This window comes from Lemur catta, chromosome 22 (assembly GCF_020740605.2).
Source record: "Lemur catta isolate mLemCat1 chromosome 22, mLemCat1.pri, whole genome shotgun sequence".
Taxonomy (NCBI): domain Eukaryota; kingdom Metazoa; phylum Chordata; class Mammalia; order Primates; family Lemuridae; genus Lemur; species Lemur catta.
Window position 1 is genome coordinate 2,332,653 of NC_059149.1, and position 138,448 is coordinate 2,471,100.

Genomic DNA, 138,448 nt, shown 5'->3' on the forward strand with positions numbered 1-138,448 from the left:
AGGGTTAGGGTTAGCCTCAGCCCTAAGATAGTGTTAGAGTTAGGGTTAGGGTTAGCATCAGCCCTAGGGTAGTGTTAGGGTTAGGGTTAGGGTTAGCATCCGCCCTAGGATAGTGTTAGGGTTAGGGTTAGGGTTAGCATCAGCCCTAGGATAGTGTTAGGGTTATGGTTAACATAAACCCTAGGATAGTGTTAGGGTTAGGGTTAGGGTTATCATCAGGCCTAGGATAGTGTTAGGGTTAGGGTTAGGGTTAGCATAAGTTTCAAGGATAGTGTTAGGGTTAGCGTTAGGGTTAGAATCACCCCTAGGATAGTGTTAGGTTTAGGGTTAGGGTTAGCATCAGCCCTAGGATAGTGTTAGGGTTAGGGTTAACATAAACCCTAGGATAGTGTTAGGGTTAGGGTTAGGGTTAGCATCAGCCCTAGGATAGTGTTAGGGTTATGGTTAGGGTTATCATCAGGCCTATGATAGTGTTAGGGTTAGGGTTATCATAGGCCTAGGATAGTGTTAGGGTTAGGGTTAGCATCAGCCCTAGGATAGTGTTAGGGGTAGGGTGAGGGTTAGCATCAGCCCTAGGATAGTGTTAGTGTTAGGGTTAGCATCAGCCCTAGGATAGTGTTAAGGTTAGGGTTAGGGTTAGCATTAGCCCTAGGATAGTGTTAGGGTTAGGGTTAGGGTTAGCATCAGCCCTAGGATAGTGTTAGGGTTAGGGTTAGCATCAGCACTGGGATAATGTTAGGGTTAGGGTTAGGGTTAGCATCAGCCCTAGGATAGTGTTAGGGTTAGGGTTAGCATCAGCCCTAGGATAGTGTTAGGGTTAGGGTTAGGGTTAGCATCAGCCCTAGGATAGTGTTAGGGATAGGGTTAGCATCAGCACTAGGATAGTGTTAGGGTTAGGGTTAGGGTTAGCATCAGCCCTAGGATAGTGTTAGGGTTAGGGTTAGCATCAACCCTAGGATAGTTTTAGGGTTAGGGTTAGGGTTAGCGTCAGCCCTAGGATAGTGTTAGTGTTAGGGTTAGCCTCAGCCCTAGGAGAGTGTTATGGTTAGGGATAGGGTTAGCATCAGGCCTAGGATAGTGTTAGGGTTAGGGTTAGGGTTAGCATCAGCCCTAGGATATTGTTAGGGTTAGGGTTAGGGTTAGCATCGGCCCTAGGATATTATTAGGGTTAGGGTGAGCATCAGCCCTAGGATTCTGTTAGGGTTAGGGTTAGGGTTAGCACCAGGCCTAGGATAGTGTTAGTGTTAGGGTTAGCATCAGCCTTAGGATAGTGTTAGGGTTAGGGTTAGGTTTAGCATCAGCCCTAGGATAGTGTTAGGGATAGGGTTAGCATCAGCACTAGGATAGTGTTAGGGTTAGGGTTAGCATCAGCCCTAGGATAGTGTTAGGGTTAGGGTTAGGGTTAGCATCAGCCCTAGGATAGTGTTAGGGCTAGGGTTAGCATCATCCCTAGGATAGTGTTAGGGTTAGGGTTAGGGTTAGCATGAGCCCTAGGATAGTGTTAGGGTTAGGGTTAGGGTTAGCATCCGCCCTAGGATAGTGTTAGGTTTAGGGTTAGAGTTAGCATCAGCCCTAGGATAGTGTTAGGGTTAGGGTTAACATACACCCTAGGATAGTGTTAGGGTTAGGGTTAGGGTTATAATCAGGCCTAGGATAGTGTTAGGGTTAGGGTTAGGGTTAGCTTCAGTTCAAGGATAGTGTTAGGGTTAGCGTTAGGGTTAGCATCAGCCCTAGGATAGTGTTAGGGTTAGGGTTAACATTAACCCTAGGATAGTGTTAGGGTTAGTGTTAGGGTTATCATCAGGCCTATGATAGTGTTAAGGTTAGGGTTAGGGTTAGCATCAGTTCAAGGATAGTGTAAGGGTTAGCGTTAGGGTTAGCATCAGCCCTAGGGTAGTGTTAGGGTTAGGGTTAGGTTTAGCATCAGCCCTAGGATAGTGTTAGGGTTAGGGTTAGCATCTGCCCTAGGATAGTGTTAGGGTTAGGGTTAGGGTTATCATCAGGCCTAGGATAGTGTTAGGGTTAGGGTTAGCCTCAGCCCTAAGACAGTGTTAGAGTTAGGGTTAGGGTTAGCATCAGCCCTAGGATAGTGTTAGGGTTAGGGTTAGGGTTAGCATCAGCCCTAGGATAGTGTTAGTGTTAGGGTTAGCATCAGCCCTAGGATAGTGTTAGGGTTAGGGTTAGGGTTAGCATCAGCCCTAGGACAGTGTTAGGGTTAGGGTTAACATAAACCCTAGGATAGTGTTAGGGTTAGGGTTAGGGATATCATCAGGCCTAGGATAGTGTTAGGGTTAGGGTTAGGGTTAGCATCAGTTCAAGGATAGTGTTAGGGTTATGGTTAGGGTTAGCATCTGCCCTAGGATAGTGTTAGGGTTAGGGTTAGGGTTAGCATCAGCCCAAGGATAGTGTTAGGGTTAGGGTTAGCATCAGCCCTAGGATAGTGTTAGGGTTAGGGTTAGGGTTAGCATCAGGCCCAGGATCGTGTTACGGTTAGGGTTAGCATCAGCCCTAGGATAGTGTTAGGGTTAGGGTTAGGGTTAGCATCAGCCCTAGGATAGTGTTAGGGTTAGGGTTAGCATCAACCCTAGGATAGTGTTTGGGTTAGGGTTAGGGTTATCATCAGCCCTAGGATAGTGTTAGGGTTAGAGTTAGCCTCAGCCCTAGGAGAGTGTTAGGGTTATGGATAGGGTTAGCATCAGGCCTAGGATAGTGTGAGGGTTAGGGTTAGGGTTAGCATCAGCCCTAGGATAGTGTTAGGGTTAGGGTTAGCATCAGGCCTAGGATAGTGTTAGGGTTAGGGTTAGCATCACCCCTAGGATAGTGTTAGGGTTAGGGTTAGCATCAGCCGTAGGATAGTGTTAGGGTTAGGGTTAGGGTTAGCATCAGGCCTAGGATAGTGTCAGGGTTAGGGTTAGCATCAGCCCTAGGATAGTGTTAGGGTTAAGGTTAGGGTTAGCATCAGCCGTAGGATAGTGTTAGGGTTAGGGTTAGCCTCAGCCCTAAGATAGTGTTAGAGTTAGGGTTAGGGTTAGCATCAGCCCTAGGGTAGTGTTAGGGTTAGGGTTAGGGTTAGCATCCGCCCTAGGATAGTGTTAGGGTTAGGGTTAGGGTTAGCATCAGCCCTAGGATAGTGTTAGGGTTATGGTTAACATAAACCCTAGGATAGTGTTAGGGTTAGGGTTAGGGTTATCATCAGGCCTAGGATAGTGTTAGGGTTAGGGTTAGGGTTAGCATAAGTTTCAAGGATAGTGTTAGGGTTAGCGTTAGGGTTAGAATCACCCCTAGGATAGTGTTAGGTTTAGGGTTAGGGTTAGCATCAGCCCTAGGATAGTGTTAGGGTTAGGGTTAACATAAACCCTAGGATAGTGTTAGGGTTAGGGTTAGGGTTAGCATCAGCCCTAGGATAGTGTTAGGGTTATGGTTAGGGTTATCATCAGGCCTATGATAGTGTTAGGGTTAGGGTTATCATAGGCCTAGGATAGTGTTAGGGTTAGGGTTAGCATCAGCCCTAGGATAGTGTTAGGGGTAGGGTGAGGGTTAGCATCAGCCCTAGGATAGTGTTAGTGTTAGGGTTAGCATCAGCCCTAGGATAGTGTTAAGGTTAGGGTTAGGGTTAGCATTAGCCCTAGGATAGTGTTAGGGTTAGGGTTAGGGTTAGCATCAGCCCTAGGATAGTGTTAGGGTTAGGGTTAGCATCAGCACTGGGATAATGTTAGGGTTAGGGTTAGGGTTAGCATCAGCCCTAGGATAGTGTTAGGGTTAGGGTTAGCATCAGCCCTAGGATAGTGTTAGGGTTAGGGTTAGGGTTAGCATCAGCCCTAGGATAGTGTTAGGGATAGGGTTAGCATCAGCACTAGGATAGTGTTAGGGTTAGGGTTAGGGTTAGCATCAGCCCTAGGATAGTGTTAGGGTTAGGGTTAGCATCAACCCTAGGATAGTTTTAGGGTTAGGGTTAGGGTTAGCGTCAGCCCTAGGATAGTGTTAGTGTTTTTGTTAGCCTCAGCCCTAGGAGAGTGTTATGGTTAGGGATAGGGTTAGCATCAGGCCTAGGATAGTGTTAGGGTTAGGGTTAGGGTTAGCATCAGCCCTAGGATATTGTTAGGGTTAGGGTTAGGGTTAGCATCGGCCCTAGGATATTATTAGGGTTAGGGTGAGCATCAGCCCTAGGATTGTGTTAGGGTTAGGGTTAGGGTTAGCACCAGGCCTAGGATAGTGTTAGTGTTAGGGTTAGCATCAGCCTTAGGATAGTGTTAGGGTTAGGGTTAGGTTTAGCATCAGCCGTAGGATAGTGTTAGGGTTAGGGTTAGCATCAGCCCTAGGAAAGTGTTAGGGTTAGGATTAGGGTTATCATCAGCCCTAGGATAGTGTTAGGGCTAGGGTTAGCATCATCCCTAGGATAGTGTTAGGGTTAGGGTTAGGGTTAGCATCAGCCGTAGGATAGTGTTAGGGTTAGGGTTAGGGTTAGCATCCGCCCTAGCATAGTGTTAGGTTTCGGGTTAGGGTTAGCATCAGCCCTAGGATAGTGTTAGGGTTAGGGTTAGCATCATCCCTAGGCTAGTGTTAGGGTTAGGGTTAGGGTTAGCATCAGCCCTAGGATAGTGTTAGGGTTAGGGTTAGCATCAGCCTTAGGATAGTGTTAGGGTTAGGGTTAGGGTTAGCATCAGCCGTAGGATAGTGTTAGGGTTAGGGTTACCATCAGCCCTAGGATAGTGTTAGGGTTAGGGTTAGGGTTATCATCAGGCCTAGGATAGTGTTTGGGTTACGGTTAGCATCAGCCCTAGGATAGTGTTAGGGTTAGGGTTAGGGTTAGCATCAGCCCTAGGATAGTGTTAGGGTTAGGGTTAGTGTTAGCATCAGCCCTAGGATATTATTAGGGTTAGGGTTAGCATCAGCCCAAGGATACTGTTAGGGTTAGAATTAGGGTTAGCACCAGGCTTAGGATAGTGTTAGTGTTAGGGTTACCATCAGCCTTAGGATAGTGTTAGTGTTAGTGTTAGGGTTAGCATCAGCCGTAGGATAGTGTTAGGGTTAGGGTTAGCCTCAGCCCTAGGATAGTGTTAGGGTTAGGGTTAGGGTTAGCATCAGCCCTAGGATAGTGTTAGGGGTAGGGTGAGGGTTAGCATCAGCCCTAGGATAATGTTAGTGTTAGGGTTAGCATCAGCCCTAGGATATTGTTAGGGTTAGGGTTAGGGTTAGCATCAGCTCTAGGATAGTGTTTGGGTTAGTGTTAGGGTTAGCATCAGCCCTAGGATAGTGTTAGGGTTAGGGTTAGGGTTAGCATCAGCCCTACGATAGTGTTAGGGTTAGGGTTAGCATCAGCCCTGGGATAATGTTAGGGTTAGGGTTAGCATCAGCCCTAGGATAGTGTTAGGGTTAGGGTTAGCATCAGCCCTAGGATAGTGTTAGGGTTAGGGTTAGGGTTAGCATCAGCCCTAGGATAGTGTTAGGGTTAGGGTTAGCATCAGCCCTAGGATAGTGTTAGGGTTAGTGTTAGGGTTAGCATCAGCCCTAGGATAGTGTTAGCGTTAGGGTTAGCATCAACCCTAGGATAGTTTTAGGGTTAGGGTTAGGGTTAGCGTCAGCCCAGGATAGTGTTAGGGTTAGGGTTAACATAAACCCTAGGATAGTGTTAGGGTTAGGGTTAGGGTTATCATCAGGCCTAGGATAGTGTTAGGGTTATGGTTAGGGTTAGCATAAGTTTCAAGGATAGTGTTAGGGTTAGCGTTAGGGTTAGAATCAGCCCTAGGATAGTGTTAGGTTTAGGGTTAGGGTTAGCATCAGCCCTAGGATAGTGTTAGGGTTAGGGTTAACATAAACCCTAGGATAGTGTTAGGGTTAGGGTTAGGGTTAGCATCAGGCCTAGGATAGTGTTAGGGTTAGGGTTAGCATCAGCCCTAGGATAGTGTTAGGGTTATGGTTAGGGTTATCATCAGGCCTATGATAGTGTTAGGGTTAGGGTTATCATCAGCCCTAGGATAGTGTTAGGGTTAGGGTTAGCATCAGCCCCAGGATAGTGTTAGGGGTAGGATGAGGGTTAGCATCAGCCCTAGGATAGTGTTAGTGTTAGGGTTAGCATCAGCCCTAGGATAGTGTTAAGGTAGGGTTAGGGTTAGCATCAGCCCTAGGATAGTGTTAGGGTTAGGGTTAGGGTTAGCATCAGCCCTAGGATAGTGTTAGTGTTAGGGTTAGCATCAGCCCTAGGATAGTGTTAAGGTTAGGGTTAGGGTTAGCATCAGCCCTAGGATAGTGTTAGGGTTAGGGTTAGGGTTAGCATCAGCCCTAGGATAGTGTTAGGGTTAGGGTTAGCATCAGCACTGGGATAATGTTAGGGTTAGGGTTCGGGTTAGCATCAGCCCTAGGATAGTGTTAGGGTTAGGGTTAGCATCAGCCCTAGGATAGTGTTAGGGTTAGGGTTAGGGTTAGCATCAGCCCTAGGATAGTGTTAGGGATAGGGTTAGCATCAGCACTAGGATAGTGTTAGGGTTAGGGTTAGGGTTAGCATCAGCCCTAGGATAGTGTTAGGGTTAGGGTTAGCATCAACCCTAGGATAGTTTTAGGGTTAGGGTTAGGGTTAGCGTCAGCCATAGGATAGTGTTAGTGTTAGGGTTAGCCTCAGCCCTAGGAGAGTGTTATGGTTAGGGATAGGGTTAGCATCAGGCCTAGGATAGTGTTAGGGTTAGGGTTAGGGTTAGCATCAGCCCTAGGATATTGTTAGGGTTAGGGTTAGGGTTAGCATCAGCCCTAGGATATTATTAGGGTTAGGGTGAGCATCAGCCCTAGGATTGTGTTAGGGTTAGGGTTAGGGTTAGCACCAGGCCTAGGATAGTGTTAGTGTTAGGGTTAGCATCAGCCTTAGGATAGTGTTAGGGTTAGGGTTAGGGTTAGCATCAGCCGTAGGATAGTGTTAGGGTTAGGGTTACCATCAGCCCTAGGATAGTGTTAGGGTTAGGGTTAGGGTTATCATCAGGCCTAGGATAGTGTTAGGGTTAGGGTTAGCATCAGCCCTAGGATAGTGTTAGGGTTAGGGTTAGGGTTATCATCAGGCCTAGGATAGTGTTAGGGTTAGGGTTAGCATCAGCCCTAGGATAGTGTTAGGGTTAGGGTTAGGGTTAGCATCAGCCCTAGGATAGTGTTAGGGTTAGGGTTAATGTTAGCATCAGCCCTAGGATATTATTAGGGTGAGGGTTAGCATCAGCCCTAGGATAATGTTAGTGTTAGGGTTAGCATCAGCCCTAGGATATTGTTAGGGTTAGGGTTAGGGTTAGCATCAGCTCTAGGATAGTGTTTGGGTTAGTGTTAGGGTTAGCATCAGCCCTAGGATAGTGTTAGGGTTAGGGTTAGGGTTAGCATCAGCCCTAGGATAGTGTTAGGGTTAGGGTTAGCATCAGCCCTGGGATAATGTTAGGGTTAGGGTTAGCATCAGCCCTAGGATAGTGTTAGGGTTAGGGTTAGCATCAGCCCTAGGATAGTGTTAGCGTTAGGGTTAGGGTTAGCATCAGCCCTAGGATAGTGTTAGGGTTAGGGTTAGCATCAGCCCTAGGATAGTGTTAGGGTTAGGGTTAGGGTTAGCATCAGCCCTAGGATAGTGTTAGCGTTAGGGTTAGCATCAACCCTAGGACAGTTTTAGGGTTAGGGTTAGGGTTAGCCTCAGCCCTAGGAGAGTGTTATGGTTAGGGATAGGGTCAGCATCCGCCCTAGGATAGTGTTAGGGTTAGGGTTAGGGTTAGCATCAGCCCTAGGATAGTGTTAGGGTTAGGGTTAACATAAACCCTAGGATAGTGTTAAAGTTAGGGTTAGGGTTATCATCAGGCCTAGGATAGTGTTAGGGTTAGGGTTAGGGTTAGCATCAGTTCAAGGATAGTGTTAGGGTTAGCGTTAGGTTTAGCATCAGCCAAAGGATAGTGTTAGGGTTAGGGTTAGGGTTAGCATCAGCCCTAGGATAGTGTTAGGGTTAGGGTTAGCATCAGCCCTAGGATAGTGTTAGGGTTAGGGTTAGGGTTATCATCAGGCTTAGGATAGTGTTAGGGTTAGGGTTAGCATCAACCCTAGGATAGTGTTAGGGTTAGGGTTAGGGTTAGCATCAGCCCTAGGATAGTGTAAGGGTTAGGGTTAGCATCAGCCCTAGGATAGTGTTAGGGTTAAGGTTAGGGTTAGCATCAGGCCTAGGATAGTGTTAGGGTTAGGGTTAGCATCAGCCCTAGGATAGTGTTAGTGTTAGGGTTAGGGTTAGCATCAGCCATAGGATAGTGTTAGGGTTAGGGTTAGGGTTAGCATCAGCCCTAGGAGAGTGTTAGGGTTAGCGTTAGGGTTACCATCAGCCCTAGCATAGTGTTAGGGTTAGGGTTAACATAAACCCTAGGATAGTGTTAGGGTTAGGGTTAGGGTTATCATCAGGCCTATGATAGTGTTAGGGTTAGGGTTAGGGTTAGCATCAGTTCAAGGATAGTGTTAGGGTTAGCGTTAGGGTTAGCATCAGCCCTAGGATAGTGTTATGGTTAGGGTTAGGGTTAGCATCAGCCCTAGGATAGTGTTAGGGTTAGGGTTAGCATCAGCCCTAGGATAGTGTTAGGGTTAGGGTTAGGGTTTTCATCAGGCCTAGGATAGTGTTAGGGTTAGGGTTAGCCTCAGCCCTAAGATAGTGTTAGAGTTAGGGTTAGGGTTAGCATCAGCCCTAGGATAGTGTTAGGGTTAGGGTTAGGGTTAGCATCAGCCCTAGGATAGTGTTAGTGTTAGGGTTAGCATCAGCCCTAGGATAGTGTTAGGGTTAGGGTTAGGGTTAGCATCAGACCTAGGATAGTGTTACAGTTAGGGTTAACATAAACCCTAGGATAGTGTTACAGTTAGGGTTAACATAAACCCTAGGATAGTGTTAGTGTTAGGGTTAAGGTTATCATCAGGCCTAGGATAGTGTTAGGGTTAGGGTTAGGGTTAGAATCAGTTCAAGGATAGTGTTAGGGTAAGGGTTAGGGTTAGCATCAGTCCTAGGATAGTGTTAGGGTTACGGTTAGAATCACCCCAAGGATACTGTTAGGGTTAGGGTTAAGTTTAGCATCAGCCCTAGGATAGTGTTAGGGTTAAGGTTAGGGTTACCATCAGCCCTAGGATAGTGTTAGGGTTAGGGTTAGGGTTAGCATCAGCCCTAGGATAGTGTTAGGGTTAGGGTTAGCATCAGCCCTAGGATAGTGTTAGGGTTAGGGTTAGGGTTAGCATCAGCCCTAGGATAGTGTTAGGGTTAGGGTTAGTGTTAGCATCAGCCCTAGGATATTATTAGGGTTAGGGTTAGCATCAGCCCAAGGATACTGTTAGGGTTAGAATTAGGGTTAGCACCAGGCTTAGGATAGTGTTAGTGTTAGGGTTACCATCAGCCTTAGGATAGTGTTAGTGTTAGGGTTAGGGTTAGCATCAGCCGTAGGATAGTGTTAGGGTTAGGGTTAGCCTGAGCCCTAGGATAGTGTTACGGTTAGGGTTAGGGTTAGCATCAGCCCTAGGATAGTGTTAGGGGTAGGGTGAGGGTTAGCATCAGCCCTAGGATAATGTTAGTGTTAGGGTTAGCATCAGCCCTAGGATATTGTTAGGGTTAGGGTTAGGGTTAGCATCAGCTCTAGGATAGTGTTTGGGTTAGTGTTAGGGTTAGCATCAGCCCTAGGATAGTGTTAGGGTTAGGGTTAGGGTTAGCATCAGCCCTAGGATAGTGTTAGGGTTAGGGTTAGCATCAGCCCTGGGATAATGTTAGGGTTAGGGTTAGCATCAGCCCTAGGATAGTGTTAGGGTTAGGGTTAGCATCAGCCCTAGGATAGTGTTAGGGTTAGGGTTAGGGTTAGCATCAGCCCTAGGATAGTGTTAGGGGTAGGGTTAGCATCAGCCCTAGGATAGTGTTAGGGTAAGGGTTAGGGTTAGCATCAGCCCTAGGATAGTGTTAGCGTTAGGGTTAGCATCAACCCTAGGATAGTTTTAGGGTTAGGGTTAGGGTTAGCGTCAGCCCAGGATAGTGTTAGGGTTAGGGTTGGCCTCAGCCCTAGGAGAGTGTTATGGTTAGGGATAGGGTCAGCATCCGCCCTAAGATAGTGTTAGGGTTAGGGTTAGGGTTAGCATCAGCCCTAGGATAGTGTTAGGGTTAGGGTTAACATAAACCCTAGGATAGTGTTAAAGTTAGGGTTAGGGTTATCATCAGGCCTAGGATAGTGTTAGGGTTAGGGTTAGGGTTAGCATCAGTTCAAGGATAGTGTTAGGGTTAGCGTTAGGGTTAGCATCAGCCATAGGATAGTGTTAGGGTTCGGGTTTGGGTTAGCATCAGCCCTAGGATAGTGTTAGGGTTAGGGTTAGCATCAGCCCTAGGATAGTGTTAGGGTTAGGGTTAGGGTTATCATCAGGCCTAGGATAGTGTTAGGGTTAGGGTTAGCATCAACCCTAGGATAGTGTTAGGGTTAGGGTTAGGGTTAGCATCAGCCCTAGGATAGTGTAAGGGTTAGGGTTAGCATCAGCCTTAGGATAGTGTTAGGGTTAAGGTTAGGGTTAGCATCAGGCCTAGGATAGTGTTAGGGTTAGGGTTAGCATCAGCCCTAGGATAGTGTTAGTGTTAGGGTTAGGGTTAGCATCAGCCATAGGATAGTGTTAGGGTTAGGGTTAGTGTTAGCATCAGCCCTAGGATATTATTAGGGTTAGGGTTAGCATCAGCCCAAGGATACTGTTATGGTTAGAATTAGGGTTAGCACCAGGCTTAGGATAGTGTTAGTGTTAGGGTTACCATCAGCCTTAGGATAGTGTTAGTGTTAGGGTTAGGGTTAGCATCAGCCGTAGGATAGTGTTAGGGTTAGGGTTAGCCTCAGCACTAGGATAGTGTTAGGGTTAGGGTTAGGGTTAGCATCAGCCCTAGGATAGTGTTAGGGGTAGGGTGAGGGTTAGCATCAGCCCTAGGATAATGTTAGTGTTAGGGTTAGCATCAGCCCTAGGATATTGTTAGGGTTAGGGTTAGGGATAGCATCAGCTCTAGGATAGTTTTTGGGTTAGTGTTAGGGTTAGCATCAGCCCTAGGATAGTGTTAGGGTTAGGGTTAGGGTTAGCATCAGCCCTAGGATAGTGTTAGGGTTAGGGTTAGCATCAGCCGTGGGATAATGTTAGGGTTAGGGTTAGCATCAGCCCTAGGATAGTGTTAGGGTTAGGGTTAGCATCAGCCCTAGGATAGTGTTAGGGTTAGGGTTAGGGTTAGCATCAGCCCTAGGATAGTGTTAGGGTTAGGGTTAGCATCAGCCCTAGGATAGTGTTAGGGTTAGGGTTAGGGTTAGCATCAGCCCTAGGATAGTGTTAGCGTTAGGGTTAGCATCAACCCTAGGATAGTTTTAGGGTTAGGGTTAGGGTTAGCGTCAGCCCAGGATAGTGTTAGGGTTAGGGTTAGCCTCAGCCCTAGGATAGTGTTAGTGTTAGGGTTAGCCTCAGCCCTAGGAGAGTGTTATGGTTAGGGATAGGGTCAGCATCCGCCCTAGGATAGTGTTAGCGTTAGGGTTAGGGTTAGCATCAGCCCTTCGATAGTGTTAGGGTTAGGGTTAACATAAACCCTAGGATAGTGTTAAAGTTATGGTTAGGGTTATCATCAGGCCTAGGATAGTGTTAGGGTTAGGGTTAGGGTTAGCATCAGTTCAAGGATAGTGTTAGGGTTAGCGTTAGGGTTAGCATCAGCCAAAGGATAGTGTTAGGGTTAGGGTTAGGGTTAGCATCAGCCCTAGGATAGTGTTAGGGTTAGGGTTAGCATCAGCCCTAGGATAGTGTTAGGGTTAGGGTTAGGGTTATCATCAGGCCTAGGATAGTGTTAGGGTTAGGGTTAGCATCAACCCTAGGATAGTGTTAGGGTTAGGGTTAGGGTTAGCATCAGCCCTAGTATAGTGTAAGGGTTAGGGTTAGCATCAGCCCTAGGATAGTGTTAGGGTTAAGGTTAGGGTTAGCATCAGGCCTAGGATAGAGTTAGGGTTAGGGTTAGCATCAGCCCTAGGATAGTGTTAGTGTTAGGGTTAGGGTTAGCATCAGCCATAGGATAGTGTTAGGGTTAGGGTTAGGGTTAGCATTAGCCCTAGGAGAGTGTTAGGGTTAGCGTTAGGGTTACCATCAGCCCTAGGATAGTGTTAGGGTTAGGGTTAACATAAACCCTAGGATAGTGTTAGGGTTAGGGTTAGGGTTATCATCAGGCCTATGATAGTGTTATGGTTAGGGTTAGGGTTAGCATCAGTTCAAGGATAGTGTTAGGGTTAGCGTTAGGGTTAGCATCAGCCCTAGGATAGTGTTAGGGTTAGGGTTAGGGTTATCATCAGGCCTAGGATAGTGTTAGGGTTAGGGTTAGCATCAGCCCTAGGATAGTGTTAGGGTTAGTGTTAGGGTTAGCATCAGCCCTAGGATAGTGTTAGGGTTAGGGTTAGTGTTACCATCAGCCCTAGGATATTATTAGGGATAGGGTTAGCATCAGCCCAAGGATACTGTTAGGGTTAGAATTAGGGTTAGCACCAGGCTTAGGATAGTGTTAGTGTTAGGGTTACCATCAGCCTTAGGATAGTGTTAGTGTTAGGGTTTTGGTTAGCATCAGCCGTAGGATAGTGTTAGGGTTAGGGTTAGCCTCAGCCCTAGGATAGTGTTAGCGTTAGGGTTAGGGTTAGCATCAGCCCTAGGATAGTGTTAGGGGTAGGGTGAGGGTTAGCATCAGCCCTAGGATAATGTTAGTGTTAGGGTTAGCATGAGCCCTAGGATAGTGTTAGGGTTAGGGTTAGGGTTAGCATCAGCCCTAGGATAGTGTTAGGGTTAGGGTTAGCATCAGCCCTGGGATAATGTTAGGGTTAGGGTTAGCATCAGCCCTAGGATAGTGTTAGGGTTAGGGTTAGCATCAGCCCTAGGATAGTGTTAGGGTTAGGGTTAGGGTTAGCATCAGCCCTAGGATAGTGTTAGGGTTAGGGTTAGCATGAGCCCTAGGATAGTGTTAGGGTTAGGGTTAGGGTTAGCATCAGCCCTAGGATAGTGTTAGCGTTAGGGTTAGCATCAACCCTAGGATAGTTTTAGGGTTAGGGTTAGGGTTAGCGTCAGCCCAGGATAGTGTTAGGGTTAGGGTTTGCCTCAGCCCTAGGAGAGTGTTATGGTTAGGGATAGGGTCAGCATCCGCCCTAGGATAGTGTTAGGGTTAGGGTTAGGGTTAGCATCAGACCTAAGGATAGTGTTAGGGTTAGGGTTAGGGTTATCATCAGGCATAGGATAGTGTTAGGGTTAGGGTTAGCATCAGCCCTAGGATAGTGTTAGGGTTAGGGTTAGGGTTAGCATCAGCCCTAGGATAGTGTTAGGGCTAGGGTTAGCATCATCCCTAGGATAGTGTTAGGGTTAGGGTTAGGGTTAGCATGAGCCCTAGGATAGTGTTAGGGTTAGGGTTAGGGTTAGCATCCGCCCTAGGATAGTGTTAGGTTTAGGGTTAGAGTTAGCATCAGCCCTAGGATAGTGTTAGGGTTAGGGTTAACATACACCCTAGGATAGTGTTAGGGTTAGGGTTAGGGTTATAATCAGGCCTAGGATAGTGTTAGGGTTAGGGTTAGGGTTAGCTTCAGTTCAAGGATAGTGTTAGGGTTAGCGTTAGGGTTAGCATCAGCCCTAGGATAGTGTTAGGGTTAGGGTTAACATTAACCCTAGGATAGTGTTAGGGTTAGTGTTAGGGTTATCATCAGGCCTATGATAGTGTTAAGGTTAGGGTTAGGGTTAGCATCAGTTCAAGGATAGTGTAAGGGTTAGCGTTAGGGTTAGCATCAGCCCTAGGGTAGTGTTAGGGTTAGGGTTAGGTTTAGCATCAGCCCTAGGATAGTGTTAGGGTTAGGGTTAGCATCTGCCCTAGGATAGTGTTAGGGTTAGGGTTAGGGTTATCATCAGGCCTAGGATAGTGTTAGGGTTAGGGTTAGCCTCAGCCCTAAGACAGTGTTAGAGTTAGGGTTAGGGTTAGCATCAGCCCTAGGATAGTGTTAGGGTTAGGGTTAGGGTTAGCATCAGCCCTAGGATAGTGTTAGTGTTAGGGTTAGCATCAGCCCTAGGATAGTGTTAGGGTTAGGGTTAGGGTTAGCATAAGCCCTAGGATAGTGTTAGGGTTAGGGTTAGCATCAGCCCTAGGATAGTGTTAGGTTTAGGGTTAGGGTTAGCATCAGCCCTAGGATAGTGTTAGGGTTAGGGTTAGCATCAGCCCTACGATAGTGTTAGGGTTAGGGTTAGGGTTAGCATCATCCGTAGGATAGTGTTAGGGTTAGGGTTAGCATCAGCCCTAGGATAGTGTTAGGGTTAGGGTTAGGGTTCTCATCAGGCCTAGGATAGTGTTAGGGTTAGGGTTAGCATCAGCCCCAGGATAGTGTTAGGGTTAGGGTTCGGGTTAGCATCAGCCCTAGGATAATGTTAGGGTTAGGGATAGTGTTAGAATCAGCCCTAGGATATTATTAGGGTTAGGGTTAGCATCAGCCCTAGGATACTGTTAGGGTTAGAGTTAGGGTTAGCACCAGGCTTAGTATAGTGTTAGTGTTAGGGTTACCATCAGGCTTAGGATAGTGTTAGGGTTAGGGTTAGGGTTAGCATCAGCCCTGGGATAGTGTTAGGGGTAGGGTGAGGGTTAGCATCAGCCCTAGGATAGTGTTAGTGTTAGGGTTATCATCAGCCCTAGGATAGTGTTAGGGTTAGGGTTAGGGTTAGCATCAGCCCTAGGATAGTATTAGGGTTAGGGTTAGGGTTAGCATCAGCTCTAGGATAGTGTTAGGGTTAGTGTTAGGGTTAGCATCAGCCCTAGGATATTGTTAGGTTTAGGGTTAGGGTTAGCATCAGCCCTAGGATAGTGTTAGGGTTAGGGTTAGCATCAGCCCTGGGATAATGTTAGGGTTAGGGTTAGGGTTAGCATCAGCCCTAGGATAGTGTTAGGGTTAGGGTTAGCATCAGCCCTAGGATAGTGTTAGGGTTAGGGTTAGCATCAGCCCTAGGATAGTGTTAGGGTTAGGGTTAGGGTTAGCATCAGCCCTACGATAGTGTTAGGGTTAGGGTTAGCATCAGCCCTACGATAGTGTTAGGGTTAGGGTTAGGGTTAGCATCAGCCGTAGGATAGTGTTAGGGTTAGGGTTAGCCTCAGCCCTAAGATAGTGTTAGAGTTATGGTTAGGGTTAGCATGAGCCCTAGGATAGTCTTAGGGTTAGGGTTAGGGTTAGCATCCGCCCTAGGATAGTGTTAGGTTTAGGGTTAAGGTTAGCATCAGCCCTAGGATAGTGTTAGGGTTAGGGTTAACATAAACCCTAGGATAGTGTTAGGGTTAGGGTTAGGGTTATCATCAGGCCTAGGATAATGTTAGGGTTAGGGTTAGGGTTAGCATCAGTTCAAGGATAGTGTTAGGGTTAGCGTTAGGGTTAGCATCAGCCCTAGGATAGTGTTAGGGTTAGGGTTAACATAAACTCTAGGATATTGTTAGGGTTAGGGTTAGGGTTCTCATCAGGCCTAGGATAGTGTTACGGTGAGGGTTAGCATCAGCCCTAGGATAGTGTTAGGGTTAGGGTTAGGGTTAGTATCAGCCCTATTATAGTGTTAGGGTTAGGGTTAGGGTTAGCATCAGCCCTAGGATAGTGTTAGGGTTAGGGTTAGCATCAGCCCTAGGATAGGGTTAGGGTTAGGGTTAGGGTTAGCATCAGCCCTAAGATAGTGTTAGGGTTAGGGTTAGGGTTAGCATCAGCCCTAGGATAGTGTTAGGGTTAAGGTTAGCATCAGCCCTAGGATAGTGTTAGGGTTAGGGTTAGGGTTATCATCAGGCCTAGGATAGTGTTAGGGTTAGGGTTAGGGTTAGCATCAGTTCAAGGATAGTGTTAGGGTTAGCGTTAGGGTTAGCATCAGCCCTAGGATAGTGTTAGGGTGAGGGTTAGGGTTAGCATCAGCCCTAGGATAGTGTTAGGGTTAGGGTTAGCATCAGCCCTAGGATAGTGTTAGGGTTAGGGTTAGGGTTTTCATCAGGCCTAGGATAGTGTTAGGGTTAGGGTTAGCCTCAGCCCTAAGATAGTGTTAGAGTTAGGGTTAGGGTTAGCATCAGCCCTAGGATAGTGTTAGGGTTAGGGTTAGGGTTAGCATCAGCCCTAGGATAGTGTTAGTGTTAGGGTTAGCATCAGCCCTAGGATAGTGTTAGGGTTAGGGTTAGGGTTAGCATCAGACCTAGGATAGTGTTACGGTTAGGGTTAACATAAACCCTAGGATAGTGTTAGTGTTAGGGTTAAGGTTATCATCAGGCCTAGGATAGTGTTAGGGTTAGGGTTAGGGTTAGAATCAGTTCAAGGATAGTGTTAGGGTAAGGGTTAGGGTTAGCATCAGTCCTAGGATAGTTTTAGGGTTACGGTTAGAATCACCCCAAGGATACTGTTAGGGTTAGGGTTAAGTTTAGCATCAGCCCTAGGATAGTGTTAGGGTTAAGGTTAGGGTTACCATCAGCCCTAAGATAGTGTTAGGGTTAGGGTTAGGGTTAGCATCAGCCCTAGGATAGTGTTAGGGTTAGGGTTGGCATCAGCCCTAGGATAGTGTTAGGGTTAGGGTTAGGGTTATCATCAGGCCTAGGATAGTGTTAGGGTTAGGGTTAGCATCAGCCCTAGGATAGTGTTAGGGTTAGTGTTAGGGTTAGCATCAGCCCTAGGATAGTGTTAGGGTTAGGGTTAGCATCAGCCTTAGGATAGTGTTAGGGTTAGGGGTAGGGTTAGCATCAGCCGTAGGATAGTGTTAGGGTTAGGGTTACCATCAGCCCTAGGATAGTGTTAGGGTTAGGGTTAGGGTTATCATCAGGCCTAGGATAGTGTTAGGGTTAGGGTTAGCATCAGCCCTAGGATAGTGTTAGGGTTAGGGTTAGTGTTAGCATCAGCCCTAGGATATTATTAGGGTTAGGGTTAGCATCAGCCCAAGGATACTGTTAAGGTTAGAATTAGGGTTAGCACCAGGCTTAGGATAGTGTTAGTGTTAGGGTTACCATCAGCCTTAGGATAGTGTTAGTGTTAGGGTTAGGGTTAGCATCAGCCGTAGGATAGTGCTAGGGTTAGGGTTAGCCTCAGCCCTAGGATAGTGTTAGCGTTAGGGTTAGGGTTAGCATCAGCCCTAGGATAGTGTTAGGGGTAAGGTGAGGGTTAGCATCAGCCCTAGGATAATGTTAGTGTTAGGGTTAGCATCAGCCCTAGGATATTGTTAGGGTTAGGGTTAGGGTTAGCATCAGCTCTAGGATAGTGTTTCGTTTAGTGTTAGGGTTAGCATCAGCCCTAGGATAGTGTTAGGGTTAGGGTTAGGGTTAGCATCAGCCCTAGGATAGTGTTAGAGTTAGGGTTAGCATCAGCCCTGGGATAATGTTAGGGTTAGGGTTAGCATCAGCCCTAGGATAGTGTTAGGGTTAGGGTTAGCATCAGCCCTAGGATAGTGTTAGGGTTAGGGTTAGGGTTAGCATCAGCCCTAGGATAGTGTTAGTGTTAGGGTTAGCATCAGCCCTAGGATAGTGTTAGGGTTAGGGTTAGCATCAGGCCTAGGATAGTGTTAGGGTTAGTGTTAGCATCAGCCCTAGGATAGTGTTAGGGTTAGGGTTAGGGTTAGGGTTAGCATCAGCCCTAGGATAGTGTTAGCGTTAGGGTTAGCATCAACCCTAGGATAGTTTTAGGGTTAGGGTTAGGGTTAGCGTCAGCCCAGGATAGTGTTAGGTTTAGGGTTAGCCTCAGCCCTAGGAGAGTGTTATGGTTAGGGATAGGGTCAGCATCCGCCCTAGGATAGTGTTAGGGTTAGGGTTAGGGTTAGCATCAGCCCTAGGATACTGTTAGGGTTAGGGTTATCATCAGGCCTAGGATAGTGTTAGGGTTAGGGTTAGCATCAGCCCTAGGATAGTGTTAGGGTTAGGGTTAGGGTTAGCATCAGCCCTAGGATAGTGTTAGGGCTAGGGTTAGCATCATCCCTAGGATAGTGTTAGGGTTAGGGTTAGGGTTAGCATCAGCCGTAGGATAGTGTTAGGGTTAGGGTTAGGGTTAGCATCCGCCCTAGGATAGTGTTAGGTTTAGGGTTAGGGTTACCATCAGCCCTAGGTTAGTGTTAGGGTTAGGGTTAACATAAACCCTAGGATAGTGTTAGGGTTAGGGTTAGGGTTATCATCAGGCCTATGATAGTGTTAGGGTTAGGGTTAGGGATAGCATCAGTTCAAGGATAGTGTTAGGGTTAGCGTTAGGGTTAGCATCAGCCCTAGGATAGTGTTAGGGTTAGGGTTAGGGTTAGCATCAGCCCTAGGATAGTGTTAATGTTAGGGTTAGCATCAGCCCTAGGATAGTGTTAGGGTTAGGGTTAGGGTTTTCATCAGGCCTAGGATAGTGTTAGGGTTAGGGTTAGCCTCAGCCCTAAGATAGTGTTAGAGTTAGGGTTAGGGTTAGCATCAGCCCTAGGATAGTGTTAGGGTTAGGGTTAGGGTTAGCATCAGCCCTAGGATAGTGTTAGTGTTAGGGTTAGCATCAGCCCTAGGATAGTGTTAGGGTTAGGGTTAGGGTTAGCATCAGACCTAGGATAGTGTTACAGTTAGGGTTAACATAAACCCTAGGATAGTGTTAGTGTTAGGCTTAAGGTTATCATCAGGCCTAGGATAGTGTAGGGTTAGGGTTAGGGTTAGAATCAGTTCAAGGATAGTGTTAGGGTAAAGGTTAGGGTTAGCATCAGTCCTAGGATAGTGTTAGGGTTACGGTTAGAATCACCCCAAGGATACTGTTAGGGTTAGGGTTAAGTTTAGCATCAGCCCTAGGATAGTGTTAGGGTTAAGGTTAGGGTTACCATCAGCCCTAGGATAGTTTTAGGGTTAGGGTTAGGGTTAGCATCAGCCCTAGGATAGTGTTTTGGTTAGGGTTAGCATCAGCCCTAGGATAGTGTTAGGGTTAGGGTTAGGGTTATCATCAGGCCTAGGATAGTGTTAGGGTTAGTGTTAGCATCAGCCCTAGGATAGTGTTAGGGTTAGGGTTAGCATCAGCCCTAGGATAGTGTTAGGGTTAGGGTTAGGGTTATCATCAGGCCTAGGATAGTGTTAGGGTTAGGGTTAGCATCAGCCCTAGGATAGTGTTAGGGTTAGGGTTATCATCAGCCCTAGGATAGTGTTAGGGTTAGGGTTAGGGTTTTCATCAGGCCTAGGATAGTGTTAGGGTTAGGGTTAGCCTCAGCCCTAAGATAGTGTTAGAGTTAGGGTTAGGGTTAGCATCAGCCCTAGGATAGTGTTAGGGTTAGGGTTAGGGTTAGCATCAGCCCTAGGATAGTGTTAGTGTTAGGGTTAGCATCAGCCCTAGGATAGTGTTAGGGTTAGGGTTAGGGTTAGCATCAGACCTAGGATAGTGTTACGGTTAGGGTTAACATAAACCCTAGGATAGTGTTAGTGTTAGGGTTAAGGTTATCATCAGGCCTAGGATAGTGTTAGGGTTAGGATTAGGGTTAGAATCAGTTCAAGGATAGTGTTAGGCTAAGGGCTGGGGTTACCATCAGTCCTAGGATAGTGTTAGGGTTACGGTTAGAATCACCCCAAGGATACTGTTAGCGTTAGGGTTGAGTTTAGCATCAGCCCTAGGATAGTGTTAGGGTTAAGGTTAGGGTTACCATCAGCCCTAGGATAGTGTTAGGGTTAGGGTTAGGGTTAGCATCAGCCCTAGGATAGTGTTAGGGTTAGGGTTAGCATCAGCCCTAGGATAGTGTTAGGGTTAGGGTTAGGGTTATCATCAGGCCTAGGATAGTGTTAGGGTTAGGGTTAGCATCAGCCCTAGGATAGTGTTAGGGTTAGGGTTAGCATCAGCCCTAGGATAGTGTTAGGGTTAGGGTTAGGGTTATCATCAGGCCTAGGATAGTGTTAGGGTTAGGGTTAGCATCAGCCCTAGGATAGTGTTAGGGTTAGGGTTAGCATCAGCCCTAGGATAGTGTTAGGGTTAGGGTTAGGGTTTTCATCAGGCCTAGGATAGTGTGAGGGTTAGGGTTAGCCTCAGCCCTAAGATAGTGTTAGAGTTAGGGTTAGGGTTAGCATCAGCCCTAGGATAGTGTTAGGGTTAGGGTTAGGGTTAGCATCAGCCCTAGGATAGTGTTAGGGTTAGGGTTAGGGTTAGCATCAGAACTAGGATAGTGTTACGGTTAGGGTTAACATAAACCCTAGGATAGTGTTAGTGTTATGGTTAAGGTTATCATCAGGCCTAGGATAGTGTTAGGGTTAGGGTTAGGGTTAGAATCAGTTCAAGGATAGTGTAAGGGTAAGGGTTAGGGTTAGCATCAGTCCTAGGATAGTGTTAGGGTTACGGTTAGAATCACCCCAAGGATACTGTTAGGGTTAGGGTTAAGTTTAGCATCAGCCCTAGGATAGTGTTAGGGTTAAGGTTAGGGTTACCATCAGCCTTAGGATAGTGTTAGGGTTAGGGTTAGGGTGAGCATCAGCCCTAGGATAGTGTTAGGGTTAGGGTTAGCATCAGCCCTAGGATAGTGTTAGGGTTAGGGTTAGGGTTATCATCAGGCCTAGGATAGTGTTAGGGTTAGGGTTAGCATCAGCCCTAGGATAGTGTTAGGGTTAGTGTTAGGGTTAGCATCAGCCCTAGGATAGTGTTAGGGTTAGGGTTAGTGTTACCATCAGCCCTAGGATATTATTAGGGATAGGGTTAGCATCAGCCCAAGGATACTGTTAGGGTTAGAATTAGGGTTAGCACCAGGCTTAGGATAGTGTTAGTGTTAGGGTTACCATCAGCCTTAGGATAGTGTTAGTGTTAGGGTTTTGGTTAGCATCAGCAGAAGGATAGTGTTAGGGTTAGGGTTAGCCTCAGCCCTAGGATAGTGTTAGCGTTAGGGTTAGGGTTAGCATCAGCCCTAGGATAGTGTTAGGGGTAGGGTGAGGGTTAGCATCAGCCCTAGGATAATGTTAGTGTTAGGGTTAGCATCAGCCCTAGGATATTGTTAGGGTTAGGGTTAGGGTTAGCATCAGCTCTAGGATAGTGTTTGGGTTAGTGTTAGGGTTAGCATGAGCCCTAGGATAGTGTTAGGGTTAGGGTTAGGGTTAGCATCAGCCCTAGGATAGTGTTAGGGTTAGGGTTAGCATCAGCCCTGGGATAATGTTAGGGTTAGGGTTAGCATCAGCCCTAGGATAGTGTTAGGGTTAGGGTTAGCATCAGCCCTAGGATAGTGTTAGGGTTAGGGTTAGGGTTAGCATCAGCCCTAGGATAGTGTTAGGGTTAGGGTTAGCATCAGCCCTAGGATAGTGTTAGGGTTAGGGTTAGGGTTAGCATCAGCCCTAGGATAGTGTTAGCGTTAGGGTTAGCATCAACCCTAGGATAGTTTTAGAGTTAGGGTTAGGGTTAGCGTCAGCCCAGGATAGTGTTAGGGTTAGGGTTTGCCTCAGCCCTAGGAGAGTGTTATGGTTAGGGATAGGGTCAGCATCCGCCCTAGGATAGTGTTAGGGTTAGGGTTAGGGTTAGCATCAGACCTAAGGATAGTGTTAGGGTTAGGGTTAGGGTTATCATCAGGCATAGGATAGTGTTAGGGTTAGGGTTAGCATCAGCCCTAGGATAGTGTTAGGGTTAGGGTTAGGGTTAGCATCAGCCCTAGGATAGTGTTAGGGCTAGGGTTAGCATCATCCCTAGGATAGTGTTAGGGTTAGGGTTAGGGTTAGCATGAGCCCTAGGATAGTGTTAGGGTTAGGGTTAGGGTTAGGATCCGCCCTAGGATAGTGTTAGGTTTAGGGTTAGAGTTAGCATCAGCCCTAGGATAGTGTTAGGGTTAGGGTTAACATACACCCTAGGATAGTGTTAGGGTTAGGGTTAGGGTTATAATCAGGCCTAGGATAGTGTTAGGGTTAGGGTTAGGGTTAGCTTCAGTTCAAGGATAGTGTTAGGGTTAGCGTTAGGGTTAGCATCAGCCCTAGGATAGTGTTAGGGTTAGGGTAACATTAACCCTAGGATAGTGTTAGGGTTAGTGTTAGGGTTATCATCAGGCCTATGATAGTGTTAAGGTTAGGGTTAGGGTTAGCATCAGTTCAAGGATAGTGTAAGGGTTAGCGTTAGGGTTAGCATCAGCCCTAGGGTAGTGTTAGGGTTAGGGTTAGGTTTAGCATCAGCCCTAGGATAGTGTTAGGGTTCGGGTTAGCATCTGCCCTAGGATAGTGTTAGGGTTAGGGTTAGGGTTATCATCAGGCCTAGGATAGTGTTAGGGTTAGGGTTAGCCTCAGCCCTAAGACAGTGTTAGAGTTAGGGTTAGGGTTAGCATCAGCCCTAGGATAGTGTTAGGGTTAGGGTTAGGGTTAGCATCAGCCCTAGGATAGTGTTAGTGTTAGGGTTAGCATCAGCCCTAGGATAGTGTTAGGGTTAGGGTTAGGGTTAGCATCAGCCCTAGGACAGTGTTAGGGTTAGGGTTAACATAAACCCTAGGATAGTGTTAGGGTTAGGGTTAGGGATATCATCAGGCCTAGGATAGTGTTAGGGTTAGGGTTAGGGTTAGCATCAGTTCAAGGATAGTGTTAGGGTTATGGTTAGGGTTAGCATCTGCCCTAGGATAGTGTTAGGGTTAGGGTTAGGGTTAGCATCAGCCCAAGGATAGTGTTAGGGTTAGGGTTAGCATCAGCCCTAGGATAGTGTTAGGGTTAGGGTTAGGGTTAGCATCAGGCCCAGGATCGTGTTACGGTTAGGGTTAGCATCAGCCCTAGGATAGTGTTAGGGTTAGGGTTAGGGTTAGCATCAGCCCTAGGATAGTGTTAGGGTTAGGGTTAGCATCAACCCTAGGATAGTGTTTGGGTTAGGGTTAGGGTTATCATCAGCCCTAGGATAGTGTTAGGGTTAGAGTTAGCCTCAGCCCTAGGAGAGTGTTAGGGTTATGGATAGGGTTAGCATCAGGCCTAGGATAGTGTGAGGGTTAGGGTTAGGGTTAGCATCAGCCCTAGGATAGTGTTAGGGTTAGGGTTAGCATCAGGCCTAGGATAGTGTTAGGGTTAGGGTTAGCATCACCCCTAGGATAGTGTTAGTGTTAGGGTTAGGCTTAGCATCAGCCCTAGGATAGTGTTAGGGTTATGGTTAGGTTTAGCATCAGCCCTAGGATAGTGTTAGGGTAAGGGTTAGGGTTAGCATCAGGCCTAGCATAGTGTTAGGGTTACGGTTAGAATCAGCCCAAGGATAGTGTTAGGGTTACGGTTAAGTTTAGGATCAGCCCTAGGATAGTGTTAGGGTTAGGGTTAGGGTTACCATCAGCCCTAGGATAGTGTTAGGGTTAGGGTTAGGGTTAGCATCAGCCCTAGGATAGTGTTAGGGTTAGGGTTAGCATCAGCCCTAGGATAGTGTTAGGGTTAGGGTTAGGGTTATCATCAGGCCTAGGATAGTGTTAGGGTTAGGGTTAGCATCAGCCCTAGGATAGTGTTAGGGTTAGTGTTAGGGTTAGCATCAGCCCTAGGATAGTGTTAGGGTTAGGGTTAGCATCAGCCATAGGATAGTGTTAGGGTTAGGGTTAGGGTTAGCATCAGGCCTAGGATAGTGTCAGGGTTAGGGTTAGCATCAGCCCTAGGATAGTGTTAGGGTTAAGGTTAGGGTTAGCATCAGCCGTAGGATAGTGTTAGGGTTAGGGTTAGCCTCAGCCCTAAGATAGTGTTAGAGTTAGGGTTAGGGTTAGCATCAGCCCTAGGGTAGTGTTAGGGTTAGGGTTAGGGTTAGCATCCGCCCTAGGATAGTGTTAGGGTTAGGGTTAGGGTTAGCATCAGCCCTAGGATAGTGTTAGGGTTATGGTTAACATAAACCCTAGGATAGTGTTAGGGTTAGGGTTAGGGTTATCATCAGGCCTAGGATAGTGTTAGGGTTAGGGTTAGGGTTAGCATAAGTTTCAAGGATAGTGTTAGGGTTAGCATTAGGGTTAGAATCACCCCTAGGATAGTGTTAGGTTTAGGGTTAGGGTTAGCATCAGCCCTAGGATAGTGTTAGGGTTAGGGTTAACATAAACCCTAGGATAGTGTTAGGGTTAGGGTTAGGGTTAGCATCAGCCCTAGGATAGTGTTAGGGTTATGGTTAGGGTTATCATCAGGCCTATGATAGTGTTAGGGTTAGGGTTATCATAGGCCTAGGATAGTGTTAGGGTTAGGGTTAGCATCAGCCCTAGGATAGTGTTAGGGGTAGGGTGAGGGTTAGCATCAGCCCTAGGATAGTGTTAGTGTTAGGGTTAGCATCAGCCCTAGGATAGTGTTAAGGTTAGGGTTAGGGTTAGCATCAGCCCTAGGATAGTGTTAGGGTTAGGGTTAGGGTTAGCATCAGCCCTAGGATAGTGTTAGGGTTAGGGTTAGCATCAGCACTGGGATAATGTTAGGGTTAGGGTTAGGGTTAGCATCAGCCCTAGGATAGTGTTAGGGTTAGGGTTAGCATCAGCCCTAGGATAGTGTTAGGGTTAGGGTTAGGGTTAGCATCAGCCCTAGGATAGTGTTAGGGATAGGGTTAGCATCAGCACTAGGATAGTGTTAGGGTTAGGGTTAGGGTTAGCATCAGCCCTAGGATAGTGTTAGGGTTAGGGTTAGCATCAGCCCTAGGAGAGTGTTATGGTTAGGGATAGGGTTAGCATCAGGCCTAGGATAGTGTTAGGGTTAGGGTTAGGGTTAGCATCAGCCCTAGGATATTGTTAGGGTTAGGGTTAGGGTTAGCATCGGCCCTAGGATATTATTAGGGTTAGGGTGAGCATCAGCCCTAGGATTGTGTTAGGGTTAGGGTTAGGGTTAGCACCAGGCCTAGGATAGTGTTAGTGTTAGGGTTAGCATCAGCCGTAGGATAGTGTTAGGGTTAGGGTTAGCATCAGCCCTAGGAAAGTGTTAGGGTTAGGATTAGGGTTAGCATCAGCCCTAGGATAGTGTTAGGGCTAGGGTTAGCATCATCCCTAGGATAGTGTTAGGGTTAGGGTTAGGGTTAGCATCAGCCGTAGGATAGTGTTAGGGTTAGGGTTAGGGTTAGCATCCGCCCTAGCATAGTGTTAGGTTTCGGGTTAGGGTTAGCATCAGCCCTAGGATAGTGTTAGGGTTAGGGTTAGCATCATCCCTAGGCTAGTGTTAGGGTTAGGGTTAGGGTTAGCATCAGCCCTAGGATAGTGTTAGGGTTAGGGTTAGCATCAGCCTTAGGATAGTGTTAGGGTTAGGGTTAGGGTTAGCATCAGCCGTAGGATAGTGTTAGGGTTAGGGTTACCATCAGCCCTAGGATAGTGTTAGGGTTAGGGTTAGGGTTATCATCAGGCCTAGGATAGTGTTAGGGTTACGGTTAGCATCAGCCCTAGGATAGTGTTAGGGTTAGGGTTAGGGTTAGCATCAGCCCTAGGATAGTGTTAGGGTTAGGGTTAGTGTTAGCATCAGCCCTAGGATATTATTAGGGTTAGGGTTAGCATCAGCCCAAGGATACTGTTAGGGTTAGAATTAGGGTTAGCACCAGGCTTAGGATAGTGTTAGTGTTAGGGTTACCATCAGCCTTAGGATAGTGTTAGTGTTAGTGTTAGGGTTAGCATCAGCCGTAGGATAGTGTTAGGGTTAGGGTTAGCCTCAGCCCTAGGATAGTGTTAGGGTTAGGGTTAGGGTTAGCATCAGCCCTAGGATAGTGTTAGGGGTAGGGTGAGGGTTAGCATCAGCCCTAGGATAATGTTAGTGTTAGGGTTAGCATCAGCCCTAGGATATTGTTAGGGTTAGGGTTAGGGTTAGCATCAGCTCTAGGATAGTGTTTGGGTTAGTGTTAGGGTTAGCATCAGCCCTAGGATAGTGTTAGGGTTAGGGTTAGGGTTAGCATCAGCCCTAGGATAGTGTTAGGGTTAGGGTTAGCATCAGCCCTGGGATAATGTTAGGGTTAGGGTTAGCATCAGCCCTAGGATAGTGTTAGGGTTAGGGTTAGCATCAGCCCTAAGATAGTGTTAGGGTTAGGGTTAGGGTTAGCATCAGCCCTAGGATAGTGTTAGGGTTAGGGTTAGCATCAGCCCTAGGATAGTGTTAGGGTTAGTGTTAGGGTTAGCATCAGCCCTAGGATAGTGTTAGCGTTAGGGTTAGCATCAACCCTAGGATAGTTTTAGGGTTAGGGTTAGGGTTAGCGTCAGCCCAGGATAGTGTTAGGGTTAGGGTTAACATAAACCCTAGGATAGTGTTAGGGTTAGGGTTAGGGTTATCATCAGGCCTAGGATAGTGTTAGGGTTATGGTTAGGGTTAGCATAAGTTTCAAGGATAGTGTTAGGGTTAGCGTTAGGGTTAGAATCAGCCCTAGGATAGTGTTAGGTTTAGGGTTATGGTTAGCATCAGCCCTAGGATAGTGTTAGGGTTAGGGTTAACATAAACCCTAGGATAGTGTTAGGGTTAGGGTTAGGGTTAGCATCAGGCCTAGGATAGTGTTAGGGTTAGGGTTAGCATCAGCCCTAGGATAGTGTTAGGGTTATGGTTAGGGTTATCATCAGGCCTATGATAGTGTTAGGGTTAGGGTTATCATCAGCCCTAGGATAGTGTTAGGGTTAGGGTTAGCATCAGCCCTAGGATAGTGTTAGGGGTAGGATGAGGGTTAGCATCAGCCCTAGGATAGTGTTAGTGTTAGGGTTAGCATCAGCCCTAGGATAGTGTTAAGGTTAGGGTTAGGGTTAGCATCAGCCCTAGGATAGTGTTAGGGTTAGGGTTAGGGTTAGCATCAGCCCTAGGATAGTGTTAGTGTTAGGGTTAGCATCAGCCCTAGGATAGTGTTAAGGTTAGGGTTAGGGTTAGCATCAGCCCTAGGATAGTGTTAGGGTTAGGGTTAGGGTTAGCATCAGCCCTAGGATAGTGTTAGGGTTAGGGTTAGCATCAGCACTGGGATAATGTTAGGGTTAGGGTTAGGGTTAGCATCAGCCCTAGGATAGTGTTAGGGTTAGGGTTAGCATCAGCGCTAGGATAGTGTTAGGGTTAGGGTTAGGGTTAGCATCAGCCCTAGGATAGTGTTAGGGATAGGGTTAGCATCAGCACTAGGATAGTGTTAGGGTTAGGGTTAGGGTTAGCATCAGCCCTAGGATAGTGTTAGGGTTAGGGTTAGCATCAACCCTAGGATAGTTTTAGGGTTAGGGTTAGGGTTAGCGTCAGCCATAGGATAGTGTTAGTGTTAGGGTTAGCCTCAGCCCTAGGAGAGTGTTATGGTTAGGGATAGGGTTAGCATCAGGCCTAGGATAGTGTTAGGGTTAGGGTTAGGGTTAGCATCAGCCCTAGGATATTGTTAGGGTTAGGGTTAGGGTTAGCATCAGCCCTAGGATATTATTAGGGTTAGGGTGAGCATCAGCCCTAGGATTGTGTTAGGGTTAGGGTTAGGGTTAGCACCAGGCCTAGGATAGTGTTAGTGTTAGGGTTAGCATCAGCCTTAGGATAGTGTTAGGGTTAGGGTTAGGGTTAGCATCAGCCGTAGGATAGTGTTAGGGTTAGGGTTACCATCAGCCCTAGGATAGTGTTAGGGTTAGGGTTAGGGTTATCATCAGGCCTAGGATAGTGTTAGGGTTAGGGTTAGCATCAGCCCTAGGATAGTGTTAGGGTTAGGGTTAGGGTTATCATCAGGCCTAGGATAGTGTTAGGGTTAGGGTTAGCATCAGCCCTAGGATAGTGTTAGGGTTAGGGTTAGGGTTAGCATCAGCCCTAGGATAGTGTTAGGGTTAGGGTTAGTGTTAGCATCAGCCCTAGGATATTATTAGGGTGAGGGTTAGCATCAGCCCTAGGATAATGTTAGTGTTAGGGTTAGCATCAGCCCTAGGATATTGTTAGGGTTAGGGTTAGGGTTAGCATCAGCTCTAGGATAGTGTTTGGGTTAGTGTTAGGGTTAGCATCAGCCCTAGGATAGTGTTAGGGTTAGGGTTAGGGTTAGCATCAGCCCTAGGATAGTGTTAGGGTTAGGGTTAGCATCAGCCCTGGGATAATGTTAGGGTTAGGGTTAGCATCAGCCCTAGGATAGTGTTAGGGTTAGGGTTAGCATCAGCCCTAGGATAGTGTTAGGGTTAGGGTTAGGGTTAGCATCAGCCCTAGGATAGTGTTAGGGTTAGGGTTAGCATCAGCCCTAGGATAGTGTTAGGGTTAGGGTTAGGGTTAGCATCAGCCCTAGGATAGTGTTAGCGTTAGGGTTAGCATCAACCCTAGGACAGTTTTAGGGTTAGGGTTAGGGTTAGCGTCAGCCCAGGATAGTGTTAGGGTTAGGGTTAGCCTCAGCCCTAGGAGAGTGTTATGGTTAGGGATAGGGTCAGCATCCGCCCTAGGATAGTGTTAGGGTTAGGGTTAGGGTTAGCATCAGCCCTAGGATAGTGTTAGGGTTAGGGTTAACATAAACCCTAGGATAGTGTTAAAGTTAGGGTTAGGGTTATCATCAGGCCTAGGATAGTGTTAGGGTTAGGGTTAGGGTTAGCATCAGTTCAAGGATAGTGTTAGGGTTAGCGTTAGGGTTAGCATCAGCCATAGGATAATGTTAGGGTTAGGGTTAGCCTCAGCCCTAGGATAGTGTTAGGGTTATGGTTAGGGTTAGCATCAGCCCTAGGATAGTGTTAGGGGTAGGGTGAGGGTTAGCATCAGCCCTAGGATAATGTTAGTGTTAGGGTTAGCATCAGCCCTAGGATATTGTTAGGGTTAGGGTTAGGGTTAGCATCAGCTCTAGGATAGTGTTTGGGTTAGTGTTAGGGTTAGCATCAGCCCTAGGATAGTGTTAGGGTTAGGGTTAGGGTTAGCATCAGCCCTAGGATAGTGTTAGGGTTAGGGTTAGCATCAGCCCTGGGATAATGTTAGGGTTAGGGTTAGCATCAGCCCTAGGATAGTGTTAGGGTTAGGGTTAGCATCAGCCCTAGGATAGTGTTAGGGTTAGGGTTAGGGTTAGCATCAGCCCTAGGATAGTGTTAGGGTTAGGGTTAGCATCAGCCCTAGGATAGTGTTAGGGTTAGGGTTAGGGTTAGCATCAGCCCTAGGATAGTGTTAGCGTTAGGGTTAGCATCAACCCTAGGATAGTTTTAGGGTTAGGGTTAGGGTTAGCGTCAGCCCAGGATAGTGTTAGGGTTAGGGTTAGCCTCAGCCCTAGGATAGTGTTAGGGTTAGGGTTAGCCTCAGCCCTAGGAGAGTGTTATGGTTAGGGATAGGGTCAGCATCCGCCCTAGGATAGTGTTAGGGTTAGGGTTAGGGTTAGCATCAGCCCTAGGATAGTGTTAGGGTTAGGGTTAACATAAACCCTAGGATAGTGTTAAAGTTAGGGTTAGGGTTATCATCAGGCCTAGGATAGTGTTAGGGTTAGGGTTAGGGTTAGCATCAGTTCAAGGATAGTGTTAGGGTTAGCGTTAGGTTTAGCATCAGCCAAAGGATAGTGTTAGGGTTAGGGTTAGGGTTAGCATCAGCCCTAGGATAGTGTTAGGGTTAGGGTTAGCATCAGCCCTAGGATAGTGTTAGGGTTAGGGTTAGGGTTATCATCAGGCTTAGGATAGTGTTAGGGTTAGGGTTAGCATCAACCCTAGGATAGTGTTAGGGTTAGGGTTAGGGTTAGCATCAGCCCTAGGATAGTGTAAGGGTTAGGGTTAGCATCAGCCCTAGGATAGTGTTAGGGTTAAGGTTAGGGTTAGCATCAGGCCTAGGATAGTGTTAGGGTTAGGGTTAGCATCAGCCCTAGGATAGTGTTAGTGTTAGGGTTAGGGTTAGCTTCAGCCATAGGATAGTGTTAGGGTTAGGGTTAAGGTTAGCATCAGCCCTAGGAGAGTGTTAGGGTTAGCGTTAGGGTTACCATCAGCCCTAGCATAGTGTTAGGGTTAGGGTTAACATAAACCCTAGGATAGTGTTAGGGTTAGGGTTAGGGTTATCATCAGGCCTATGATAGTGTTAGGGTTAGGGTTAGGGTTAGCATCAGTTCAAGGATAGTGTTAGGGTTAGCGTTAGGTTTAGCATCAGCCCTAGGATAGTGTTATGGTTAGGGTTAGGGTTAGCATCAGCCCTAGGATAGTGTTAGGGTTAGGGTTAGCATCAGCCCTAGGATAGTGTTAGGGTTAGGGTTAGGGTTTTCATCAGGCCTAGGATAGTGTTAGGGTTAGGGTTAGCCTCAGCCCTAAGATAGTGTTAGAGTTAGGGTTAGGGTTAGCATCAGCCCTAGGATAGTGTTAGGGTTAGGGTTAGGGTTAGCATCAGCCCTAGGATAGTGTTAGTGTTAGGGTTAGCATCAGCCCTAGGATAGTGTTAGGGTTAGGGTTAGGGTTAGCATCAGACCTAGGATAGTGTTACAGTTAGGGTTAACATAAACCCTAGGATAGTGTTAGTGTTAGGGTTAAGGTTATCATCAGGCCTAGGATAGTGTTAGGGTTAGGGTTAGGGTTAGAATCAGTTCAAGGATAGTGTTAGGGTAAGGGTTAGGGTTAGCATCAGTCCTAGGATAGTGTTAGGGTTACGGTTAGAATCACCCCAAGGATACTGTTAGGGTTAGGGTTAAGTTTAGCGTCAGCCCTAGGATAGTGTTAGGGTTAAGGTTAGGGTTACCATCAGCCCTAGGATAGTGTTAGGGTTAGGGTTAGGGTTAGCATCAGCCCTAGGATAGTGTTAGGGTTAGGGTTAGCATCAGCCCTAGGATAGTGTTAGGGTTAGGGTTAGGGTTAGCATCAGCCCTAGGATAGTGTTAGGGTTAGGGTTAGTGTTAGCATCAGCCCTAGGATATTATTAGGGTTAGGGTTAGCATCAGCCCAAGGATACTGTTAGGGTTAGAATTAGGGTTAGCACCAGGCTTAGGATAGTGTTAGTGTTAGGGTTACCATCAGCCTTAGGATAGTGTTAGTGTTAGGGTTAGGGTTACCATCAGCCGTAGGATAGTGTTAGGGTTAGGGTTAGCCTGAGCCCTAGGATAGTGTTACGGTTAGGGTTAGGGTTAGCATCAGCCCTAGGATAGTGTTAGGGGTAGGGTGAGGGTTAGCATAAGCCCTAGGATAATGTTAGTGTTAGGGTTAGCATCAGCCCTAGGATATTGTTAGGGTTAGGGTTAGGGTTAGCATCAGCTCTAGGATAGTGTTTGGGTTAGTGTTAGGGTTAGCATCAGCCCTAGGATAGTGTTAGGGTTAGGGTTAGGGTTAGTATCAGCCCTAGGATAGTGTTAGGGTTAGGGTTAGCATCAGCCCTGGGATAATGATAGGGTTAGGGTTAGCATCAGCCCTAGGATAGTGTTAGGGTTAGGGTTAGCATCAGCCCTAGGATAGTGTTAGGGTTAGGGTTAGGGTTAGCATCAGCCCTAGGATAGTGTTAGGGGTAGGGTTAGCATCAGCCCTAGGATAGTGTTAGGGTAAGGGTTAGGGTTAGCATCAGCCCTAGGATAGTGTTAGCGTTAGGGTTAGCATCAACCCTAGGATAGTTTTAGGGTTAGGGTTAGGGTTAGCGTCAGCCCAGGATAGTGTTAGGGTTAGGGTTTGCCTCAGCCCTAGGAGAGTGTTATGGTTAGGGATAGGGTCAGCATCCGCCGTAAGATAGTGTTAGGGTTAGGGTTAGGGTTAGCATCAGCCCTAGGATAGTGTTAGGGTTAGGGTTAACATAAACCCTAGGATAGTGTTAAAGTTAGGGTTAGGGTTATCATCAGGCCTAGGATAGTGTTAGGGTTAGGGTTAGGGTTAGCATCAGTTCAAGGATAGTGTTAGGGTTAGCGTTAGGGTTAGCATCAGCCATAGGATAGTGTTAGGGTTCGGGTTAGGGTTAGCATCAGCCCTAGGATAGTGTTAGGGTTAGGGTTAGCATCAGCCCTAGGATAGTGTTAGGGTTAGGGTTAGGGTTATCATCAGGCCTAGGATAGTGTTAGGGTTAGGGTTAGCATCAACCCTAGGATAGTGTTAGGGTTAGGGTTAGGGTTAGCATCAGCCCTAGGATATTGTAAGGGTTAGGGTTAGCATCAGCCTTAGGATAGTGTTAGGGTTAAGGTTAGGGTTAGCATCAGGCCTAGGATAGTGTTAGGGTTAGGGTTAGCTTCAGCCCTAGGATAGTGTTAGTGTTAGGGTTAGGGTTAGCATCAGCCATAGGATAGTGTTAGGGTTAGGGTTAGTGTTAGCATCAGCCCTAGGATATTATTAGGGTTAGGGTTAGCATCAGCCCAAGGATACTGTTAGGGTTAGAATTAGGGTTAGCACCAGGCTTAGGATAGTGTTAGTGTTAGGGTTACCATCAGCCTTAGGATAGTGTTAGTGTTAGGGTTAGGGTTAGCATCAGCCGTAGGATAGTGTTAGGGTTAGGGTTAGCCTCAGCCATAGGATAGTGTTAGGGTTAGGGTTAGGGTTAGCATCAGCCCTAGGATAGTGTTAGGGGTAGGGTGAGGGTTAGCATCAGCCCTAGGATAATGTTAGTGTTAGGGTTAGCATCAGCCCTAGGATATTGTTAGGGTTAGGGTTAGGGTTAGCATCAGCTCTAGGATAGTTTTTGGGTTAGTGTTAGGGTTAGCATCAGCCCTAGGATAGTGTTAGGGTTAGGGTTAGGGTTAGCATCAGCCCTAGGATAGTGTTAGGGTTAGGGTTAGCATCAGCCGTGGGATAATGTTAGGGTTAGGGTTAGCATCAGCCCTAGGATAGTGTTAGGGTTAGGGTTAGCATCAGCCCTAGGATAGTGTTAGGGTTAGGGTTAGGGTTAGCATCAGCCCTAGGATAGTGTTAGGGTTAGGGTTAGCATCAGCCCTAGGATAGTGTTAGGGTTAGGGTTAGGGTTAGCATCAGCCCTAGGATAGTGTTAGCTTTAGGGTTAGCATCAACCCTAGGATAGTTTTAGGGTTAGGGTTAGGGTTAGCGTCAGCCCAGGATAGTGTTAGGGTTAGGGTTAGCCTCAGCCCTAGGATAGTGTTAGTGTTAGGGTTAGCCTCAGCCCTAGGAGAGTGTTATGGTTAGGGATAGGGTCAGCATCCGCCCTAGGATAGTGTTAGCGTTAGGGTTAGGGTTAGCATCAGCCCTTCGATAGTGTTAGGGTTAGGGTTAACATAAACCCTAGGATAGTGTTAAAGTTATGGTTAGGGTTATCATCAGGCCTAGGATAGTGTTAGGGTTAGGGTTAGGGTTAGCATCAGTTCAAGGATAGTGTTAGGGTTAGCGTTAGGGTTAGCATCAGCCAAAGGATAGTGTTAGGGTTAGGGTTAGGGTTAGCATCAGCCCTAGGATAGTGTTAGGGTTAGGGTTAGCATCAGCCCTAGGATAGTGTTAGGGTTAGGGTTAGGGTTATCATCAGGCCTAGGATAGTGTTAGGGTTAGGGTTAGCATCAACCCTAGGATAGTGTTAGGGTTAGGGTTAGGGTTAGCATCAGCCCTAGTATAGTGTAAGGGTTAGGGTTAGCATCAGCCCTAGGATAGTGTTAGGGTTAAGGTTAGGGTTAGCATCAGGCCTAGGATAGAGTTAGGGTTAGGGTTAGCATCAGCCCTAGGATAGTGTTAGTGTTAGGGTTAGGGTTAGCATCAGCCATAGGATAGTGTTAGGGTTAGGGTTAGGGTTAGCATTAGCCCTAGGAGAGTGTTAGGGTTAGAGTTAGGGTTACCATCAGCCCTAGGATAGTGTTAGGGTTAGGGTTAACATAAACCCTAGGATAGTGTTAGGGTTAGGGTTAGGGTTATCATCAGGCCTATGATAGTGTTATGGTTAGGGTTAGGGTTAGCATCAGTTCAAGGATAGTGTTAGGGTTAGCGTTAGGGTTAGCATCAGCCCTAGGATAGTGTTAGGGTTAGGGTTAGGGTTAGCATCAGCCCTAGGATAGTGTTAGGGTTAGGGTTAGCATCAGCCCTAGGATAGTGTTAGGGTTAGGGTTAGGGTTTTCATCAGGCCTAGGATAGTGTTAGGGTTAGGGTTAGCCTCAGCCCTAAGATAGTGTTAGAGTTAGGGTTAGGGTTAGCATCAGCCCTAGGATAGTGTTAGGGTTAGGGTTAGGGTTAGCATCAGCCCTAGGATAGTGTTAGTGTTAGGGTTAGCATCAGCCCTAGGATAGTGTTAGGGTTAGGGTTAGGGTTAGCATCAGACCTAGGATAGTGTTACGGTTAGGGTTAACATAAACCCTAGGATAGTGTTAGTGTTAGGGTTAAGGTTATCATCAGGCCTAGGATAGTGTTAGGGTTAGGGTTAGGGTTAGAATCAGTTCAAGGATAGTGTTAGGGTAAGGGTTAGGGTTAGCATCAGCCCTAGGATAGTGTTAGGGTTAGGGTTAGGGTTATCATCAGGCCTAGGATAGTGTTAGGGTTAGGGTTAGCATCAGCCCTAGGATAGTGTTAGGGTTAGGGTTAGGGTTAGCATCAGCCCTAGGATAGTGTTAGGGTTAGGGTTAGTGTTAGCATCAGCCCTAGGATATTATTAGGGTTAGGGTTAGCATCAGCCCAAGGATACTGTTAGGGTTAGAATTATGGTTAGCACCAGGCTTAGGATAGTGTTAGTGTTAGGGTTACCATCAGCCTTAGGATAGTGTTAGTGTTAGGGTTAGGGTTAGCATCAGCCGTAGGATAGTGTTAGGGTTAGGGTTAACCTCAGCCCTAGGATAGTGTTAGGGTTATGGTTAGGGTTATCATCAGCCCTAGGATAGTGTTAGGGGTAGGGTGAGGGTTAGCATCAGCCCTAGGATAATGTTAGTGTTAGGGTTAGCATCAGCCCTAGGATATTGTTAGGGTTAGGGTTAGGGTTAGCATCAGCTCTAGGATAGTGTTTGGGTTAGTGTTAGGGTTAGCATCAGCCCTAGGATAGTGTTAGGGTTAGGGTTAGGGTTAGCATCAGCCCTAGGATAGTGTTAGGGTTAGGGTTAGCATCAGCCCTGGGATAATGTTAGGGTTAGGGTTAGCATCAGCCCTAGGATAGTGTTAGGGTTAGGGTTAGCATTAGCCCTAGGATAGTGTTAGGGTTAGGGTTAGGGTTAGCATCAGCCCTAGGATAGTGTTAGGGTTAGGGTTAGCATCAGCCCTAGGATAGTGTTAGTGTTAGGGTTAGGGTTAGCATCAGCCCTAGGATAGTGTTAGCGTTAGGGTTAGCATCAACCCTAGGATAGTTTTAGGGTTAGGGTTAGGGTTAGCGTCAGCCCAGGATAGTGTTAGGGTTAGGGTTAGCCTCAGCCCTAGGAGGGTGTTATGGTTAGGGATAGGGTCAGCATCCGCCCTAGGATAGTGTTAGGGTTAGGGTTAGGGTTAGCATGAGCCGTAGGATAGTGTTAGGGTTAGGGTTAGCCTCAGCCCTAGGATAGTGTTAGGGTTAGGGTTAGGGTTAGCATCAGCCCTAGGATAGTGTTAGGGGTAGGGTGAGGGTTAGCATCAGCCCTAGGATAATGTTAGTGTTAGGGTTAGCATCAGCCCTAGGATATTGTTAGGGTTAGGGTTAGGGTTAGCATCAGCTCTAGGATAGTGTTTGGGTTAGTGTTAGGGTTAGCATCAGCCCTAGGATAGTGTTAGGGTTAGGGTTAGGGTTAGCATCAGCCCTAGGATAGTGTTAGGGTTAGGGTTAGCCTCAGCCTTGGGATAATGTTAGGGTTAGGGTTAGCATCAGCCCTAGGATAGTGTTAGGGTTAGGGTTAGCATCAGCCCTAGGATAGTGTTAGGGTTAGGGTTAGGGTTAGCATCAGCCCTAGGATAGTGTTAGGGTTAGGGTTAGCATCAGCCCTAGGATAGTGTTAGGGTTAGGGTTAGGGTTAGCATCAGCCCTAGGATAGTGTTAGCGTTAGGGTTAGCATGAACCCTAGGATAGTTTTAGGGTTAGGGTTAGGGTTAGCGTCAGCCCAGGATAGTGTTAGGGTTAGGTTTAGCCTCAGCCCTAGGATAGTGTTAGGGTTAGGGTTAGCCTCAGCCCTAGGAGAGTGTTATGGTTAGGGATAGGGTCAGCATCCGCCCTAGGATAGTGTTAGGGTTAGGGTTAGGGTTAGCATCAGCCCTAGGATAGTGTTAGGGTTAGGGTTAACATAAACCCTAGGATAGTGTTAAAGTTAGGGTTAGGGTTATCATCAGGCCTAGGATAGTGTTAGGGTTAGGGTTAGGGTTAGCATCAGTTCAAGGATAGAGTTAGGGTTAGCGTTAGGGTTAGCATCAGCCAAAGGATAGTGTTAGGGTTAGGGTTAGGGTTAGCATCAGCCCTAGGATAGTGTTAGGGTTAGGGTTAGCAAAAGCCCTAGGATAGTGTTAGGGTTAGGGTTAGGGTTATCATCAGGCCTAGGATAGTGTTAGGGTTAGGGTTAGCATCAACCCTAGGATAGTGTTAGGGTTAGGGTTAGGGTTAGCATCAGCCCTAGGATAGTGTAAGGGTTAGGGTTAGCATCAGCCCTAGGATAGTGTTAGGGTTAAGGTTAGGGTTAGCATCAGGCCTAGGATAGTGTTAGGGTTAGGGTTAGCATCAGCCCTAGGATAGTGTTAGGGTTAGGGTTAGGGTTAGCATCAGCCCTAGGATAGTGTTAGGGGTAGGGTTAGCATCAGCCCTAGGATAGTGTTATGGTTAGGGTTAGGGTTAGCATCAGCCCTAGGATAGTGTTAGCGTTAGGGTTAGCATCAACCCTAGGATAGTTTTAGGGTTAGGGTTAGGGTTAGCGTCAGCCCAGGATAGTGTTAGGGTTAGCGTTAGCCTCAGCCCTAGGAGAGTGTTATGGTTAGGGATAGGGTCAGCATCCGCCCTAGGATAGTGTTAGGGTTAGGGTTAGGGTTAGCATCAGCCCTAGGATAGTGTTAGGGTTAGGGTTAACATAAACCCTAGGATAGTGTTAAAGTTAGGGTTAGGGTTATCATCAGGCCTAGGATAGTGTTAGGGTTAGGTTTAGGGTTAGCATCAGTTCAAGGATAGTGTTAGGGTTAGCGTTAGGGTTAGCATCAGCCATAGGATAGTGTTAGGGTTAGGGTTAGGGTTAGCATCAGCCCTAGGATAGTGTTAGGGTTAGGGTTAGCATCAGCCCTAGGATAGTGTTAGGGTTAGGGTTAGGGTTATCATCAGGCCTAGGATAGTGTTAGGGTTAGGGTTAGCATCAACCCTAGGATAGTGTTAGGGTTAGGGTTAGGGTTAGCATCAGCCCTAGGATAGTGTAAGGGTTAGGGTTAGCATCAGCCCTAGGATAGTGTTAGGGTTAAGGTTAGGGGTAGCATCAGGCCTAGGATAGTGTTAGGGTTAGGGTTAGCATCAGCCCTAGGATAGTGTTAGTGTTAGGGTTAGGGTTAGCATCAGCCATAGGATAGTGTTAGGGTTAGGGTTAGTGTTAGCATCAGCCCTAGGATATTATTAGGGTTAGGGTTAGCATCAGCCCAAGGATACTGTTAGGGTTAGAATTAGGGTTAGCACCAGGCTTAGGATAGTGTTAGTGTTAGGGTTACCATCAGCCTTAGGATAGTGTTAGTGTTAGGGTTAGGGTTAGCATCAGCCGTAGGATAGTGTTAGGGTTAGGGTTAGCCTCAGCCCTAGGATAGTGTTAGGGTTAGGGTTAGGGTTAGCATCAGCCCTAGGATAGTGTTAGGGGTAGGGTGAAGGTTAGCATCAGCCCTAGGATAATGTTAGTGTTAGGGTTAGCATCAGCCCTAGGATATTGTTAGGGTTAGGGTTAGGGTTAGCATCAGCTCTAGGATAGTGTTTGGGTTAGTGTTAGGGTTAGCATCAGCCCTAGGATAGTGTTAGGGTTAGGGTTAGCATCAGCCCTAGGATAGTGTTAGGGTTAGGGTTAGCATCAGCCCTGGGATAATGTTAGTGTTAGTGTTAGCATCAGCCCTAGGATAGTGTTAGGGTTAGGGTTAGGGTTACCATCAGCCCTAGGATAGTGTTAGGGTTAGGGTTAGCATCAGCCCTAGGATAGTGTTAGGGTTAGGGTTAGGGTTAGCATCAGCCCTAGGATAGGGTTAGCGTTAGGGTTAGCATCAACCCCAGGATAGTTTTAGGGTTAGGGTTAGGGTTAGCGTCAGCCCAGGATAGGGTTAGGGTAAGGGTTAGCCTCAGCCCTAGGAGAGTGTTATGGTTAGGGATAGGGTCAGCATCCGCCCTAGGATAGTGTTAGGGTTAGGGTTAGGGTTAGCATCAGCCCTAGGATAGTGTTAGGGTTAGGGTTAACATAAACCCTAGGATAGTGTTAAAGTTATGGTTAGGGTTATCATCAGGCCTAGGATAGTGTTAGGGTTAGGGTTAGGGTTAGCATCAGTTCAAGGATAGTGTTAGGGTTAGCGTTAGGGTTAGCATCAGCCAAAGGATAGTGTTAGGGTTAGGGTTAGGGTTAACATCAGCCCTAGGATAGTGTTAGGGTTAGGGTTAGCATCAGCCCTAGGATAGTGTTAGGGTTAGGGTTAGGGTTATCATCAGGCCTAGGATAGTGTTAGGGTTAGGGTTAGCATCAAACCTAGGATAGTGTTAGGGTTAGTGTTAGGGTTAGCATCAGCCCTAGTATAGTGTAAGGGTTAGGGTTAGCATCAGCCCTAGGATAGTGTTAGGGTTAAGGTTAGGGTTAGCATCAGGCCTAGGATAGTGTTAGGGTTAGGGTTAGCATCAGCCCTAGGATAGTGTTAGTGTTAGGGTTAGGGTTAGCATCAGCCATAGGATAGTGTTAGGGTTAGGGTTAGGGTTAGCATCAGCCCTAGGAGAGTGTTAGGGTTAGCGTTAGGGTTACCATCAGCCCTAGGATAGTGTTAGGGTTAGGGTTAACATAAACCCTAGGATAGTGTTAGGGTTAGGGTTAGGGTTATCATCAGGCCTATGATAGTGTTAGGGTTAGGGTTAGGGTTAGCATCAGTTCAAGGATAGTGTTAGGGTTAGCCTTAGGGTTAGCATCAGCCCTAGGATAGTGTTAGGGTTAGGGTTAGGGTTAGCATCAGCCCTAGGATAGTGTTAGGGTTAGGGTTAGCATCAGCCCTAGGATAGTGTTAGGGTTAGGGTTAGGGTTTTCATCAGGCCTAGGATAGTGTTAGGGTTAGGGTTAGCCTCAGCCCTAAGATAGTGTTAGAGTTAGGGTTAGGGTTAGCATCAGCCCTAGGATAGTGTTAGGGTTAGGGTTAGGGTTAGCATCAGCCCTAGGATAGTGTTAGTGTTAGGGTTAGCATCAGCCCTAGGATAGTGTTAGGGTTAGGGTTAGGGTTAGTATCAGACCTAGGATAGTGTTACGGTTAGGGTTAACATAAACCCTAGGATAGTGTTAGCGTTAGGGTTAAGGTTATCATCAGGCCTAGGATAGTGTTAGGGTTAGGGTTAGGGTTAGAATCAGTTCAAGGATAGTGTTAGGGTAAGGGTTAGGGTTAGCATCAGCCCTAGGATAGTGTTAGGGTTAGGGTTAGGGTTATCATCAGACCTAGGATAGTGTTAGGGTTAGGGTTAGCATCAGCCCTAGGATAGTGTTAGGGTTAGGGTTAGGGTTAGCATCAGCCCTAGGATAGTGTTAGGGTTAGGGTTAGTGTTAGCATCAGCCCTAGGATATTATTAGGGTTAGGGTTAGCATCAGCCCAAGGATACTGTTAGGGTTAGAATTATGGTTAGCACCAGGCTTAGGATAGTGTTAGTGTTAGGGTTACCATCAGCCTTAGGATAGTGTTAGTGTTAGGGTTAGGGTTAGCATCAGCCGTAGGATAGTGTTAGGGTTAGGGTTAACCTCAGCCCTAGGATAGTGTTAGGGTTATGGTTAGGGTTATCATCAGCCCTAGGATAGTGTTAGGGGTAGGGTGAGGGTTAGCATCACCCCTAGGATAATGTTAGTGTTAGGGTTAGCATCAGCCCTAGGATAGTGTTAGGGTTAGGGTTAGGGTTAGCATCAGCCCTAGGATAGTGTTAGGGTTAGGGTTAGCATGAGCCCTGGGATAATGTTAGGGTTAGGGTTAGCATCAGCCCTAGGATAGTGTTAGGGTTAGGGTTAGCATCAGCCCTAGGATAGTGTTAGGGTTAGGGTTAGGGTTAGCATCAGCCCTAGGATAGTGTTAGGGTTAGGGTTACCATCAGCCCTAGGATAGTGTTAGGGTTAGGGTTAGGGTTAGCATCAGCCCTAGGATAGTGTTAGCGTTAGGGTTAGCATCAACCCTAGGATAGTTTTAGGGTTAGGGTTAGGGTTAGCGTCAGCCCAGGATAGTGTTAGGGTTAGGGTTAGCCTCAGCCCTAGGAGAGTGTTATGGTTAGGGATAGGGTCAGCATCCGCCCTAGGATAGTGTTAGGGTTAGGGTTAGGGTTAGCATGAGCCGTAGGATAGTGTTAGGGTTAGGGTTAGCCTCAGCCCTAGGATAGTGTTAGGGTTAGGGTTAGGGTTAGCATCAGCCCTAGGATAGTGTTAGGGGTAGGGTGAGGGTTAGCATCAGCCCTAGGATAATGTTAGTGTTAGGGTTAGCATCAGCCCTAGGATATTGTTAGGGTTAGGGTTAGGGTTAGCATCAGCTCTAGGATAGTGTTTGGGTTAGTGTTAGGGTTAGCATCAGCCCTAGGATAGTGTTAGGGTTAGGGTTAGGGTTAGCATCAGCCCTAGGATAGTGTTAGGGTTAGGGTTACCATCAGCCCTGGGATAATGTTAGGGTTAGGGTTAGCATCAGCCCTAGGATAGTGTTAGGGTTAGGGTTAGCATCAGCCCTAGGATAGTGTTAGGGTTAGGGTTAGGGTTAGCATCAGCCCTAGGATAGTGTTAGGGTTAGGGTTAGCATCAGCCCTAGGATAGTGTTAGGGTTAGGGTTAGGGTTAGCATCAGCCCTAGGATAGTGTTAGCGTTAGGGTTAGCATCAACCCTAGGATTGTTTTAGGGTTAGGGTTAGGGTTAGCGTCAGCCCAGGATAGTGATAGGGTTAGGGTTAGCCTCAGCCCTAGGAGAGTGTTATGGTTAGGGATAGGGTCAGCATCCGCCCTAGGATAGTGTTAGGGTTAGGGTTAGGGTTAGCATCAGCCCTAGGATAGTGTTAGGGTTAGGGTTAACATAAACCCTAGGATAGTGTTAAAGTTAGGGTTAGGGTTATCATCAGGCCTAGGATAGTGTTAGGGTTAGGGTTAGGGTTAGCATCAGTTCAAGGATAGTGTTAGGGTTAGCGTTAGGGTTAGCATCAGCCATTGGATAGTGTTAGGGTTAGGGTTAGGGTTAGGGTTAGCATCAGCCCTAGGATAGTGTTAGGGTTAGGGTTAGCATCAGCCCTAGGATAGTGTTAGGGTTAGGGTTAGGGTTATCATCAGGCCTAGGATAGTGTTAGGGTTAGGGTTAGCATCAACCCTAGGATAGTGTTAGGGTTAGGGTTAGGGTTAGCATCAGCCCTAGGATAGTGTAAGGGTTAGGGTTAGCATCAGCCCTAGGATAGTGTTAGGGTTAAGGTTAGGGTTAGCATCAGGCCTAGGATAGTGTTAGGGTTAGGGTTAGCATCAGCCCTAGGATAGTGTTAGTGTTAGGGTTAGGGTTAGCATCAGTCATAGGATAGTGGTAGGGTTAGGGTTAGTGTTAGCATCAGCACTAGGATATTATTAGGGTTAGGGTTAGCATCAGCCCAAGGATACTGTTAGGGTTAGAATTAGGGTTAGCACCAGGCTTAGGATAGTGTTAGTGTTAGGGTTACCATCAGCCTTATGATAGTGTCAGTGTTAGGGTTAGGGTTAGCATCAGCCGTAGGATAGTGTTAGCGTTAGGGTTAGCCTCAGCCCTAGGATAGTGTTAGGGTTAGGGTTAGGGTTAGCATCAGCCCTAGGATAGTGTTAGGGATAGGGTGAGGGTTAGCATCAGCTCCAGGATAGTGTTAGGGTTAGGGTTAGCATCAGCCCTGGGATAATGTTAGGGTTAGGGTGAGCATCAGCCCTAGGATAGTGTTAGGGTTAGGGTTAGCCTCAGCCCTAGGATAGTGTTAGGGTTAGTGTTAGGGTTAGCATCAGCCCTAGGATAGTGTTAGGGTTAGGGTTAGGGTTAGCATCAGCCCTAGGATAGTGTTAGGGTTAGGGTTAGCATCAGCCCTGGGATAATGTTAGGGTTAGGGTTAGCATCAGCCCTAGGATAGTGTTAGGGTTAGGGTTAGCATCAGCCCTAGGATAGTGTTAGGGTTAGGATTAGGGTTAGCATCAGCCCTAGGATAGTGTTAGGGTTAGGGTTAGCATCAGCCCTAGGATAGTGTTAGGGTTAGGGTTAGGGTTAGCATCAGCCCTAGGATAGTGTTAGCGTTAGGGTTAGCATCAACCCTAGGATAGTTTTAGGGTTAGGGTTAGGGTTAGCGTCAGCCCAGGATAGTGTTAGGTTTAGGGTTAGCCTCAGCCCTAGGATAGTGTTAGGGTTAGGGTTAGCCTCAGCCCTAGGAGAGTGTTATGGTTAGGGATAGGGTCAGCATCCGCCCTAGGATAGTGTTAGGGTTAGGGTTAGGGTTAGGATCAGCCCTAGGATAGTGTTAGGGTTAGGGTTAACATAAACCCTAGGATAGTGTTAAAGTTAGGGTTAGGGTTATCATCAGGCCTAGGATAGTGTTAGGGTTAGGGTTAGGGTTAGCATCAGTTCAAGGATAGTGTTAGGGTTAGCGTTAGGGTTAGCATCAGCCAAAGGATAGTGTTAGGGTTAGGGTTAGGGTTAGCATCAGCCCTAGGATAGTGTTAGGGTTAGGGTTAGCATCAGCCCTAGGATAGTGTTAGGGTTAGGGTTAGGGTTATCATCAGGCCTAGGATAGTGTTAGGGTTAGGGTTAGCATCAACCCTAGGATAGTGTTAGGGTTAGGGTTAGGGTTAGCATCAGCCCTAGGATAGTGTAAGGGTTAGGGTTAGCATCAGCCCTAGGATAGTGTTAGGGTTAAGGTTAGGGTTAGCATCAGGCCTAGGATAGTGTTAGGGTTAGGGTTAGCATCAGCCCTAGGATAGTGTTAGTGTTAGGGTTAGGGTTAGCATCAGCCATAGGATAGTGTTAGGGTTAGGGTTAGGGTTAGCTTCAGCCCTAGGAGAGTGTTAGGGTTAGGTTTAGGGTTAGCATCAGCCCTAGGATAGTGTTTGGGGTAGGGATAGCATCAGCCCTAGGATAGTGTTAGGGTTATGGTTATGTTTAGCATCAGCCCTAGGATAGTGTTAGGGTAAGGGTTAGCGTTAGCATCAGCCCTAAGATAGTGTTAGGGTTAGGGTTAGACTCAGCCCTCGGAGAATATTAGGGTTAGGGTTAGGGTTAGCAACAGCCCTAGTATAGTGTTAGGGTTATTGTTAGCATCAGCCCTAGGATAGTGTTAGGGTTAGGGTTACGGTTAGCATCAGCCCTAGGATACTGTTAGGGTTAGAGTTAGCATCAGCCCTAGGATAGTGTTAGGGTTAGGGTTAGGGTTAGCATCAGCCCTAGGATATTGTTAGGGTTTGGCTTATGGTTAGCATCAGCCCTAGGATAGTGTTAGGCATATGGTTAGCCTCAGCCCTAGGAGATGTTAGGGTTAGGGTTAGGGTTAGCATCAGCCCTAGGATAGTGTTAGGGTTAGGGTTAGCATCAGCCCTAGGATAGTGTTACGGTTAGGGTTGCGGTTAGAATCAGCCCAAGGATAGTGTTAGTGTTAGGGTCATCATCAGCCCTAGGATAGTGTTAGGGTTAGGGTTACGGATATCATCAGGCCTAGGATAGTGTTAGGGTTAGGGTTAGCATCAGCCCTAGGATAGTTTTAGGGTTAGGGTTAGGGTTAGCATCAGCCCTAGGATAGTGTTAGTGTTAGGGATAGGGTTAGCATCAGCCCTAGGATAGTGTTAGGGTTAGGGTTAGCATCAGCCCTAGGATAGTGTTAGGGTTAGGGTTAGGGTTAGCATCAGCCCTAGGATAGTGTTATGGTTAGGGTTAGCCTCAGCCCTAGGAGTGTTGTAGTGTTAGGGTTAGGGTTAGCATCAGCCCTAGGATAGTGTTAGGGTTAGGGTTAACATCAGTTCTAGGATAGTGTTAGGGTTAGGGTTAGGGTTAGCATCAGCCCTAGGATATTGTTAGGGTTAGGGTTAGGGTTAGCATCAGCCCTAGGATAGTGTTAGTGTTAGGGTTAGGGTTAGCATCAGCTCTAGGATAGTGTTAGGGTTATGGTAAGGGTTAGCATCAGCCCTAGGATAGTGTTAGGGTTATGGTTAGGGTTAGCAGCAGCCCTAGGATAGTGTTAGGGTTAGGGTTAGCATCAGCCCTAGGATATTGTTCGGGTTAGGGTTAGGGTTAGCATCAGCCCTAGGATAGTGTTAGGGTTACGGTTAGGGTTAGCATGAGCCCTAGGATAGTGTTAGGGTTAGGGTTAGGTTTAGCATCAGCCCTAGGATAGTGTTAATGTTAGGGTTAGCATCAGCCCTAGGATTGTGTTAGGGTTAGGGTTAGGGTTAGCATCAGCCCTAGGATAGTGTTAGGGTTAGGGTTATGGTTAGCATCAGCCCTAGGATACTGTTAGGGTTAGGGTTAGGGTTACCATCAGCACTAGGATAGTGTTAGGGTTACGGTTAGCATCAGCCCTAGGATAGTGTTAGGGTTAGGGTTAGCATCAGCCCTAAGATAGTGTTAGGGTTAGGGTTAGGGTAAGCATCAGCCCTAAGATAGTGTTAGGGTTATGGTTAGCATCAGCCCTAGGATAGTGTTAGGGTTAGGGTTAGGGTTAGAATCAGCCCTAGGATAGTGTTAGGGTTAGGGTTAGCATCAGACCCAGGATAGTGTTAGGGTTAGCGTTAGGATTAGCATCAGCCCTAGGATGGTGTTAGGGTTAGGATTAGGGTAAGAATCAGCCCTAGGATAGTGTTAGGGTTAGGGTTAACATCAGTCCTAGTATAGTGTTAGGGTTATGGTGAGCATCAGCCCTAGGATAATGTTAGGGTTAATTTTAGCATCAACACTAGGATAGTGTTAGGGTTAGGGTTAGGGTTAGCATCAGCCCTAGAATAGTGTTACGGTTAGGGTTAGGGTTAGCATCAGCCCTAGGATAGTGTTAGGCTTAGCGTTACGTTTAGCATCAGCACTAGGATAGTGTTAGAGTTAGGGTTAGGGTTAGGGTTAACATCAGCCCTAGGATAGTGTTAGGGTTAGGGTTACGGTTCGCATCAGCCCTAGGATAGTGTTAGGGTTAGGGTTAGCATCAGTCCTAGGATAGTGTTTGGGTTAGGTTTAGGATTATCATCAGGCCTAGGATAGTGTTAGGGTTAGGGTAAGGGTTAGCATCAGCAATAGGATAGTGTTAGGTTTAGGGTTAGGGTTAGCATCAGCCCTAGAATAGTGTTACGGTTAGGGTTAGGGTTAGCATCAGCCCTAGGATAGTGTTAGGCTTAGCGTTACGTTTAGCATCAGCACTAGGATAGTGTTAGGGTTAGGGTTAGGGTTAGGGTTAACATCAGCCCTAGGATACTGTTAGGGTTAGGGTTAGGGTTAGCACCAACCCTAGGATAGTGTTAGGGTTAGTGTTAGGGTTAGCATCAGCCCTAGCATAGTGTTAGGGTTACGGTTAGCATCAGCCCTAGCATAGTGTTAGGGTTAGGGTTACGGTTATCATCAGCCCTAGGATAGTGTTAGGGTTAGGGTCAGCATCAGCAATAGGATAATGTGAGGGTCAGGGTTAGGGTTATCATCAGGCCTAGGATAGTGTTAATTTTAGGGTTAGCATCAGCCCTAGGATAGTGTTAGTGTTAGGGTTAGGGTTAGCATCAGCCCTAGGATAGTGTTAGGGTTAGGGTTAGCCTCACCCCTAGGATAGTGTTAGGGTTAGGGTTAGGGTCAACATCAGCCCTTGGATAGTGTTAGGGTTAGGGTCAGCCTCAGCCCTAGGAGAGTGTTAGGGTTAGGGTTAGGGTTAGCATCAGCAATAGGATAGTGTTAGGGTTAGGGTTATCATCAGCCCTAGGATAGTGATGTGGTTAGTGTTATGTTTAGCATCAGCCCTAGGATAGTGTTAGGGTTAGGGTTAGGGTTAGCATCAGCCCTAGGATTGTGTTAGGGTTAGGGTTAGCATCAGCCCTAGGATAGTGTTAGGGTTAGGGTTAGGGCTAGCATCAGCCCTAGGATAGTGTTTGGGTTAGGGTTAGGATCAGCCCTAAGATAGTGTTAGGGTTAGGGTTAGGGTTTGGGTTAGCATCAGCCCTAGGATAGTGTTAGGGTTAGGGTTAAGGTTAGGATCAGCCCTAGGAAAGTGTTAGGGTTAGGGTTAGCATCAGCCTTAGGAGAGAGTTAGGGTTAGGGTTATGGTTAGCATTGGCCCTAGGATAGTGTTAGGGTTAGGGTTAGCATCAGCCCTAGGATAGAGTTAGGGTTAGGGTTAGGGTTAGCATCAGCCCTAGGATAGTGTTAGGGATAGGGTTAGGGTTAGGGTTAGGGTTAGGGTTAGGGTTAGCATCATCCCTAGGATAGTGTTAGGGTTAGGGTTAGGGTAAGCATCAGCCCTAGGATAGTGTTAGGGTTAGGGTTAGCATCACACTTAGGATAGTGTTAGGGTTAGGGTTAGGGTTAGCATCAGCCCTAGGAGAGTGTTAGGGTTAGGGGTAGCATCAGACCAAGGATAGTGTTAGGGTTAGGGTTAGGGTTAGCATCAGCCCTATGATGGTGTTAGGGTTAGGGTTAGGGTAGCATCAGCCCTAGGATAGTGTTAGGGTTAGGGTTAGCATCAGCCCTAGGATAATGTTAGGGTTAGGGTTAGGGTTAGCATCAGCCCTAGGATAGTGTTAGGTTTAGGGTTAGCATCAGACCTAGGATAGTGTTAGGGTTAGGGTTAGGGTTAGCTTCAGCCCTAGGATAGTGTTAGGGTTAGGGTTATCATCAGCCCTAGGATAGTGTTAGGGTTAAGGTTTCGGTTAGCATCAGCCCTACGATAGTGTTAGCGTTAGGGTTAGCATCAGCCCTAGGATATAGTTAGGGTTAGGGTTAGGGTTATCATCAGGCTTAGGATAGTGTTAGGGTTAGGGTTAGCATCAGCCCTAGGATAGTGTCAGGGTTAGGGTTAGGGTTAGCATCAGACCTAGGATAGTGTTAGGCTTAGGGTTAGCATCAGCCCTAGGATAGTGTAAGGGTTAGGGTTAGCATCAGCCCTAGGATAGTGTAAGGGTTAGGGTTAGGGTTATCATCAGGCCAAGGATAGTGTTAGGGTTAGGGTTAGCATCAGCCCTAGAATAGTGTTAGGGTTAGGGTTAGGGTTAGCATCAGACCAAGGATAGTATTAGGTTTAGGGTTAGGGTTAGCATCAGCCCTAGGATAGTGTTAGGGTTAGGGTTAGCATCAGCCCTAGGATAGTGTAAGGGTTAGGGTTACGGTTAGCATCAGCCCTAGGATAGTGTTAGGGTTAGGGTCAGCATCAGCCTTAGGATAGTGTTATGGTTAGGGTTAGGGTTATCATCAGGCCTAGTATACTGTTAGGTTTCGGGTTAGCATCAGCCCTAGGATAGTGTTAGGGTTAGGGTTAGGGTTAGCATCAGCCCTAGGATAGTGATACGGTTAGGGTTAGGGTTACCACCAGCCCTAGGATAGTGTTAGGGTTAGGGTTAGGGTTACCATCAGCCCTAGGATAATGTTAGGTTTAGGGTTAGCATCAGCCCTAGGATAGTGTTAGGGTTAGGGTTAGGGTTATCATCAGTCCTAGGATAGTGTTAGGGTTAGGATTAGCAACAGCCTTAGGATAGTGTTAGGGTTAGGGTTAGGGTTAGCATCAGCGCTAGGATAGTGTTAGGTTTAGGGTTAGCATCAGCCCTCGGAGAGTGTTAGGGTTAGGGTTAGGGTTAGCATCAGCCCTAGGATAGTGTTAGGGATAGGATTAGGGTTAGCATCAGCCCTAGGATAGTGTTAGGTTTAGCGTTTGGGTTAGCATCAGCCCTAGGACAGTGTTAGGGTTACGGTTAGCATCAGCCCTAGGATAGTGTTAGGGTTACGGTTAGCATCAGCCCTAGTATCGTGTTAGGGTTATGGTTAGGGTTAGCATCAGCCCTAGGATAGTGTTAGTGTTAGTGTTAGCATCAGCCCTAGGATAGTGTTAGGGTTAGTGTTACGGTTAGCATCAGCCCTAGGAAAGTGTTAGGGTTAGGGTTAGGGTTACGGTTAGCATCAGCCCTAGGAGAGAGTTAGGGTTAGGGTTAGGGTTAGCATCAGCCCTAGGATAGTGTTAGGGTTAGCGTTAGGTTTAGCATCAGCACTACGATAGTGTTAGGGTTAGGGTTAGGGTTACGGTTAGCATCAGCCCTAGGAGAGAGTTAGGGTTAGGTTTAGGGTTAGCATCGGCCCTAGGATAGTGTTACGGTTAGGGTTAGCATGAGACCTAGGATAGTGTTAGGGTTAGGGTTAGGGTTAGCATCAGCCCTAGGATAGTGTTAGGGTTAGGTTTATCATCAGCCCTAGGATAGTGTTAGGGTTAGGGTTATGGTTAGCATCAGCCCTAGGATAGTGTTAGGGTTATGGTTAGCATCAGCCCTAGGATATAGTTAGGGTTAGGGTTAGGGTTATCATCAGGCCTAGGATACTGTTAGGGTTAGGCTTAGCATCAGCCCTAGCATAGTGTTAGAGTTAGGGTTAGGGTTAGCATCAGCCCTAGGATAGTGTTAGGTTTAGGGTTAGGGTTAGCATCAGCCATAGGATAGTGTTAGGGTTAGGGTTAGCATCAGCCCTAGGATAGTGTAAGGGTTAGGGTTACGGTTAGTATCAGCCCTAGGATAGTGTTAGGGTTAGGGTCAGCATCAACCCTAGGATCGTGTTATGGTTATGGTCAGGGTTATCATCAGGCCTAGTATAGTGTTAGGGTTCGGGTTAACATGAGCCCTAGGATAGTGTTAGGGATAGGGTTAGGGTTAGCATCAGCCCTAGGATAGTGTTAGGGTTAGGGTTAGGGTTAGCATTAGCCCTAGGATAGTGTTAGAGTTAGGGTTAGCATCAGCCCTAGGATAGTGTTAGGGTTAGGGTTAGGGTTAGCATCAGGCCTAGGATAGTGTTAGGGTTAGGGTTAGCATCAGCCTTAGGATAGTGTTAGGGTTAGGGTTAGGGTTAGCATCAGCGCTAGGATAGTGTTAGGGTTAGGGTTAGCATCATCCCTAGCATAGTGTTAGGGTTAGGGTTAGGGTTAGCATCAGCCCTAGGATAGTTTTAGGGTTAGGGTTAGCATCAGCCCTAGGATAGTGTTAGGGTTAGGGTTAGCATCAGCCCTAGGATAGTGTTAGGGTTAGGGTTACGGTTAGCATCAGACCTAGGATAGTGTTAGGCTTAGGGTTAGGGTTAGCATCGGACCAAGGATAGTATTAGGTTTAGGGTTAGGGTTAGCATCAGCCCTAGGATAGTGTTAGGGTTAGGGTTAGCATCAGCCCTAGGATAGTGTAAGGGTTAGGGTTACGGTTAGCATCAGCCCTAGGATAGTGTTAGGGTTAGGGTAAGCATCAGCCTTAGGATAGTGTTATGGTTAGGGTTAGGGTTATCATCAGGCCTAGTATAGTGTTAGGTTTCGGGTTAGCATCAGCCCTAGGATAGTGTTACGGTTAGGGTTAGGGTTAGCATCAGCCCTAGGATAGTGTTACGGTTAGGGTTAGGGTTAGCACCAGCCCTAGGATAGTGTTAGGGTTAGGGTTAGGGTTACCATCAGCCCTAGGATAATGTTAGGGTTAGGGTTAGCATCAGCCCTAGGATAGTGTTAGGGTTAGGGTTAGTGTTATCATCAGTCCTAGGATAGTGTTAGGGTTAGGATTAGCAACAGCCTTAGGATAGTGTTAGGGTTAGGGTTAGGGTTAGCATCAGCGCTAGGATAGTGTTAGGGTTAGGGTTAGCATCAGCCCTAGGAGAGTGTTAGGGTTAGGGTTAGGGTTCTCATCAGCCCGAGGATAGTGTTATGGTTAGGGTTAGCCTCAGCCCTAGGAGAGTGTTAGGGTTAGGGTTAGGGTTAGCATCAGGCCTAGGATAGTGTTAGGGATAGGATTAGGGTTAGCATCAGCCCTAGGATAGTGTTAGGTTTAGCGTTTGGGTTAGCATCAGCCCTAGAACAGTGTTAGGGTTACGGTTAGCATCAGCCCTAGGATAGTGTTAGGGTTACGGTTAGCATCAGCCCTAGTATTGTGTTAGGGTTATGGTTAGGGTTAGCATCAGCCCTAGGATGGTGTTAGGGTTAGTGTTACGGTTAGCATCAGCCCTAGGAAAGTGTTAGGGTTAGGGTTAGGGTTACGGTTAGCATCAGCCCTAGGAGAGAGTTAGGGTTAGGGTTAGGGTTAGCATCAGCCCTAGGATAGTGTTAGGGTTAGCGTTAGGTTTAGCATCAGCACTACGATAGTGTTAGGGTTAGGGTTAGGGTTACGGTTAGCATCAGCCCTAGGAGAGAGTTAGGGTTAGGTTTAGGGTTAGCATCGGCCCTAGGATAGTGTTACGGTTAGGGTTAGCATGAGACCTAGGATAGTGTTAGGGTTAGGGTTATGGTTAGCATCAGCCCTAGGATATAGTTAGGGTTAGGGTTAGGGTTATCATCAGGCCTAGGATACTGTTAGGGTTAGGCTTAGCATCAGCCCTAGGATAGTGTTAGGGTTAGGGTTAGGGTTAGCATCAGTCCTAGGATAGTGTTAGTTTTAGGGTTAGGGTTAGCAACAGCCATAAGATAGTGTTAGGGTTATGGTTAGCATCAGCCCTAGGATAGTGTTAGGGTTAGGGTTAGGGTTATCATCAGGCCTAGGATAGTGTTAGGGTTAGGGTTAGCATCAACCCTAGGATAGTGTTAGGGTTAGGGTTAGGGTTAGCATCAGCCCTAGGATAGTGTAAGGGTTAGGGTTAGCATCAGCCCTAGGATAGTGTTAGGGTTAAGGTTAGGGTTAGCATCAGGCCTAGGATAGTGTTAGGGTTAGGGTTAGCATCAGCCCTAGGATAGTGTTAGTGTTAGGGTTAGGGTTAGCATCAGCCATAGGATAGTGTTAGGGTTAGGGTTAGGGTTAGCTTCAGCCCTAGGAGAGTGTTAGGGTTAGGTTTAGGGTTAGCATGAGCCCTAGGATAGTGTTTGGGGTAGGGATAGCATCAGCCCTAGGATAGTGTTAGGGTTATGGTTATGTTTAGCATCAGCCCTAGGATAGTGTTAGGGTAAGGGTTAGGGTTAGCATCAGCCCTAAGATAGTGTTAGGGTTAGGGTTAGACTCAGCCCTCGGAGAATATTAGGGTTAGGGTTAGGGTTAGCAACAGCCCTAGGATAGTGTTAGGGTTATTGTTAGCATCAGCCCTAGGATAGTGTTAGGGTTAGGGTTACGGTTAGCATCAGCCCTAGGATACTGTTAGGGTTAGAGTTAGCATCAGCCCTAGGATAGTGTTAGGGTTAGGGTTAGGGTTAGCATCAGCCCTAGGATATTGTTAGGGTTTGGCTTATGGTTAGCATCAGCCCTAGGATAGTGTTAGGCATATGGTTAGCCTCAGCCCTAGGAGATGTTAGGGTTAGGGTTAGGGTTAGCATCAGCCCTAGGATAGTGTTAGGGTTAGGGTTAGCATCAGCCCTAGGATAGTGTTAGGGTTAGGGTTGCGGTTAGAATCAGCCCAAGGATAGTGTTAGTGTTAGGGTCATCATCAGCCCTAGGATAGTGTTAGGGTTAGGGTTAGGGATATCATCAGGCCTAGGATAGTGTTAGGGTTAGGGTTAGCATCAGCCCTAGGATAGTTTTAGGGTTAGGGATAGGGTTAGCATCAGCCCTAGGATAGTGTTAGGGTTAGGGTTAGCATCAGCCCTAGGATAGTGTTAGGGTTAGGGTTAGGGTTAGCATCAGCCCTAGGATAGTGTTATGGTTAGGGTTAGCCTCAGCCCTAGGAGTGTTGTAGTGTTAGGGTTAGGGTTAGCATCAGCCCTAGGATAGTGTTAGGGTTAGGGTTAACATCAGTTCTAGGATAGTGTTAGGGTGAGGGTTAGGGTTAGCATCAGCCCTAGGATATTGTTAGGGTTAGGGTTAGGGTTAACATCAGCCCTAGGATAGTGTTAGTGTTAGGGTTAGGGTTAGCATCAGCTCTAGGATAGTGTTAGGGTTAGGCTAAGGGTTAGCATCAGCCCTAGGATAGTGTTAGGGTTATGGTTAGGGTTAGGAGCAGCCCTAGTATAGTGTTAGGGTTAGGGTTAGCATCAGCCCTAGGATATTGTTCGGGTTAGGGTTAGGGTTAGCATCAGCCCTAGGATAGTGTTAAGGTTACGGTTAGGGTTAGCATCAGCACTAGGATAGTGTTAGAGTTAGGGTTAGGTTTAGCATCAGCCCTAGGATAGTGTTAATGTTAGGGTTAGCATCAGGCCTAGGATTGTGTTAGGGTTAGGGTTAGGGTTAGCATCAGCCCTAGGATAGTGTTAGGGTTAGGGTTATGGTTAGCATCAGCCCTAGGATAGTGTTAGGGTTAGGGTTAGGGTTAGCATCAGCACTAGGATAGTGTTAGGGTACGGTTAGCATCAGCCCTAGGACAGTGTTAGGGTTAGGGTTAGCATCAGCCCTACGATAGTGTTAGGGTTAGGGTTAGGGTAAGCATCAGCCCTAAGATAGTGTTAGGGTTATGGTTAGCATCAGCCCTGGGATAGTGTTAGGGTTAGGGTTAGGGTTAGAATCAGCCCTAGGATAGCGTTAGGGTTAGGGTTAGCATCAGACCCAGGATAGTGTTAGGGTTAGCGTTAGGATTAGCATCAGCACTAGGATGGTGTTAGGGTTAGGATTAGGGTAAGCATCAGCCCTAGGATAGTGTTAGGGTTAGGGTTAACATCAGCCCTAGTATAGTGTTAGGGTTATGGTGAGCATCAGCCCTAGGATAATGTTAGGGTTAATTTTGGCATCAACACTAGGATAGTGTTAGGGTTAGGGTTAGGGTTAGCATCAGCCCTAGGATAGTGTTAGGGTTAGGGTTAGCCTCAGACCTAGGATAGTGTTAGGGTTAGGGTTAGGGTTAGCATCAGCCCTAGGATAGTGTTAGGGTTAGGGTTATCATCAGCCCTAGGATAGTGTTAGGGTTAAGGTTACGGTTAGCATCAGCCCTACGATAGTGTTAGCGTTAGGTTTAGCATCAGCCCTAGGATATAGTTAGGGTTAGGGTTAGGGTTATCATCAGGCCTAGGATAGTGTTAGGGTTAGGGTTAGCATCAACCCTAGGATATTGTTAGGGTTAGGGTTAGGGTTAGCATCAGCCCTAGGATAGTGTAAGGGTTAGGGTTAGCATCAGCCCTAGGATAGTGTTAGGGTTAAGGTTAGGGTTAGCATCAGGCCTAGGATAGTGTTAGGGTTAGGGTTAGCATCAGCCCTAGGATAGTGTTAGTGTTAGGGTTAGGGTTAGCTTCAGCCCTAGGATAGTGTTAGGGTTAGGGTTAGGGTTAGCATCAGCCCTAGGATAGTGTTACGGTTAGGGTTAGGGTTAGCACTAGCCCTAGGATAGTGTTAGGGTTAGGGTTAGGGTTACCATCAGCCCTAGGATAATGTTAGGGTTAGGGTTAGCATCAGCCCTAGGATAGTGTTAGGGTTAGGGTTAGTGTTATCATCAGTCCTAGGATAGTGTTAGGGTTAGGATTAGCAACAGCCTTAGGGTAGTGTTAGGGTTAGGGTTAGGGTTAGCATCAGCGCTAGGATAGTGTTAGGGTTAGGGTTAGCATCAGCCCTAGGAGAGTGTTAGGGTTAGGGTTAGGGTTCTCATCAGCCCGAGGATAGTGTTATGGTTAGGGTTAGCCTCAGCCCTAGGAGAGTGTTAGGGTTAGGGTTAGGGTTAGCATCAGCCCTAGGATAGTGTTAGGGATAGGATTAGGGTTAGCATCAGCCCTAGGATAGTGTTAGGTTTAGCGTTTGGGTTAGCATCAGCCCTAGAACAGTGTTAGGGTTACGGTTAGCATCAGCCCTAGGATAGTGTTAGGGTTACGGTTAGCATCAGCCCTAGTATTGTGTTAGGGTTATGGTTAGGGTTAGCATCAGCCCTAGGATGGTGTTAGGGTTAGTGTTACGGTTAGCATCAGCCCTAGGAAAGTGTTAGGGTTAGGGTTAGAGTTACGGTTAGCATCAGCCCTAGGAGAGAGTTAGGGTTAGGGTTAGGGTTAGCATCAGCCCTAGGATAGTGTTAGGGTTAGCGTTAGGTTTAGCATCAGCACTACGATAGTGTTAGGGTTAGGGTTAGGGTTACGGTTAGCATCAGCCCTAGGAGAGAGTTAGGGTTAGGTTTAGGGTTAGCATCGGCCCTAGGATAGTGTTACGGTTAGGGTTAGCATGAGACCTAGGATAGTGTTAGGGTTAGGTTTATCATCAGCCCTAGGATAGTGTTAGGGTTAGGGTTACGGTTAGCATCAGCCCTAGGATAGTGTTAGGGTTATGGTTAGCATCAGCCCTAGGATATAGTTAGGGTTAGGGTTAGGGTTATCATCAGGCCTAGGATACTGTTAGGGTTAGGCTTAGCATCAGCCCTAGGATAGTGTTAGGGTTAGGGTTAGGGTTAGCATCAGCCCTAGTATAGTGTTAGGTTTAGGGTTAGGGTTAGCATCAGCCATAGGATAGTGTTAGGGTTATGGTTAGCATCAGCCCTAGGATAGTGTTAGGGATAGGGTTAGGGTTATCATCAGGCCTAGGATAGTGTTAGGGTTAGGGTTAGCATCAACCCTAAGATAGTGTTAGGGTTAGGGTTAGGGTTAGCATCAGCCCTAGGATAGTGTAAGGGTTAGGGTTAGCATCAGCCCTAGGATAGTGTTAGGGTTAAGGTTAGGGTTAGTATCAGGCCTAGGATAGTGTTAGGGTTAGGGTTAGCATCATCCCTAGGATAGTGTTAGTGTTAGGGTTAGGGTTAGCATCAGCCATAGGATAGTGTTAGGGTTAGGGTTAGGGTTAGCTTCAGCCCTAGGAGAGTGTTAGGGTTAGGTTTAGGGTTAGCATGAGCCCTAGGATAGTGTTTGGGGTAGGGATAGCATCAGCCCTAGGATAGTGTTAGGGTTATGGTTATGTTTAGCATCAGCCCTAGGATAGTGTTAGGGTAAGGGTTAGGGTTAGCATCAGCCCTAAGATAGTGTTAGGGTTAGGGTTAGACTCAGCCCTCGGAGAATATTAGGGTTAGGGTTAGGGTTAGCAACAGCCCTAGGATAGTGTTAGGGTTATTGTTAGCATCAGCCCTAGGATAGTGTTAGGGTTAGGGTTACGGTTAGCATCAGCCCTAGGATATTGTTAGGGTTTGGCTTATGGTTAGCATCAGCCCTAGGATAGTGTTAGGCATATGGTTAGCCTCAGCCCTAGGAGATGTTAGGGTTAGGGTTAGGGTTAGCATCAGCCCTAGGATAGTGTTAGGGTTAGGGTTAGCATCAGCCCTAGGATAGTGTTAGGGTTAGGGTTGCGATTAGAATCAGCCCAAGGATAGTGTTAGTGTTAGGGTCATCATCAGCCCTAGGAAAGTGTTAGGGTTAGGGTTAGGGATATCATCAGGCCTAGGATAGTGTTAGGGTTAGGGTTAGCATCAGCCCTAGGATAGTTTTAGGGTTAGGGTTAGGGTTAGCATCAGCCCTAGGATAGTGTTAGTGTTAGGGATAGGGTTAGCATCAGCCCTAGGATAGTGTTAGGGTTAGGGTTAGCATCAGCCCTAGGATAGTGTTAGGGTTAGGGTTAGGGTTAGCATCAGCCCTAGGATAGTGTTATGGTTAGGGTTAGCCTCAGCCCTAGGAGTGTTGTAGTGTTAGGGTTAGGGTTAGCATCAGCCCTAGGATAGTGTTAGGGTTAGGGTTAACATCAGTTCTAGGATAGTGTTAGGGTGAGGGTTAGGGTTAGCATCAGCCCTAGGATATTGTTAGGGTTAGGGTTAGGGTTAGCATCAGCCCTAGGATAGTGTTAGTGTTAGGGTTAGGGTTAGCATCAGCTCTAGGATAGAGTTAGGGTTAGGGTAAGGGTTAGCATCAGCCCTAGGATAGTGTTAGGGTTATGGTTAGGGTTAGGAGCAGCCCTGGTATAGTGTTAGGGTTAGGGTTAGCATCAGCCCTAGGATATTGTTCGGGTTAGGGTTAGGGTTAGCATCAGCCCTAGGATAGTGTTAAGGTTACGGTTAGGGTTAGCATCAGCCCTAGGATAGTGTTAGGGTTAGGGTTAGGTTTAGCATCAGCCCTAGGATAGTGTTAATGTTAGGGTTAGCATCAGGCCTAGGATTGTGTTAGGGTTAGGGTTAGGGTTAGCATCAGCCCTAGGATAGTGTTAGGGTTAGGGTTATGGTTAGCATCAGCCCTAGGATAGTGTTAGGGTTAGGGTTAGGGTTAGCATCAGCACTAGGATAGTGTTAGGGTACGGTTAGCATCAGCCCTAGGATAGTGTTAGGGTTAGGGTTAGCATCAGCCCTACGATAGTGTTAGGGTTAGGGTTAGGGTAAGCATCAGCCCTAAGATAGTGTTAGGGTTATGGTTAGCATCAGCCCTAGGATAGTGTTAGGGTTAGGGTTAGGGTTAGAATCAGCCCTAGGATAGCGTTAGGGTTAGGGTTAGCATCAGACCCAGGATAGTGTTAGGGTTAGCGTTAGGATTAGCATCAGCACTAGGATGGTGTTAGGGTTAGGATTAGGGTAAGCATCAGCCCTAGGATAATGTTAGGGTTAATTTTGGCATCAACACTAGGATAGTGTTAGGGTTAGGGTTAGGGTTAGCATCAGCCCTAGGATAGTGTTAGGGTTAGGGTTAGCATCAGACCTAGGATAGTGTTAGGGTTAGGGTTAGGGTTAGCCTCAGCCCTAGGATAGTGTTAGGGTTAGGGTTATCATCAGCCCTAGGATAGTGTTAGGGTTAAGGTTACGGTTAGCATCAGCCCTACGATAGTGTTAGCGTTAGGTTTAGCATCAGCCCTAGGATATAGTTAGGGTTAGGGTTAGGGTTATCATCAGGCTTAGGATAGTGTTAGGGTTAGGGTTAGCATCAGCCCTAGGATAGTGTCAGGGTTAGGGTTAGGGTTAGCATCAGACCTAGGATAGTGTTAGGCTTAGGGTTATCATCAGCCCTAGGATAGTGTAAGGGTTAGGGTTACGGTTAGCTTCAGCCCTAGGATAGTGTTAGGGTTAGGGTCAGCATCAGCCTTAGGATAGTGTTATGGTTAGGGTTAGGGTTATCATCAGGCCTAGTATAGTGTTAGGGTTCGGGTTAGCATCATTCCTAGGATAGTGTTAGGGTTAGGGTTAGGGTTAGCATCAGACCTAGGATAGTGTTACGGTTAGGGTTAGGGTTAGCACCAGCCCTAGGATAGTGTTAGGGTTAGGGTTAGGGTTAGCATCAGCCCTAGGATAGTGTTAGGGTTAGGGTTAGGGTTAGCATCAGGCCAAGGATAGTGTTAGGGTTAGGGTTAGCATCAGCCCTAGGATATAGTTAGGGTTATGGTTAGGGTTATCATCAGGCCAGGGATAGTGTTAGGGTTAGGGTTAGCATCAGCCCTAGAATAGTGTTAGGGTTAGGGTTAGGGTTAGCATCAGACCAAGGATAGTATTAGGTTTAGGGTTAGGGTTAGCATCAGCCCTAGGATAGTGTTAGGGTTAGGGTTAGCATCAGCCCTAGGATAGTGTAAGGGTTAGGGTTACGGTTAGCATCAGCCCTAGGATTGTGTTAGGGTTAGGGTCAGCATCAGCCTTAGGATAGTGTTATGGTTAGGGTTAGGGTTATCATCAGGCCTAGTATAGTGTTAGGTTTCGGGTTAGCATCAGCCATAGGATAGTGTTAGGGTTAGGGTTAGGGTTAGCATCAGCCCTAGGATAGTGTTACGGTTAGGGTTAGGGTTAGCACCAGCCCTAGGATAGTGTTAGGGTTAGGGTTAGGGTTACCATCAGCCCTAGGATAATGTTAGGGTTAGGGTTAGCATCAGCCCTAGGATAGTGTTAGGGTTAGGGTTAGGGTTATCATCAGTCCTAGGATAGTGTTAGGGTTAGGATTAGCAACAGCCTTAGGATAGTGTTAGGGTTAGGGTTAGGGTTAGCATCAGCGCTAGGATAGTGTTAGGGTTAGGGTTAGCATCAGCCCTAGGAGAGTGTTAGGGTTAGGAATAGGGTTCTCATCAGCCCGAGGATAGTGTTATGGTTAGGGTTAGCCTCAGCCCTAGGAGAGTGTTAGGGTTAGGGTTAGGGTTAGCATCAGCCCTAGGATAGTGTTAGGGATAGGATTAGGGTTAGCATCAGCCCTAGGATAGTGTTAGGTTTAGCGTTTGGGTTAGCATCAGCCCTAGGACAGTGTTAGGGTTACGGTTAGCATCAGCCCTAGGATAGTGTTAGGGTTACGGTTAGCATCAGCCCTAGTATCGTGTTAGGGTTATGGTTAGGGTTAGCATCAGCCCTAGGATAGTGTTAGTGTTAGTGTTAGCATCAGCCCTAGGATAGTGTTAGGGTTAGTGTTACGGTTAGCATCAGCCCTAGGAAAGTGTTAGGGTTAGGGTTAGTGTTACGGTTAGCATCAGCCCTAGGAGAGAGTTAGGGTTAGGGTTAGGGTTAGCATCAGCCCTAGGATAGTGTTAGGGTTAGCGTTAGGTTTAGCATCAGCACTACGATAGTGTTAGGGTTAGGGTTACGGTTACGGTTAGCATCAGCCCTAGGAGAGAGTTAGGGTTAGGTTTAGGGTTAGCATCGGCCCTAGGATAGTGTTACGGTTAGGGTTAGCATGAGACCTAGGATAGTGTTAGGGTTAGGGTTAGGGCTAGCATCAGCCCTAGGATAGTGTTAGGGTTAGGTTTATCATCAGCCCTAGGATAGTGTTAGGGTTAGGGTTATGGTTAGCATCAGCCCTAGGATAGTGTTAGGGTTATGGTTAGCATCAGCCCTAGGATATAGTTAGGGTTAGGGTTAGGGTTATCATCAGGCCTAGGATACTGTTAGGGTTAGGCTTAGCATCAGCCCTAGGATAGTGTTAGAGTTAGGTTTAGGGTTAGCATCAGCCCTAGGATAGTGTTAGGTTTAGGGTTAGGGTTAGCATCAGCCATAGGATAGTGTTAGGGTTAGGGTTAGCATCAGCCCTAGGATAGTGTAAGGGTTAGGGTTACGGTTAGCATCAGCCCTAGGATAGTGTTAGGGTTAGGGTCAGCATCAACCCTAGGATAGTGTTATTGTTATGGTCAGGGTTATCATCAGGCCTAGTATAGTGTTAAGGTTCGGGTTAGCATGAGCCCTAGGATAGTGTTAGGGATAGGGTTAGGGTTAGCATCAGCCCTAGGATAGTGTTAGGGTTAGGGTTAGGGTTATCATCAGCCCTAGGATAGTGTTAGAGTTAGGGTTAGCATCAGCCCTAGGATAGTGTTAGGGTTAGGGTTAGGGTTAGCATCAGGCCTAGGATAGTGTTAGGGTTAGGGTTAGCATCAGCCTTAGGATAGTGTTAGGGTTAGTGTTAGGGTTAGCATCAGCGCTAGGATAGTGTTAGGGTTAGGGTTAGCATCATCCCTAGCATAGTGTTAGGGTTAGGGTTAGGGTTAGCATCAGCCCTAGGATAGTTTTAGGGTTAGGGTTAGCATCAGCCCTAGGATAGTGTTAGGGTTAGGGTTAGCATCAGCCCTAGGATAGTGTTAGGGTTAGGGTTACGGTTAGCATCAGACCTAGGATAGTGTTAGGCTTAGGGTTAGGGTTAGCATCAGACCAAGGATAGTATTAGGTTTAGGGTTAGGGTTAGCAACAGCCCTAGGATAGTGTTAGGTTTAGGGTTAGCATCAGCCCTAGGATAGTGTAAGGGTTAGGGTTACGGTTAGCATCAGCCCTAGGATAGTGTTAGGGTTAGGGTAAGCATCAGCCTTAGGATAGTGTTATGGTTAGGGTTAGGGTTATCATCAGGCCTAGTATAGTGTTAGGTTTCGGGTTAGCATCAGCCTTAGGATAGTGTTAGGGTTAGGGTTAGGGTTAGCATCAGCGCTAGGATAGTGTTAGGGTTAGGGTTAGCATCAGCCCTAGGAGAGTGTTAGGGTTAGGGTTAGGGTTCTCATCAGCACGAGGATAGTGTTATGGTTAGGGTTAGCCTCAGCCCTAGGAGAGTGTTAGGGTTAGGGTTAGGGTTAGCATCAGCCCTAGGATAGTGTTAGGGATAGGATTAGGGTTAGCATCAGCCCTAGGATAGTGTTAGGTTTAGCGTTTGGGTTAGCATCAGCCCTAGGACAGTGTTAGGGTTACGGTTAGCATCAGCCCTAGGATAGTGTTAGGGTTACGGTTAGCATCAGCCCTAGTATCGTGTTAGGGTTATGGTTAGGGTTAGCATCAGCCCTAGGATAGTGTTAGTGTTAGTGTTAGCATCAGCCCTAGGATAGTTTTAGGGTTAGTGTTACGGTTAGCATCAGCCCTAGGAAAGTGTTAGGGTTAGGGTTAGGGTTACGGTTAGCATCAGCCCTAGGAGAGAGTTAGGGTTAGGGTTAGGGTTAGCATCAGCCCTAGGATAGTGTTAGGGTTAGCGTTAGGTTTAGCATCAGCACTACGATAGTGTTAGGGTTAGGGTTAGGGTTATGGTTAGCATCAGCCCTAGGAGAGAGTTAGGGTTAGGTTTAGGGTTAGCATCGGCCCTAGGATAGTGTTACGGTTAGGGTTAGCATGAGACCTAGGATAGTGTTAGGGTTAGGGTTAGGGTTAGCATCAGCCCTAGGATAGTGTTAGGGTTAGGTTTATCATCAGCCCTAGGATAGTGTTAGGGTTAGGGTTACGGTTAGCATCAGCCCTAGGATAGTGTTAGGGTTATGGTTAGCATCAGCCCTAGGATATAGTTAGGGTTAGGGTTAGGGTTATCATCAGGCCTAGGATACTGTTAGGTTTAGGCTTAGCATCAGCCCTAGGATAGTGTTAGGGTTAGGGTTAGGGTTAGCATCAGCCCTAGGATAGTGTTAGGTTTAGGGTTAGGGTTAGCATCAGCCATAGGATAGTGTTAGGGTTAGGGTTAGCATCAGCCCTAGGATAGTGTAAGGGTTAGGGTTACGGTTAGCATCAGCCCTAGGATAGTGTTAGGGTTAGGGTCAGCATCAACCCTAGGATAGTGTTATGGTTATGGTCAGGGTTATCATCAGGCCTAGTATAGTGTTAGGGTTCGGGTTAGCATGAGCCCTAGGATAGTGTTAGGGATAGGGTTAGGGTTAGCATCAGCCCTAGGATAGTGTTAGGGTTAGGGTTAGGGTTAGCATCAGCCCTAGGATAGTGTTAGAGTTAGGGTTAGCATCAGCCCTAGGATAGTGTTAGGGTTAGGGTTAGGGTTAGCATCAGGCCTAGGATAGTGTTAGGGTTAGGGTTAGCATCAGCCTTAGGATAGTGTTAGGGTTAGGGTTAGGGTTAGCATCAGCGCTAGGATAGTGTTAGGGTTAGGGTTAGCATCATCCCTAGCATAGTGTTAGGGTTAGGGTTAGGGTTAGCATCAGCCCTAGGATAGTTTTAGGGTTAGGGTTAGCATCAGCCCTAGGATAGTGTTAGGGTTAGGGTTAGCATCAGCCCTAGGATAGTGTTAGGGTTAGGGTTACGGTTAGCATCAGACCTAGGATAGTGTTAGGCTTAGGGTTAGGGTTAGCATAAGACCAAGGATAGTATTAGGTTTAGGGTTAGGGTTAGCATCAGCCCTAGGATAGTGTTAGGGTTAGGGTTAGCATCAGCCCTAGGATAGTGTAAGGGTTAGGGTTACGGTTAGCATCAGCCCTAGGATAGTGTTAGGGTTAGGGTCAGCATCAGCCTTAGGATAGTGTTATGGTTAGGGGTAGGGTTATCATCAGGCCTAGTACAGTGTTAGGTTTCGGGTTAGCATCAGCCCTAGGATAGTGTTAGGGTTAGGGTTAGGGTTAGCATCAGCCCTAGGATAGTGTTACGGTTAGGGTTAGGGTTAGCACCAGCCCTAGGATAGTGTTAGGGTTAGGGTTAGGGTTACCATCAGCCCTAGGATAATGTTAGGGTTAGGGTTAGCATCAGCCCTAGGATAGTGTTAGGGTTAGGGTTAGGGTTATCATCAGTCCTAGGATAGTGTTAGGGTTAGGATTAGCAACAGCCTTAGGATAGTGTTAGGGTTAGGGTTAGGGTTAGCATCAGCGCTAGGATAGTGTTAGGGTTAGGGTTAGCATCAGCCCTAGGAGAGTGTTAGGGTTAGGGTTAGGGTTCTCATCAGCCCGAGGATAGTGTTATGGTTAGGGTTAGCCTCAGCCCTAGGAGAGTGTTAGGGTTAGGGTTAGGGTTAGCATCAGCCCTAGGATAGTGTTAGGGATAGGATTAGGGTTAGCATCAGCCCTAGGATAGTGTTAGGTTTAGCGTTTGGGTTAGCATCAGCCCTAGGACAGTGTTAGGGTTACGGTTAGCATCAGCCCTAGGATAGTGTTAGGGTTACGGTTAGCATCGGCCCTAGTATCATGTTAGGGTTATGGTTAGGGTTAGCATCAGCCCTAGGATAGTGTTAGTGTTAGTGTTAGCATCAGCCCTAGGATAGTGTTAGGGTTAGTGTTACGGTTAGCATCAGCCCTAGGAAAGTGTTAGGGTTAGGGAGAGAGTTAGGGTTAGGGTTAGGGTTAGCATCAGCCCTAGGATAGTGTTAGGGTTAGCGTTATGTTTAGCATCAGCACTACGATAGTGTTAGGGTTAGGGTTAGGGTTACGGTTAGCATCAGCCCTAGGAGAGAGTTAGGGTTAGGTTTAGGGTTAGCATCGGCCCTAGGATAGTGTTCCGGTTAGGGTTAGCATCAGACCTAGGATAGTGTTAGGTTTAGCGTTTGGGTTAGCATCAGCCCTAGGACAGTGTTAGGGTTACGGTTAGCATCAGCCCTAGGATAGTGTTAGGGTTACGGTTAGCATCAGACCTAGTATCGTGTTAGGGTTATGGTTAGGGTTAGCATCAGCCCTAGGATAGTGTTAGTGTTAGTGTTAGCATCAGCCCTAGGATAGTGTTAGGGTTAGTGTTACGGTTAGCATCAGCCCTAGGAAAGTGTTAGGGTTAGGGTTAGGGTTACGGTTAGCATCAGCCCTAGGAGAGAGTTAGGGTTAGGGTTAGGGTTAGCATCAGCCCTAGGATAGTGTTAGGGTTAGCGTTAGGTTTAGCATCAGCACTACGATAGTGTTAGGGTTAGGGTTAGGGTTATGGTTAGCATCAGCCCTAGGATAGTGTTAGGGATAGGGTTAGTGTTAGCATGAGCCCTAGGATAGTGTTAGGGTTAGGGTTAGGGTTAGCATCAGCCCTAGGATAGTGTTAGAGTTAGGGTTAGCATCAGCCCTAGGATAGTGTTAGGGTTAGGGTTAGGGTTAGCATCAGCGCTAGGATAGTGTTAGGGTTAGGGTTAGCATCAGCCCTAGGAGAGTGTTAGGGTTAGGGTCAGCATCAACCCTAGGATAGTGTTAGGGTTAGGGTTAGGGTTAGCATCAGGCCTAGGATAGTGTTAGGGTTAGGGTTAGCATCAGCCTTAGGATAGTGTTAGGGTTAGGGTTAGGGTTAGCATCAGCGCTAGGATAGTGTTAGGGTTAGGGTTAGCATCATCCCTAGCATAGTGTTAGGGTTAGGGTTAGGGTTAGCATCAGCCCTAGGATAGTTTTAGGGTTAGGGTTAGCATCAGCCCTAGGATAGTGTTAGGGTTAGGGTTAGCATCAGCCCTAGGATAGTGTTAGGGTTAGGGTTACGGTTAGCATCAGACCTAGGATAGTGTTAGGCTTAGGGTTAGGGTTAGCATCAGACCAAGGATAGTATTAGGTTTAGGGTTAGGGTTAGCAACAGCCCTAGGATAGTGTTAGGGTTAGGGTTAGCATCAGCCCTAGGATAGTGTAAGGGTTAGGGTTACGGTTAGCATCAGCCCTAGGATAGTGTTAGGGTTAGGGTAAGCATCAGCCTTAGGATAGTGTTATGGTTAGGGTTAGGGTTATCATCAGGCCTAGTATAGTGTTAGGTTTCGGGTTAGCATCAGCCCTAGGATAGTGTTAGGGTTAGGGTTAGGGTTAGCATCAGCCCTAGGATAGTGTTACGGTTAGGGTTAGGGTTAGCACCAGCCCTAGGATAGTGTTAGGGTTAGGGTTACCATCAGCCCTAGGATAATGTTAGGGTTAGGGTTAGCATCAGCCCTAGGATAGTGTTAGGGTTAGGGTTAGGGTTATCATCAGTCCTAGGATAGTGTTAGGGTTAGGATTAGCAACAGCCTTAGGATAGTGTTAGGGTTAGGGTTAGGGTTAGCATCAGCGCTAGGATAGTGTTAGGGTTAGGGTTAGCATCAGCCCTAGGAGAGTGTTAGGGTTAGGGTTAGGGTTCTCATCAGCACGAGGATAGTGTTATGGTTAGGGTTAGCCTCAGCCCTAGGAGAGTGTTAGGGTTAGGGTTAGGGTTAGCATCAGCCCTAGGATAGTGTTAGGGATAGGATTAGGGTTAGCATCAGCCCTAGGATAGTGTTAGGTTTAGCGTTTGGGTTAGCATCAGCCCTAGGACAGTGTTAGGGTTACGGTTAGCATCAGCCCTAGGATAGTGTTAGGGTTACGGTTAGCATCAGCCCTAGTATCGTGTTAGGGTTATGGTTAGGGTTAGCATCAGCCCTAGGATAGTGTTAGTGTTAGTGTTAGCATCAGCCCTAGGATAGTGTTAGGGTTAGTGTTACGGTTAGCATCAGCCCTAGGAAAGTGTTAGGGTTAGGGTTAGGGTTACGGTTAGCATCAGCCCTAGGAGAGAGTTAGGGTTAGGGTTAGGGTTAGCATCAGCCCTAGGATAGTGTTAGGGTTAGCGTTAGGTTTAGCATCAGCACTACGATAGTGTTAGGGTTAGGGTTAGGGTTATGGTTAGCATCAGCCCTAGGAGAGAGTTAGGGTTAGGTTTAGGGTTAGCATCGGCCCTAGGATAGTGTTACGGTTAGGGTTAGCATGAGACCTAGGATAGTGTTAGGGTTAGGGTTAGGGTTAGCATCAGCCCTAGGATAGTGTTAGGGTTAGGTTTATCATCAGCCCTAGGATAGTGTTAGGGTTAGGGTTACGGTTAGCATCAGCCCTAGGATAGTGTTAGGGTTATGGTTAGCATCAGCCCTAGGATATAGTTAGGGTTAGGGTTAGGGTTATCATCAGGCCTAGGATACTGTTAGGTTTAGGCTTAGCATCAGCCCTAGGATAGTGTTAGGGTTAGGGTTAGGGTTAGCATCAGCCCTAGGATAGTGTTAGGTTTAGGGTTAGGGTTAGCATCAGCCATAGGATAGTGTTAGGGTTAGGGTTAGCATCAGCCCTAGGATAGTGTAAGGGTTAGGGTTACGGTTAGCATCAGCCCTAGGATAGTGTTAGGGTTAGGGTCAGCATCAACCCTAGGATAGTGTTATGGTTATGGTCAGGGTTATCATCAGGCCTAGTATAGTGTTAGGGTTCGGGTTAGCATGAGCCCTAGGATAGTGTTAGGGATAGGGTTAGGGTTAGCATCAGCCCTAGGATAGTGTTAGGGTTAGGGTTAGGGTTAGCATCAGCCCTAGGATAGTGTTAGAGTTAGGGTTAGCATCAGCCCTAGGATAGTGTTAGGGTTAGGGTTAGGGTTAGCATCAGGCCTAGGATAGTGTTAGGGTTAGGGTTAGCATCAGCCTTAGGATAGTGTTAGGGTTAGGGTTAGGGTTAGCATCAGCGCTAGGATAGTGTTAGGGTTAGGGTTAGCATCATCCCTAGCATAGTGTTAGGGTTAGGGTTAGGGTTAGCATCAGCCCTAGGATAGTTTTAGGGTTAGGGTTAGCATCAGCCCTAGGATAGTGTTAGGGTTAGGGTTAGCATCAGCCCTAGGATAGTGTTAGGGTTAGGGTTACGGTTAGCATCAGACCTAGGATAGTGTTAGGCTTAGGGTTAGGGTTAGCATAAGACCAAGGATAGTATTAGGTTTAGGGTTAGGGTTAGCATCAGCCCTAGGATAGTGTTAGGGTTAGGGTTAGCATCAGCCCTAGGATAGTGTAAGGGTTAGGGTTACGGTTAGCATCAGCCCTAGGATAGTGTTAGGGTTAGGGTCAGCATCAGCCTTAGGATAGTGTTATGGTTAGGGGTAGGGTTATCATCAGGCCTAGTACAGTGTTAGGTTTCGGGTTAGCATCAGCCCTAGGATAGTGTTAGGGTTAGGGTTAGGGTTAGCATCAGCCCTAGGATAGTGTTACGGTTAGGGTTAGGGTTAGCACCAGCCCTAGGATAGTGTTAGGGTTAGGGTTACCATCAGCCCTAGGATAATGTTAGGGTTAGGGTTAGCATCAGCCCTAGGATAGTGTTAGGGTTAGGGTTAGGGTTATCATCAGTCCTAGGATAGTGTTAGGGTTAGGATTAGCAACAGCCTTAGGATAGTGTTAGGGTTAGGGTTAGGGTTAGCATCAGCGCTAGGATAGTGTTAGGGTTAGGGTTAGCATCAGCCCTAGGAGAGTGTTAGGGTTAGGGTTAGGGTTCTCATCAGCCCGAGGATAGTGTTATGGTTAGGGTTAGCCTCAGCCCTAGGAGAGTGTTAGGGTTAGGGTTAGGGTTAGCATCAGCCCTAGGATAGTGTTAGGGATAGGATTAGGGTTAGCATCAGCCCTAGGATAGTGTTAGGTTTAGCGTTTGGGTTAGCATCAGCCCTAGGACAGTGTTAGGGTTACGGTTAGCATCAGCCCTAGGATAGTGTTAGGGTTACGGTTAGCATCGGCCCTAGTATCATGTTAGGGTTATGGTTAGGGTTAGCATCAGCCCTAGGATAGTGTTAGTGTTAGTGTTAGCATCAGCCCTAGGATAGTGTTAGGGTTAGTGTTACGGTTAGCATCAGCCCTAGGAAAGTGTTAGGGTTAGGGAGAGAGTTAGGGTTAGGGTTAGGGTTAGCATCAGCCCTAGGATAGTGTTAGGGTTAGCGTTATGTTTAGCATCAGCACTACGATAGTGTTAGGGTTAGGGTTAGGGTTACGGTTAGCATCAGCCCTAGGAGAGAGTTAGGGTTAGGTTTAGGGTTAGCATCGGCCCTAGGATAGTGTTCCGGTTAGGGTTAGCATCAGACCTAGGATAGTGTTAGGTTTAGCGTTTGGGTTAGCATCAGCCCTAGGACAGTGTTAGGGTTACGGTTAGCATCAGCCCTAGGATAGTGTTAGGGTTACGGTTAGCATCAGACCTAGTATCGTGTTAGGGTTATGGTTAGGGTTAGCATCAGCCCTAGGATAGTGTTAGTGTTAGTGTTAGCATCAGCCCTAGGATAGTGTTAGGGTTAGTGTTACGGTTAGCATCAGCCCTAGGAAAGTGTTAGGGTTAGGGTTAGGGTTACGGTTAGCATCAGCCCTAGGAGAGAGTTAGGGTTAGGGTTAGGGTTAGCATCAGCCCTAGGATAGTGTTAGGGTTAGCGTTAGGTTTAGCATCAGCACTACGATAGTGTTAGGGTTAGGGTTAGGGTTATGGTTAGCATCAGCCCTAGGATAGTGTTAGGGATAGGGTTAGTGTTAGCATGAGCCCTAGGATAGTGTTAGGGTTAGGGTTAGGGTTAGCATCAGCCCTAGGATAGTGTTAGAGTTAGGGTTAGCATCAGCCCTAGGATAGTGTTAGGGTTAGGGTTAGGGTTAGCATCAGGCCTAGGATAGGGATAGGGTTAGGGTTAGCATCAGCCTTAGGATAGTGTTAGGGTTAGGTTTAGGGTTAGCATCAGCGCTAGGATAGTGTTAAGGTTAGGGTTAGCATCATCCCTAGCATAGTGTTAGGGTTAGGGTTAGGGTTAGCATCAGCCCTAGGATAGTTTTAGGGTTAGGTTTAGCATCAGCCCTAGGATAGTGTTAGGGTTAGGGTTAGCATCAGCGCTAGGATAGTGTTAGGGTTAGGGTTACGGTTAGCATCAGACCTAGGATAGTGTTAGGCTTAGGGTTAGGGTTAGCATCAGCCCTAGGATAGTGTTAGGGTTAGGGTTAGCATCAGCCCTAGGATAGTGTAAGGGTTAGGGTTACGGTTAGCTTCAGCCCTAGGATAGTGTTAGGGTTAGGGTCAGCATCAGCCTTAGGATAGTGTTATGGTTAGGGTTAGGGTTATCATCAGGCCTAGTATAGTGTTAGGGTTCGGGTTAGCATCATTCCTAGGATAGTGTTAGGGTTAGGGTTAGGGTTAGCATCAGCCCTAGGATAGTGTTACGGTTAGGTTTAGGGTTAGCACCAGCCCAAGGATAGTGTTAGGGTTAGTGTTAGGGTTAGCATCAGCCCTAGGATAGTGTTAGGGTTAGGGTTAGGGTTAGCATCAGGCCAAGGATAGTGTTAGGGTTAGCGTTAGCATCATCCCTAGGATATAGTTAGGGTTAGGGTTAGGGTTATCATCAGGCCAAGGATAGTGTTAGGGCTAGGGTTAGCATCAGCCTTAGGATAGTGTTATGGTTAGGGTTAGGGTTATCATCAGGCCTAGTATAGTGTTAGGGTTCGGGTTAGCATCAGCCCTAGGATAGTGTTAGGGTTAGGGTTAGGGTTAGCACCAGCCCTAGGATAGTGTTAGGGTTAGGGTTAGGGTTACCATCAGCCCTAGGATAGTGTTAGTGTTAGGGTTAGCATCAGCCCTAGGATAGTGTTAGGGTTAGGGTTAGGGTCATCATCAGTCCTAGAATAGTGTTAGGGTTAGGATTAGCAAAAGCCTTAGGATAGTGTTAGGGTTAGGGTTAGGGTTAGCATCAGCGCTAGGATAGTGTTAGGGTTAGGGTTAGCATCAGCCCTAGGATAGTGTTAGGGTTAGGGTTAGGGTTCTCATCAGCCCGAGGATAGTGTTATGGTTAGGGTTAGCCTCAGCCCTAGGAGAGTGTTAGGGTTAGGGTTAGGGTTAGCATCAGCCCTAGGATAGTGTTAGGGATAGGATTAGGCTTAGCATCAGCCCTAGGATAGTGTTAGGTTTAGCGTTTGGGTTAGCATCAGCCCTAGGACAGTGTTAGGGTTACGGTTAGCATCAGCCCTAGGATAGTGTTAGGGTTAGGGTTAGCATCAGCCCTAGGATAGTGTTAGGGTTAGGGTTAACATCAGCCCTAGGATAGTGTTAGGGTTAGGGTTAGGGTTAGCATCAGCCCTAGAATAGTGTTAGTGTTAGGGTTAGGGTTAGCACCAGGCCTAGGATAGTGTTAGTGTTAGGGTTAGCATCAGCCTTAGGATAGTGTTAGGGTTAGGGTTAGGGTTACCATCAGCCCTAAGATAGTGTTAGGGTTAGGGTTAGGGTTAGCATCAGGCCTAGGATAGTGTTAGGGTTAGGGTTAGCATCAGCCCTAGGATAGTGTTAGGGTTATTGTTAGGGTTAGCATCAGCCCTAGGATAGTGTTAGTGTTAGGGTTAGCATCAACCCTAGGATAGTATTAGGGTTAGGGTTAGGGTTAGCATCCGCCCTAGGATAGTGTTAGGGTTAGGGATAGGGTTAGCATCAGCCCTAGGATAGTGTTAGAGTTAGGGTTAACATAAACCCTAGGATAGTGTTAGGGTTAGGGTTAGGGTTATCATCAGGCCTAGGATAGTGTTAGGGTTAGGGTTAGGGTTAGCATCAGTTCAAGGATAGTGTTAGGGTTAGCGTTAGGGTTAGCATCAGCCCTAGGATAGTGTTAGGGTTACGGTTAGCATCAGACCTAGGATAGTGTTAGGGTTAGGGTTAGGGTTAGCATCAGTCCTAGGATAGTGTTAGGGTTAGGGTTAGCATCAACCCTACGATAGTGTTTGGGTTAGGGTTAGGGTTAGCATCAGCCCTAGGATAGTGTTAGGGTTAGGGTTAGCATCAGGCCTAGGAGAGTGTTAGGGTTAGGATAAGCATCAGCCCTAGGATAGTGTTAGGGTTAGGGTTAGGGTTAGCATCAGCCCTAGGATAGTGTTAGGGTTATGGTTAGGTTTAGCATCAGCCCTAGGATAGTGTTAGGGTAAGGGTTAGGGTTAGCATCAGGCCTAGGATAGTGTTAGGGTTACGGTTAGAATCAGCCCTAGGATAGTGTTAGGGTTAGGGTTAGGGTTAGCATCAGCCCTAGGATAGTGTTATTTTTAGGGTTATGGATATCATCAGGCCTAGGATATTGTTAGGGTTAGGGTTAGCATCAGCCCTAGGATAGTGTTAGGGTTAGGGTTAGGGTTAGCATCAGCCCTAGGATAGTGTTAGGATTAGGGTTAGCATCAGCCCTAGGATAGTGTTAGGGTTAGGGTTAGGGTTAGCATCAGCCCTAGGATAGTGTTAGCGTTAGGTTTAGCATCAACCCTAGGATAGTGTTTGGGTTAGGGTTAGCGTTAGCATCAGCCCTAGGGTAGTGTTAGGGTTAGGGTTAGCCTCAGCCCTAGGAGAGTGTTAGGGTGATGGATAGTGTTAGCATCAGGCCTAGGATAGTGTTAGGGGTAGGGTTAGGGTTAGCATCACCCCTAGGATAGTGTTAGGGTTAGGGTTAGCATCAGGCCTAGGACAATGTTAGGGTTAGGGTTAGCATCAGCCCTAGGATAGTGTTAGGGTTAGGGTTAGCATCAGCCCTAGGATAGTGTTAGTGTTAGGGTTAGGGTTAGCATCAGACCTAGGATAGTGTTAGGGTTATGGTTAGGTTTAGCATCAGCCCTAGGATAATGTTAGGGTAAGTGTTAGGGTTAGCATCAGGCCTAGGATAGTGTTAGGGTTAAGGTTAGAATCAGCACTAGGATAGTGTTAGGGTTAGGGTTAGGGTTAGCATCAGCCTTAGGATAGTGTTAGGTTTAGGGTTAATGAAATCATCAGGCCTAGGATATTGTTAGGGTTAGGGTTATCATCAGCCCTAGGATAGTGTTAGGGTTAGGGTTAGGGTTAGAATCAGCCCTAGGATAGTGTTAGGGTTAGGGTTAGGGTTAGCATCAGCCCTAGGATAGTGTTAGGGTTAGGGTTAGGGTTAGCATCAGCCCTAGGATATTATTAGGGTTAGGGTTAGCATCAGCCCTAGGATAGTGTTAGGGTTAGTGTTAGCGTTAGCACCAGGCCTAGGATAGTGTTAGTGTTAGGGTTAGCATCAGCCTTAGGATAGTGTTAGGGTTAGGGTTAGGGTTAGCATCAGCCGTAGGATAGTGTTAGGGTTAGGGTTAGCCGCAGCCCTAGTATAGTGTTCGAGTTAGGGTTAGGGTTAGCATCAGCCCTAGGACAGTGTTAGGGTTAGGGTTAGGGTTAGCATCAGCCCTAGGATAGTGTTAGTGTTAGGGTTAGCATCAGCCCTAGTATAGTGTTAGGGTTAGGGTTAGGGTTAGCATCAGCCCTAGGATAGCATTAGGGTTAGGGTTAGGGTTAGGGTTAGCGTTAGCAGCAGCTCTAGGATATTGTTAGGGTTAGGGTTAGGGTTAACATCAGCCCTAGGATAGTGTTAGGGTTAGGGTTAGGGTTAGCATCAGCCCTAGGATAGTGTTAGGGTTAGGGTTAGCATCAGCCCTATGATAGTGTTAGGGTTAGAGTTAGGGTTAGCATCAGCCCTAGGATAGTGTTAGGGTTAGGGTTAGCATCAGCCCTAGGATAGTGTTAGGGTTAGGGTTAGGGTTAGAATCAGCCCTAGGATAGCGTTAGGGTTAGGGTTAGCATCAGACCCAGGATAGTGTTAGGGTTAGCGTTAGGGTTAGCGTCAGCCCTAGGATAGTGTTAGGGTTAGGGTTAGCATCAGCCCTAGGATAGTGTTAGGGTGAGGGTTAGGGTTAGCGTCAGCCCTAGGATAGTGTTAGGGTGAGGGTTAGGGTTAGCGTCAGCCCTAGGATAGTGTTACGGTTAGGGTTAGGGTTAGCATCAGCCCTAGGATAGTATTAGGGTTAGGGTTAGAATAAGCCCTAGGATAGTCTTAGGGTTAGGGATAGGGTTAGCATCAGGCCTAGGATAGTGTTAGTGTTAGGGTTAGGGTTAGCATCAGCCCTAAGATAGTGTTAGGGTTAGGGTTAGGGTTAGCATCAGGCCTAGGATAGTGTTAGGGTTAGGGTTAGCATCAGCCCTAGGATAGTGTTAGGGTTAGGGTTAGGGTTAGCATCCGCCCTAAGATAGTGTTAGGGTTAGGGTTAGGGTTAGCATCAGCTCTAGGATAGTGTTAGGGTTCGGGTTAACATAAACCCTAGGATAGTGTTAGGGTTAGGGTTAGGGTTATCATAAGGCCTAGGATAGTGTTAGGGTTAGGGTTAGCATCAGTTAAAGGATAGTGTTAGGGTTAGCGTTAGGGTTAGCATCAGCCCTAGGATAGTGTTAGGGTTAGGGTTAGCATCAGCCCTAGGATAGTGTTACGGTTGGGGTTAGGGTTAGCATCAGCCCTAGGATAGTGTTAGGGTTAGGGTTATCATCAACCCTAGGATAGTGTTTGGGTTAGGGTTAGGGTTAGCATCAGCCCTAGGATAGTGTTAGGGTTAGGGTTAGCATCAGGCCTAGGAGAGTGTTAGGGTTAGGGTTAGCATCAGCCCTAGGATAGTGTTAGGGTTAGGGTTAGGGTTAGCATCAGCCATAGGATAGTGTTAGGGTTATGCTTAGGTTTTGCATCAGCCCTATGATAGTGTTAGGGTAAGGGTTAGGGTTAGCATGAGGCCTAGGATAGTGTTAGGGTTACGGTTAGAATCAGCCCTAGGATAGTGTTAGGGTTAGGGTTAGGGTTAGCATCAGCCCTAGGATAGTGTTAGGTTTAGGGTTATGGATATCATCAGGCCTAGGATATTGTTAGGGTTAGGGTTAGCATCAGCCCTAGGATAGTGTTAGGGTTAGGGTTAGGGTTAGCATCAGCCCTAGGATAGTGTTAGGGTTAGGGTAAGGGTTAGCATCAGCCCTAGGATAGTGTTAGGGTTAGGGTTAGGGTTAGCATCAGACCTAGGATATTATTAGGGTTAGGGTTAGCATCAGCCCTAGAATAGTGTTAGGGTTAGGGTTAGGGTTAGAACCAGGCCTAGGATAGTGTTAGGGTTAGGGTTAGCATCAGCCTTAGGATAGTGTTAGGGTTAGGGTTATGGTTAGCATCAGCCGTAGGATAGTGTTAGGGTTAGGGTTAGCCTCAGCCCTACGATAGTGTTAGAGTTACGGTTAGGGTTAGCATCAGCCCTAGGATAGTGTTAGGGTTAGGGTTTGGGTTAGCATCAGCCCTAGGATAGTGTTAGTGTTAGGGTTAGCATCAGCCCTAGGATAGTGTTAGGGTTAGGGTTAGGGTTAGCATCAGCCCTAGGATAGTGTTAGGGTTAGGGTTAGCATCAACCCTAGGATAGTGTTAGGGTTAGGGTTAGGGTTAGCATCAGCCCTAGGATAGTGTTAGGGTTAGGGTTAGCCTCAGCCCTAGGAGAGTGTTAGGGTTAGGGATAGTGTTAGCATCAGGCCTAGGATAGTGCTAGGGTTAGGGTTAGCATCAGCCCTAGGATAGTGTTAGGGTTAGGGTTAGGGTTAGCATGAGCCCTAGGATAGTGTTAGCGTTAGGGTTAGCATCAACCCTAGGATAGTGTTTGGGTTAGGGTTAGGGTTAGCATCAGCCCTAGGATAGTGTTAGGGTTAGGGTTAGCCTCAGCCCTAGGAGAGTGTTAGGGTTAGGGATAGTGTTAGCATCAGGCCTAGGATAGTGTTAGGGTTAGGGTTAGGGTTAAGATCAGCCCTAGGATAGTGTTAGGTTTAGGGTTAGCATCAGGCCTAGGATAGTGTTAGGGTTAGGGTTAGCATCAGCCCTAGGATAGTGTTAGTGTTAGGGTTAGGGTTAGCATCAGCCCTAGGATAGTGTTAGGGTTATGGTTAGGTTTAGCATCAGCCCTAGGATAATGTTAGGGTAAGTGTTAGGGTTAGCATCAGGCCTAGGATAGTGTTAGGGTTACGGTTAGAATCAGCCCTAGGATAGTGTTAGGGTTAGGGTTAGTGTTAGCATCAGCCTTAGGATAGTGTTAGGTTTAGGGTTAGGGATATCATCAGGCCTAGGATATTGTTAGGGTTAGGGTTAGCATCAGCCCTAGGATAGTGTTAGAGTTAGGGTTATGGTTAGCATCAGCCCTAGGATAGTGTTAGTGTTAGGGTTAGCATCAGCCTTAGGATAGTGTTAGGGTTAGGGTTAGGGTTAGCATCAGCCGTAGGATATTATCAGGGTTAGGGTTAGCATCAGCCCTAGGATAGTGTTAGGGATAGGGTTAGGGTTAGCATCAGCCCTATGATATTATTAGGGTTAGGGTTAGAAACAGCCCTAGAATAGTGTTAGGGTTAGGGTTAGGGTTAGAACCAGGCCTAGGATAGTGTTAGGGTTAGGGTTAGCATCAGCCTTAGGATAGTGTTAGGGTTAGGGTTATGGTTAGCATCAGCCGTAGGATAGTGTTAGGGTTAGGGTTAGCCTCAGCCCTACGATAGTGTTAGAGTTACGGTTAGGGTTAGCATCAGGCCTAGGATAGTGTTAGGGTTAGGGTTAGGGTTAGCATCAGCCCTAGGATAGTGTTATGGTTATAGTTAGCATCAGGCCTAGGATAGTGTTAGGGTTAGGGTTAGCATCAGCCCTAAAAGAGTGTTAGGGTTAGGGTTAGGGTTAGCATCAGCCCTAGGATAGTGTTAGGGTTAGGGTTAACATCAGCCCTAGGATAGTGTTAGGGTTAGGGTTAGGGTTAGCATCAGCCCTAGGATTGTCTTAGAGTTAGGGTTAGGGTTAGCATCAGCCCTAGGATAGTGTTAGGGTTAGGGTTAGCATCAGCCCTAGGATAGTGTTAGGGTGAGGGTTAGGGTTAGCGTCAGCCCTAGGATAGTGTTACGGTTAGGGTTAGGGTTAGCATCAGCCCTAGGATAGTATTAGGGTTAGGGTTAGAATCAGCCCTAGGATAGTGTTAGGGTTAGGGACAGCGTTAGCATCAGGCCTAGGATAGTGTTAGTGTTAGGGTTAGGGTTAGCATCAGCCCTAAGATAGTGTTAGGGTAAGGGTTATGGTTAGCATCAGGCCTAGGATAGTGTTACGGTTAGGGTTAGCATCAGCCCTAGGATACTGTTGGGGTTAGGGTTAGGGTTAGCATCAGCCCTAGGATAGTGTTAGTGTTAGGGTTAGCATCAGCCCTAGGATAGTGTTAGGGTTAGGGTTAGGGTTAGCATCCGCCCTAGGATAGTGTTAGGGTTAGGGTTAGGGTTAGCATCAGCCCTAGGATAGTGTTAGGGTTAGGGTTAACATAAACCCTAGGATAGTGTTAGTGTTAGGGTTAGGGTTATCATCAGGCCTAGGATAGTGTTAGGGTTAGGGTCAGGGTTAGCATCAGTTCAATGATAGTGTTAGGGTTAGCGTTAGGGTTAGCATCAGCCCTAGGATAGTGTTAGGGTTAGGGTTAGCATCAGCCCTAGGATAGTGTTAGGGTTGGGTTTAGGGTTAGCATCAGCCCTAGGATAGTGTTAGGGTTAGGGTTAGCATCAGGCCTAGGAGAGTGTTAGGGTTACGGTTAGCATCAGCCCTAGGATAGTGTTAGGGTTAGGGTTAGGGTTAGCATAAGCCCTAGGATAGTGTTAGGGTTATGGTTAGTTTTAGCATCAGCCCTAGGATAGTGTTAGGGTAAGAGTTAGGGTTAGCATCAGGCCTAGGATAGTGTTAGGGTTACGGTTAGAATCAGCCCTAGGATAGTGTTAAGTTTAGGGTTAGGGTTAGCATCAGCCCTAGGATAGTGTTAGGTTTAGGGTTATGGATATCATCAGGCCTAGGATATTGTTAGGGTTAGGGTTAGCATCAGCCCTAGGATAGTGTTAGGGTTAGGGTTAGGGTTAGCATCAGCCCTAGGATAGTGTTAGGGTTAGGGTTAGGGTTAGCATCAGCCCTAGGATAGTGTTAGGGTTAGGGTTAGGGTTAGCATCAGCCCTAGGATATTATTAGGGTTAGGGTTAGCATCAGCCCTAGAATAGTGTTAGGGTTAGCGTTAGGGTTAGCACCAGGCCTAGGATAGTGTTAGTGTTATGGTTAGCATCAGCCTTAGGATAGTGTTAGGGTTAGGGTTATGGTTAGCATCAGCCGTAGGATAGTGTTAGGGTTAGGGTTAGCCTCAGCCCTAGGATAGTGTTAGAGTTAGGGTTAGGGTTAGCATCAGCCCTAGGATAGTGTTAGGGTTAGGGTTTGGGTTAGCATCAGCCCTAGGATAGTGTTAGTGTTAGGGTTAGCAACAGCCCTAGGATAGTGTTAGGGTTAGGGTTAGGGTTAGCATCAGCCCTAGGATAGTATTAGGGTTAGGGTTAGGGTTAGGGTTAGGGTTACCATCAGCTCTAGGATAGTGTTAGGATTAGGGTTTGGGTTAGCATCAGCCCTAGAACAGTGTTAGGGTTACGGTTAGCATCAGCCCTAGGATAGTGTTAGGGTTACGGTTAGCATCAGCCCTAGTATTGTGTTAGGGTTATGGTTAGGGTTAGCATCAGCCCTAGGATGGTGTTAGGGTTAGTGTTACGGTTAGCATCAGCCCTAGGAAAGTGTTAGGGTTAGGGTTAGGGTTACGGTTAGCATCAGCCCTAGGAGAGAGTTAGGGTTAGGGTTAGTGTTAGCATCAGCCCTAGGATAGTGTTAGGGTTAGCGTTAGGTTTAGCATCAGCACTACGATAGTGTTAGGGTTAGGGTTAGGGTTACGGTTAGCATCAGCCCTAGGAGAGAGTTAGGGTTAGGTTTAGGGTTAGCATCGGCCCTAGGATAGTGTTACGGTTAGGGTTAGCATGAGACCTAGGATAGTGTTAGGGTTACGGTTAGGGTTAGCATCAGCCCTAGGATAGTGTTAGGGTTAGGTTTATCATCAGCCCTAGGATAGTGTTAGGGTTAGGGTTACGGTTAGCATCAGCCCTAGGATAGTGTTAGGGTTATGGTTAGCATCAGCCCTAGGATATAGTTAGGGTTAGGGTTAGGGTTATCATCAGGCCTAGGATACTGTTAGGGTTAGGCTTAGCATCATCCCTAGGATAGTGTTAGGGTTAGGGTTAGGGTTAGCATCAGCCCTAGGATAGTGTTAGGTTTAGGGTTAGGGTTAGCATCAGCCATAGGATAGTGTTAGGGTTATGGTTAGCATCAGCCCTAGGATAGTGTTAGGGTTAGGGTTAGGGTTATCATCAGGCCTAGGATAGTGTTAGGGTTAGGGTTAGCATCAACCCTAGGATAGTGTTAAGGTTAGGGTTAGGGTTAGCATCAGCCCTAGGATAGTGTAAGGGTTAGGGTTAGCATCAGCCCTAGGATAGTGTTAGGGTTAAGGTTAGGGTTAGCATCAGGCCTAGGATAGTGTTAGGGTTAGGGTTAGCATCAGCCCTAGGATAGTGTTAGTGTTAGGGTTAGGGTTAGCATCAGCCATAGGATAGTGTTAGGGTTAGGGTTAGGGTTAGCTTCAGCCCTAGGAGAGTGTTAGGGTTAGGTTTAGGGTTAGCATGAGCCCTAGGATAGTGTTTGGGGTAGGGATAGCATCAGCCCTAGGATAGTGTTAGGGTTATGGTTATGTTTAGCATCAGCCCTAGGATAGTGTTAGGGTAAGGGTTAGGGTTAGCATCAGCCCTAAGATAGTGTTAGGGTTAGGGTTAGACTCAGCCCTCGGAGAATATTAGGGTTAGGGTTAGAGTTAGCAACAGCCCTAGGATAGTGTTAGGGTTATTGTTAGCATCAGCCCTAGGATAGTGTTAGGGTTAGGGTTACGGTTAGCATCAGCCCTAGGATACTGTTAGGGTTAGAGTTAGCATCAGCCCTAGGATAGTGTTAGGGTTAGGGTTAGGGTTAGCATCAGCCCTAGGATATTGTTAGGGTTTGGCTTATGGTTAGCATCAGCCCTAGGATAGTGTTAGGCATATGGTTAGCCTCAGCCCTAGGAGATGTTAGGGTTAGGGTTAGGGTTAGCATCAGCCCTAGGATAGTGTTAGGGTTAGGGTTAGCATCAGCCCTAGGATAGTGTTAGGGTTAGGGTTGCGGTTAGAATCAGCCCAAGGATAGTGTTAGTGTTAGGGTCATCATCAGCCCTAGGATAGTGTTAGGGTTAGGGTTAGGGATATCATCAGGCCTAGGATAGTGTTAGGGTTAGGGTTAGCATCAGCCCTAGGATAGTTTTAGGGTTAGCGATAGGGTTAGCATCAGCCCTAGGATAGTGTTAGGGTTAGGGTTAGCATCAGCCCTAGGATAGTGTTAGGGTTAGGGTTAGGGTTAGCATCAGCCCTAGGATAGTGTTATGGTTAGGGTTAGCCTCAGCCCTAGGAGTGTTGTAGTGTTAGGGTTAGGGTTAGCATCAGCCCTAGGATAGTGTTAGGGTTAGGGTTAACATCAGTTCTAGGATAGTGTTAGGGTGAGGGTTAGGGTTAGCATCAGCCCTTGGATATTGTTAGGGTTAGGGTTAGGGTTAGCATCAGCCCTAGGATAGTGTTAGGGTTAGGGTAAGGGTTAGCATCAGCCCTAGGATAGTGTTAGGGTTATGGTTAGGGTTAGGAGCAGCCCTAGTATAGTGTTAGGGTTAGGGTTAGCATCAGCCCTAGGATATTGTTCGGGTTAGGGTTAGGGTTAGCATCAGCCCTAGGATAGTGTTAAGGTTACGGTTAGGGTTAGCATCAGCCCTAGGATAGTGTTAGAGTTAGGGTTAGGTTTAGCATCAGCCCTAGGATAGTGTTAATGTTAGGGTTAGCATCAGGCCTAGGATTGTGTTAGGGTTAGGGTTAGGGTTAGCATCAGCCCTAGGATAGTGTTAGGGTTAGGGTTATGGTTAGCATCAGCCCTAGGATAGTGTTAGGGTTAGGGTTAGGGTTAGCATCAGCACTAGGATAGTGTTAGGGTAGGGTTAGCATCAGCCCTAGGATAGTGTTAGGGTTAGGGTTAGCATCAGCCCTACGATAGTGTTAGGGTTAGGGTTAGGGTAAGCATCAGCCCTAAGATAGTGTTAGGGTTATGGTTAGCATCAGCCCTAGGATAGTGTTAGGGTTAGGGTTAGGGTTAGAATCAGCCCTAGGATAGCGTTAGGGTTAGGGTTAGCATCAGACCCAGGATAGTGTTAGGGTTAGCGTTAGGATTAGCATCAGCACTAGGATGGTGTTAGGGTTAGGATTAGGGTAAGCATCAGCCCTAGGATAGTGTTAGGGTTAGGGTTAACATCAGCCCTAGTATAGTGTTAGGGTTATGGTGAGCATCAGCCCTAGGATAATGTTAGGGTTAATTTTGGCATCAACACTAGGATAGTGTTAGGGTTAGGGTTAGGGTTAGCATCAGCCCTAGGATAGTGTTAGGGTTAGGGTTAGCATCAGACCTAGGATAGTGTTAGGGTTAGGGTTAGGGTTAGCATCAGCCCTAGGATAGTGTTAGGGTTAGGGTTATCATCAGCCCTAGGATAGTGTTAGGGTTAAGGTTAGGGTTAGCATCAGGCCTAGGATAGTGTTAGGGTTAGGGTTAGCATCAGCCCTAGGATAGTGTTAGTGTTAGGGTTAGGGTTAGCATCAGCCCTAGGATAGTGTTAGGGTTAGGGTTAGGGTTAGCATCAGCCCTAGGATAGTGTTACGGTTAGGGTTAGGGTTAGCACCAGCCCTAGGATAGTGTTAGGGTTAGGGTTAGGGTTACCATCAGCCCTAGGATAATGTTAGGGTTAGGGTTAGCATCAGCCCTAGGATAGTGTTAGGGTTAGGGTTAGTGTTATCATCAGTCCTAGGATAGTGTTAGGGTTAGGATTAGCAACAGCCTTAAGATAGTGTTAGGGTTAGGGTTAGGGTTAGCATCAGCGCTAGGATAGTGTTAGGGTTAGGGTTAGCATCAGCCCTAGGAGAGTGTTACGGTTAGGGTTAGGGTTCTCATCAGCCCGAGGATAGTGTTATGGTTAGGGTTAGCCTCAGCCCTAGGAGAGTGTTAGGGTTAGGGTTAGGGTTAGCATCAGCCCTAGGATAGTGTTAGGGATAGGATTAGGGTTAGCATCAGCCCTAGGATAGTGTTAGGTTTAGCGTTTGGGTTAGCATCAGCCCTAGAACAGTGTTAGGGTTACGGTTAGCATCAGCCCTAGGATAGTGTTAGGGTTACGGTTAGCATCAGCCCTAGTATTGTGTTAGGGTTATGGTTAGGGTTAGCATCAGCCCTAGGATGGTGTTAGGGTTAGTGTTACGGTTAGCATCAGCCCTAGGAAAGTGTTAGGGTTAGGGTTAGGGTTACGGTTAGCATCAGCCCTAGGAGAGAGTTAGGGTTAGGGTTAGGGTTAGCATCAGCCCTAGGATAGTGTTAGGCTTAGCGTTAGGTTTAGCATCAGCACTACGATAGTGTTAGGGTTAGGGTTAGGGTTACGGTTAGCATCAGCCCTAGGAGAGAGTTAGGGTTAGGTTTAGGGTTAGCATCGGCCCTAGGATAGTGTTACGGTTAGGGTTAGCATGAGACCTAGGATAGTGTTAGGGTTAGGGTTAGGGTTAGCATCAGCCCTAGGATAGTGTTAGGGTTAGGTTTATCATCAGCCCTAGGATAGTGTTAGGGTTAGGGTTACGGTTAGCATCAGCCCTAGGATAGTGTTAGGGTTATGGTTAGCATCAGCCCTAGGATATAGTTAGGGTTAGGGTTAGGGTTATCATCAGGCCTAGGATACTGTTAGGGTTAGGCTTAGCATCAGCCCTAGGATAGTGTTAGGGTTAGGGTTAGGGTTAGCATCAGCCCTAGGATAGTGTTAGGTTTAGGGTTAGGGTTAGCATCAGCCATAGGATAGTGTTAGGGTTATGGTTAGCATCAGCCCTAGGATAGTGTTAGGGTTAGGGTTAGGGTTATCATCAGGCCTAGGATAGTGTTAGGGTTAGGGTTAGCATCAACCCTAGGATAGTGTTAGGGTTAGGGTTAGGGTTAGCATCAGCCCTAGGATAGTGTAAGGGTTAGGGTTAGCATCAGCCCTAGGATAGTGTTAGGGTTAAGGTTAGGGTTAGCATCAGGCCTAGGATAGTGTTAGGGTTAGGGTTATGGTTAGCATCAGCCCTAGGATAGTGTTAGTGTTAGGGTTAGGGTTAGCATCAGCCCTAGGATAGTGTTAGGGTTAGGGTTAGGGTTAGCTTCAGCCCTAGGAGAGTGTTAGGGTTAGGTTTAGGGTTAGCATGAGCCCTAGGATAGCGTTTGGGGTAGGGATAGCATCAGCCCTAGGATAGTGTTAGGGTAAGGGTTAGGGTTAGCATCAGCCCTAAGATAGTGTTAGGGTTAGGGTTAGACTCAGCCCTCGGAGAATATTAGGGTTAGGGTTAGGGTTAGCAACAGCCCTAGGATAGTGTTAGGGTTATTGTTAGCATCAGCCCTAGGATAGTGTTAGGGTTAGGGTTAGGGTTAGCATCAGCCCTAGGATACTGTTAGGGTTTGGCTTATGGTTAGCATCAGCCCTAGGATAGTGTTAGGCATATGGTTAGCCTCAGCCCTAGGAGATGTTAGGGTTAGGGTTAGGGTTAGCATCAGCCCGAGGATAGTGTTAGGGTTAGGGTTAGCATCAGCCCTAGAATAGTGTTAGGGTTAGGGTTGCGGTTAGAATCAGCCCAAGGATAGTGTTAGTGTTAGGGTCATCATCAGCCCTAGGATAGTGTTAGCGTTAGGGTTAGGGATATCATCAGGCCTAGGATAGTGTTGGGGTTAGGGTTAGCATCAGCCCTAGGATAGTTTTAGGGTTAGGGTTAGGGTTAGCATCAGCCCTAGGATAGTGTTAGTGTTAATGATAGGGTTAGCATCAGCCCTAGGATAGTGTTAGGGTTAGGGTTAGCATCAGCCCTAGGATAGTGTTAGGGTTAGGGTAAGGGTTAGCATCAGCCCTAGGATAGTGTTAGGGTTAGGGTTAGCCTCAGCCCTAGGAGTGTTGTAGTGTTAGGGTTAGGGTTAGCATCAGCCCTAGGATAGTGTTAGGGTTAGGGTTAACATCAGTTCCAGGATAGTGTTAGGGTGAGGGTTAGGGTTAGCATCAGCCCTAGGATATTGTTAGGGTTAGGGTTAGGGTTAGCATCAGCCCTAGGATAGTGTTAGTGTTAGGGTTAGGGTTAGCATCAGCTCTAGGATAGTGTTAGGGTTAGGGTAAGGGTTAGCATCAGCCCTAGGATAGTGTTAGGGTTATGGTTAGGGTTAGGAGCAGCCCTAGTATAGTGTTAGGGTTAGGGTTAGCATCAGCCCTAGGATATTGTTCGGGTTAGGGTTAGGGTTAGCATCAGCCCTAGGATAGTGTTAAGGTTACGGTTAGGGTTAGCATCAGCCCTAGGATAGTGTTAGGGTTATGGTTATGTTTAGCATCAGCCCTAGGATAGTGTTAGGGTAAGGGTTAGGGTTAGCATCAGCCCTAAGATAGTGTTAGGGTTAGGGTTAGACTCAGCCCTCGGAGAATATTAGGGTTAGGGTTAGGGTTAGCAAAAGCCCTAGGATAGTGTTAGGGTTATTGTTAGCATCAGCCCTAGGATAGTGTTAGGGTTAGGGTTACGGTTAGCATCAGCCCTAGGATACTGTTAGGGTTAGAGTTAGCATCAGCCCTAGGATGGTGTTAGGGTTAGGGTTAGGGTTAGCATCAGCCCTAGGATATTGTTAGGGTTTGGCTTATGGTTAGCATCAGCCCTAGGATAGTGTTAGGCATATGGTTAGCCTCAGCCCTAGGAGATGTTAGGGTTAGGGTTAGGGTTAGCATCAGCCCTAGGATAGTGTTAGGGTTAGGGTTAGCATCAGCCCTAGGATAGTGTTAGGGTTAGGGTTGCGGTTAGAATCAGCCCAAGGATAGTGTTAGTGTTAGGGTCATCATCAGCCCTAGGATAGTGTTAGGGTTAGGGTTAGGGATATCATCAGGCCTAGGATAGTGTTAGGGTTAGGGTTAGCATCAGCCCTAGGATAGTTTTAGGGTTAGGGTTAGGGTTAGCATCAGCCCTAGGATAGTGTTAGTGTTAGGGATAGGGTTAGCATCAGCCCTAGGATAGTGTTAATGTTAGGGTTAGCATCAGCTCTAGGATAGTGTTAGGGTTAGGGTTAGGGTTAGCATCAGCCCTAGGATAGTGTTATGGTTAGGGTTAGCCTCAGCCCTAGGAGTGTTGTAGTGTTAGGGTTAGGGTTAGCATCAGCCCTAGGATAGTGTTAGGGTTAGGGTTAACATCAGTTCTAGGATAGTGTTAGGGTGAGGGTTAGGGTTAGCATCAGCCCTAGGATATTGTTAGGGTTAGGGTTATGGTTAGCATCAGCCCTAGGATAGTGTTAGTGTTAGGGTTAGGGTTAGCATCAGCTCTAGGATAGTGTTAGCGTTAGGGTAAGGGTTAGCATCAGCCCTAGGATAGTGTTAGGGTTATGGTTAGGGTTAGGAGCAGCCCTAGTATAGTGTTAGGGTTAGGGTTAGCATCAGCCCTAGGATATTGTTCGGGTTAGGGTTAGGGTTAGCATCAGCCCTAGGATAGTGTTAAGGTTACGGTTAGGGTTAGCATCAGCCCTAGGATAGTGTTAGGGTTAGGGTTAGGTTTAGCATCAGCCCTAGGATAGTGTTAATGTTAGGGTTAGCATCAGGCCTAGGATAGTGTTAGGGTTAGGGTTATGGTTAGCATCAGCCCTAGGATAGTGTTAGGGTTAGGGTTAGGGTTAGCATCAGCACTAGGATAGTGTTAGGGTACGGTTAGCATCAGCCCTAGGATAGTGTTAGGGTTAGGGTTAGCATCAGCCCTACGATAGTGTTAGGGTTAGGGTTAGGGTAAGCATCAGCCCTAAGATAGTGTTAGGGTTATGGTTAGCATCAGCCCTAGGATAGTGTTAGGGTTAGGGTTAGGGTTAGAATCAGCCCTAGGATAGCGTTAGGGTTAGGGTTAGCATCAGACCCAGGATAGTGTTAGGGTTAGCGTTAGGATTAGCATCAGCACTAGGATGGTGTTAGGGTTAGGATTAGGGTAAGCATCAGCCCAAGGATAGTGTTAGGGTTAGGGTTAACATCAGCCCTAGTATAGTGTTAGGGTTATGGTGAGCATCAGCCCTAGGATAATGTTAGGGTTAATTTTGGCATCAACACTAGGATAGTGTTAGGGTTAGGGTTAGGGTTAGCATCAGCCCTAGGATAGTGTTAAGGTTAGGGTTAGCATCAGACCTAGGATAGTGTTAGGGTTAGGCTTAGGGTTAGCCTCAGCCCTAGGATAGTGTTAGGGTTAGGGTTATCATCAGCCCTAGGATAGTGTTAGGGTTAAGGTTACGGTTAGCATCAGCCCTACGATAGTGTTAGCGTTAGGTTTAGCATCAGCCCTAGGATATAGTTAGGGTTAGGGTTAGGGTTATCATCAGGCTTAGGATAGTGTTAGGGTTAGCGTTACCATCAGCCCTAGGATAGTGTCAGGGTTAGGGTTAGGGTTAGCATCAGACCTAGGATAGTGTTAGGCTTAGGGTTATCATCAGCCCTAGGATAGTGTAAGGGTTAGGGTTACGGTTAGCTTCAGCCCTAGGATAGTGTTAGGGTTAGGGTCAGCATCAGCCTTAGGATAGTGTTATGGTTAGGGTTAGAGTTATCATCAGGCCTAGTATAGTGTTAGTGTTCGGGTTAGCATCATTCCTAGGATAGTGTTAGGGTTAGGGTTAGGGTTAGCATCAGACCTAGGATAGTGTTACGGTTAGGGTTAGGGTTAGCACCAGCCCTAGGATAGTGTTAGGGTTAGGGTTAGGGTTAGCATCAGCCCTAGGATAGTGTTAGGGTTAGGGTTAGGGTTAGCATCAGGCCAAGGATAGTGTTAGGGTTAGGGTTAGCATCAGCCCTAGTATATAGTTAGGGTTATGGTTAGGGTTATCATCAGGCCAGGGATAGTGTTAGGGTTAGGGTTAGCATCAGCCCTAGAATAGTGTTAGGGTTAGGGTTAGGGTTAGCATCAGACCAAGGATAGTATTAGGTTTAGGGTTAGGGTTAGCATCAGCCCTAGGATAGTGTTAGGGTTAGGGTTAGCATCAGCCCTAGGATAGTGTAAGGGTTAGGGTTACGGTTAGCATCAGCCCTAGGATAGTGTTAGGGTTAGGGTCAGCATCAGCCTTAGGATAGTGTTATGGTTAGGGTTAGGGTTATCATCAGGCCTAGTATAGTGTTAGGTTTCGGGTTAGCATCAGCCATAGGATAGTGTTAGGTTTAGGGTTAGGGTTAGCATCAGCCCTAGGATAGTGTTACGGTTAGGGTTAGGGTTAGCACCAGCCCTAGGATAGTGTTAGGGTTAGGGTTAGGGTTACCATCAGCCCTAGGATAATGTTAGGGTTAGGGTTAGCATCAGCCCTAGGATAGTGTTAGGGTTAGGGTTAGGGTTATCATCAGTCCTAGGATAGTGTTAGGGTTAGGATTAGCAACAGCCTTAGCATAGTGTTAGGGTTAGGGTTAGGGTTAGCATCAGCGCTAGGATAGTGTTAGGGTTAGGGTTAGCATCAGCCCTAGGAGAGTGTTAGGGTTAGGATTAGGGTTCTCATCAGCCCGAGGATAGTGTTATGGTTAGGGTTAGCCTCAGCCCTAGGAGAGTGTTAGGGTTAGGGTTAGGGTTAGCATCAGCCCTAGGATAGTGTTAGGGATAGGATTAGGGTTAGCATCAGCCCTAGGATAGTGTTAGGTTTAGCGTTTGGGTTAGCATCAGCCCTAGGACAGTGTTAGGGTTACGGTTAGCATCAGCCCTAGGATAGTGTTAGGGTTACGGTTAGCATCAGCCCTAGTATCGTGTTAGGGTTATGGTTAGGGTTAGCATCAGCCCTAGGATAGTGTTAGTGTTAGTGTTAGCATCAGCCCTAGGATAGTGTTAGGGTTAGTGTTACGGTTAGCATCAGCCCTAGGAAAGTGTTAGGGTTAGGGTTAGGGTTACGGTTAGCATCAGCCCTAGGAGAGAGTTAGGGTTAGGGTTAGGGTTAGCATCAGCCCTAGGATAGTGTTAGGGTTAGCGTTAGGTTTAGCATCAGCACTACGATAGTGTTAGGGTTAGGGTTAGGGTTACGGTTAGCATCAGCCCTAGGAGAGAGTTAGGGTTAGGTTTAGGGGTAGCATCGGCCCTAGGATAGTGTTACGGTTAGGGTTAGCATCAGACCTAGGATAGTGTTAGGGTTAGGGTTAGGGTTAGCATCAGCCCTAGGATAGTGTTAGGGTTAGGTTTATCATCAGCCCTAGGATAGTGTTAGGGTTAGGGTTACGGTTAGCATCAGCCCTAGGATAGTGTTAGGGTTATGGTTAGCATCAGCCCTAGGATATAGTAAGGGTTAGGGTTAGGGTTATCATCAGGCCTAGGATACTGTTAGGGTTAGGCTTAGCATCAGCCCTAGGATAGTGTTAGGTTTAGGGTTAGGGTTAGCATCAGACATAGGATAGTGTTAGGGTTAGGGTTAGCATCAGCCCTAGGATAGTGTAAGGGTTAGGGTTACGGTTAGCATCAGCCCTAGGATAGTGTTAGGGTTAGGGTCAGCATCAACCCTAGGATAGTGTTATGGTTATGGTCAGGGTTATCATCAGGCCTAGTATAGTGTTAGGGTTCGGGTTAGCATGAGCCCTAGGATAGTGTTAGGGATAGGGTTAGGGTTAGCATGAGCCCTAGGATAGTGTTAGGGTTAGGGTTAGGGTTAGCATCAGCCCTAGGATAGTGTTAGAGTTAGGGTTAGCATCAGCCCTAGGATAGTGTTAGGGTTAGGGTTAGGGTTAGCATCAGGCCTAGGATAGTGATAGGGTTAGGGTTAGCATCAGCCTTAGGATAGTGTTAGGGTTAGGTTTAGGGTTAGCATCAGCGCTAGGATAGTGTTAGGGTTAGGGTTAGCATCATCCCTAGCATAGTGTTAGGGTTAGGGTTAGGGTTAGCATCAGCCCTAGGATAGTTTTAGGGTTAGGGTTAGCATCAGCCCTAGGATAGTGTTAGGGTTAGGGTTAGCATCAGCGCTAGGATAGTGTTAGGGTTAGGGTTACGGTTAGCATCAGACCTAGGATAGTGTTAGGCTTAGGGTTAGGGTTAGCATCAGCCTTAGGATAGTGTTAGGGTTAGGGTTAGCATCATCCCTAGCGTAGTGTTAGGGTTAGGGTTAGGGTTAGCATCAGCCCTAGGATAGTTTTAGGGTTAGGGTTAGCATCAGCCCTAGGATAGTGTTAGGGTTAGGGTCAGCATCAGCCTTAGGATAGTGTTATGGTTAGGGTTAGGGTTATCATCAGGCCTAGTATAGTGTTAGGGTTCGGGTTAGCATCATTCCTAGGATAGTGTTAGGGTTAGGGTTAGGGTTAGCATCAGCCCTAGGATAGTGTTACGGTTAGGTTTAGGGTTAGCACCAGCCCTAGGATAGTGTTAGGGTTAGTGTTAGGGTTAGCATCAGCCCTAGGATAGTGTTAGGGTTAGGGTTAGGGTTAGCGTCAGGCCAAGGATAGTGTTAGGGTTAGCGTTAGCATCATCCCTAGGATATAGTTAGGGTTAGGGTTAGGGTTATCATCAGGCCAAGGATAGTGTTAGGGCTAGGGTTAGCATCAGCCTTAGGATAGTGTTATGGTTAGGGTTAGGGTTATCATCAGGCCTAGTATAGTGTTAGGGTTAGGGTTAGGGTTAGCATCAGCCCTAGGATAGTGTTACGGTTAGGGTTAGGGTTAGCACCAGCCCTAGGATAGTGTTAGGGTTAGGGTTAGGGTTACCATCAGCCCTAGGATAGTGTTAGTGTTAGGGTTAGCATCAGCCCTAGGATAGTGTTAGGGTTAGGGTTAGGGTTATCATCAGTCCTAGAATAGTGTTAGGGTTAGGATTAGCAAAAGCCTTAGGATAGTGTTAGGGTTAGGGTTAGGGTTAGCATCAGCGCTAGGATAGTGTTAGGGTTAGGGTTAGCATCAGCCCTAGGATAGTGTTAGGGTTAGGGTTAGGGTTCTCATCAGCCCGAGGATAGTGTTATGGTTAGGGTTAGCCTCAGCCCTAGGAGAGTGTTAGGGTTAGGGTTAGGGTTAGCATCAGCCCTAGGATAGTGTTAGGGATAGGATTAGGCTTAGCATCAGCCCTAGGATAGTGATAGGTTTAGCGTTTGGGTTAGCATCAGCCCTAGGACAGTGTTAGGGTTACGGTTAGCATCAGCCCTAGGATAGTGTTAGGGTTAGGGTTAGCATCAGCCCTACTATAGTGTTAGGGTTATGGTTAGGGTTAGCATCAGCCCTAGGATAGTGTTAGTGTTAGTGTTAGCGTGAGCCCTAGGATAGTGTTAGGGTTAGTGTTACGGTTAGCATCAGCCCTAGGAAAGTGTTAGGGTTAGGGTTAGGGTTACGGTTAGCGTCAGCCCTAGGAGAGAGTTAGGGTTAGGGTTAGGGTTAGCATCAGCCCTAGGATAGTGTTAGGGTTAGCGTTAGGTTTAGCATCAGCACTACGATAGTGTTAGGGTTAGGGTTAGGGTTACGGTTAGCATCAGCCCTAGGAGAGAGTTAGGGTTAGGGTTAGGGTTAGCATCGGCCCTAGGATAGTGTTACGGTTAGGGTTAGCATCAGACCTAGGATAGTGTTAGGGTTAGGGTTAGGGTTAGCATCAGCCCTAGGATAGTGTTAGGGTTAGGTTTATCATCAGCCCTAGGATAGTGTTAGGGTTAGGGTTACGGTTAGCATCAGCCCTAGGATAGTGTTAGGGTTATGGTTAGCATCAGCCCTAGGATATTGTTAGGACTAGGGTTAGGGTTATCATCAGGCCCAGGATACTGTTAGGGTTAGGCTTAGCATCAGCCCTAGGATAGTGTTAGGGTTAGGGATAGGGTTAGCATCAGCCCTAGGATAGTGTTAGGTTTAGGGTTAGGGTTAGCATCAGCCATAGGATAGTGTTAGGGTTATGGTTAGCATCAGCCCTAGGATAGTGTAAGGGTTAGGGTTACGGTTAGCATCAGCCCTAGGATAGTGTTAGGGTTAGGGTCAGCATCAGCCCTAGGATAGTGTTATGGTTATGGTCAGGGTTATCATCAGGCGTAGTATAGTGTTAGGGTTCGGGTTAGCATGAGCCCTAGGATAGTGTTAGGGATAGGGTTAGGGTTAGCATTAGCCCTAGGATAGTGTTAGGGTTAGGGTTAGGGTTAGCATCAGCCCTAGGATAGTGTTAGAGTTAGGGTTAGCATCAGCCCTAGGATAGTGTTAGGGTTAGGGTTAGGGTTAGCATCAGCGCTAGGATAGTGTTAGGGTTAGGGTTAGCATCATCCCTAGCATAGTGTTAGGGTTAGGGTTAGGGTTAGCATCAGCCCTAGGATAGTTTTAGGGTTAGGGTTAGCATCAGCCCTAGGATAGTGTTAGGGTTAGGGTTAGCATCAGCCCTGGGATAGTGTTAGGGTTAGGGTTAGGGTTAGCATCAGCCCTAGTATAGTGTTAATGTTAGGGTTAGCATCAGCCCTAGGATTGTGTTAGGGTTAGGGTTAGGGTTAGCATCAGCCCTAGGATAGTGTTAGGGTTAGTGTTGCGGTTAGCATCAGCCCTAGGATAGTGTTAGGGTTAGGGTTAGCATCAGCCCTAGGATAGTGTTAGAGTTACGGTTAGGGTTAATATCAGCCCTAGGATAGTGTTAGGGTTAGGATTAGGGTTAGCATCAGCCCTACGATAGTGTTAGGGTTAGTGTTACGGTTATCATCAGGCCTAGGATACTGTTAGGGTTAGGGTTAGCATCAGCCCTAGGATAGTGTTAGGGTTAGGGTTATGGTTAGCATCAGCCCTAGGATAGTGTTACGGTTAGGGTTAGGGTTAGCATCAGCACTAGGATAGTGTTAGGGTTACGGTTAGCATCAGCCCTAGGATAGTGTTAGGGGTAGGGTTAGCATCAGCAATACGATAGTGTTAGGGTTAGGGTTAGGGTAAGCAACAGCCCTAAGATAGTGTTACGGTTATGTTTAGCATCAGCCCTAGGATAGTGTTAGGGTTAGGGTTAGGGTTAGAATCAGCCCTAGGATAGTGTTGGGGTTAGGATTAGCATCAGACCCAGGATAGTGTTAGGGTTAGCGTTAGGATTAGCATCAGCCCTATGATGGTGTTAGGGTTAGGATTAGGGTAAGCATCAGCCCTAGGATAGTGTTAGGGTTAGGGATAACATCAGCCCTAGTATAGTGTTAGCGTTAGGGTGAGCATCAGCCCTAGGATAATGTTAGGGTTAAGGTTAGCATCAACACTAGGATAGTGTTAGGGTTAGGGTTAGGGTTAGCATCAGCCCTAGAATAGTGTTACGGTTAGGTTTAGGGTTAGCATCAGCCCTAGGATAGTGTTAGGCTTAGCGTTACGTTTAGCATCAGCACTAGGATAGTGTTAGAGTTAGGGTTAGGGTTAGGGTTAACATCAGCCCTAGGATAGTGTTAGGGTTAGGGTTACGGTTAGCATCAGCCCTAGGATAGTGTTAGGGTTAGGGTTAGCATCAGCCCTAGGATAGTGTTTGGGTTAGGGTTAGGATTATCATCAGGCCTAGGATAGTGTTAGGGTTAGGGTAAGGGTTAGCATCAGCAATAGGATAGTGTTAGGTTTAGGGTTAGGGTTAGCATCAGCCCTAGAATAGTGTCACGGTTACGGTTAGGGTTAGCATCAGCCCTAGGATAGTGTTAGGCTTAGCGTTACGTTTAGCATCAGCACTAGGATAGTGTTAGGGTTAGGGTTAGGGTTAGGGTTAACAACAGCCCTAGGATACTGTTAGGGTTAGGGTTATGGTTAGCACCAACCCTAGGATAGTGTTAGGGTTAGTGTTAGGTTTAGCATCAGCACTACGATAGTGTTAGGGTTAGGGTTAGGGTTACGGTTAGCATCAGCCCTAGGAGAGAGTTAGGGTTAGGTTTAGGGTTAGCATCGGCCCTAGGATAGTGTTACGGTTAGGGTTAGCATGAGACCTAGGATAGTGTTAGGGTTAGGGTTAGGGTTAGCATCAGCCCTAGGATAGTGTTAGGGTTAGGTTTATCATCAGCCCTAGGATAGTGTTAGGGTTAGGGTTACGGTTAGCATCAGCCCTAGGATAGTGTTAGGGTTATGGTTAGCATTAGCCCTAGGATATAGTAAGGGTTAGGGTTAGGGTTATCATCAGGCCTAGGATACTGTTAGGGTTAGGCTTAGCATCAGCCCTAGGATAGTGTTAGGGTTAGAGATAGGGTTAGCATCAGCCCTAGGATAGTGTTAGGTTTAGTGTTAGGGTTAGCATCAGCCATAGGATAGTGTTAGGGTTAGGGTTAGCATCAGCCCTAGGATAGTGTAAGGGTTAGGGTTACGGTTAGCATCAGCCCTAGGATAGTGTTAGGGTTAGGGTCAGCATCAACCCTAGGATAGTGTTATGGTTATGGTCAGGGTTATCATCAGGCCTAGTATAGTGTTAGGGTTCGGGTTAGCATGAGCAATAGGATAGTGTTAGGGATAGGGTTAGGGTTAGCATGAGCCCTAGGATAGTGTTAGGGTTAGGGTTAGGGTTAGCATCAGCCCTAGGATAGTGTTAGAGTTAGGGTTAGCATCAGCCCTAGGATAGTGTTAGGGTTAGGGTTAGGGTTAGCATCAGGCCTAGGATAGTGATAGGGTTAGGGTTAGCATCAGCCTTAGGATAGTGTTAGGGTTAGGGTTAGGGTTAGCATCAGCGCTAGGATAGTGTTAGGGTTAGGGTTAGCATCATCCCTAGCATAGTGTTAGGGTTAGGGTTAGGGTTAGCATCAGCCCTAGGATAGTTTTAGGGTTAGGGTTAGCATCAACCCTAGGATAGTGTTAGGGTTAGGGTTAGCATCAGCGCTAGGATAGTGTTAGGGTTAGGGTTACGGTTAGCATCAGACCTAGGATAGTGTTAGGCTTAGGGTTAGGGTTAGCATCAGCCCTAGGATAGTGTTAGGGTTAGGGTTAGCAACAGCCCTAGGATAGTGTAAGGGTTAGGGTTACGGTTAGCTTCAGCCCTAGGATAGTGTTAGGGTTAGGGTCAGCATCAGCCTTAGGATAGTGTTATGGTTAGGGTTAGGGTTATCATCAGGCCTAGTATAGTGTTAGGGTTCGGGTTAGCATCATTCCTAGGATAGTGTTAGGGTTAGGGTTAGGGTTAGCATCAGCCCTAGGATAGTGTTACGGTTATGTTTAGGGTTAGCACCAGCCCTAGGATACTGTTAGGGTTAGTGTTAGGGTTAGCATCAGCCCTAGGATAGTGTTAGGGTTAGGGTTAGGGTTAGCATCAGGCAAAGGATAGTGTTAGGGTTAGCGTTAGCATCATCCCTAGGATATAGTTAGGGTTAGGGTTAGGGTTATCATCAGGCCAAGGATAGTGTTAGGGCTAGGGTTAGCATCAGCCTTAGGATAGTGTTATGGTTAGGGTTAGGGTTATCATCAGGCCTAGTATAGTGTTAGGGTTCGGGTTAGCATCAGCCCTAGGATAGTGTTAGGGTTAGGGTTAGGGTTAGCATCAGCCCTAGGATAGTGTTACGGTTAGGGTTAGGGTTAGCACCAGCCCTAGGATAGTGTTAGGGTTAGGGTTAGGGTTACCATCAGCCCTAGGATAGTGTTAGGGTTAGGGTTAGCATCAGCCCTAGGATAGTGTTAGGGTTAGGGTTAGGGTTATCATTATTCCTAGAATAGTGTTAGGGTTAGGATTAGCAAAAGCCTTAGGATAGTGTTAGGGTTAGGGTTAGGGTTAGCATCAGCGCTAGGATAGTGTTAGGGTTAGGGTTAGCATCAGCCCTAGGATAGTGTTAGGGTTAGGGTTAGGGTTCTCATCAGCCCGAGGATAGTGTTATGGTTAGGGTTAGCCTCAGCCCTAGGAGAGTGTTAGGGTTAGGGTTAGGGTTAGCATCAGCCCTAGGATACTGTTAGGGATAGGATTAGGCTTAGCATCAGCCCTAGGATAGTGTTAGGTTTAGCGTTTGGGTTAGCATCAGCCCTAGGACAGTGTTAGGCTTACGGTTAGCATCAGCCCTAGGATAGTGTTAGGGTTAGGGTTAGCATCAGCCCTACTATAGTGTTAGGGTTATGGTTAGGGTTAGCATCAGCCCTAGGATAGTGTTAGTGTTAGTGTTAGCGTGAGCCCTAGGATAGTGTTAGGGTTAGTGTTACGGTTAGCATCAGCCCTAGGAAAGTGTTAGGGTTAGGGTTAGGGTTACGGTTAGCATCAGCCCTAGGAGAGAGTTAGGGTTAGGGTTAGGGTTAGCATCAGCCCTAGGATAGTGTTAGGGTTAGCGTTAGGTTTAGCGTCAGCACTACGATAGTGTTAGGGTTAGGGTTAGGGTTACGGCTAGCATCAGCCCTAGGAGAGAGTTAGGGTTAGGGTTAGGGTTAGCATCGGCCCTAGGATAGTGTTACGGTTAGGGTTAGCATCAGACCTAGGATAGTGTTAGGGTTAGGGTTAGGGTTAGCATCAGCCCTAGGAGAGTGTTAGGGTTAGGTTTATCATCAGCCCTAGGATAGTGTTAGGGTTAGGGTTACGGTTAGCATCAGCCCTAGGATAGTGTTAGGGTTATGGTTAGCATCAGCCCTAGGATATAGTTAGGACTAGGGTTAGGGTTATCATCAGGCCCAGGATATTGTTAGGGTTAGGCTTAGCATCAGCCCTAGGATAGTGTTAGGGTTAGGGATAGGGTTAGCATCAGCCCTAGGATAGTGTTAGGTTTAGGGTTAGGGTTAGCATCAGCCATAGGATAGTGTTAGGGTTATGGTTAGCATCAGCCCTAGGATAGTGTAAGGGTTAGGGTTACGGTTAGCATCAGCCCTAGGATAGTGTTAGGGTTAGGGTCAGCATCAGCCCTAGGATAGTGTTATGGTTATGGTCAGGGTTATCATCAGGCCTAGTATAGTGTTAGGGTTCGGGTTAGCATGAGCCCTAGGATAGTGTTAGGGATAGGGTTAGGGTTAGCATTAGCCCTAGGATAGTGTTAGGGTTAGGGTTACGGTTAGCATCAGCCCTAGGATAGTGTTAGAGTTAGGGTTAGCATCAGCCCTAGGATAGTGTTAGGGTTAGGGTTAGGGTTAGCATCAGGCCTAGGATAGTGTTTGGGTTAGGGTTAGCATCAGCCTTAGGATAGTGTTAGGGTTAGGGTTAGGGTTAGCATCAGCGCTAGGATAGTGTTAGGGTTAGGGTTAGCATCATCCCTAGCATAGTGTTAGGGTTAGGGTTAGGGTTAGCATCAGCCCTAGGATAGTTTTAGGGTTAGGGTTAGCATCAGCCCTAGGATAGTGTTAGGGTTAGGGTTAGCATCAGCCCTGGGATAGTGTTAGGGTTAGGGTTAGGGTTAGCATCAGCCCTAGTATATTGTTAATGTTAGGGTTAGCATCAGCCCTAGGATTGTGTTAGGGTTAGGGTTAGGGTTAGCATCAGCCCTAGGATAGTGTTACGGTTAGTGTTACGGTTAGCATCAGCCCTAGGATAGTGTTAGGGTTAGGGTTAGCATCAGCCCTAGGATAGTGTTAGAGTTACGGTTAGGGTTAGTATCAGCCCTAGGATAGTGTTAGGGTTAGGATTAGGGTTAGCATCAGCCTTAGGATAGTGTTAGGGTTAGTGTTACGGTTATCATCAGGCCTAGGATACTGTTAAGGTTATTGTTAACATCAGCCCTAGGATAGTGTTAGGGTTAGGGTTATGGTTAGCATCAGCCCTAGAATAGTGTTACGGTTAGGGTTAGGGTTAGCATCAGCACTAGGATAGTGTTAGGGTTACGGTTAGCATCAGCCCTAGGATAGTGTTAGGGGTAGGGTTAGCATCAGCAATACGATAGTGTTAGGGTTAGGGTTAGGGTAAGCAACAGCCCTAAGATAGTGTTACGGTTATGTTTAGCATCAGCCCTAGGATAGTGTTAGGGTTAGGGTTAGGGTTAGAATCAGCCCTAGGATAGTGTTAGGGTTAGGATTAGCATCAGACCCAGGATAGTGTTAGGGTTAGCGTTAGGATTAGCATCAGCCCTATGATGGTGTTAGGGTTAGGATTAGGGTAAGCATCAGCCCTAGGATAGTGTTAGGGTTAGGGTTAACATCAGCCCTAGTATAGTGTTAGAGTTAGGGTGAGCATCAGCACTAGGATAATGTTAGGGTTAAGGTTAGCATCAACACTAGGATAGTGTTAGGGTTAGGGTTAGCATCAGCCCTAGGATAGTGTTTGGGTTAGGGTTAGGATTATCATCAGGCCTAGGATAGTGTTCGGGTTAGGGTAAGGGTTAGCATCAGCAATAGGATAGTGTTAGGTTTAGGGTTAGGGTTAGCATCATCCCTAGAATAGTGTCACGGTTACGGTTAGGGTTAGCATCAGCCCTAGGATAGTGTTAGGCTTAGCGTTACGTTTAGCATCAGCACTAGGATAGTGTTAGGGTTAGGGTTAGGGTTAGGGTTAACAACAGCCCTAGGATATTGCTAGGGTTAGGGTTAGGGTTAGCACCAACCCTAGGATAGTGTTAGGGTTAGTGTTAGGGTTAGCATCAGCCCTAGGATAGTGTTAGGGTTAGGGTTACGGTTATCATCAGCCCTAGGATAGTGTTAGGGTTAGGGTCAGCATCAGCCCTAGGATAATGTTAGGGTTAGTGTTAGGGTTATCATCAGGCCTATGATAGTGTTAATTTTAGGGTTAGCATCAGCCCTAGGATAGTGTTAGTGTTAGGGTTAGTGTTAGCATCAGCCCTAGGATAGTGTTAGGGTTAGGGTTAGCCTCACCCCTAGGATAGTGTTAGGGTTAGGGTTAGGGTCAACATTAGCCCTTGGATAGTGTTAGGGTTAGGGTCAGCCTCAGCCCAAGGAGAGTGTTAGGGTTAGGGTTAGGGTTAGCATCAGCAATAGGATAGTGTTAGGGTTAGGGTTAGCATCAGCCCTAGGATAGTGATATGGTTAGTGTTATCTTTAGCATCAGCCCTAGGGTAGAGTTAGGGTTTGGGTTAGGGTTAGCATCAGCCGTAGGATAGTGTTAGGGTTAGGGTTAGCATCAGCCCTAGAATAGTGTTACGGTTAGGTTTAGGGTTAGCATCAGCCCTAGGATAGTGTTAGGCTTAGCGTTACGTTTAGCATCAGCACTAGGCTAGTGTTAGAGTTAGGGTTAGGGTTAGGGTTAACATCAGCCCTAGGATAGTGTTATGGTTAGGGTTACGGTTAGCATCAGCCCTAGGATAGTGTTAGGGTTAGGGTTAGCATCAGCCCTAGGATAGTGTTTGGGTTAGGGTTAGGATTATCATCAGGCCTAGGATAGTGTTAGGGTTAGGGTAAGGGTTAGCATCAGCAATAGGATAGTGTTAGGTTTAGGGTTTGGGTTAGCATCAGCCCTAGAATAGTGTCACGGTTACGGTTAGGGTGAGCATCAGCCCTAGGATAGTGTTAGGCTTAGCGTTACGTTTAGCATCAGCACTAGGATAGTGTTAGGGTTAGGGTTAGGGTTAGCACCAACCCTAGGATAGTGTTAGGGTTAGTGTTAGGGTTAGCATCAGCCCTAGGATAGTGTTAGGGTTAGGGTTACGGTTATCATCAGCCCTAGGATACTGTTAGGGTTAGGGTCAGCATCAGCCCTAGGATAATGTTAGGGTTAGTGTTAGGGTTATCATCAGGCCTAGGATAGTGTTAATTTTAGGGTTAGCATCAGCCCTAGGATAGTGTTAGTGTTAGGGTTAGTGTTAGCATCAGCCCTAGGATAGTGTTAGGGTTAGGTTTAGCCTCACCCCTAGGATAGTGTTAGGGTTAGGGTTAGGGTCAACATTAGCCCTTGGATAGTGTTAGAGTTAGGGTCAACCTCAGCCCTAGGAGAGTGTTAGGGTTAGGGTTAGGGTTAGCATCAGCAATAGGATAGTGTTAGGGTTAGGGTTAGCATCAGCCCTAGGATAGTGATATGGTTATTGTTATGTTTAGCATCAGCCCTAGGATAGAGTTAGGGTTTGGGTTAGGGTTAGCATCAGCCGTAGGATAGTGTTAGGGTTAGGGTTAGCAACAGCCCTAGGATAGTGTTAGGGTAAGGGTTAGGGTTAGGGTTAGCATCAGCCTTAGGATAGTGTTAGGGTTAGGGTTAGGGTTAGCATCAGCCCTAGGATAGTGTATCGGTTAGGGTTACGGTTAGGTTCAGCCCTAGGATAGTGTTAGGTTTAGGGTCAGCATCAGCCTTAGGATAGTGTTAGGGTTAGGGTTAGGGTTAGCATCAGCCCTAGGATAGTGTTAGGGTTAGCGTTAGGTTAACATCAGCACTAGGATAGTGTTAGGGTTAGGGTAGGGTTAGGGTTAGCATCAGCCCTAGGAGAGAATTAGGGTTAGGGTTAGGGTTAGCGTCGGCCCTAGGATAGTCTTAGGGTTAGGGTTAGCATCAGACCTAGGATAGTGTTAGGGTTAGGGTTAGCATCAGACCTAGGATAGTGTTAGGGTTAGGGTTAGGGGTAGCATCAGCCATAGGATACTGTTAGGGTTAGGGTTATCATCAGCCCTAGGATAGTGTTAGGGTTAGGGTTACGGTTAGCATCAGCCCTAGTATAGTGTTACGGTTAGGGTTAGCATCAGCCCTAGGACAATGTTAGGGTTAGGGTTAGCATCAGACCTAGGATAGTGTTAGGGTTAGGGTTAGGGTTAGCATCAGCCCTAGGATAGTGTTACGGTTAGGGTTATCATCAGCCCTAGGATAGTGTTAGGGTTAGGGTTACGGTTAGCATCATCCCTAGGATAGTGTTAGGGTTAGGGTTAGCATCAGCCCTAGGATATAGTTAGGGTTACCGTTAGGGTTATCATCAGGCCAAGGATAGTGTTAGGGTTAGGGTTAGCATCAGCCCTAGAATAGTGTTAGAGTTAGGGTTAGGGTTAGCATCAGACCAAAGATAGTGTTAGGTTTAGTGTTGGGGTTAGCATCAGCCCTAGGATAGTGTTAGGGTTAAGGTTAGCATCAGCCCTAGGATAGTGTAAGGGTTAGTGTTACGGTTAGCATCAGCCCTAAGATAGTGTTAGGGTTAGGGTCAGCATCAGCCTTAGGATAGTGTTATGGTTAGGGTTAGGGTTATCATCAGGCCTAGTATAGTGTTAGGGTTCGGGTTAGCATCAGCCCTAAGATAGTGTTAGGGTTAGGGTTAGGGTTAGCATCAGCCCTAGGATAGTGTTACGGTTAGGGTTAGGGTTAGCATCAGCCCTAGGATAGTGTTAGGGTTAGGGTTAGGGTTAGCATCAGCCCTAGGATAGTGTTAGGGTTAGGGTTAGCATCAGCCCTAGGATAGTGTTAGGGTTAGGGTTAGGGTTATCATCAGTCCTAGGATAGTGTTAGGGTTAGGATTAGCAACAGCCTTAGGATAGTGTTAGGGTTAGGGTTAGGGTTAGCATCAGCGCTAGGATAGTGTTAGGGTTAGGGTTAGCATCAGCCGTAGGATAGTGTTAGGGTTAAGTTAGGGTTATCATCAGCCCTAGGATAGTGTTAGTGATAGGATTAGGGTTAGCATCAGCACTAGGAGAGTGTTAGGGTTAGCGGTAGGGTTAGCATCAGCCCTAGGATAGTGTTAGGGATAGGATTAGGGTTAGCATCAGCCCTAGCATAGTGTTAGGGTTAGCGTTTGGGTTAGCATCAGCCCTAGGACAGTGTTAGGGTTACGGTTAGCATCAGCCCTAGGATAGCGTTAGGGTTAGGGTTAGCATCAGACCTAGGATAGTGTTAGGGTTAGGGTTAGGGTTAGCATAAGCCCTGGGATAGTGTTAGGGTTAGGATTATCATCAGCCCTAGGATAGTGTTAGGGTTTATGGTTACGGATAGCATCAGCCCTATGATAGTGTTAGGGTTAGGGTTAGCATCAGCCCTAGGATACAGTTAGGGTTAGGGTTAGGGTTATCATCAGGCCTAGGATAGTGTTAGGGTTAGGGTTAGCATCAGCCCTAGGATAGTGTTAGGGTTAGGGTTAGGGTTAGCATCAGACCTGGGATAGTGTTAAGTTTAGGGTTAGGGTTAGCATCAGCCCTAGGATAGTGTTAGGGTTAGGGTTAGCATCAGCCCTAGAATAGTGTAAGGGTTAGTGTTACGGTTAGCATCAGCCCTAGGATAGTGTTAGGGTTAGGGTCAGCATCAGCCTTAGGATAGTGTTATGGTTAGGGTTAGGGTTATCATCAGGCCTAGTATCGTGTTAGGGTTCGGGTTAGCATCAGCCCTAGGATAGTGTTAGGTTTAGGGTTAGGCTTAGCACCAGCCCTAGGATAGTGTTAGGGTTAGGGTTAGGGTTAGCATCAGCGCTAGGATAGTGTTAGGGTTAGGGTTATCATCATACCTAGCATAGTGTTAGGGTTAGGGTTAGGGTTAGCATCAGCCCTAGGATAGCGTTAGGGTTAGGGTTAGCATCAGCCCTAGGATAGTGTTAGGGTTAGGGTTACGGTTATCATCAGCCCTAGGATAGTGTTATGATTAGGGTTAGCCCCAGCCCTAGGAGAGTGTTAGGGTTAGGGTTAGGGTTAGCATCAGCCCTAGGACAGTGTTAGGTTTAGGGTTAGCATCAGCCCTAGGATAGTGTTAGGGATAGGATTAGGGTTAGCATCAGCCCCAGGTTAGTGTTAGTGTTAGGGTTAGGGTTATGGTTAGCATAACACCTAGGATAGTGTTAGGGTTAGGGATATGGTTAGCATCAGCCCTAGGATAGTGTTAGGGTTAGGGTTAGCATCAGCTGTACGATAGTGTTAGGGTTAGGGATAGGGTTAGCATCAGCCCTAGGATAGTGTTAGGGTTAGGGTTAGAGTTATCATCATCCCTAGGATAGTGTTACGGTTAGGGTTAGGGTTAGCATCAGCCCTAGTATAGTGTTAGGGTTAGGGTTAGCATCAGCCCTAGGATAGTGTTAGGGTTATGGTTAGCATCAGCCTTAGGATAGTGTTAGGGTTAGGGTTAGGGTTAGCATTAGCCCTAGGATAATGTTAGGGTTATTGTTACCATCATCCCTAGCATAGTGTTAGGGTTAGGGTTAGGGTTAGCATCAACCCTAGGATAGTGTTAGGGTTAGGGTTAGCATCAGCCCTAGGATAGTGTTAGGGTTAGGGTTAGGGTTAACATCAGCCCTAGGATAGTGTTAGGGTTAGGGTTAGCCTCAGCCCTAGGAGATGTTAGGGTTAGGATTAGTTTTAGCATCAGCCCTAGGATAGTGTTAGGGTTAGGGTTAGCATCAGCCCAAGTATAGTGTTCGGGATAGGATTAGGGTTAGCATCAGCCCTAGAATAGTGTTTGTGTTAGGGTTAGGGTTATGGTTAGCATCAGCCCTAGGATAGTGTTAGGGTTAGGGTTATGGTTAGCATCAGCCCTAGGATAGTGTTAGGGTTACGGATAGGGTTAGCATCAGCCCTAGGATAGTGTTAGGGTTAGGGTTAGCATCAGCACTAGGATAGTGTTAGGGTTAGGGTTAGGGTTAGCATCAGCCCTAGGATAGTGTTAAGGTTAGGGTTAGCATCAGCCCTAGGATAGTGGTAGGGTTAGGGTTAGCATCAGACCTAGGATAGTGTTAGTGTTAGTGTTATGGTTAGCACCAGCCCTAGGATAGTGTTAGGGTTAGGGTTACGGTTATCATCAGGCCTAGGATCGTGTTAGGGTTAGGGTTAGCATCAGCCCTAGGATACTGTTAGGGTTAGCGTTATGTTTAGCATCAGCACTAGGATATTGTTAGGGTTAGGGTTAGGATTATGGTTAGCATCAGCCCTAGGATAGTGTTAGGGTTAGGGTTAGGGTTAGCATCAGCCCTACGATAGTGTTAGGGTTAGTTTCAGCATCAGCTCTAGGATAGATTTAGGGTTAGGGTTAGGGTTATCATCATGCCTCGGATAGTGTTAGGGTTAGGGATAGCATCAGCCCTAGGATAGTGTTAGTGTTAGGGTTAGGGTTAGCATCAGCCCTAGGATAGTGTTATGGTTAGGGTCAGGGTTATCATCAGGCCTAGTATAGTGTTAGGGTTCGGGTTAGCATCAGCCCTAGGATAGTGCTAGGGTTAGGGTTAGGGTTAGCATCAGCCCTAGGATAGTGTTACGGTTTGGGTTAGGGTTAGCATCAACCCTAGCATAGTGTTAGGGTTAGGGTTAGGGTTAGCATCAGCCCTAGGATAGTGTTAGGGTTAGGGTTAGCATCAGCCCTAGGATAGTGTTAGGGTTAGGGTTAGGGTTATCATCAGTGCTAGGATAGTGTTAGGGTTAGGATTAGCAACAGCCTTAGGATAGTGATAGGGTTAGGGTTAGGGTTAGCATCAGCGCTAGGATAGTGTTAGTGTTAGGGTTAGCATCAGCCGTAGGATAGTGTTAGGTTTAGGGTTAGGGTTAGCATCAGCCCTAGGATAGTGTTAGGATTAGGGTTAGCATCAGCCCTAGGAGAGTGTTAGGGTTAGGGTTAGGGTTAGCATCAGCCCAAGGATAGTGTTAGGGATAGGATTAGGGTTAGCATCAGCCCTAGGATAGTGTTAGGGTTAGCATTTGGGTTAGCATCAGCCCTAGGACAGTGTTAGGGTTTCGGTTAGCATCAGCCCTAGGATAGTGTTAGGGTTAGGGTTAGCATCAGACCTAGGATAGTGTTAGGGTTAGGGTTAGGGTTAGCATCAGCCCTAGGATAGTGTTAGGGTTAGGGTTATCATCAGCCCTAGGATAGTGTTAGTGTTTAGGGTTACGGTTAGCATCAGCCCTATGATAGTGTTAGGGTTAGGGTTAGCATCAGCCCTAGGATATAGTTAGGGTTAGGGTTAGGGTTATCATCAGGCCTAAGATAGTGTTAGGGTTAGGGTTAGCGTCAGCCCTAGGATAGTGTTAGGGTTAGGGTTAGGGTTAGCATCAGACCTAGGATAGTGTTAGGTTTAGGGTTAGGGTTAGCATCAGCCCTAGGAAAGTGTTAGGGTTAGGGTTAGCATCAGCCCTAGAATAGTGTAAGGTTTAGGGTTACGGTTAGCATCAGCCCTAGGATAGTTTTAGGGTTAGGGTCAGCATCAGCCTTAGGATAGTGTTATGGTTAGGGTTAGGGTTATCATCAGGCCTAGTATAGTGTTAGGGTTCGGGTTAGCATCAGCCCTAGGATAGTGTTAGGGTTAGGGTTAGGCTTAGCATCAGCCCTAGGATACTTTTAGCGTTAGGGTTAGGGTTAGCATCACCGCTAGGATAGTGTTAGGGTTAGGGTTAGCATCAGCCCTAGGATAGTGTTAGGGTTAGCGTTACGGTTATCATCAGCCCTAGGATAGTGTTATGGTTAGGGTTAGCCCCAGCCCTAGGAGAGTGTTAGGGTTAGGGATAGGGTTAGCAACAGCCCTAGGACAGTGTTAGGGTTAGGGTTAGCATCAGCCCTAGGATAGTGTTAGGGATAGGATTAGGGTTAGCATCAGCCCTAGGATAGTGTTAGTGTTAGGGTTAGGATTATTGTTAGCATGACACCTAGGATAGTGTTAGGGTTAGGGATATGGTTAGCATCAGCCCTAGGATAGTGCTAGGGTTAGAATTAGCATCAGCCGTATGATAGTGTTAGGGTTAGGGATAGGGTTAGCATCAGCGCTAGGATGTGTTAGGGTTAGGGTTAGGGTTAGCATCAGTCCTAGGATAGTGTTAGAGTTATGGTTAGCATCAGCCTTAGGATAGTGTTAGGGTTAGGGTTAGGGTTAGGGTTAGCATTTGCCCTAGGATAGTGTTAGGGTTAGGGTTACCATCATCCCTAGCATAGTGTTAGGGTTAGGGTTAGGGTTAGCATCAACCCTAGGATATTGTAGGGTTAGGGTTAGCATCAGCCCTAGGATAGTGTTAGGGTTAGGGTTAGGGTTATCATCAGCCCTAGGATAGTGTTAGGGTTAGGGTTAGCCTCAGCCCTAGGAGAGTGTTAGGGTTAGGGTTAGTTTTAGCATCAGCCCTAGGGTAGTGTTAGGGTTAGGGTTAGCATCAGCCCTAGGATAGTGTTTGGGATAGGATTAGGGTTAGCATCAGCCCTAGGATAGTGTTTGTGTTAGGGTTAGGGTTATGGTTAGCATCAGCCCTAGGATAGTGTTAGGGTTAGGGTTAGGGTTAGCATCAGCCCTAGAATAGTGTTAGGGTTACGGACAGGGTTAGCATCAGCCCTAGGATAGTGTTAGAGTTAGGGTTAGCATCAGCACTAGGATAGTGTTAGTGTTAGGGTTAGGGTTAGCATCAGCCCTAGGGTAGTGTTAGGGTTAAGGTTATCATCAGCCCTAGGATAGTGGTAGGGTTAGGGTTAGCATCAGACCTAGGATAGTGTTAGGGTTAGGGCTAGGGTTAGCATCAGCCCTAGGATAGTGTTAGGGTTAGGGTTACGGTTATCATCAGGGCTAGGATCGTGCTAGGGTTAGGGTTAGCATCAGCCCTAGGATAGTTTTAGGGTCAGCGTTAAGTTTAGCATCAGCACTAGGATATTGTTAGGGTTAGGGTTAGGATTATGGTTAGCATCAGCCCTAGGATAGTGTTAGGGTTAGGGTTAGGGTTAGCATCAGCCCTAGGATAGTGTTAGTTTTACGGTTAGGGTTAGCATAAGCCCTAGGATAGTGTTAGCATTAGGGTTAGCATCAGCACTAGGATAGTGTCAGGGTTAGTTTCAGCATCAGCCCTAGGATAGATTTAGGGTTAGGGTTAGGGTTATCATCAGGCCTAGGATATTGTTAGGGTTAGGGATAGCATCAGCCCTACGATACTGTTAGGGTTAGGGTTACGGTTAGCATCAGCCCTAGGATAGTGTTAGGGTTAGGGTTAGCATCAGCCCTAGGATAGTGTTAGGGTTAGGGTTAGGGTTTTGGTTAGCATCAGCCCTAGGATAGTGTTAGGGTTAGGGTTAAGGTTAGGATCAGCCCTAGGAAAGTGTTAGGGTTAGGGTTAGCATCAGCCTTAGGAGAGAGTTAGGGTTAGGGTTATGGTTAGCATCGGCCCTAGGATAGTGTTAGGGTTAGGGTTAGCATCAGCCCTAGGATAGTGTTAGGGTTAGGGTTAGCATCAGCCCTAGGATAGTGTTAGGGTTAGGGTTACGGTTAGGGTTAGGGTTAATGTTAGCATCATACCTAGGATAGTGTTATGGTTAGGGTTAGGGTAAGCATCAGCCCTAGGATAGTGTTAGGATTAGGGTTAGCATCAGACTTAGGATAGTGTTTGGGTTAGGGTTAGGGTTAGCATCAGCCCTAGGAGAGTGTTAGGGTTAGGGGTAGCATCAGACCTAGGATAGTGTTAGGGTTAGGGTTAGTTTTAGCATCAGCCCTAGGGTAGTGTTAGGGTTAGGGTTAGCATCAGCCCTAGGATAGTGTTCGGGATAGGATTAGGGTTAGCATCAGCCCTAGGATAGTGTTTGTGTTAGGGTTAGGGTTATGGTTAGCATCAGCCCTAGGATAGTGTTAGGGTTAGGGTTATGGTTAGCATCAGCCCTAGAATAGTGTTAGGGTTACGGATAGGGTTAGCATCAGCCCTAGGATAGTGTTAGGGTTACGGTTAGCATCAGCCCTAGGATATTGTTAGGGTTAGGGTTAGCATCAGCCCTAGGATAGTGTTAGGGTTAGGGTTAGGGTTAGCATCAGACCTAGGATAGTGTTAGGTTTAGGGTTAGGGTTAGCATCAGCCCTAGGATAGTGTTAGGGTTACGGTTAGCATCAGCCCTAGGATAGTGTAAGGGTTAGGGTTACGGTTAGCTTCAGCCCTAGGATAGTGTTAGGGTTAGGGTCAGCATCAGCCTTAGGATAGTGTTATGGTTAGGGTTAGGGTTATCATCAGGCCTAGTATAGTGTTAGGGTTCGGGTTAGCATCAGCCCTAGGATAGTGTTAGGGTTAGGGTTAGGGTTAGCATCAGCCCTAGGATAGTGTTACGGTTAGGGTTAGGGTTAGCACCAGCCCTAGGATAGTGTTAGGGTTAGGGTTAGGGTTAGCATCAGCCCTAGGATAGTGTTAGGGTTAGGGTTAGCATCAGGCCTAGGATAGTGTTAGCGTTAGGGTTAGGGTTATCATCAGGCCTAGTATAGTGTTAGGGTTAGGATTAGCATCAGCCCTAGGATAGTGTTAGGGTTAGCGTTAGGTTTAGCATCAGCACTAGGATAGTGTTAGGGTTAGGGTTAGGGTTAGGGTTAGCATCAGCCCTAGGAGAGAGTTAGGGTTAGGGTTAGTGTTAGCGTCGGCCCTAGGGTAGTCTTAGGGTTAGGGTTAGCATCAGCCCTAGGATACTGTTAGGGTTAGGGTTATCATCAGCCCTAGGATAGTGTTAGGGTTAGGGTTACGGTTAGCATCAGCCCTAGGATAGTGTTAGGGTTAGGGTTAGCATCAGCCCTAGGATAATGTTAGGGTTAGGGTTAGGGTTAGCATCAGCCCTAGGATAGTGTTAGGGTTAGGGTTAGCATCAGCCCTAGGATAGTGTTAGGGTTAGGGTTAGGGTTAGCGTCAGCCCTAGGATAGTGTTACGGTTAGGGTTATCATCAGCCCTAGGATAGTGTTAGGGTTAGGGTTACGGTTAGCATCAGCCCTAGGATAGTGTTAGGGTTAGGGTTAGCATCAGCCCTAGGATATAGTTAGGGTTAGTGTTAGGGTTATCATCAGGCCAAGGATAGTGTCAGGGTTAGGGTTAGCATCAGCCCTAGAATAGTGTTAGGGTTAGGGTTAGGGTTAGCATCAGACAAAGGATAGTGTTAGGTTTAGGGTTAGGGTTAGCATCAGCCCTAGGATAGTGTTAGGGTTCGGGTTAGCATCAGCCCTAGGATAGTGTTATGTTTAGGGTTAGGGTTAGCATCAGCCCTAGGATAGTGTTACGGTTAGCGTTAGGGTTAGCACCAGCCCTAGGATAGTGTTAGGGTTAGGGTTAGGGTTAGCATCAGCCCTAGGATAGTGTTAGGGTTAGGGTTAGCATCAGCCCTAGGATAGTGTTAGGGTTAGGGTTAGGGTTATAATCAGTCCTAGGATAGTTTTGGGGTTAGGATTAGCAACAGCCTTAGGATAGTGTTAGGGTTAGGGTTAGGGTTAGCATCAGCGCTAGGATAGAGTTAGGGTTGGGGTTAGCATCAGCCCTAGGATAGTGTTAGGGTTAGGGTTAGGGTTATCATCAGCCCTAAGATAGTGTTATGGTTAGGGTTAGCCTCAGCCCTAGGAGAGTGTTAGGGTTAGGGTTAGGGTTAGCATCAGCCCTAGGATAGTGTTAGGGATAGGATTAGGGTTAGCATCAGCCCTAGGATAGTGTTAGGGTTAGCGTTTGTGTTAGCATCAGCCCTAGGACAGTGTTAGGGTTACGGTTAGCCTCAGCCATAGAAGAGTGTTAGGGTTAGGGTTAGCATCAGCCCTAGTATAGTGTTAGGGTTAGGGTTAGGGTTAGCATCAGCCCTAGGATACTGTTAGTGTTAGGGTTAGCATCAGCCCTAGGATACTGTTAGGGTTAGGGTTATCATCAGCCCTAGGATAGTGTTAGGGTTAGGGTTACGGTTAGCATCAGCCCTAGGTTAGTGTTAGGGTTAGGGTTAGCATCAGCCCTAGGATAATGTTAGGGTTAGGGTTAGGGTTAGCATCAGCCCTAGGATAGTGTTAGGGTTAGGGTTAGCATCAGCCCTAGGATAGTGTTAGGGTTAGGGTTAGGGTTAGCATCAGACAAAGATAGTGTTAGGTTTAGGGTTAGGGTTAGCATCAGCCCTAGGATAGTGTTATGGTTAGGGTTAGCATCAGCCCTAGGATAGTGTAAGGGTTAGGGTTACGGTTAGCATCAGCCCTAGGATATTGTTAGGGTTAGGGTCAGCATCAGCCTTAGGATAGTGTTATGGTTACGGTTAGGGTTATCATCAGGCCTAGTATAGTGTTAGGGTTCGGGTTAGCATCAGCCCTAGGATAGTGTTATGTTTAGGGTTAGGGTTAGCATCAGCCCTAGGATAGTGTTACGGTTAGCGTTAGGGTTAGCACCAGCCCTAGGATAGTGTTAGGGTTAGGGTTAGGGTTAGCATCAGCCCTAGGATAGTGTTAGGGTTAGGGTTAGCATCAGCCCTAGGATAGTGTTAGGGTTAGGGTTAGGGTTATAATCAGTCCTAGGATAGTGTTAGGGTTAGGATTAGCAACAGCCTTAGGATAGTGTTAGGGTTAGGGTTAGGGTTAGCATCAGCGCTAGGATAGTGTTAGGGTTGGGGTTAGCATCAGCCCTAGGATAGTGTTAGGGTTAGGGTTAGGGTTATCATCAGCCCTAAGATAGTGTTATGGTTAGGGTTAGCCTCAGCCCTAGGATAGTGTTAGGGTTATGGTTAGCATCAGCCTTAGGATAGTGTTAGGGTTAGGGTTAGGGTTAGCATTAGCCCTAGGATAGTGTTAGGGTTATTGTTACCATCATCCCTAGCATAGTGTTAGGGTTAGGGTTAGGGTTAGCATCAGCCCTAGGATACTGTTAGTGTTAGGGTTAGCATCAGCCCTAGGATAGTGTTAGGGTTAGGGTTAGGGTTAGCATCAGCCCTAGGATACTGTTAGTGTTAGGGTTAGCATCAGCCCTAGGATAGTGTTAGGGTTAGTGTTACGGTTAGCATCAGCCCTAGGAAAGTGTTAGGGTTAGGGTTAGGGTTACGGTTAGCATCAGCCCTAGGAGAGAGTTAGGGTTAGGGTTAGGGTTAGCATCAGCCCTAGGATAGTGTTAGGGTTAGCGTTAGGTTTAGCATCAGCACTAGGATAGTGTTAGGGTTAGGGTTAGGGTTACGGTTAGCATCAGCCCTAGGAGAGAGTTAGGGTTAGGGTTAGGGTTAGCATCGGCCCTAGGATAGTGTTACGGTTAGAGTTAGCATCAGACCTAGGATAGTGTTAGGGTTAGGGTTAGCATCAGACCTAGGATAGTGTTAGGGTTAGGGTTAGTGTTAGCATCAGCCCTAGGATAGTGTTAGGGTTAGGTTTATCATCAGCCCTAGGATAGTGTTAGGGTTAGGATTACGGTTAGCATCAGCCCTAGGATAGTGTTAGGTTTAGGGTTAGCATCAGCCCTAGGATAGTGTTAGGGTTAGGGTTACGGTTAGCATCAGGCCTAGCATAGTGTTAGGGTTAGGGTTAGCATCAGCCCTAGGATAGTGTTAGGGTTAGGGTTAGGGTTAGCATCAGACAAAGATAGTGTTAGGTTTAGGGTTAGGGTTAGCATCAGCCCTAGGATAGTGTTATGGTTAGGGTTAGCATCAGCCCTAGGATAGTGTAAGGGTTAGGGTTACGGTTAGCATCAGCCCTAGGATATTGTTAGGGTTAGGGTCAGCATCAGCCTTAGGATAGTGTTATGGTTACGGTTAGAGTTATCATCAGGCCTAGTATAGTGTTAGGGTTCGGGTTAGCATCAGCCCTAGGATAGTGTTATGTTTAGGGTTAGGGTTAGCATCAGCCCTAGGATAGTGTTACGGTTAGCGTTAGGGTTAGCACCAGCCCTAGGATAGTGTTAGGGTTAGGGTTAGGGTTAGCATCAGCCCTAGGATAGTGTTAGGGTTAGGGTTAGCATCAGCCCTAGGATAGTGTTAGGGTTAGGGTTAGGGTTATAATCAGTCCTAGGATAGTGTTAGGGTTAGGATTAGCAACAGCCTTAGGATAGTGTTAGGGTTAGGGTTAGGGTTAGCATCAGCGCTAGGATAGTGTTAGGGTTGGGGTTAGCATCAGCCCTAGGATAGTGTTAGGGTTAGGGTTAGGGTTATCATCAGCCCTAAGATAGTGTTATGGTTAGGGTTAGCCTCAGCCCTAGGATAGTGTTAGGGTTATGGTTAGCATCAGCCTTAGGATAGTGTTAGGGTTAGGGTTAGGGTTAGCATTAGCCCTAGGATAGTGTTAGGGTTATTGTTACCATCATCCCTAGCATAGTGTTAGGGTTAGGGTTAGGGTTAGCATCAGCCCTAGGATACTGTTAGTGTTAGGGTTAGCATCAGCCCTAGGATAGTGTTAGGGTTAGGGTTAGGGTTAGCATCAGCCCTAGGATACTGTTAGTGTTAGGGTTAGCATCAGCCCTAGGATAGTGTTAGGGTTAGTGTTACGGTTAGCATCAGCCCGAGGAAAGTGTTAGGGTTAGGGTTAGGGTTACGGTTAGCATCAGCCCTAGGAGAGAGTTAGGGTTAGGGTTAGGGTTAGCATCAGCCCTAGGATAGTGTTAGGGTTAGCGTTAGGTTTAGCATCAGCACTAGGATAGTGTTAGGGTTAGGGTTAGGGTTACGGTTAGCATCAGCCCTAGGAGAGAGTTAGGGTTAGGGTTAGGGTTAGCATCGGCCCTAGGATAGTGTTACGGTTAGAGTTAGCATCAGACCTAGGATAGTGTTAGGGTTAGGGTTAGCATCAGACCTAGGATAGTGTTAGGGTTAGGGTTAGTGTTAGCATCAGCCCTAGGATAGTGTTAGGGTTAGGTTTATCATCAGCCCTAGGATAGTGTTAGGGTTAGGATTACGGTTAGCATCAGCCCTAGGATAGTGTTAGGGTTAGGGTTAGCATCAGCCCTAGGATAGTGTTAGGGTTAGGGTTACGGTTAGCATCAGGCCTAGGATAGTGTTAGGGTTAGGGTTGGCATCAGCCTTAGGATAGTGTTAGGGTTAGAGTTAGGGTTAGCATCAGCGCTAGGATAGTGTTAGGGTTAGGGTTACCATCATCCCTAGCATAGTGTTAGGGTTAGGGTTAGGGTTAGCATCAGCCCTAGGATAGTGGTAGGGTTAGGGTTAGCATCAGCCCTACGATAGTGTTAGGGTTAGGGTTAGCATCATCCTTAGGATAGTGTTAGGGTTAGGGTTAGGGTTAGCATCAGCCCTAGGATAGTGTTAATGTTAGGGTTAGCATCAGCCCTAGGATTGTGTTAGGGTTAGGGTTAGGGTTAGCATCAGCCCTAGGATAGTGTTAGGGTTAGTGTTACGGTTAGCATCAGTTCTAGGATAGTGTTAGGGTTAGGGTTAGCATCAGCCATAGGATGGTGTTAGAGTTAGGGTTAGGGTTAGTATCAGCCCTAGGATAGTGTTAGGGTTAGGGTTAGGGTTAGCATCAGCCCTAGGATAGTGTTAGGGTTCTGGTTACGGTTATCATCAGGCCTAGGATACTGTTAGGGTTAGGGTTAGCATCAGCCCTAGAATAGTGTTAGGGTTAGGGTTATGGTTAGCATCAGCCCTAGGATAGTGTTAGGGTTTGGGTTAGGGTTAGCATCAGCACTAGGATAGTGTTAGGGTTACGGTTAGCATCAACCCTAGGATAGTGTTAGGGTTAGGGTTAGGGTTAGCATCAGCCCTAGGATAGTGTTACGGTTAGGGTTATCATCAGCCCTAGGATAGTGTTAGGGTTAGGGTTACGGTTAGCATCAGCACTAGGATAGTGTTAGGGTTAGGGTTAGCATCAGCCCTAGGATAGTGTTTGGGTTAGGGTTAGGATTATCATCAGGACTAGGATAGTGTTAGGGTTAGGGTAAGGGTTAGCATCAGCAATAGGATAGTGTTAGGTTTAGGGTTAGGGTTAGCATCAGCCCTAGAATAGTGTTACGGTTAGGGTTAGGGTTAGCATCAGCCCTAGGATAGTGTTAGGCTTAGCGTTACGTTTAGCATCAGCAATAGGATAGTGTTAGGGTTAGGGTTAGGGTTAGGGTTAACATCAGCCCTAGGATACTGTTAGGGTTAGGGTTAGGGTTAGCATCAACCCAAGGATAGTATTAGGGTTAGTGTTAGGGTTAGCATCAGCCCTAGGATAGTGTTAGGGTTACGGTTAGCATCAGCCCTAGGATAGTGTTAGGGTTAGGGTTATGGTTATCATCAGCCCTAGGATAGTGTTAGGGTTAGGGTCAGCATCAGCCCTAGGATAATGTTAGGGTTAGGGTTAGGGTTATCATCAGGCCTAGGATAGTGTTAATTTTAGGGTTACCATCAGCCCTAGGATAGTGTTAGGGTTAGGGTTAGGGTTAGCATCAGCCCTAGGATAGTGTTAGGGTTAGCGTTAGCCTCACCCCTAGGATAGTATTAGGGTTAGAGTTAGGGTCAACATCAGCCCTTGGATAGTGTTAGGGTTACGATCAGCCTCAGCCCTAGGAGAGTGTTAGGGTTAGGGTTAGGGTTAGCATCAGCAATAGGATAGTGTTAGGGTTAGGGTTACGGTTAGCATCAGCCCTAGGATAGTGTTAGGGTTAGGGTTAGCATTAGCCCTAGGATATATTTAGGGTTAGGGTTAGGGTTATCATCAGGCCTAGGATAGTGTTAGGGTTAGGGTTAGCATCAGCCCTAGGATAGTGTTAGGGTTAGGGTTAGGGTTAGCATCAGACCTAGGATAGTGTTAGGTTTAGGGTTAGGGTTAGCGTCAGCCCTAGGATAGTGTTAGGGTTAGGGTCAGCATCAGCCTTAGGAAAGTGTTATGGTTAGGGTTAGGGTTATCATCAGGCCTAGTATAGTGTTAGGGTTCGGGTTAGCATCAGCCCTAGGATAGTGTTAGGGTTAGGGTTAGGGTTAGCGTCAGCCCTAGGATAGTGTTAGGGTTAGGGTTATCATCAGCCCTAGGATAGTGTTAGGGTTAGGGTTACGGTTAGCATCAGCCCTAGGATAGTGTTACTGTTAGGGTTAGCATCAGCCCTAGAATATAGTTAGGGTTAGGGTTAGGGTTATCATCAGGCCTAGGATAGTGTTAGGGTTAGGGTTAGCATCAGCCCTAGGATAGTGTTAGGGTTAGGGTTAGGGTTAGCATCAGACCTAGGATAGTGTTAGGGTTAGGGTTAGGGTTAGCATCAGCCCTAGGATAGTGTTAGGGTTAGGGTTAGCATCAGCCCTAGGATAGTGTAAGGGTTAGGGTTACGGTTCGCTTCAGCCCTAGGATAGTGTTAGGGTTAGGGTCAGCATCAGCCTTAGGATAGTGTTATGGTTAGGGTTAGGGTTATCATCAGGCCTAGTATAGTGTTAGGGTTCGGGTTAGCATCAGCCCTAGGATAGTGTTAGGGTTAGGGTTAGGGTTAGCATCAGCCCTAGGATAGTGTTACGGTTACGCTTAGGGTTAGCACCAGCCCTAGGATAGTGTTAGGGTTAGGGTTAGGGTTAGGGTTAGCATCAGCCCTAGGATAGTGTTAGGGTTAGGGTTAGCATCAGCCCTAGGATAGTGTTAGGGTTAGGGTTAGGGTTATCATCAGGCCTAGGATAGTGTTAGGGTTAGGATTAGCATCAGCCTTAGGATAGTGTTAGGGTTAGGGTTAGGGTTAGCATCAGCCCTAGGATAGTGTTAGGGTTAGCGTTAGGGTTAGCATCAGCCCTAGGATAGTGTTAGAGTTAGGGTTAGCATCAGCCCTAGGATAGTGTTAGGGTTAGGGTTACGGTTAGCATCAGGCCTAGGATAGTGTTAGGGTTAGGGTTAGCATCAGCCTTAGGATAGTGTTAGGGTTAGAGTTAGGGTTAGCATCAGCGCTAGGATAGTGTTAGGGTTAGGGTTAGCATCATCCCTAGCATAGTGTTAGGGTTAGGGTTAGGGTTAGCATCAGCCCTAGGATAGTGTTAGGGTTAGGGTTAGCATCAGCCCTAGGATAGTGTTAGGGTTAGGGTTAGGGTTAGCATCAGCCCTAGGAGAGTGTTAATGTTAGGGTTAGCATCAGCCCTAGGATTGTGTTAGGGTTAGGGTTAGGGTTAGCATCAGCCCTAGGATAGTGTTAGGGTTAGTGTTACGGTTAGCATCAGTTCTAGGATAGTGTTAGGGTTAGGGTTAGCATCAGCCATAGGATGGTGTTAGAGTTAGGGTTAGGGTTAGTATCAGCCCTAGGATAGTGTTAGGGTTAGGGTTATGGTTAGCATCAGCCCTAGGATAGTGTTAGGGTTCTGGTTACGGTTATCATCAGGCCTAGGATACTGTTAGGGTTACGGTTAGCATCAGCCCTAGAATAGTGTTAGGGTTAGGGTTATGGTTAGCATCAGCCCTAGGATAGTGTTAGGGTTAGGGTTAGGGTTAGCATCAGCACTAGGATAGTGTTAGGGTTACGGTTAGCATCAACCCTAGGATAGTGTTAGGGTTAGGGTTAGGGTTAGCATCAGCCCTAGGATAGTGTTACGGTTAGGGTTATCATCAGCCCTAGGATAGTGCTAGGGTTAGGGTTACGGTTAGCATCAGCACTAGGATAGTGTTAGGGTTAGGGTTAGCATCAGCCCTAGGATAGTGTTTGGGTTAGGGTTAGGATTATCATCAGGCCTAGGATAGTGTTAGGGTTAGGGTAAGGGTTAGCATCAGCAATAGGATAGTGTTAGGTTTAGGGTTAGGGTTAGCATCAGCCCTAGAATAGTGTTACGGTTAGGGTTAGGGTTAGCATCAGCCCTAGGATAGTGTTAGGCTTAGCGTTACGTTTAGCATCAGCACTAGGATAGTGTTAGGGTTAGGGTTAGGGTTAGGGTTAACATCAGCCCTAGGATACTGTTAGGGTTAGGGTTAGGGTTAGCATCAACCCAAGGATGGTGTTAGGGTTAGTGTTAGGGTTAGCATCAGCCCTAGGATAGTGTTAGGGTTACGGTTAGCATCAGCCCTAGGATAGTGTTAGGGTTAGGGTTATGGTTATCATCAGCCCTAGGATAGTGTTAGGGTTAGGGTCAGCATCAGCCCTAGGTTAATGTTAGGGTTAGGGTTAGGGTTATCATCAGGCCTAGGATAGTGTTAATTTTAGGGTTACCATCAGCCCTAGGATAGTCTTAGGGTTAGGGTTAGGGTTAGCATCAGCCCTAGGATAGTGTTAGGGTTAGCGTTAGCCTCACCCCTAGGATAGTATTAGGGTTAGAGTTAGGGTCAACATCAGCCCTTGGATTGTGTTAGGGTTACGATCAGCCTCAGCCCTAGGATAGTGTTAGGGTTAGGGTTAGGGTTAGCATCAGCAATAGGATAGTTTTAGGGTTAGGGTTACGGTTAGCATCAGCCCTAGGATAGTGTTAGGGTTAGGGTTAGCATTAGCCCTAGGATATATTTAGGGTTAGGGTTAGGGTTATCATCAGGCCTAGGATAGTGTTAGGGTTAGGGTTAGCATCAGCCCTAGGATAGTGTTAGGGTTAGGGTTAGGGTTAGCATCAGCCCTAGGATAGTGTTACGGTTAGGGTTAGGGTTAGCACCAGCCCTAGGATAGTGTTAGGGTTAGGGTTAGGGTTAGCATCAGCCCTAGGATAGTGTTAGGGTTAGGGTTAGCATCAGCCCTAGGATAGTGTTAGGGTTAGGGTTAGGGTTATCATCAGGCCTAGGATAGTGTTAGGGTTAGGATTAGCATCAGCCGTAGGATAGTGTTATGGTTAGGGTTAGGGTTATCATCAGGCCTAGTATAGTGTTAGGGTTCGGGTTAGCATCAGCCCTAGGATAGTGTTAGGGTTAGGGTTAGGGTTAGCATCAGCCCTGGGATAGTGTTACGGTTAGGGTTAGGGTTAGCACCAGCCCTAGGATAGTGTTAGGGTTAGGGTTAGGGTTAGCATCAGCCCTAGGATAGTGTTAGGGTTAGGGTTAGCATCAGCCCTAGGATAGTGTTAGGGTTAGGGTTAGGGTTATCATCAGGCCTAGGATAGTGTTAGGGTTAGGATTAGCATCAGCCTTAGGATAGTGTTAGGGTTAGGGTTAGGGTTAGCATCAGCCCTAGTATAGTGTTAGGGTTAGCGTTAGGGTTAGCATCAGCCCTAGGATAGTGTTAGAGTTAGGGTTAGCATCAGCCCTAGGATAGTGTTAGGGTTAGGGTTACGGTTAGCATCAGGCCTAGGATAGTGTTAGGGTTAGGGTTAGCATCAGCCTTAGGATAGTGTTAGGGTTAGAGTTAGGGTTAGCATCAGCGCTAGGATAGTGTTAGGGTTAGGGTTAGCATCTTCCCTAGCATAGTGTTAGGGTTAGGGTTAGGGTTAGCATCAGCCCTAGGATAGTGTTAGGGTTAGGGTTAGCATCAGCCCTAGGATAGTGTTAGGGTTAGGGTTAGGGTTAGCATCAGCCCTAGGATAGTGTTAATGTTAGGGTTAGCATCAGCCCTAGGATTGTGTTAGGGTTAGGGTTAGGGTTATCATCAGCCCTAGGATAGTGTTAGGGTTAGTGTTACGGTTAGCATCAGTTCTAGGATAGTGTTAGGGTTAGGGTTAGCATCAGCCATAGGATGGTGTTAGAGTTAGGGTTAGGGTTAGTATCAGCCCTAGGATAGTGTTAGGGTTAGGGTTAGGGTTAGCATCAGGCCTAGGATAGTGTTAGGGTTAGGGTTAGCATCAGCCCTAGGATAGTGTTAGGGTTAGGGTTATCATCATCCCTAGCATAGAGTTAGGGTTAGGTTTAGGGTTAGCATCAGCCCTAGGATAGTGTTAGGGTTAGCGTTAGGTTTAGCATCAGCACTAGGATAGTGTTAGGGTTAGGGTTAGGGTTAGGGTTAGCATCAGCCCTAGGAGAGAGTTAGGGTTAGGGTTAGGGTTAGCGTCGGCCCTAGGATAGTCTTAGGGTTAGGGTTATCATCAGCCCTAGGATACTGTTAGGGTTAGGGTTATCATCAGCCCTAGGATAGTGTTAGGGTTAGGGTTACGGTTAGCATCAGCCCTAGGTTAGTGTTAGGGTTAGGGTTAGCATCAGCCCTAGGATAATGTTAGGGTTAGGGTTAGGGTTAGCATCAGCCCTAGGATAGTGTTAGGGTTAGGGTTAGCATCAGCCCTAGGATAGTGTTAGGGTTAGGGTTAGGGTTAGCATCAGACAAAGATAGTGTTAGGTTTAGGGTTAGGGTTAGCATCAGCCCTAGGATAGTGTTATGGTTAGGGTTAGCATCAGCCCTAGGATAGTGTAAGGGTTAGGGTTACGGTTAGCATCAGCCCTAGGATATTGTTAGGGTTAGGGTCAGCATCAGCCTTAGGATAGTGTTATGGTTACGGTTAGGGTTATCATCAGGCCTAGTATAGTGTTAGGGTTCGGGTTAGCATCAGCCCTAGGATAGTGTTATGTTTAGGGTTAGGGTTAGCATCAGCCCTAGGATAGTGTTACGGTTAGCGTTAGGGTTAGCACCAGCCCTAGGATAGTGTTAGGGTTAGGGTTAGGGTTAGCATCAGCCCTAGGATAGTGTTAGGGTTAGGGTTAGCATCAGCCCTAGGATAGTGTTAGGGTTAGGGTTAGGGTTATAATCAGTCCTAGGATAGTGTTAGGGTTAGGATTAGCAACAGCCTTAGGATAGTGTTAGGGTTAGGGTTAGGGTTAGCATCAGCGCTAGGATAGTGTTAGGGTTGGGGTTAGCATCAGCCCTAGGATAGTGTTAGGGTTAGGGTTAGGGTTATCATCAGCCCTAAGATAGTGTTATGTTTAGGGTTAGCCTCAGCCCTAGGATAGTGTTAGGGTTATGGTTAGCATCAGCCTTAGGATAGTGTTAGGGTTAGGGTTAGGGTTAGCATTAGCCCTAGGATAGTGTTAGGGTTATTGTTACCATCATCCCTAGCATAGTGTTAGGGTTAGGGTTAGGGTTAGCATCAGCCCTAGGATACTGTTAGTGTTAGGGTTAGCATCAGCCCTAGGATAGTGTTAGGGTTAGGGTTAGGGTTAGCATCAGCCCTAGGATACTGTTAGTGTTAGGGTTAGCATCAGCCCTAGGATAGTGTTAGGGTTAGTGTTACGGTTAGCATCAGCCCTAGGAAAGTGTTAGGGTTAGGGTTAGGGTTACGGTTAGCATCAGCCCTAGGAGAGAGTTAGGGTTAGGGTTAGGGTTAGCATCAGCCCTAGGATAGTGTTAGGGTTAGCGTTAGGTTTAGCATCAGCACTAGGATAGTGTTAGGGTTAGGGTTAGGGTTACGGTTAGCATCAGCCCTAGGAGAGAGTTAGGGTTAGGGTTAGGGTTAGCATCGGCCCTAGGATAGTGTTACGGTTAGAGTTAGCATCAGACCTAGGATAGTGTTAGGGTTAGGGTTAGCATCAGACCTAGGATAGTGTTAGGGTTAGGGTTAGTGTTAGCATCAGCCCTAGGATAGTGTTAGGGTTAGGTTTATCATCAGCCCTAGGATAGTGTTAGGGTTAGGATTACGGTTAGCATCAGCCCTAGGATAGTGTTAGGTTTAGGGTTAGCATCAGCCCTAGGATAGTGTTAGGGTTAGGGTTACGGTTAGCATCAGGCCTAGCATAGTGTTAGGGTTAGGGTTAGCATCAGCCCTAGGATAGTGTTAGGGTTAGGGTTAGGGTTAGCATCAGACAAAGATAGTGTTAGGTTTAGGGTTAGGGTTAGCATCAGCCCTAGGATAGTGTTATGGTTAGGGTTAGCATCAGCCCTAGGATAGTGTAAGGGTTAGGGTTACGGTTAGCATCAGCCCTAGGATATTGTTAGGGTTAGGGTCAGCATCAGCCTTAGGATAGTGTTATGGTTACGGTTAGAGTTATCATCAGGCCTAGTATAGTGTTAGGGTTCGGGTTAGCATCAGCCCTAGGATAGTGTTATGTTTAGGGTTAGGGTTAGCATCAGCCCTAGGATAGTGTTACGGTTAGCGTTAGGGTTAGCACCAGCCCTAGGATAGTGTTAGGGTTAGGGTTAGGGTTAGCATCAGCCCTAGGATAGTGTTAGGGTTAGGGTTAGCATCAGCCCTAGGATAGTGTTAGGGTTAGGGTTAGGGTTATAATCAGTCCTAGGATAGTGTTAGGGTTAGGATTAGCAACAGCCTTAGGATAGTGTTAGGGTTAGGGTTAGGGTTAGCATCAGCGCTAGGATAGTGTTAGGGTTGGGGTTAGCATCAGCCCTAGGATAGTGTTAGGGTTAGGGTTAGGGTTATCATCAGCCCTAAGATAGTGTTATGGTTAGGGTTAGCCTCAGCCCTAGGATAGTGTTAGGGTTATGGTTAGCATCAGCCTTAGGATAGTGTTAGGGTTAGGGTTAGGGTTAGCATTAGCCCTAGGATAGTGTTAGGGTTATTGTTACCATCATCCCTAGCATAGTGTTAGGGTTAGGGTTAGGGTTAGCATCAGCCCTAGGATACTGTTAGTGTTAGGGTTAGCATCAGCCCTAGGATAGTGTTAGGGTTAGGGTTAGGGTTAGCATCAGCCCTAGGATACTGTTAGTGTTAGGGTTAGCATCAGCCCTAGGATAGTGTTAGGGTTAGTGTTACGGTTAGCATCAGCCCGAGGAAAGTGTTAGGGTTAGGGTTAGGGTTACGGTTAGCATCAGCCCTAGGAGAGAGTTAGGGTTAGGGTTAGGGTTAGCATCAGCCCTAGGATAGTGTTAGGGTTAGCGTTAGGTTTAGCATCAGCACTAGGATAGTGTTAGGGTTAGGGTTAGGGTTACGGTTAGCATCAGCCCTAGGAGAGAGTTAGGGTTAGGGTTAGGGTTAGCATCGGCCCTAGGATAGTGTTACGGTTAGAGTTAGCATCAGACCTAGGATAGTGTTAGGGTTAGGGTTAGCATCAGACCTAGGATAGTGTTAGGGTTAGGGTTAGTGTTAGCATCAGCCCTAGGATAGTGTTAGGGTTAGGTTTATCATCAGCCCTAGGATAGTGTTAGGGTTAGGATTACGGTTAGCATCAGCCCTAGGATAGTGTTAGGGTTAGGGTTAGCATCAGCCCTAGGATAGTGTTAGGGTTAGGGTTACGGTTAGCATCAGGCCTAGGATAGTGTTAGGGTTAGGGTTGGCATCAGCCTTAGGATAGTGTTAGGGTTAGAGTTAGGGTTAGCATCAGCGCTAGGATAGTGTTAGGGTTAGGGTTACCATCATCCCTAGCATAGTGTTAGGGTTAGGGTTAGGGTTAGCATCAGCCCTAGGATAGTGGTAGGGTTAGGGTTAGCATCAGCCCTACGATAGTGTTAGGGTTAGGGTTAGCATCATCCTTAGGATAGTGTTAGGGTTAGGGTTAGGGTTAGCATCAGCCCTAGGATAGTGTTAATGTTAGGGTTAGCATCAGCCCTAGGATTGTGTTAGGGTTAGGGTTAGGGTTAGCATCAGCCCTAGGATAGTGTTAGGGTTAGTGTTACGGTTAGCATCAGTTCTAGGATAGTGTTAGGGTTAGGGTTAGCATCAGCCATAGGATGGTGTTAGAGTTAGGGTTAGGGTTAGTATCAGCCCTAGGATAGTGTTAGGGTTAGGGTTAGGGTTAGCATCAGCCCTAGGATAGTGTTAGGGTTCTGGTTACGGTTATCATCAGGCCTAGGATACTGTTAGGGTTAGGGTTAGCATCAGCCCTAGAATAGTGTTAGGGTTAGGGTTATGGTTAGCATCAGCCCTAGGATAGTGTTAGGGTTTGGGTTAGGGTTAGCATCAGCACTAGGATAGTGTTAGGGTTACGGTTAGCATCAACCCTAGGATAGTGTTAGGGTTAGGGTTAGGGTTAGCATCAGCCCTAGGATAGTGTTACGGTTAGGGTTATCATCAGCCCTAGGATAGTGTTAGGGTTAGGGTTACGGTTAGCATCAGCACTAGGATAGTGTTAGGGTTAGGGTTAGCATCAGCCCTAGGATAGTGTTTGGGTTAGGGTTAGGATTATCATCAGGACTAGGATAGTGTTAGGGTTAGGGTAAGGGTTAGCATCAGCAATAGGATAGTGTTAGGTTTAGGGTTAGGGTTAGCATCAGCCCTAGAATAGTGTTACGGTTAGGGTTAGGGTTAGCATCAGCCCTAGGATAGTGTTAGGCTTAGCGTTACGTTTAGCATCAGCAATAGGATAGTGTTAGGGTTAGGGTTAGGGTTAGGGTTAACATCAGCCCTAGGATACTGTTAGGGTTAGGGTTAGGGTTAGCATCAACCCAAGGATAGTATTAGGGTTAGTGTTAGGGTTAGCATCAGCCCTAGGATAGTGTTAGGGTTACGGTTAGCATCAGCCCTAGGATAGTGTTAGGGTTAGGGTTATGGTTATCATCAGCCCTAGGATAGTGTTAGGGTTAGGGTCAGCATCAGCCCTAGGATAATGTTAGGGTTAGGGTTAGGGTTATCATCAGGCCTAGGATAGTGTTAATTTTAGGGTTACCATCAGCCCTAGGATAGTGTTAGGGTTAGGGTTAGGGTTAGCATCAGCCCTAGGATAGTGTTAGGGTTAGCGTTAGCCTCACCCCTAGGATAGTATTAGGGTTAGAGTTAGGGTCAACATCAGCCCTTGGATAGTGTTAGGGTTACGATCAGCCTCAGCCCTAGGAGAGTGTTAGGGTTAGGGTTAGGGTTAGCATCAGCAATAGGATAGTGTTAGGGTTAGGGTTACGGTTAGCATCAGCCCTAGGATAGTGTTAGGGTTAGGGTTAGCATTAGCCCTAGGATATATTTAGGGTTAGGGTTAGGGTTATCATCAGGCCTAGGATAGTGTTAGGGTTAGGGTTAGCATCAGCCCTAGGATAGTGTTAGGGTTAGGGTTAGGGTTAGCATCAGACCTAGGATAGTGTTAGGTTTAGGGTTAGGGTTAGCGTCAGCCCTAGGATAGTGTTAGGGTTAGGGTCAGCATCAGCCTTAGGAAAGTGTTATGGTTAGGGTTAGGGTTATCATCAGGCCTAGTATAGTGTTAGGGTTCGGGTTAGCATCAGCCCTAGGATAGTGTTAGGGTTAGGGTTAGGGTTAGCGTCAGCCCTAGGATAGTGTTAGGGTTAGGGTTATCATCAGCCCTAGGATAGTGTTAGGGTTAGGGTTACGGTTAGCATCAGCCCTAGGATAGTGTTACTGTTAGGGTTAGCATCAGCCCTAGAATATAGTTAGGGTTAGGGTTAGGGTTATCATCAGGCCTAGGATAGTGTTAGGGTTAGGGTTAGCATCAGCCCTAGGATAGTGTTAGGGTTAGGGTTAGGGTTAGCATCAGACCTAGGATAGTGTTAGGGTTAGGGTTAGGGTTAGCATCAGCCCTAGGATAGTGTTAGGGTTAGGGTTAGCATCAGCCCTAGGATAGTGTAAGGGTTAGGGTTACGGTTCGCTTCAGCCCTAGGATAGTGTTAGGGTTAGGGTCAGCATCAGCCTTAGGATAGTGTTATGGTTAGGGTTAGGGTTATCATCAGGCCTAGTATAGTGTTAGGGTTCGGGTTAGCATCAGCCCTAGGATAGTGTTAGGGTTAGGGTTAGGGTTAGCATCAGCCCTAGGATAGTGTTACGGTTACGCTTAGGGTTAGCACCAGCCCTAGGATAGTGTTAGGGTTAGGGTTAGGGTTAGGGTTAGCATCAGCCCTAGGATAGTGTTAGGGTTAGGGTTAGCATCAGCCCTAGGATAGTGTTAGGGTTAGGGTTAGGGTTATCATCAGGCCTAGGATAGTGTTAGGGTTAGGATTAGCATCAGCCTTAGGATAGTGTTAGGGTTAGGGTTAGGGTTAGCATCAGCCCTAGGATAGTGTTAGGGTTAGCGTTAGGGTTAGCATCAGCCCTAGGATAGTGTTAGAGTTAGGGTTAGCATCAGCCCTAGGATAGTGTTAGGGTTAGGGTTACGGTTAGCATCAGGCCTAGGATAGTGTTAGGGTTAGGGTTAGCATCAGCCTTAGGATAGTGTTAGGGTTAGAGTTAGGGTTAGCATCAGCGCTAGGATAGTGTTAGGGTTAGGGTTAGCATCATCCCTAGCATAGTGTTAGGGTTAGGGTTAGGGTTAGCATCAGCCCTAGGATAGTGTTAGGGTTAGGGTTAGCATCAGCCCTAGGATAGTGTTAGGGTTAGGGTTAGGGTTAGCATCAGCCCTAGGAGAGTGTTAATGTTAGGGTTAGCATCAGCCCTAGGATTGTGTTAGGGTTAGGGTTAGGGTTAGCATCAGCCCTAGGATAGTGTTAGGGTTAGTGTTACGGTTAGCATCAGTTCTAGGATAGTGTTAGGGTTAGGGTTAGCATCAGCCATAGGATGGTGTTAGAGTTAGGGTTAGGGTTAGTATCAGCCCTAGGATAGTGTTAGGGTTAGGGTTATGGTTAGCATCAGCCCTAGGATAGTGTTAGGGTTCTGGTTACGGTTATCATCAGGCCTAGGATACTGTTAGGGTTACGGTTAGCATCAGCCCTAGAATAGTGTTAGGGTTAGGGTTATGGTTAGCATCAGCCCTAGGATAGTGTTAGGGTTAGGGTTAGGGTTAGCATCAGCACTAGGATAGTGTTAGGGTTACGGTTAGCATCAACCCTAGGATAGTGTTAGGGTTAGGGTTAGGGTTAGCATCAGCCCTAGGATAGTGTTACGGTTAGGGTTATCATCAGCCCTAGGATAGTGCTAGGGTTAGGGTTACGGTTAGCATCAGCACTAGGATAGTGTTAGGGTTAGGGTTAGCATCAGCCCTAGGATAGTGTTTGGGTTAGGGTTAGGATTATCATCAGGCCTAGGATAGTGTTAGGGTTAGGGTAAGGGTTAGCATCAGCAATAGGATAGTGTTAGGTTTAGGGTTAGGGTTAGCATCAGCCCTAGAATAGTGTTACGGTTAGGGTTAGGGTTAGCATCAGCCCTAGGATAGTGTTAGGCTTAGCGTTACGTTTAGCATCAGCACTAGGATAGTGTTAGGGTTAGGGTTAGGGTTAGGGTTAACATCAGCCCTAGGATACTGTTAGGGTTAGGGTTAGGGTTAGCATCAACCCAAGGATGGTGTTAGGGTTAGTGTTAGGGTTAGCATCAGCCCTAGGATAGTGTTAGGGTTACGGTTAGCATCAGCCCTAGGATAGTGTTAGGGTTAGGGTTATGGTTATCATCAGCCCTAGGATAGTGTTAGGGTTAGGGTCAGCATCAGCCCTAGGTTAATGTTAGGGTTAGGGTTAGGGTTATCATCAGGCCTAGGATAGTGTTAATTTTAGGGTTACCATCAGCCCTAGGATAGTCTTAGGGTTAGGGTTAGGGTTAGCATCAGCCCTAGGATAGTGTTAGGGTTAGCGTTAGCCTCACCCCTAGGATAGTATTAGGGTTAGAGTTAGGGTCAACATCAGCCCTTGGATTGTGTTAGGGTTACGATCAGCCTCAGCCCTAGGATAGTGTTAGGGTTAGGGTTAGGGTTAGCATCAGCAATAGGATAGTTTTAGGGTTAGGGTTACGGTTAGCATCAGCCCTAGGATAGTGTTAGGGTTAGGGTTAGCATTAGCCCTAGGATATATTTAGGGTTAGGGTTAGGGTTATCATCAGGCCTAGGATAGTGTTAGGGTTAGGGTTAGCATCAGCCCTAGGATAGTGTTAGGGTTAGGGTTAGGGTTAGCATCAGCCCTAGGATAGTGTTACGGTTAGGGTTAGGGTTAGCACCAGCCCTAGGATAGTGTTAGGGTTAGGGTTAGGGTTAGCATCAGCCCTAGGATAGTGTTAGGGTTAGGGTTAGCATCAGCCCTAGGATAGTGTTAGGGTTAGGGTTAGGGTTATCATCAGGCCTAGGATAGTGTTAGGGTTAGGATTAGCATCAGCCGTAGGATAGTGTTATGGTTAGGGTTAGGGTTATCATCAGGCCTAGTATAGTGTTAGGGTTCGGGTTAGCATCAGCCCTAGGATAGTGTTAGGGTTAGGGTTAGGGTTAGCATCAGCCCTGGGATAGTGTTACGGTTAGGGTTAGGGTTAGCACCAGCCCTAGGATAGTGTTAGGGTTAGGGTTAGGGTTAGCATCAGCCCTAGGATAGTGTTAGGGTTAGGGTTAGCATCAGCCCTAGGATAGTGTTAGGGTTAGGGTTAGGGTTATCATCAGGCCTAGGATAGTGTTAGGGTTAGGATTAGCATCAGCCTTAGGATAGTGTTAGGGTTAGGGTTAGGGTTAGCATCAGCCCTAGTATAGTGTTAGGGTTAGCGTTAGGGTTAGCATCAGCCCTAGGATAGTGTTAGAGTTAGGGTTAGCATCAGCCCTAGGATAGTGTTAGGGTTAGGGTTACGGTTAGCATCAGGCCTAGGATAGTGTTAGGGTTAGGGTTAGCATCAGCCTTAGGATAGTGTTAGGGTTAGAGTTAGGGTTAGCATCAGCGCTAGGATAGTGTTAGGGTTAGGGTTAGCATCTTCCCTAGCATAGTGTTAGGGTTAGGGTTAGGGTTAGCATCAGCCCTAGGATAGTGTTAGGGTTAGGGTTAGCATCAGCCCTAGGATAGTGTTAGGGTTAGGGTTAGGGTTAGCATCAGCCCTAGGATAGTGTTAATGTTAGGGTTAGCATCAGCCCTAGGATTGTGTTAGGGTTAGGGTTAGGGTTATCATCAGCCCTAGGATAGTGTTAGGGTTAGTGTTACGGTTAGCATCAGTTCTAGGATAGTGTTAGGGTTAGGGTTAGCATCAGCCATAGGATGGTGTTAGAGTTAGGGTTAGGGTTAGTATCAGCCCTAGGATAGTGTTAGGGTTAGGGTTAGGGTTAGCATCAGGCCTAGGATAGTGTTAGGGTTAGGGTTAGCATCAGCCCTAGGATAGTGTTAGGGTTAGGGTTATCATCATCCCTAGCATAGAGTTAGGGTTAGGTTTAGGGTTAGCATCAGCCCTAGGATAGTGTTAGGGTTAGCGTTAGGTTTAGCATCAGCACTAGGATAGTGTTAGGGTTAGGGTTAGGGTTAGGGTTAGCATCAGCCCTAGGAGAGAGTTAGGGTTAGGGTTAGGGTTAGCGTCGGCCCTAGGATAGTCTTAGGGTTAGGGTTATCATCAGCCCTAGGATACTGTTAGGGTTAGGGTTATCATCAGCCCTAGGATAGTGTTAGGGTTAGGGTTACGGTTAGCATCACCCCTAAGATAGTGTTAGGGTTAGGGTTAGCATCAGCCCTAGGATAATGTTAGGGTTAGGGTTAGGGTTAGCATCAGCCCTAGGATAGTGTTAGGGTTAGGGTTATCATCAGCCCTAGGATAGTGTTAGGGTTACGGTTAGGGTTAGCATCAGCCCTAGGTTAGTGTTACGGTTAGGGTTATCATCAGCCCTAGGATAGTGTTAGCGTTAGGGTTACGGTTAGCATCAGCCCTAGGATAGTGTTAGGGTTAGGGTTAGCATCAGCCCTAGGATATAGTTAGGGTTAGGGTGAGGGTTATCATTAGGCCAAGGATAGTGTTAGGGTTAGGTTTAGCATCAGCCCTAGAATAGTGTTAGAGTTAGGGTTAGGGTTAGCATCAGACCAAGGATAGTGTTAGGTTTAGGGTTAGGGTTAGCATCAGCCCTAGGAGAGTGTTAGGGTTAGGGTTAGCATCAGCCCTAGGATAGTGTAAGGGTTAGGGTTACGGTTAGCATCAGCCCTAGGATAGTGTTAGGGTTAGGGTCAGCATCAGCCTTAGGATAGTGTTATGGTTAGGGTTAGGGTTATCATCAGGCCTAGTATAGTGTTAGGGTTCGGGTTAGCATCAGCCCTAGGATAGTGTTAGGTTTAGGGTTAGGGTTAGCATCAGCCCTAGGATAGTGTTACGGTTAGGGTTAGGGTTAGCACCAGCCCTAGGATAGTGTTAGGGTTAGGGTTAGGGTTAGCATCAGCCCTAGGATAGTGTTAGGGTTAGGGTTAGCATCAGCCCTAGGATAGTGTTAGGGTTAGGGTTAGGGTTATAATCAGTCCTAGGATAGTGTTAGGGTTAGGATTAGCAACAGCCTTAGGATAGTGTTAGGGTTAGGGTTAGGGTTAGCATCAGCGCTAGGATAGTGTTAGGGTTGGGGTTAGCATCAGCCCTAGGATAGTGTTAGGGTTAGGGTTATCATCAGCCCTAAGATAGTGTTATGGTTAGGGTTAGCCTCAGCCCTAGGATAGTGTTAGGGATAGGATTAGGGTTAGCATTAGCCCTAGGATAGTGTTAGGGTTAGCGTTTGGGTTAGCATCAGCCCTAGGACAGTGTTAGGGTTACGGTTAGCATCAGCCCTAGGATAGTGTTAGGGTTAGGGTTAGCATCAGCCCTAGTATAGTGTTAGGGTTAGGGTTAGGGTTAGCATCAGCCCTAGGATACTGTTAGTGTTAGGGTTAGCATCAGCCCTAGGATAGTGTTAGGGTTAGTGTTACGGTTAGCATCAGCCCTAGGAAAGTGTTAGGGTTAGGGTTAGGGTTACGGTTAGCATCAGCCCTAGGAGAGAGTTAGGGTTAGGGTTAGGGTTAGCATCAGCCCTAGGATAGTGTTAGGGTTAGCGTTAGGTTTAGCATCAGCACTAGGATAGTGTTAGGGTTAGGGTTAGGGTTACGGTTAACATCAGCCCTAGGAGAGAGTTAGGGTTAGGGTTAGGGTTAGCATCGGCCTAGGATAGTGTTACGGTTAGGGTTAGCATCAGACCTAGGATAGTGTTCGGGTTAGGGTTAGCATCAGACCTAGGATAGTGTTAGGGTTAGGGTTAGGGTTAGCATCAGCCCTAGGATAGTGTTAGGGTTAGGGTTACGGTTAGCATCAGCCCTAGGATAGTGTTAGGGTTATGGTTAGCATCAGCCCTAGGATATAGTTAGGGTTAGGGTTAGGGTTATCATCAGGCCTAGGATGGTGTTAGGGTTAGGCTTAGCATCAGCCCTAGGATAGTGTTAGGGTTAGGGTTAGGGTTAGCTTCAGCCCTAGTATAGTGTTAGGTTTAGGGTTAGGGTTAACATCAGCCATAGGATAGTGTTAGGGTTAGGGTTAGCATCAGCCCTAGGATAGTGTAAGGGTTAGGGTTATGGTTAGTATCAGCCCTAGGATAGTGTTAGGGTTAGGGTCAGCATCAGCCCTAGGATAGTGTTATGGTTAGGGTCAGGGTTATCATCAGGCCTAGTATAGTGTTAGGGTTCGGGTTAGCATGAGCCCTAGGATAGTGTTAGGGTTAGGGGTTCGGTTAGCATCAGCCCTAAGATAGTGTTAGGGTTAGGGTTAGGGTTAGCATCAGCCCTAGGATAGTGTTAGAGGTAGGGTTAGCATCAGCCCTAGGATAGTGTTAGGGTTAGGGTTAGGGTTAGCATCAGGAGTAGGATAGTGTTAGGGTTAGGGTTAGCATCAGCCTTAGGATAGTGTTAGGATTAGGGTTAGGGTTAGCATCAGCGCTAGGATAGTGTTAGGGTTAGGGTTAGCATCATACCTAGCATAGTGTTAGGGTTAGGGTTAGGGTTAGCATCAGCCCTAGGATAGTGTTAGGGTTAGAGTTAGCATCAGCCCTAGGATAGTGTTAGGGTTAGGGTTAGCATCAGCCCTAGGATAGTGTTAGGGTTAGGGTTAGTTTTAGCATCAGCCCTAGGATAGTGTTAATGTTAGGGTTAGCATCAGCCCTAGGATTGTGTTAGGGTTAGGGTTAGGGTTAGCATCAGCCCTAGGATAGTGTTAGGGTTAGTGTTACGGTTAGCATCAGTTCTAGGATAGTGTTAGGGTTAGGGTTAGCATCAGCCATAGAATAGTGTTAGAGTTAGGGTTAGGGTTAGTATCAGCCCTAGGATAATGTTAGGGTTAGGGTTAGGGTTACCATCAGCCCTAGGATAGTGTTACGGTTAGGGTTACGGTTATCATCAGGCCTAGGATACTGTTAGGGTTAGGGTTAGCATCAGCCCTAGAATAGTGTTAGGGTTAGGGTTATGGTTAGCATCAGCCCTAGGATAGTGTTAGGGTTAGGGTTATGGTTAGCATCAGCAGTAGGATAGTGTTAGGGTTACGGTTAGCGTCAGCCCTAGGATAGTGTAAGGGTCAGGGTTAGCATCAGCCCTACGATAGTGTTAGGGTTAGGGTTAGGGTAAGCATCAGCCCTAAGATAGTGTTAGGGTTAGGGTTAGCATCAGCCCTAGGATAGTGTTAGGGTTAGGGTTAGGGTTAGAATCAGCCCTAGGATAATGTTAGGGTTAGGGTTAGCATCAGACCCAGGATAGTGTTAGGGTTAGGGTTAGGGTTAGCATCAGCACTAGGATGGTGATAGGGTTAGGGTAAGCATCAGCCCTAGGATAGTGTTAGCGTTAGGGTTAACATCAGCCCTAGTATAGTGTTAGGGTTAGGGTGAGCATCAGCCCTAGGATAGTGTTAGGGTTAAGGTTAGCATCAACCCTAGGATAGTGTTAGGGTTAGTGTTAGGGTTAGCATCAGCCCTAGGATAGTGTTGGGGTTAGGGTTATCATCAGCCCTAGGATAGTGTTAGGCTTAGGGTTACGGTTAGCATCAGCACTAGGATAGTGTTAGGGTTAGGGTTAGCATCAGCCCTAGGATAGTGTTAGGGTTAGGGTTAGCATCAGCCCTAGGATAGTGTTAGGGTTAGGGTTAGGATTATCATCAGGCCTAGGATAGTGTTAGGGTTAGGGTAAGGGTTAGCATCAGCAATAGGATAGTGTTAGGTTTAGGGTTAGGGTTAGCATCAGCCCTAGAATAGTGTTACGGTGAGGGTTAGGGTTAGCATCAGCCCTAGGATAGTGTTAGGCTTAGCGTTACGTTTAGCATCAGCACTAGGATAGTGTTAGGGTTAGGGTTAGGGTTAGGGTTAACATCAGCCCTAGGATACTGTTAGGGTTAGGGTTAGGGTTAGCATCAACCCAAGGATAGTGTTAGGGTTAGTGTTAGGGTTAGCATCAGCCCTAGGATAGTGTTAGGGTTACGGTTAGCATCAGCCCTAGGATAGTGTTAGGGTTAGGGTTATGGTTATCATCAGCCCTAGGATAGTGTTAGGGTTAGGGTCAGCATCAGCCCTAGGATAATGTTAGGGTTAGGGTTAGGGTTATCATCAGGCCTAGGATAGTGATAATTTTAGGGTTAGCATCAGCCCTAGGATAGTGTTAGGGTTAGGCTTAGGGTTAGCATCAGCCCTAGGATAGTGTTAGGGTTAGGGTTAGCCTCACCCCTAGGATAATGTTAGGGTTAGGGTTAGGGTCAACATCAGCCCTTGGATAGTGTTAGCGTTAGGGTCAGCCTCAGCCCTAGGAAAGTGTTAGGGTTAGGGTTAGGGTTAGCATCAGCAATAGGATAGTGTTAGGGTTAGGGTTACGGTTAGCATCAGCCCTAGGATAGTGTTAGGGTTAGGGTTAGCATCAGCCCTAGGATATATCTAGGGTTAGGATTAGGGTTATCATCAGGCCTAGGATAGTGTTAAGGTTAGCGTTAGCATCAGCCCTAGGATAGTGTTAGGGTTAGGGTTAGGGTTAGCATCAGACCTAGGATAGTGTTAGGTTTAGGGTTAGGATTAGCATCAGCCCTAGGATAGTGTTAGGGTTAGGGTTAGCATCAGCCCTAGGATAGTGTAAGGGTTAGGGTTACGGTTAGCTTCAGCCCTAGGATAGTGTTAGGGTTAGGGTCAGCATCAGCCTTAGGATAGTGTTATGGTTAGGGTTAGGGTTATCATCAGGCCTAGTATAGTGTTAGGGTTCGGGTTAGCATCAGCCCTAGGATAGTGTTAGGGTTACGGTTAGGGTTAGCATCAGCCCTAGGATAGTGTTACGGTTAGGGTTAGGGTTAGCACCAGCCCTAGGATAGTGTTAGGGTTAGGGTTAGGGTTATCATCAGGCCTAGGATAGTGTTAGGGTTAGGATTAGCATCAGCCTTACATAGGGTTAGGGTTAGGGTTAGGGTTAGCATCAGCGCTAGGATAGTGTTAGGGTTAGGGTTATCATCATCCCTAGCATAGTGTTAGGGTTAGGGTTAGGGTTAGCATCAGCCCTAGGATAGTGTTAGGGTTAGCGTTAGGTTTAGCATCAGCACTAGGATAGTGTTAGGGTTAGGGTTAGGGTTACAGTTAGCATCAGCCCTAGGAGAGAGTTAGGGTTAGGGTTAGGGTTAGCGTCGGCCCTAGGATAGTCTTAGGGTTAGGGTTAGCATCAGCCCTAGGATAGTGTTAGGGTTACGGTTAGCATCAGCCCTAGGATAGTGTTAGTGTTAGTGTTAGCATCAGCCCTAGGATAGTGTTAGAGTTAGGGTTAGGGTTAGTATCAGCCCTAGGATAGTGTTAGGGTTACGGTTAGCATCAGCCCTAGGATAGTGTTAGGGTTAGGGTTACGGTTATCATCATGCCTAGGATACTGTTAGGGTTAGGGTTAGCATCAGCCCTAGGATAGTGTTAGGGTTAGGGTTACCATCAGACCTAGGATAGTGTTAGGGTTAGGGTTAGGGTTAGCATCAGCCCTAGGATAGTGTTAGGGTTAGGGTTATCATCCGCCCTAGGACAGCCCTAGGATAGTGTTAGGGTTAGGGTTAGCATCAACCCTAGGATAATGTTAGGGTTAGGGTTAGGGTTAGCATCAGCCCTAGGATAGTGTTAGGGTTAGGGTTAGCATCAGACCTAGGATAGTGTTAGGGTTAGGGTTAGGGTTAGCATCAGCCCTAGGATAGTGTTACGGTTAGGGTTATCATCTGCCCTAGGATAGTGTTAGGGTTAGGGTTACGGTTAGCATCAGCCCTAGGATAGTGTTAGGGTTAGGGTTAGCATCAGCCCTAGGATATACTTAGGGTCAGGGTTAGGGTTATCATCAGGCCAAGGATAGTGTTAGGGTTAGGGTTAGCATCAGCCCTAGAATAGTGTTAGGGTTAGGGTTAGGGTTAGCGTCAGACCAAGGATAGTGTTAGGTTTAGGGTTAGGGTTAGCATCAGCCCTAGGATAGTGTTTGGGTTAGGGTCAGCATCAGCCTTAGGATAGAAATATGGTTAGGGTTAGGGTTATCATCAGGCCTAGTATAGTGTTAGGGTTCGGTTTAGCATCAGCCCTAGGATAGTGTTAGGGTTAGGGTTAGGGTTAGCATCAGCCCTAGGATAGTGTTACGGTTAAGGCTATGGTTAGCACCAGCCCTACGATAGTGTTAGGTTTAGGGTTAGGGTTAGCATCAGCCCTAGGATAGTGTTAGGGTTATGGTTAGGGTTATCATCAGTCCTAGGATAGTGTTAGGGTTAGGATTAGCAACAGCCTTAGGGTAGTGTTAGGGTTAGGGTTCTGGTTAGCATCAGCGCTAGGATAGTGTTAGGGTTAGGGTTAGCATCAGCCCTAGGATAGTGTTAGGGTTAGGGTTAGCATCAGCACTAGGATAGTGTTAGAGTTACGGTTAGCATCAGCCTTAGGATAGTGTTAGGGTTAGGGTTAGCATCAGCCCTCCGATAGTGTTAGGGTTAGGGTTAGGGTAAGCATAAGCCCTAGGATAGTGTTAGGGTTAGGGTTAGCATCAGCCCGAGGATAGTGTTAGGGTTAGGGTTAGGGTTAGAATCAGCCCTAGGATAGTGTTAGGGTTAGGGTTAGCATCAGACCCAGGATAGTGTTAGGGTTAGGGTTATTGTTATCATCAGCCCTAGGATGGTGTTAGGGTTAGGGTTAGGGTAAGCATCAGCCCTAGGATACTGTTAGGGTTAGGGTTAACATCAGCCCTAGTATAGTGTTCGGGTTAGGGTTAGCATCAGCCCTAGAATAGTGTTACGGTTAGGGTTAGGGTTAGCATCAGCACTAGGATAGTGTTAGGGTTAGGGTTAGGGTTAGGGTTAACATCAGCCCTAGGATACTGTTAGGGTTAGGGTTAGGGTTAGCATGAACCCTAGGATAGTGTTAGGGTTAGTGTTAGGGTTAGCATCAACCCTAGGATAGTGTTAGGGTTACAGTTAGCATCAGCCCTAGGATAGTGTTAGGGTTAGGGTTACGGTTATCATCAGCCCTAGGATAGTGTTAGGGTTAGGGTCAGCATCAGCCCTAGGATAATGTTAGGGTTAGGGTTAGGGTTATCATCAGGCCTAGGATAGTGTTAATTTTAGGTTTAGCATCAGCCCTAGGATAGTGTTAGGGTTCTGGTTAGGGTTAGCATCAGCCCTAGGATAGTGTTAGGGTTAGGGTTAGCCTCACCCCTAGGATAGTGCTAGGGTTAGGGTTAGGGTCAACATCAGCCCTTGGATAGTGTTAGGGTTAGGGTCAGCGTCAGCCCTAGGAGAGTGTTAGGGTTAGGGTTAGGGTTAGCATCAGCAATAGGATAGTGTTAGGGTTAGGGTTAGCATCAGCCCTAGGATAGTGTTATGGTTAGTGTTACATTTAGCATCAGCCCTAGGATAGTGTTAGGGTTAGGGTTAGGGTTACCATCAGCCCTAGGATAGTGTTAGGGTTAGGGTTAGCATCAGCCCCAGGATAGTGTTAGAGTTACGGTTAGCATCAACCTTAGGATAGTGTTAGGGTTAGGGTTAGCATCAGCCCTACGATAGTGTTAGGGTTAGGGTTAGGGTAAGAATCAGCCCTAGGATAGTGTTAGGTTTAGGGTTAGCATCAGCCCTAGGATAGTGTTAGGGTTAGAATCAGCGCTAGGATAGTGTTAGCGTTAGGGTTAGCATCAGACACAGGATAGTGTTAGGGTTACGGTTAGGGTTAGCATCAGCCCTAGGATGGTGTTAGGGTTAGGGTTAGGGTAAGCATCAGCCCTAGGATAGTGTTAGGGTTAAAGTTAGCATCAACCCTAGGATAGTGTTAGGTTAGGGTTAGGGTTAGCATCAGCCCTAGATAGTGTTAGGGTTAGGGTTATCATCAGCCCTAGGATAGTGTTAGGGTTAGGGTTACGGTTAGCATCAGCCCTAGGATAGTGTTAGGGTTAGGGTTAGCATCAGCCCTAGGATAGTGTTTCGGTTAGGGTTAGGATTATCATCAGGCCTAGGATAGTGTTAGTGTTAGGGTTAGCATCAGCCCTAGGATAGTGTTAGAGTTAGGGTTAGGGTTAGCATCAGCCCTAGGATAGTGTTAGGGTTAGGGTAAGGGTTAGCATCAGCAATAGGATATTGTTAGGTTTAGGGTTAGGGTTAGCATCAGCCCTATAATAGTGTTGCGGTTAGGGTTAGGGTAAGCATCAGCCCTAGGATAGTGTTAGGCTTAGCGTTACGTTTAGCATCAGCACTAGGATAGTGTTAGGGTTAGGGTTAGGGTTATTGTTAACATCAGCCCTAGGATAGTGTTAGGGTTAGTGTTAGGGTTAGCATCAGCGCTAGGATAGTGTTACGGTTACGGTTAGCATCAGCCCTAGGATAGTGTTAGGTTTAGGGTTACGGTTATCATCAGCCCTAGGATAGTGTTAGGGTTAGGGTCAGCATCAGCCTTAGGATAATGTTAGGGTTAGGGTTAGGGTTATCATCAGGCCTAGGATAGTGTTAATTTTAGGGTTAGCATCAGCCCTAGGATACTGTTAGGGTTAGGGTTAGGGTTAGCATCAGCCCTAGGATAGTGTTAGGGTTAGGGTTAGCCTCACCCCTAGGATAGTGTTAGGGTTAGGGTTAGGGTCAACATCATCCCTTGGATAGTGTTAGGGTTAGGGTCAGCCTCAGCCCTAGGAGAGTGTTAGGGTTAGGGTTAGGGTTAGCATCAGCAATAGGATAGTGTTAGGGTTAGGGTTCGCATCAGCCCTAGGATAGTGTTATGGTTAGTGTTATGTTTGGCATCAGCCCTAGGATAGTGTTAGGGTTAGGTTAGGGTTAGCATCAGCCCTAGGATAGTGTTAGGGTTAGGGAGAGCATCAGCCCTAGGATAGTCTTAGGGTTAGGGTTAGGGTTAGGGTTAGCATCAGCCCTAGGATAGTGTTAGGGTTAGGGTTAGGGTTAGCATCGGCCCTAGGATACTGTTAGGGTTAGGGTTAGCATCAGCCGTAGGATAGTGTTAGGGTTAGGGTTAGCATCAGCCCTAGGATAGTGTTAGTTTTAGGGTTAGGGTTAGCATCAGTCCTAGGATAGTGTTAAGGTTAGGGTTATCATCAGCCCTAGGATAGTGTTAGGGTTAGGGTTAGGGTAAGCCTCAGCCCTAGTATAGTGTTAGCGTTAGGGTTAGAATCAGCCCTAGGATAGTGTTAGGGTTAGGGTTAGGGTTAGCATCAGCCCTAGGATAGTGTTAGGGTTAGGGTTAGCATTAGACCTAGGATTGAGTTAGGGTTAGGGTTAGGGTTAGCATCAGCCCTAGGATGGTGTTAGGGTTAGGGTTAGGGTAAGCATCCGCCCTAGGATAGTGTTAGGGTTAGGGTTAGGGTTAGCATCAGCACTAGGATAGTGTTAGGGTTAGTGTTATGGGTAGCATCAGCCCTAGGATAGTGTTAGTTTTAGGGTTATGGTTAGCATCAGCCCTAGGATAGTGTTAGGGTTACGGTTAGCATCAGCCCTAGGATAGTGTTAGCGTTAGGGTTATGGTTAGCATCAGCCCTAGGATAGTGTTAGGGTTATGGTTAGGGTTAGCTACAGCCCTAGGATAGTGTTAGGGTTAGGGTTAGCATCAGCCCTAGGATAGTGTTAGTGTTAGGGTTACGGTAAGCATCAGCCCTAGGATAGTGTTAGGGTTAGGGTCAGCATCAGCCCTAGGATAGTGTTAGGGTTAGGGTTAGGGTTAGCATCAGCCCTAGGATAGTGTTAGGGTTAGGGTGAGCCTCACTCCTAGGATAGTGTTAGGGTTAGGGTTAGGGTTAACATCAGCCCTAGGATAGTGTTAAGGTTAGGGTCAGCCTCAGCCCTAGGAGAGTGTTAGGGTTAGGGTTAGGGTTAGCATCATCCCTACGATAGTGTTTGGGTTAGTGTTAGCATCAGACCTAGGATAGTGTTAGGGTTAGGGTTAGGGTTAGCATCAGCCCTAGGATGGTTTTAGGGTTAGGGTTAAGGTAATCATCAGCCCTAGGATAGTGTTAGGGTTAGGGTTAGCATCAGCCATGGGATAGTGTTAGGGTTACGGTTAGGGTGAGCATCAGCCCTAGGAGAGTGTTAGGGTTAGGGTTAGCATCAGACCTAGGATAGTGTTAGGGTTAGGGTTAGGGTTAGCATCAGCCCTAGGATCGTGTTAGGGTTAGGGATACGGTTAGCATCAGCCCTAGGATAGTGTTAGGGTTAGGGTTAGCATCACCCCTAGGATATAGTTAGGGTTAGGGTTATTATCAGGCCTAGGATAGTGTTAGGGTTAGGGTTAGCATCAGCCCTAGAATAGTGTTAGTGTTAGGGTTAGGGTTAGCATTAGCCCTAGGATAGTGTTAGGGTTAGGGTAAGGGTTAGCATTAGCCCTAGGATAGTGTTAGGTTTAGGGTTAGGGTTAGCATCAGCCCTAGGATAGTGTTAGGGATAGCGTTAGCATCAGCCCTAGGATAGTGTCAAGGTTAGGGTTACGGTTAGCATCAGCCCTAGGATAGTGTTAGGGTTAGGGTAAGCATCAGCCCTAGGATAGTGTTATGGTTAGGGTTAGGGTTATCATCAGGCCTAGTATAGTGTTAGGGTTAGTTTTAGCATCAGCCCTATGATAGTGTTAGGGTTAGTGTTAGGGTTAGCATCAGCCCGAGGATAGTGTTAGGGTTAGGGTTATGGCTAGCATCAGCCCTAGGATAGTGTTAGTTTTAGGGTTAGGGTGAGCATCAGCCCTAGGATAGTGTTAGGTTTCGGGTTAGCATCAGCCCTAGGATAGTGTTAGGGTTAGGGTTATGGTTAGCATCAGCCCTAGGATAGTGTTAGGGTTACGGGTAGGGTTACCTACAGCCCTAGGATAGTGTTAGGGTTAGGGTTAGCATCAGCCCTAGGATAGTGTTAGGGTTAGGGTTAGGGTTAGCATCAGCCCTAAGATAGTGTTAGGGTTAGGGTTAGGGTTAGCATCAGACCTAGGATAATGTTAGGTTTAAGGTTGGCATCAGCCCTAGGATTGTGTTAGGGTTAGGGTTAGGGATAGCATCAGCCCTAGGATAATGTTAGGTTTAAGGTTGGCATCAGCCCTAGGATTGTGTTAGGGTTAGGGTTAGGGTTATCATCAGCCATAGGATAGTGTTAGGGTTAGGGTTAGCATCAGCCCTAGGATAGTGTTAGGGTTAGGGTTAGGGTAAGCATCAGCCCTAGGATAGTGTTAGTTTTAGGGTTAGCACCAGCCCTAGGATAGTGTTAGGGTTAGGGTTAGGGTTAGCATCAGCCCTAGGATAGTGTTAGGGTTATGGTTAGGGTTATCATCAGTCCTAGGATAGTGTTAGGGTTAGGATTAGCAACAGCCTTAGGGTAGTGTTAGGGTTAGGGTTCTGGTTAGCATCAGCGCTAGGATAGTGTTAGGGTTAGGGTTAGCATCAGCCCTAGGATAGTGTTAGGGTTAGGGTTAGCATCAGCACTAGGATAGTGTTAGAGTTACGGTTAGCATCAGCCTTAGGATAGTGTTAGGGTTAGGGTTAGCATCAGCCCTCCGATAGTGTTAGGGTTAGGGTTAGGGTAAGCATAAGCCCTAGGATAGTGTTAGGGTTAGGGTTAGCATCAGCCCTAGGATAGTGTTAGGGTTAGGGTTAGGGTTAGAATCAGCCCTAGGATAGTGTTAGGGTTAGGGTTAGCATCAGACCCATGATAGTGTTAGGGTTAGGGTTATTGTTATCATCAGCCCTAGGATGGTGTTAGGGTTAGGGTTAGGGTAAGCATCAGCCCTAGGATACTGTTAGGGTTAGGGTTAACATCAGCCCTAGTATAGTGTTCGGGTTAGGGTTAGCATCAGCCCTAGAATAGTGTTACGGTTAGGGTTAGGGTTAGCATCAGCACTAGGATAGTGTTAGGGTTAGGGTTAGGGTTAGGGTTAACATCAGCCCTAGGATACTGTTAGGGTTAGGGTTAGGGTTAGCATGAACCCTAGGATAGTGTTAGGGTTACTGTTAGGGTTAGCATCAACCCTAGGATAGTGTTAGGGTTACAGTTAGCATCAGCCCTAGGATAGTGTTAGGGTTAGGGTTACGGTTATCATCAGCCCTAGGATAGTGTTAGGGTTAGGGTCAGCATCAGCCCTAGGATAATGTTAGGGTTAGGGTTAGGGTTATCATCAGGCCTAGGATAGTGTTAATTTTAGGTTTAGCATCAGCCCTAGGATAGTGTTAGGGTTCTGGTTAGGGTTAGCATCAGCCCTAGGATAGTGTTAGGGTTAGGGTTAGCCTCACCCCTAGGATAGTGCTAGGGTTAGGGTTAGGGTCAACATCAGCCCTTGGATAGTGTTAGGGTTAGGGTCAGCGGCAGCCCTAGGAGAGTGTTATGGTTAGGGTTAGGGTTAGCATCAGCAATAGGATAGTGTTAGGGTTAGGGTTAGCATCAGCCCTAGGATAGTGTTATGGTTAGTGTTACATTTAGCATCAGCCCTAGGATAGTGTTAGGGTTAGGGTTAGGGTTACCATCAGCCCTAGGATAGTGTTAGGGTTAGGGTTAGCATCAGCCCTAGGATAGTGTTAGGGTTAGGGTTAGGGTTAGGGTTAGCATCAGCCCTAGGATAGTGTTAGGGTTAGGGTTAGGGTTAGAATCAGCCCTAGGATAGTGTTAGGGTTAGGGTAAGCATCTGCCCTAGGATAGTGTTAGGGTTAGGGTTAGGGTAAGCATCAGCCCTAGAATAGTGTTAGGGTTAGGGTTAGCATCAGCCCTAGGATAGTGTTAGGGTTAGGGATATCATCAGCCCTAGGATAGTGTTAGGGTTAGGGTTATGGTTAGCATCAGCCCTAGGATAGTGTAAGGGTTAGGGTTAGCATCAACCCTAGGATAATGTTAGGGTTAGGGTTAGGGTTGGCATCAGCCCTAGGATAGTGTTACGGTTAGGGTTATCATCAGCCCTAGGATAGTGTTAGGGTTAGGGTTACGGTTAGCATCAGCCCTAGGATAGTGTTAGGATTAGGGTTAGCATCAGCCCTAGGATATAGTTAGGCTTAGGGTTAGGGTTATCATCAGGCCAAGGATAGTGTTAGGGTTAGGGTTAGCATCAGCCCTAGAATAGTGTTAGGGTTAGGGTTAGGGTTAGCGTCAGACCAAGGATAGTGTTAGGTTTAGGGTTAGGGTTAGCATCAGCCCTAGGATAGTGTTAGGGTTAGGGTTAGCATCAGCCCTAGGATAGTGTAAGGGTTAGGGTTACGGTTAGCATCAGTCCTAGGATAGTGTTAGGGTTAGGGTCAGCATCAGCCTTAGGATAGTGTTATGGTTAGGGTTAGGTTTATCATCAGGCCTAGTATAGTGTTAGGGTTCGGGTTAGCATCAGCCCTAGGATAGTGTTAGGGTTAGGGTTAGGGTTAGCATCAGCCCTAGGATAGTGTTACGGTTAGGGTTAGGGTTAGCACCAGCCCTACGATAGTGTTAGGGTTAGGGTTAGGGTTAGCATCAGCCCTAGGATAGTGTTAGGGTTAGGGTTAGCATCAGCCCTAGGATAGTGTTAGGGTTAGGGTTAGGGTTAGCATCAGCGCTAGGATAGTGTTAGGGTTAGGGTTAGCATCAGCTCTAGGATAGTCTTAGGGTTAGGGTTAGCATCAGCACTAGGATAGTGTTAGAGTTACGGTTAGCATCAACCTTAGGATAGTGTTAGGGTTAGGGTTAGCATCAGCCCTACGATAGTGTTAGGGTTAGGGTTAGGGTAAGAATCAGCCCTAGGATAGTGTTAGGTTTAGGGTTAGCATCAGCCCTAGGATAGTGTTAGGGTTAGAATCAGCGCTAGGATAGTGTTAGCGTTAGGGTTAGCATCAGACACAGGATAGTGTTAGGGTTACGGTTAGGGTTAGCATCAGCCCTAGGATGGTGTTAGGGTTAGGGTTAGGGTAAGCATCAGCCCTAGGATAGTGTTAGGGTTAAAGTTAGCATCAACCCTAGGATAGTGTTAGGTTAGGGTTAGGGTTAGCATCAGCCCTAGATAGTGTTAGGGTTAGGGTTATCATCAGCCCTAGGATAGTGTTAGGGTTAGGGTTACGGTTAGCATCAGCCCTAGGATAGTGTTAGCGTTAGGGTTAGCATCAGCCCTAGGATAGTGTTTCGGTTAGGGTTAGGATTATCATCAGGCCTAGGATAGTGTTAGTGTTAGGGTTAGCATCAGCCCTAGGATAGTGTTAGAGTTAGGCTTAGGGTTAGCATCAGCCCTAGGATAGTGTTAGGGTTAGGGTAAGGGTTAGCATCAGCAATAGGATATTGTTAGGTTTAGGGTTAGGGTTAGCATCAGCCCTATAATAGTGTTGCGGTTAGGGTTAGGGTAAGCATCAGCCCTAGGATAGTGTTAGGCTTAGCGTTACGTTTAGCATCAGCACTAGGATAGTGTTAGGGTTAGGGTTAGGGTTATTGTTAACATCAGCCCTAGCATACTGTTAGGGTTAGGGTTATGGTTAGCATCAGCCCTAGGATAGTGTTAGGGTTAGTGTGAGGGTAAGCATCAGCGCTAGGATAGTGTTACGGTTACGGTTAGCATCAGCCCTAGGATAGTGTTAGGGTTAGGGTTACGGTTATCATCAGCCCTAGGATAGTGTTAGGGTTAGGGTCAGCATCAGCCTTAGGATAATGTTAGGGTTAGGGTTAGGGTTATCATCAGGCCTAGGATAGTGTTAATTTTAGGGTTAGCATCAGCCCTAGGATACTGTTAGGGTTAGGGTTAGGGTTAGCATCAGCCCTAGGATAGTGTTAGGGTTAGGGTTAGCCTCACCCCTAGGATAGTGTTAGGGTTAGGGTTAGGGTCAACATCATCCCTTGGATAGTGTTAGGGTTAGGGTCAGCCTCAGCCCTAGGAGAGTGTTAGGGTTAGGGTTAGGGTTAGCATCAGCAATAGGATAGTGTTAGGGTTAGGGTTCGCATCAGCCCTAGGATAGTGTTATGGTTAGTGTTATGTTTAGCATCAGCCCTAGGATAGTGTTAGGGTTAGGTTAGGGTTAGCATCAGCCCTAGGATAGTGTTAGGGTTAGGGAGAGCATCAGCCCTAGGATAGTCTTAGGGTTAGGGTTAGGGTTAGGGTTAGCATCAGCCCTAGGATAGTGTTAGGGTTAGGGTTAGGGTTAGCATCGGCCCTAGGATACTGTTAGGGT